We start from the raw sequence: 121,896 nt of genomic DNA, 5'->3' as shown, positions 1-121,896 counted from the left end.
CAAGTCTCTCTAGCCGTAGCTTAACTCTGTCTGGACAAAAGCAGACCATTCCTGACATTCCAGAAAGGGGACAATAAGGCTTCTCCTGGGCGGATTAAAAGCACAGAAAGGGGTTTATTCCTTTAGCTCTTTGGTCAGCATCCCAAAGGCCCTCTGCTTCCTGGAACCCTGAGCAAAACAGCATAGACCAGCATGTGGTCCACAGGAGGCTGGGGGTTCCACCTCTTCTAGTTCAGTTCCTGAGAGGTTGGGTCAGCTCTGCAGCTGGTGTGCCGTGGGCCTTCGGAGCAGTAGATCTCCGGGCAGAGGAAGGTGCCAAAAGGCATGCAGAGGCCCAACCTGGGATGGGAAGGAGAGGAGTAGACAAGAGAGGCCAGAAGTCTTCATCCCTAGTGGGAGGGTAGCAAGTGTCTTTGTGGCGGATCGGGTTGAACTGTCTCAAGAGCAGCTGCTGACCAGCTGAGGAACAAGTTGGGTAACCACGGAGCACTCTTTCATGCTCCAATCACAGCAGGCTGGGTGGGTCCCGGACAGGTCTAAGTCATGTCATGACAACTATTTTTAGGTTGGCTAGAATAGTATCCCTTGTGTTCTAACTCCTAGAATATGTGAATGTGATCTTATTTGAAAATCGTCTTTGCTGATGTAATGAAGTTAAAACAAAACCATACTGGATTCCGGAGTGCTCTCACACTGTCTGGGTCCTTAGAAGAAGGCCACAGTGCATAGTGATGGAAAGTGCCCGTGTCAGTCTGGAGGCACAGACGGCAAGCCAAGGATTGCTGGTTGCCACTAGACCCTAAGAAAAGGCGAGAACCGTTCCTGCCTTATACCCTTCCAGTCAGAATTCGGTTAGTGGGCAAATTCCTATCCTAAGTCCCCACCCCCGCACTGATGGTACCTCGGTAGGAAGCTAACTGCGTGTTCTTCACAGTCTCCCAGTCTCCACCCCCCCGCCCCCTGACACTGATGGTACCTTGGTAGGAAGCTAACTGCGTGTTCTTCACAGTCTCACAGTCTCCCCCCACCCCATGACACTGATGGTACCTCGGTAGGAAGCTAACTGCGTGTTCTTCACAGTCTCCCAGCCATCCAGCTGGCCTCTTTAGTTCTTCCATCTCGCAGATAGCCTCACCTCCTGCCTTACTCGGGAAATTGAGGTCCTGAGACCGAGATTCCGACTCTCGGCTGGACCCTGCTCTCCCCGCTCTATCCTCCCTTCCAGTCCTTGCACCCGGCTTCAGCCTGCATCTCCTCCTGCATCCTCCCCTGTGTTCTCTGCATTCACCTCCATTACTCCTCTCCACCTCTGTTCTTCTTCCTTCCAAGTAGATCCTTTCCCTGTCCAAATTCTGCACCCAAACCAACACAGCTCCCTCTCTCATCACCCCTGTAGTTACTGGCCCAGCTCACTCTATCCACCAAACCCCACCCTCCTGAGACATTCTCGCAGCCAGCTGGGCTTCACCTCTCACTCCTTGGCGTTCCTCTCATGTGGCTTCTGTTCCAGTCACCATTCTTGTTATGATTCCTGGTCACAAATGCTGCCAAAGCGATGGATTCTCTCAGTCTTTGCCTTACTTGACCTTCTTTGGGGTTATACACTGTTGACCACACCTCCTTCCCTTGGTTCTGATGACACCACCACCCACCCACTCACCACTCTCCCCACCCCCTACTCTCCTCCACCCTCTCCATGGATCCTTTCCAGTCTCTTCTGGCGGGGCCTTCTCTCTAGGGCATGTCATGTCGGGTAGAGCTCATGCTTGGGGCTCTTTGACTACAGTTCTTCCCCTAGGTGACCTCATCCTCTTCTGCTTAGAGTGAGACCTCAGATTGGACTTCTTCTCTCAGCATGGAGTCCACAGACTCAGAGGCACACTTGACACTGCCATGTGGACATTTATGTCCAAGTCACCTGGGACCCATGCCCAAAACCCAATCAGTGGTCTTGACTTCGAAGACCTACTACCCATACATAGGTTGGCCTCTCTTCTTTGTGAATGGTACCAGCATCTATCCAACCATACAAGACAGAAACTCAGGAAGCCTTGGCCAACATTGCTTATGGATGTTTACTTCCTACAGCCTCTCAAATGCATAGAATCCTTGGAACTCGCTGCTGTCCCTCTGGTCTGAGAGTGCTCATTTGAACTTTAAGAGTCTGTGTACCAGCTCCCAATTCCAGATCATTCCTCTCATCACTGAACAATGCTGTCTAATTGTATATCATGTCACCCCTCACCATTCCCCTTTCACCCCACTGTACCCCATCTCTCTGAGCTAAAATCTGATAGTGACTTCCTAATCTCTTAAAGCACAGAATCTTAAAATGTGGTGCTGGGCACCCCAGGTCTAAGTAGTCTCACAGTCTTTGGACTGGGTCACCTCCATGCTCTTCCTTGCTTACTGGGCTCCTGCCATCCTGGATTACTTCTCTCTTTTATTATTTACAGCCTTATTTTATGTGTAGGTATTTCACCTGCATGTAGGTCTGTACATCACATTCATGAAGTACCTGCAAGGCCAGAAGAGGGCGTCAGATCTTCTGGAACTGGAGTTACAGACAATTGTGAGCTTCCACGTAGTTGCTGGGAATTGAACCCAGGTCCCTGGAAGAGCAGCCAGTGCTCTTAATTTCTGAACCATTTCTCTAGCTCGTGGTTTTCTTTTTTCCTTTACATTTATTTTATTCCAAGTCGTCCTGCCTTCAGGCTTGTACATATACTTTCAACTCCCTTTGGACCTGGCTAACAACCTAGACAGCGGTAAGCTCATGGTTCATGCTCATTTTACAGGGAGATAGCCATGACCTCCTGAGTGCTCTTCTTCAGGGCCTATCCACAGACACAGGCTTACGGTGATGCTCTTTTGGTGGATGTCTTCTTCAAACCTTTAAGCTCTGATCTCAGAGGCTCATCGCACCCGCAGCACAGAGCCAGGCACAGGGAGTCCCAGCAGGAATAGTTACTGGATGACTAAATGAAAGGAGGCCTTGTGTCGGCTTCCGTTGGTAAAAGATGAGGAAAGTGCAGAAGTTCCAAGAAAGCAGCTCGTAAATCTAGTGGGAGGAGAGACAAGCCAATGAGAGGATGAATAAACAGAACCCAGGATGGGTTAGCGTGAGAAACTCGCAGCCTCCCACAGTGAAGCCTAAAGTCAGCTATCTGCCCCCAGGCTAGGCTCAGATCAGGTGTCTGTTGACTGGCTTGCCAACCTCTGGAACCCATAATCACCAGCATCTGGGCATCCCCGGAGTGGTCTGCCACATAGTCACCGCTGGATCCCAGCCTTGGCAATGCTAGCTTATTCTGCCACAGATGGGGCAAAGTGGGCACACTTGAGAGGCCCTGCTGATAACAGCATTGTGTGGCGAGCACCATGCTGCTCAGAAGCGCTCTTGGTGACCTCATCACATCCTCAGACCAACCCCGGTGAGGCATCGATGGGCTTTCTTCTCAATGGACAGTTGGGAACACTGAAGTTAATAGTGATCACTTGACTTGGCTGAGGAATGGGAACATCTTAGGGACAGAACTTGGAGAAAAGCCAAGGTCCTCTCTACTGACCAATGGGCAGAGGGCACGCTGTTACTGGGGCCTTTTCTGCTTATTCACTTTGGGGCAATCTTCGGCAATCTACAGAATATTCAAGTCACTGGGCCGGAGAGATCACCTGATTCACTGCCCTTTTCAGACCAAGAAGGAAACTTCCGTGCTTCCTTCCCTCCCAGGCACCCTGGTGCCAGGTGGTAGCCACTGTTAGCCTCTACCCAGTCCTCCCTCTCCCCTTTGCCTCTGTGTCGGGCTGCATTTCCCAGCTTCCTTCCCAGTTGGGTGAAGCCTATTGTCGTGTTCTCCCTAGTGTTCTGTGAGAGGAAGTGAGGCATGCCCCTCCCAGGCCTGCCTCCTCAAAGTTTCTCCTGCTTGCCTCCAAGAATTTTTCACCACTGGCTGATGGGAACGCTGAATCCCAAAGCAGAGTTGGAAGCCATGGATGTAAAATGGCAGAGCCAGAGATTGTCCAGCCCCAAAAGATCGTGAGAAAGGCACCTCCCATCAATGTGGAAGGCTGTGGGGTGAGCAAGAACAAAGCATCCTCATGGGGATGAAGGAGTCCTATTTGTTACTGCAAGCCAAGGCGTGAACACTTCTGTAAACGCTTTGCCCCCATGTAGTATAGGAGGCAGAACCACTGGATTCCTGCCACCTCCCTGACAGCCCCGTGGTTTGCCCTCACATCCCTCTGGAGCCCCAGCCCACAGATGCCTCGAATTTATCCTAGGATGTTCCCAACCTTGTTCAGACTCCAGGCTCCTCTAGTCCCTAGTAACAGGTACCTATTTTGAATATCAGAGCACCCACGCTAGCCTTCTGGCCCTTCTCACCTTCCTCTCCAGGATGCTAGTTCTCAGGCCATTCCAGGTCCCTCCTCCTGCCCTGCAGCTACCTCTTTTTGGTGACGTTCCCCACCCTTGCTTCACTCCCTGATCTTCTTACCTAACTTTTTTTCTCTCTTTCTGTCCTCCAAAGAGATAGCCCTGGCTGAGGTGAGTTCTCTTCTCTTGTCCTCTGTCCCCGAGAGGAAGCCATGGCTGCTTTGGACTTCCCAAAGGCCTCTGGCTATTCTTTCTTCCACATTTACAGCACACCTTTCTTTCACCTGCACCCACAGAGGGGTCCAGTTGGATGGTTTCACTGTGCCCCCATTTATATGTCCTTAGGCACCAGTTTCAACAGCCTTGCCCCTGCACCTTAAAACACCAGGGAAAGAACAGTCTTAGCAATCATCTAGGATAGTCTGTTCTGTAGATGGAGAAAGTAAGACACAGATCGCTTAGCAGTGGTAAAATCAGGAAAAGAGGCAGTTCCCATTGTTTGCAAGTTTCTGTGCTAAGTGTGGCCTCCCTGCCAACTCCTCTTGCTTTGTCCTAGGAGATGAGAAGGTACTAGGTCCCATCTACACTGTGGTCAACCTTCACAGTTTCCCCCTGCGTCTCCCCCTTTATCTATTGGTTAAGCTGGCAGTTACTCTGAATGTTCCATTGACTTAGATGGTAGAGAGATTAGAGAGATAAATCTAATGCTTCCTGGGAGGGGCAGGTGGCAGGCGCAATGCCCTGGGGTGTTGGCAGGAAATGTAAGATTCCCAAGTGAGCTTTCTGAAGGCACAAGGGAAGCCTGGACAGGCCTTTTACCCCTTAAACCTTCCTGTTTGCCTGAAAGGGTGACTTGGTCTTTGGCTAGTCTTCCTTTCTGTTGAAGGGAGGGAGTTGCAGTGACCAGGGCCTCTGAGCAGTATACTGGCCTATTGGAGCTTGTCTAGCTGAGTCTGGGCCGCTGCATAGTCCTGCGTTAACGGGAGCTGTGTCCAGAGATATTAAGCCAAATCCTCTTTCTTTCTTTCTTTCTTTCTTTCTTTCTTTCTTTCTTTCTTTCTTTTTTTCTTTCCTTCTTATTGAGAGGTCTGAACACTTCATGTGAGACCTCAAAAAGCTAGGTTTTCTTTTGTGGTTTTATAAACCTAAACCCAAATTCTCTACTCTTTGCTCACTAGTATAAGGTGAACTTATTTATATGGAGCATCCTTTGTTTTCTGCCAAATGACTCACTTGTCCTGAGTCACCAGAAGATGGGTCTGGGCCCATCTGCAGCTGCCCTGGACATTATGATCTGCTCGTTCCCCTGGAGGTGGGTCTTGGAGATTTGGAGACCGAGAGCTGCAGAGAAGCCCGTTTTCCTGAGCACTTGGTAAACAGACAAAGAACCCTGGCACATCCGAAAGCATCCCAAGGGAGCTGTGGTTTTCATTTTGGTTGAGACATTGTCTGAATTATTGACAACTCTAAACTATGAGGTAAGAAATCCTTTGTTGGTTCTCCTACAGTCTCAAGCAAGTTGGTTCCCCATTTTGGGCTGCTCTTTCTTTACTTACAAACGAAGAGATCTGGGTCCTAAATTTTGGGCATTGTGTCATTTGTCTTCTGGGAGCGGAGAATAAAGACACACAGAAAACTTGAAATACTAAGCAAATTTATTGACACCCAGTCTTGGAACATCTCCCCTAAAGGTTTCATTTCAACTTCAGTGTAGGCTGTGTATCGGCTTTGTTTAATTTGCATATTGCCGTCCTTTTCCTACCTATGGGTTTGCCCTTCCCCCAGAATCAGTTCACAGTTTTCTCTTCCCTGTGGACTGTTTGAGTGTCCCAGCAATGACATCTCCGCAGAACACTGGTGTAAGCCAAAGACTGTGACAGTATTGGGAATCAAGCTTGTGAACCTTAAAGATGAGGGTTCTCACATCAGACACCCAGTGTGGCTGACACAAGTTTATCACTAGCGCTGGGGACCCAAAAGGGCCGCGGTAGCTTGGGGCCTCTTCAGATCCTGAAGGCAATGCAGGCGCACGATGCGGAGCATGGTCTAGGCTCCACTTCTCTGTCCTCTGAAAGCACGCTGTAATACTCACCTGGTAGCAATTACATTGCCAACACCTACTTTTCACAGACCTACTGTGTGGCTAAGGAGCTGGGAAAGTGCCCCCACCCCCCCGCCTCCACCCCCGCCCCCACCCCATTCCATTTCTCCAAAACCCAAAGCTATGCTCCAGGGTGTAGGCCCATGACAAAAGTTACGCGGGGGCTCCATGAGCTCACCCGGGGGTTCCGTGAGCTTACCCCGGGGACCCAGACCGCCCCCGCCCTCTTCCTGCCCTCTCCCCGCCCCCGGGCCCCCGAGCGGGGCCAGTGATGTCAACCGAGGAGGAGCCGCCCGCCCCGCGACCCGCCCGGGCTGATTGGCGTGTGGTGGCGCCGGGGCCGCCTCCGCCCTCCCGCGGTTCACACAACTTTTGCGGCTGAAAGCGCGCTCGCATCCCGCTCCTCTCGCCGCCGCCGCCCTCGGCCCGGCGCCCGGCATGTGAGCGCGGGCGGCTGCCGCCACCATGGCCTCGCCGCGCGCCCCGCGGTGGCCGCCGCCGCTGCCTCTGGTGCTGCTACTGCTGCTGCTGCCACCGCCCGCCACCCCCAGGATGCGGGGCCCCCTTCTCTCCCCGGCCAACCGCGCGCTCCTCCCGGCCGTGGGGCCGCCTTCGCCGCTTGGCCCCGGACACACGGCCCCCGGGCCCGGCGCCACGACCCGGCGGGGACGGTCTGGCCGGATCCCCAGAGGCGTGAACGCGGGTGAGTGGGAGCCACTAGCGTGGGGCAGGGGGCGTGAGTACTCCGGGGATAATCAGTCCTGGCCGCGGTTCCGTGGACCCCCGCGGGTGGAACTGTGAGAGGTGGCCCTGGAGAGAGAGACGCTGTCCCTGGCTACTACGGTGTACCCATGCGTTCCTTCCCTGAGCTTTGGAAGAAAACTCTCTCATGGGGTAGCCCACACCCATGTCCCTCTCGCACCTCGTGGGGTGGTAACTTCTGGTTACTGTTCCTCCGTTCCAGCCTTTTCTCCCCCCCGACAGATGGAGAACTGGTCTCTGGAGGTCCAGAGCCTGACTTTTCAATATAAGTAAATAACGGATTTCGGAGTTTGAAAGGCTTCTAGCACTTAGGATGTCATGAAGGACAAAGGGTGCACTAGAAAATAAAACGAGCTACCTAATCAACCTTAAGTACTCGGAGTGGGGGGTGGGGAGCTTTGATATTGAACCCCTGCAAGACACGAGGGACTGTCCCACAGCCCTTCCCTCCCCAGCCAGCTGTTCTGCAGGCAGGCGCTGCCTGTCCTAGTCACAGAAGGGGAACCCGACTCCTGTCCCCGCTGTCTTTGTTTCTGGTTCCTTTTTCTGGTGGAAGAAAATGCCACGGCCTGGGTGGACTTCTAATGCAATGCCGTTATGACCTTGGCAGTGTCCTGTCTTTAGATCTCGGTTTCCCCGTCTGTGGAAAGGAAGGACCCCATTCCTTCTAGCCTTCTGGTGATGCTGTGGCAAAACGAAAGTAAAATAATAGAAAGTGCTGTACGCAGTTTAGGTGCTGTTGGCCTCTCATCTTCCTGTGAGAGGTGCGGGGACACTTGCTGGACTCTGCTGTTGCCCCAGGGCTGGGACTGGCAAGGTTCTGTCCTCTTTCCACTTCTCTCGTCTGTCTTGCATGCTTCACAAACTTTCTGCCAGCTTGCTCGTCCTCGCAAGGTAGAGGTACTTCCTAGAGTTGAGTAAGAAAAGATTTGCTACCCTCATAAAACCTCAAGGGCAAGTTCAACAGTACCTTCGCCTCCACAGACTGCCTGGTCCTTGTGAACCTCTGAGTCACTGGCCCAAGACAGGGAAACTGAGGAACCAGCCAAGGAGGGGAAGGCAGCTCTGAAGGTCCTTACGGACATAGGCTGTGCAGCCCTGTGTTTAGTTGAGTTCTTGAGAAAAAAATTATGAGCATGGAAGACATTTACTGACTTTCCCTTTGTCGAAAATTAACTGAGAGATCCTGGAAGGCATTCTGTGGGATGTTCCAGACACAGTGGTGTGTAAGGGACTGCTAACTCAGAGGGCCACTCGGTAACCCAAGGCAGGTGTCAGTAGCTGGTGCTCCGGCTGAGGGCTCCATCTTGTGAAGGGCTCTGAGAGAGGGTGGCTGTCTTGTGAGGTCCCGCTTGAGGAGGCCGACACAGGACTGCCCTTCCTAAGGCAGGGAGGGAATCTCCCCAGCTCCTGTGGCAGCTGAACTGGGGAAAAAAAATCAGGTAGGAATTAATGCTTAAGAGAGCCATCTTTTCATGCTTCCGTTGTGGCCAAGGTCTTGGCTTTGCAGCCTTCTCTGTTTCATTTGTTTTGGGGGTGATTAGGATAGAGGCTTCAGGGAGAGAAGGACCTAGAGGGGACCTGGAATAATCTAGATTTTTCTCTGGGGAGGTCTCCTGATCTTCTGGTGTCCCAGCAGACCGTTGTCCACTTGGTTGCCTCCCCTCTGCCACCCTAACTGAGCCCAACCTGGGTCAGGGATGTTTGAAGAGAAAGTTGGAAAGAGGTAATATCCAGGACCTGTTGAAAACGGCAGAACGTTACCAGTGTGGATGAGGATCCAGGCATAGCCTCTGTCCGGTTTCTGCTAAAGCCTCAAACGATGTCATTTAGGAGAAAAAGGAAGCAACAAACACACAAATACAATACAGCAGCGATTCGTGATTCAGGGAGCCAGAGTTTTACAATATCCTCTTAAGATTTTCCTGGCCCACTTTGATTGGCCACCACACACCGCTCAGGTAAGAAGACTAACCAAGGCCTCACATCTGCAGAGATCCAGCCTCCTTTGCACCAGGACAGAAGGTCATCCATGCTCTGTGTCCACATGGTTTGTGGGGAGGTGGGTATTCCTACAGGCAATGAGCTTTGTGTCACACAAATAATGCCCTTAATCTGATAGTTGGGGAAACTGCCCTGAGACATGTCTATGGGTGCTGGTGGCCAGTGCCTGGCCATCTTGGTCTGGGCTTCCAACTATAAATATCCCCCCCATGAGCAGCAGGGACTAGAGATTTTTTTCCTTTCCTAGAGGGTCATTCCAGCTCTTCTCTTCCCACAGAGTTCAAGGTTCTCACTGCTGGGTGGCTGTTTGCATTCCATTTGTGGGCTGTTTGCCTGTGTGGCTCTGTCAAACAGGGGAGGAGAGCAGCCCCTGTTTGGATAGCCATTGTTTGCTTTTGTGCCCACCTGCCACTCTGTTCTGCTGTGTTTGTTGCTTCAGTCATCAGTGAAAGGAGGCCCAGAGCTGGATGCTTCCTTTCCGTCTCCTTCCCTACGACCTAGGGCCCCCAGCCACAGCTCTGAACTGAGTTCTACATTTGACATTTCAGTCCCCAGGCCACGCTTTTGGGATATCTGCACATGGTGGAAGGAAGGTGGGAAGGGAGGCTGGACTCATAATGAGAATTCCCACCGAAGGAAAGAGCTGTCCCACGCATAGGGGAGAAGATGCTAAGTAGTTAAGTAGCCAGTCCAAGGAATACCAATCTTAAAAAAAATGTGGCTCCCTAAAGGAAGGGCTATGAGTTCAGCCTCTGTTGAGCTGCTAACTGGCTGTTCCCAAATTGCTATAAACCTTCTGACCCAACTTCATCATTTAGTTTGGCTGCCACAGGCACCATTGTGGGGTGCTATGAACGCTGGGTGGCGAAGGGTCAGCCCTCTCAGGGATGAGAACGTGTCTTTTCCCAGGAATGTGACCCTACGGACTGAGGCTGAGAGGTGGTTCCAGGCATCAAGATGCCAGTTTCTTTGATAGAGGCTGTCACAGGTACAGAGAGAGTCCTGGTGTGTGTGTGGGGGGGCGCCGAAAAGCCTCCATCCTTTAAACCTCTCTCCCGGTGCATACAGATGCTGACCTCGTGTTTTCTGCACACCTGCTGACTTCTGTGGACAAGGGGAGACTTTGTTGTGCCCGTGCCAGGTGGGCAGTTACTGCCTGTTTAGCCCAAGAACAAGGCCGGGACCCCCCCCCCCCCAGTGATCTTGTTCTGTTTTCCATTGACATTGGCCAGCTGTCTGAGAGTGTCCTTATTTGAAGTCGGAAAGAAGGAACAGCAGATGGTAGTTGCTGTGTCCTTAGATACTTACTGTCTTCTTCAGCATCTTCCCTCTGCCCCAGCATCCTCTCTGTACGAGCAGGGCTTTTGGGCTGTAATCAGTACCTTTCTTTGAAGAATCTGAAGGAGCCAGCAGGGAAAGACTTACCCCTACCCTTGGAGCACCTATGTGGAGTCAATGTGTTTACGTTTCTTACCCCATTTCACCCTCCAAACAGTCCTGCCAGGGGTATTGCTTCCCATTTATTCTCCCTTTATGGGAAATGAAGCCTAGCAAGGTTAGGTCACAAGGGAAAGGAAGGATGCTGGATTTAAGCTAATTTCAATCAAGTTCATTAGCCCTCCCCACCATGCTACAAGGTCTGTTCCTCACCCGTAGGATAGGACAACCTTGTTATAGATCTTTAGGGCCTCTCCAGTTCACCATTCTTGCTCTTGCCTTTGCCTAAGATTGGGAACCATGAGCTGGCAATCAAGATGCTGACAAGAGAGATTTTTTTAAAGACAGTTTTAAAACTATTTGTTTTCATTACATGTGTGTGTGTTTGCGCATGAATGCAGGTGCCTGTGGAGACCACAGGCATCAGATCCTGTGGAACTGGAGTTATAGGTGGTTGTGAACTGCCCAGTGTTGGTTCTAGGTACAGAACTCAGGTCCTTTAAAAGAACATTATACACTCTGAACCTCTGATTCCCCAAGTGGGTAGATTTTATTATTAGTTTTAGAGCCAGGAGGTGGTGGCGCTTGCCTTCAATCCCAGCACTCGGGAGGCAGAGGCAGGCGGGTCTCTGAGTTCGAGGCCAGCCTGGTCTACAGAGTGAGTTTCAGGACAGCTCCCAGAAACCCTGTCTTGAGAATAAAAGTTATTGTTTAGGAGCAGTGGGGGGTTGGGGGAATTGCCCGTAACAAAAGGACTTAAGTCTATACATGTATAGAATGATATTTTGTGTTTGTTATTATGCTCTCTCTCTCTCTCTCTCTCTCTCTCTCTCTCTCTCTCTCTCTCTCTCTTTCTCTCTCTCACACACACACATACACACACAAACGCACGCACGCACGTGCGCATGTGCATAGGTGATGGGCGCCTGAAGTAAATACATTCGTTATCAACCAAACAGAAACGAACTGTTGGCTTTCTGTGGGCGCTTGGCTGGGAACATGGGACAGTGGCTAACGCTGTGTGGCACTTGTCAGTTGCTATCAGTACCCGCTCTGTTGCATGGGAAAGCATTCAGAAGATACCAAATCACTTTCATTTTCATGTCGCTGCCCCCTCTGGCCACTCACTTTCCATTTTCCCGTAGACATAAACAAAGAGATTCCTGTCCTGTCTTTTCTCCCCTCCTTGTCAGAGTGTGACAGATGTCTCCCCTCATAAAAATAATCCTAACATCTAACATCTACCTCTCAGGGCTGGAGAATGGCTCAGTGGTTCAGAGTGCATACCTGAGTTCAGTTCCCAAAACCTCACTGGGCAACCTCACAACTATCTATACGTAACTCTAGCTCCAGAAGATCTGATGCCTCTGATCTCATACACACACACACACACACACACACAGACACACACACACACACACACCCTGAAACAAAACACCATAAATAACTAATTTTATATTAAAAACCTCTCCTCTGCAGGTTGTCAACATCTTGATTGCCACCTCATTCTAATCATGGTCCCCAATCTTATGAAAAGGCGAGAGCGAACAATCCATGTCTTATTCGATTGGTTTATAAATCAGAAAATATTTACTGAAGCCTTACTATGTGTGGAGAGCTGTGTCAGGTGGTATGAAGGTTGTAGGCACATTTACACCCCCACCCCCGGGATGATCTTGCTGGAGCACGGCTGTTAAAGTATAGTAATGATGCCCAACCTCAGAAAGCTCCAAGGTGGTGCCGACCAAAAGAGTGATCAGGAGAGAGGAGGCTGTGATGAGGAGGTGGAGACTGGAGAGGCTGCAGGGCAAGGGAGGCCTCATGAGGAAGGAGTGCGTGGGTTGAGCTTTGGAAGGTTGGTTGGATGCGGATAGACAGAGTTGTGGAGCGGCCTTTGGCATTGGCGGAAGCCCACATGTTGACAAGCTCAAGACTGCTTTCTTCTTTTGTTTATACTTTTGCCCTTATTATTAGTTAGCATACAAAATAATGGGTTTCACTGTGACGTTTTCATACATGTATGTTATTATACATTGCTCATGTTACCCTCTTGTTCCCCTCCCACTGGTCCCCTTTCTACCCTCAGCTAGTCCTCATTCTGTTTTCATGCCCTTTATTGTGTGTGTCTGTCTGTCTGTCTGTATGTGTGTATCTGTGTGTCAACGTCTGTGTGTGTATGTGTGTGTGTCTGTGTGTCTGTGTGTCGATGTCTGTGTGTGTATGTGTGTGTATGTGTGTCTCTGTGTCTGTGTATGTCTGTGTCTGTGTATGTCTGTGTGTCAATGTCTGTGTGTGTGTCTGTGTGTCTCTGTGTTTGTGTATGTCTGTGTGTGTGTGTGTGTCTGTGTGTCTGTCTGTGTGGTGTCTGTGTATGCAAGTGCATAGGTATGCACACATGAAAGAAAACACATGGTCTTTGTCTTTCTGAGTCTGGCTTATTTCACTCTATGTGATCTCCAGTTCCATCCATTTCCCTGGCATAATTTCATTCTTGGTGGCTGAATCAAAGTTTATATACCACATTTTCTTTATCTCTTCATATATTGACAGCTGTCAGACTGGTCCCGTTAACTCAAGTCTTTTTGCATAGATATGATTAACAGCCAAAAGGGCTAGAGGAGAAGATGTGGGGACGTGAATTGGGATTGAGACTAATTAGTCATTGAACATAGCCTGGAAAGGGGACTGTGGCCCCTCACAGTGGGCCTTAGAATCCTGTTATTTATCTTGTCCTGTCCACATAAAGCCCCTCGTGGCCCCCAAGGAGAGTGTGGTGTCTTGTGTGTGTTCACGCTCATTTGTGTCTGTTGTGGGGATCTGGTGGATGAACCCTGGCAGATCTGCCTTCACTCCAGCCCAGAAGGTATTCTGGAACTTGTGGAAGGCTAACAACAAGTATTAAATCCATGCGTTTGGAGGAAAAGACTAGAAACAGGGCATGAGTTGGAGTAGGGGCTGTGAGAATTGGCGGGGAGAGGCCTCAAAGGCCTTTTAGGGGACCACAGGAGGGTCTGAGGCTGCCAGCTAAGAAGATGCTGAGAGAAGGGGAGGGAAGGGAAGGGGAAGCTAAGGAGAGGAGTCGCCCTGCTCTTAAGGTAGTATCTCCTTCTGCAGCTCTTGATTGTAAAGACCCTCTGCAGGTTCCTGTGGAAGAATTCTGCAGTCCTTTGATAATGGGAGCCTGAGCTAGGGAGGCCATGGTCAGGTTCAGCCCCGGAGGGGCAGTTGTTGAAGCCATATGGGAAGAGGAAACTAGCCCTGCCTGGGTGGAGAGCATCCAGTCTAGATGACAAGAGGGAGAGGCGGTGCCTAGGCGCCAGCTAGGGCGTGGAGGCACAGTGGGAGGTGGGGTGGTTTGAAGGCTAGCTGTGAATTGGAAGAACACTTGAATACAGTACTCGGTTTAGCCATGAAGCCCGGCAGCCTGTCAGTGTACTTGTGAGAGAGAGTAAGTTAGTGCATTTCTACTGGACGCATCCTTTCCCCCGGTCCATCCAGGCTCATGAGTGCAGGGTGAGCGGGAAGATGGAGGCTGAAGAATGCCACTCTGTTGGTAGTGGGGACTGGGTAGAGGACAAGGTGCAGACGCCTGTGCGCAGAATGGCGAGCATAGGTGGCATCACATGTGGCATCCTTGTGGCAAAAGTGGTCAGGGAAATGGAGAAAGAAAATCAGAGACATCCTGCATCTCTTGATTTCCCCCTCCATACCTGCCATCGAGCCCCAGTTCTTCCCATCAGGGGCAGAGCGCAGCATCCGCACACTTAGCCCGGAAGCCTGAATGTCACCCTCCGCTTGTTTCTGTCCCTCACCTCTACATCCCTTAGTGGAGAACAATTCAGTCTGGTTTTGTTCCCAGAATACACCAGGAATCTGCCCTCTACATCTTCTGTTCATCCCATCCGTTCCGTCCCACTAACTGATGCTCAGGAAAGCCACCGTAATCTTAAGATGTGATTCAGGTCACTCTGTTCTTACCTTCAAACCTCTAAGAGCTCTGCAGGGCCGACCCTACCGCCCCTGTGGACTCTAATCCCACTTGCTACTCAAAGCAGGCAGTGTTTTGGTTTTGCTTTGTTTTTTTGAGGCAGGGTTCCACCTTGTAGCCCAGACTGGCCTCGAACTTGAGATCCCAATCCCTTAGCCTCCCAAGTACTGGGATCACAGAGGAGCAACCACCACAGCCAGTAGTCGGTGAGTGAGAGTCAGTGTGTGTAGAGATGCTGAATTTCCTCCTGTCTTGGAGGCTTGGCACAAGGTGTCCCCTCCCTGCCTATAACAGAAAGATCTTTCCTAGCAGAAGGGACGGCCATTGCAAATGCCACAATTCAGGACCAAGCTCGTCTGCCTTAGGATCAGAAGGAAGGCACCTTGGCTGGCTGTGGGGATTGGACCCTGAAGGGCCAGGAAAACTGGAAGGTCACATTTCCTTCTGAGTGCCCTAGAGGGACTGTAGCAGGGGCTGTACCACATGCTGTAGGGCTGTGGCTACCAAATCCCATGGGGAGCTCAGAGACCATCTGCTAAGTTTACAGAGGCTGCTAAAAACAGACACATTCTCTCTGCCTTATGTTTTAGCTCTGGGGTACTTGAACGTGATAGTATTGTTACCCCCTTACCATGTACAGTTTTTGAAGAAAGCATGCGGGTGAGACAGCATGGCAGTTGGGCGAGACGCCATGTTTCTCCCTCCTGGGGCTGTTGGCATTGGGGGGGAGGCATGGAAAGGGCTCTGATCTTACTCAGAAATGCCCTTTCTACATGAGGAAGGAGTGGGGCTTCCAAAGGTGGAATGGTGGCTGTGGTAAGCGTACATGTTTCTCCTCCATGTTTCTGGTAAGTTGGGAGGTAAAGGCCAAGGAGTAGATGGATAGAGACTCTGCTCTTCAGGGCATCCAGCCACCTCCATCCTTAGAGGCATATAGGTTTCAGGCAGGAGAAGAAAGCACCCAGGAGAAAAATGCTGGGTTGTCACCTGGAGGGGTGACCCTTGGGCAAGGGGTGACTAGTTAAGCAAAGTTAAAAGCCACTGTTTTCTCTCCCTGAGAGGTGATAGAATAGCTTCCCATGGGGAATGGGTTTCATTCTTAGAGCCTCTGGGGCCACCATGACCTTTATTGTTTCCATGGGGTAAGACTTTTGGGGGGGGATCGTGTCTTGCCAGTGTGTGGCTAGAGCCCTTCTGTCTTTACTGACACAGACTGAAGTTGGGGTTCAAGCCCTATCATGGCCAGTTACCAGCTATGGTACTTTGGTAGGTGTTTAGTCTCTTAGTGCCCTTGTTTTCTCATCGGTTAAGTTGGACAGTCAAAAGAGTCCTCCCCAGGGAGTATGGGGCTGGCTACCCTGTAAAGCCCACAGCTGGCAGCCAGGAAACACTCTAAATACCGCCAATGCATCTACTGCTGAAACTCAGACCGTTTGCACCGGGCACCTGTTTAGTTTCTGTTGTGGGGATCTAAACCAACTGGAGAGAAAGGACTCTGTTTCACTTTACGGCTTATGATCCGTCACTGAGGGAAGTCAGGACAGGAACTGGAGACAGGAACTGACTCAGAGGTCATGGAGGGATGCTGCTCACTGGCTGGCTCCTCTGGGCTTGCTCAGCCTGCTTTCTTATAGAACCCAGGACCACCTGCCCATGGGTGGTACTTCCTACAGGTAAGCTGGACCCTCCCGCCAGCCTGATGGAGGCTGTTCTTTGGAAATCTCCTTTTCCAAGATGTGTTTAGGTTTATGTCAGGCTGGATTAAAAACTAAACAAAACACAAACAGTGTCATTACTGTGTTCATAACACCCTGCCATGCACACATTCGTCCTCTGGGTGTCTTATTGGACAGGGTACCAGTTCTAAGAGCAAGGGTTACCTGGCCTTGCTCCATGCCGGAACCCTGCTGTCTTAGCCACCCTTAGCTTTAAACCGAGCAACACGAGCCAGATTGAAAGTCAGAAGAGCTCAACGTGGCCACCCTGGCCTGTGACCGTCTGAGACCCGATGATCCCATTCAAAATGCTCGTGATAGGACGCAGGTGACAAAAGGTGTGACCACAAAGTAAGAAGAGTAGGTTTGCACCCCTGTGCGCCGCGAGCGTTCTCCTCAGGTCAGAACCTCTGGGGGTCCTTTAAACAAAAGGTTTCTTTTTAAGTATGTGTGTATATGGGTATGTCTGTGTGAGCATGTGCACATAATAAACATTAGCAGATTTTAGAAAACAGTTTGAGCAAGAACAGCATCCATGGAGGAAGTGTTGTCCCGATGAGACATCTTTGAAGAGGTTCATACTTTCGTAGGTGAGGGTGGTGGTTTATTAGTTAATTATTATTTTATTATTTAATAATTGGTTAATTATTTCTAGTATAGTCTTGCCTTGTGGTCATAGAGTGCTGCTGTCTGGTAGAGTTATGGCCACGAGAATCCAGCAGTGGCTCAGGAGCTCTGGTGTGGTTGAAGGACTTTTGGTATTAGCCCCTTCTACTTGTAGCTGTGTGGTAGGGCTGCTTCCTAGTGTCTAAGAGTTATGTTAAAGATGGGGCTATTAATGTCTCTCCTGCTTAACGACTGTGACAGTGAAGGCACCCATAGCATAGTGAATGATTTCAGTCATCATGCAAAGACCCTGGCCGTGGCCTTGGCTCTGGATTTGCCTCCACATCTGTAACACAGAGATAACAACCAGTCCTGTTGATTTCATGGTTGTAGGCGTGAAATAAAGCCACACAGACGTGCCTGGTAAGCATGTACACACTATGTTGATTCCTCACGCTGTACAGTGGACCATTAGTCTAGTCTAAGGTGGGGCTTCATGAGAGAGGATGGGGAGAAAGCTAGGGGGAAGAGGAGCAAGGCATGGCATTCGCTGTCAATGGCAGTGACTTTTGTAAACTGTCTCTCTGTCCTTCCACGTGTCTCTGGTTGGCTTGCTGTGACCAGTCCTCCTATCCCTTCTTTCCCTCCCAGATAGATACTCCCTCGACTCTTAGCCTCCTGCTCACCCCAGGGGTTCTTTAGACAGAACCTCCCGTGAGCTAGGCTCTCAAAAGAGACATAGGAATGTGACCAGAAAGTAAGTGTGTGGTCAAGTAGACAAAAATTGTCTCACCAAGCAAACCTGGGATCCTAAGGGAGCGTTTCCTTCCTGGACATGGCTGGTGTTGTCTCTTGGGGGACCCGAGGGCAGGGAGAGCTGGTTAGTTCTTGAACTGGTTCTAAGATACAACCAGGTTTTGCTAGAAGGCTGGAGGAAAGAGACATGCTAGGCAGAGAAGTCTCTGTAGACAGAGGTAGGATGGGAGGCCAGCTGGGCTCCACCTGCCTCCTCTGAGTGGACAATTCTTAGAGGTGCCTGCTCCTCTCAGTGGCTCCGTCCTGTTCCTTCAGCGGTCTGCAGATGAGGTCACGTGTTGAACCCGCAGGTAGCAGTTACAAGGTGACACCCTTTCTCCCCTGCTCGCCTTTTGCTTTCGATGCCCCCTCATCTCCCGTCCACGCTGCTTTTCCTCCCGTCATTTCTGCTCTTCTTTCCTCTGCCAGTCGTCACCGCCAACTCTTCCCTCTCCTAGCTGACATCCTCCCTTCCTCCCAAGGCCCAGCAGAACCCTGAGGCTCCTCTCGGCTGTGGGCTGCATAGGGCAGCAAGAGATAGTGGTCTCCTTTGGGCTATAAAACCCGTCTGGTGTCCTCAGTGAGTCACCCTAGGAGCCCACCTGGGGGAAGCCTGTGTGAAGGAAGTGAACACCGTTGAAAGAAACTTCCTAGTAAGCTGTGCATGGTGGTGCATGCATTTAATCCCAACACTTGGCAGGAGGGTCTCTGTGAGTTCAAGGCCAGCCTGGTCTACATAGTGAAGTTCCAGGAAGAGCCAGAAAGACCATGTCTCAAGAAGAAAAAAAAAAAAAGCTTGGCACTCTTTGATTGGTCTCACACCCAGGGAGCACCAGTGACCCTGGTCCCCTCTTCCCGCCATATACATTTTCCAACAGGTGTAAACAAATTATATTTCTATGATTCCCTTGAGGCCAGGGCCACTTCACAGAAGTCTAGGAATAAATTATCTGCAGAACTTATAAAAATCTACTGCAGGGCTGTGGAAATGTTTGAAGCCGGAGTCACGGGTCCGACTCACACCCGCAGGCCCAGGCGGTTTCTTCCTGCCCTTTCTCAGCCTCCTCTCCCCCTCTTCCTCCTCGGAGCCAGGATGTTTTTCCTTGCTGTATTGTTCCGCTAACCTGGCAGGTCTCCTTTGGTGGAGCCCTGCCACAGCTTCCTCTCTGGGTGTGAGCAAGCACTGAGAGCACACAGGGGCTGGAGCCTGCTCTCGCCCTGTGCCCTCCTCAGCGCTGGCCAGGCGTGGCACAGGCTCCCAGTGTCAGTTCCTTCCAGAGGCCCCCTTGCCTGAGGAGCCTCCTCTGCAGCCTTTTTTTATTTGTTTTTCAAAGGATGAGAGAGGCAAAGAAAAGACAGGCTTCAAGGTTAGGTATGTCCTCACCCACAACCAAAAAAATAAAAAAAAAAAAAGTAAGGTAGACTACCCATTGCAGAAAGCTTTTGTGTATACTTATTCAGCTGAGTAGGGATCTTCTGACCCTTGACCCTGAGACTTTGCCTCAAGGGCAAAAAGAAAAAAAAGAAAAGGAAAGAAAAGCCCTGTCTGTGAGTTACTTTTAAAGCAGAGATCCTGATCAGGGTTTTTTAGCCTTTCCTCCTGCCTGGGTAGGCTTCTTCCCCCTATAGTGGTCCTCAGGGCCCCCTCCTGACCAGCTCTGGTTCTGGGAGGCTTACCCCAGTCTTGGGACTCCCTTGTCCTGGCTGAGCTCAGACCTTCAGACCTGCCTCTTCCGGAGAGGAAGGGCCACTATGAACTGCTGACAGAGACTGTCTCTTATAGGCAAGGGGTGGTACGCATTGTCAATTTGACACTTCAGTAACTGGAGCCCATCCCAAGGGACTGGTTTTTTTCTTTTCGAATGTCATCCTCAGACCTCACATCTAAAGGCTCTGCAATGTGAACAGTTTTTCTAAGGGCTACTCCTTTTAGGATAAGAACAAGGAAGGAAGCGAATGTCCCCGAGAGTCCTGGACTGTCCACATTGACGGCTGAGTCTTTTGTTCACACAAACTCATTTGGCTCCTAAACGTCCTCCACCCAAAATCATTACATCCGCAGTCACAGTTCAAAACACAGCCTGGAGTAGCCAAGCAGGGTAGGTGGCTGCCTTTCTGGAGAGATTACAACCCCCACCCCCTACCCTGCTTGACACCCCCCACCCCCAGGTTCCTGCCAGCCTGTAGAATATCCCACCCCGGACCATCCGGTACGAAATACCCCTTGTTTGGAGGGTTCCTGGGAGAGGGGAGACTGTGAGGCCCCTCTGAGGGGCTCCCCCACCCCCCAGGACAGTTCTGAGTGGAAGGAAGGTTTTCCAGCCCCATAAACTCCCAGGGCACAGGTTCTGCTGCTCTGGGCAGCTTCTCACACCCCAGAGGGACTGAGATGTTTTATTTCCACAGCTCAGCCCTTGAGGCAAGTCTCTGTTTGAGTCATCCTTGCAGCCCTCGTAGTCTTGCCTATGGCTGGTACTCAGTAAAAATATATGTTCTGGTTTTTAATGTGGCTAAATATACCTACCAGGAAAGTTACCGTTTTAGCCGCTTCTAAGTGCCGTTCAACAGTCACAAGTGTTGCAGCAGCCACCACCCATTCCCAGAAACTTTTCACCCCAAACAGAAACTCTTAAATTGTAATCCCTGACCTCACGCCCCAGCCACCTCTGCTCCACTTCCCATCTCGATGAAGCTTTTATTGCAAGCGCTCCATGAGGGCCGCACGTGGTACTCATCCTTTTGTGTCGGCTTCTTTCACGTGGGTTTTTAGGGTTGCCTCCCGTTGATAGCTGTACACTGTTGTGTTGTCTGCACACACCCCGTCTTGTTAACCCCGTCACCCCCCCACCCCCGTTGTTTTCACCGTCTGCCTGCTGTGAATACCGTTCCAGGGGTTCTCTGCTGTCATTCCTGTAAGCTACATACGCAGAAGAGGGATTGCTGGATCATGTTTAAGCTCCGTGTTTATGTTTTCGGGGGGCTGCCATACTGTTTCCATGCTGGCCGACCCAGTTTGCATTCGTGCTGGCAGCACATATGAACTCCAGGTTTGTGGCATCCTTACCGGCCCTTGCCTGCCTGCCTGCCTGCCTGCCTGCCTGCCTGCCTGCCTGCCTGCCTGCCTTCCTTCCCTCCCTCCCTCCCTCCCTCCCTCCCTCCCTCCCTCCCCCTCCCTCCCTCCCCTCCCTCCCTCCCTCCCTCTCTCCCTTTCTTCCCTTTTTTAAATAGTAGCCATCCTACGGGTGTGAGAGCAGATATTTTGAATCCATACATGCCGCTCCCTAGCCAGGCAGTGGATTTAGATGTGTAATCCTCCCTCCTGAGCCTCCGTCCTGCCATCTGAGGCCAAGACTTAATTAGTTACTCTGATCCCTAAAGGACCTGGTCACCTTTGGGGAGGAATGGGGGAGGAGTCGATGGCAACCCAACCAACGTTGGCCAGAAGGAGCGGTATAGAGCAATGGTGTCGAGAGTGACCTGGCCACACACTGTAGCTGACTGGGCTTCTCTTCTGGACCCCCACTGGTTTCATCGGAGATGAATGGACATAAAGACCTAGGCTTTGCTCTGCTGTTAACCTGGCTGGTAACTTTAATACCGTGCCTCAGTTTCCTCTTCCATCAAAGAGGGAAGAATTACCCTCATGCCTGCCTACATAGACTGTTGGAATTTAAAAGGACAATTTAGGGCCCTTAAATTCTCCTATAAAAAAAGTGCTTTGTGGGTAGGGAACTGTGTGGGATTCCTAATTGGTTCTCAGGGTAGAAGCAGAATTTCAGTCCTGTGGGCAGTATTTATGAGCTGTGTTCTACTCCCTTTCAGTCTGTGGCAGTCCACACACTAAAGGAATCAAAGGAGGGGAGAAACCAAGCTCCCACTCCCAGGACTTTTCTCTCCTCACCATGTGAGCAGTCGAATTTTAGGAAAACCATTAAAATTACAAAGAAACTCATAGGCATGAGACCCCATTGCTGGAATCTGTAATAATTAGAGGCAAGGTGTCAGACCCACACCTCATAGGGAGCTTTTCAAGTTCAGGGTCTGGGGAAAGCTCCAAGGGGAGGTGGGGATGGGGAGTTCTCGGGCTAGGGATGAGGGTGGTACTGCTGCAGACCCTCCTCGTGAGCCTTAACCTTAGCAACGAGACCAGTAGATACCTGAATGGACTTTCTGCAGGACTGGTGCTGGGGCCTCCTGTGGCCCCTTCAGCATACAACACCTTCCTCTTCATAGACACTGCTTTTGATTCCATCCTGTCTTCCCCGTATGTCTGTGTCCCAGTTACTGGCTCTGCCCCTCCTGGCAGATTGAAGGCTTTTAAATTGGACCCTGATCCTCGATTGCACCTTCTTATCCTGTCTGCTGCCCTTCTCCCTCATCAGCATCCTAGGCATTAACCAGATGTTTGCAGCTGGAAGTCACAGCATCACCCCAACTTCGTATCTGAGAGGCAGACGTTTCTTGTTCCCCTGAAACTCAGTCGTTGTGCCCACTCCACTGTCTTTACTGCTGTTCCTTCCAGCATCCACAGGCATCATCTCTGCTGGAAGCTGATGTAGACGTCCTCCTGCTCAGCCTTCCAGAGACTAACTGCAGCTGTTGCCACACCGAGTCTGGTTTCAAAGCCCATGCAGCAGGCACCATTTCACTCCTCTTCGGGAGAAACAAGGTCGGCCACGTTGTTAAAGCCTGGTTTGAAGGCCAGGGGAATTTTGCTTTGTTTGGTTTTTGTTTTTTCCTTCAACTCTACCAGCCAATGCCCTGAAACCTCATGGAATCAGCTGGCATGTGACATGAGAGCTAGGTTCAGATCCTGTCTGCCACTAAAGGACCAACCACTTCATCATTTTGCTTCCTACTTTCCCCATGTGCCAAATAATGACACTTACCTGCCAGGACTGTCCCAGTCCTCAGATGAGGCAATGCGAGTGAAAACATCTAACACGTGGCAGTGTTGGACCGAAGCTGGAGAGATGGGGAAATAAAGGGCTCATTCTTCCACTCTGCCCCCAAACATGAGCTGGTACCAGACTGCGCGTGACATTTGGCCTTCTGTAGGACCGGATGGTGAGGGTAGGGGTGAGATCTCCCGGAGGAAATGGCACAGACCCATCTTGCTTAGGAACAAGGCTAGCTGAAGACCACACACACACACACACACACACACACACACACACACACACAGTGGGGGTTGGGGATATGGCTCGGAGGAGTCTGCTGCTGAAGCAGCTGCTAATTAGGAAATCCGATTCCAGGCTGTGCCAGCTTCCCTCATGAACGCCGGTTCCTAAACAGATGTTTTAGAACATTAAGATGCTACAGAAGTGGAAGCTGTCAACTTGAGAGGGAAAACATCCAGCAAAGCACTGTTAGTCTCCATTCATGGTCCAGGGGGAAGTGCTGGCGTGACTGAGTGCAGGTGGCTGAGTCCGGAAGGATGGATTCCTTATTCAAGGATGGCCGAGTCCAGACACGCCAGCTCGGGTGGTTGGTGTGACCGTAGTCATGGGCTTGAATGAGATTTGGGTGACTGTCTCTGGCACAAAGAAAGCCAGGCTGGCAAGGCAAATGGACTGGCTTTGGCTGAGCTTCCCAGAGGCTGCCTCTGATCCTAAGTGGGAAACAGCTAGAGCCCAGGGCACAAAGAGACACTAACTGACTTCTTACTGATTTAGGCAGCGCTGATAGAGGTGGAGACCAACCACAGCCAGCAGGTCTCAGGCCACCCGGCGCAGCAGTACAGACTCAGAGTGTTTCTTGTCTCTGGATGCTCTAGAGAGATGCTCACTGGCCTCGTCTCTTTGCCTGGGCCACTAGTTATGTCCACAGGTGGCACCAACTGAGATTGGGCATCTGGGGACTTGAGCAGCCTAAACTCAAGTAATCCCATGAGGCTTTCAACCATGGAGTCACAAGCCACTCATATGCTTAAGCTTTATTAATGCCACTGGGGTCCCAACTTACGTCACTACTTCTGAGTTTCAGGAACCAACTTAGTGTTTATGGGCTACAGACCACCTACTGAGGGGACATTTGAAGGTTCAGTGAAAGTCATTACAAAATGACTTCTGCAGGTCTCCAGCCTTTGGGTCTTTAGATCAAGACACCGGATGCATTAGTCGCTTTTCTGTTGCTCTGTTAAAATACTGTGACTAAGACGACGTAGAGAAAAAAAGAGTTTATTTTGGTTTGCGTTCAGAAGGTTGGCGTTCTTAGTGGTGGGGTCAAGCATGCAGGCAGCAGGCAGCAGGCATGGTGGCAGGGATAGGACACAGAGAGCTCACAAAGCAGAGAACAAACTGGCAAGAGGATTTTAGCTTTGAACACCCACCCCCCCAGTAATGCGCTTCCTTCAGCAAGGCTGTGCTCCAAAACCTCCCCAAATGTCACCACCAACTGGCAACCAAATATTAAAATCGTTCCAGGCTGGGCGAGGCTGCTGATACGCCGTGTCCTAATAGTCCCTCATTAGCTTTTATTTTTAATAAGTCTACATATAGTTTAAAGAGTAAATGGATTTTACAAAGCTGTAGTGGAACTGTCTGACCACTTTCAGCTCTTCCTGTGGATCCCATATACACTTTTGTCCGTACCTATTTATTCTATTTTGTTTTTGAGTGATGCCACTAATTTCTCTCTGTGGAAATTTTATGTCCTTCTAAGTCTACCAGGCTGGATGCGGCACAGCCTAATTCTGCCCAGGGTGGAGTGGTGGAGTTACCCTTCGGCACCGATGATGCTAACCATGCCCTGCACACGCTTGTCAGCCAGAATTGGTTCTACTTTAAAAATCCCATTAATTTAAAAAAAATGACATGTGGTTGCTGGGAATTGAACTCAGGACCTCTGGAAGAGCAGCCAGTGCTCTTAAACACTGACCCATCTCTCCAGCCCCCTCCCCATGACATTCTTTTAAAAAGTAAAGTCACTGTTTCTTAAGATGTACACCCTTATTCACCTTGTACGTGCCTTTCCTTGCGTCTGGTGTCGACGACTGCTTTCTTGTTTGAAATCAAGCCTCTATAATTTCTTTTAGTGGAGGTGTTAGGTCACAAACCCGGGACAAACAGCTGAGATGCCTATTACCAGATCGAAGATGAAGCTGGCCACCAGGTTCTCCCAGCATCTCTCAGTCCCTACCTCTTACAGGCTAGGACTGGCATGCCCTGCCCCTTACCCAGAACTCTGCAGCCCAGGGACTGCACTGCCCTTCCCCCAGCTGCCCTTCCCTATATAATCCAGCCCTTTTGATTACCTGGTCCTTTTATCTCTTGGCCCAGGCTGCCTATCTTGGTGAGCAGCTCCTCTCTTGCCCTCCTAACCCCTCTCCTCCCATGGCCCAGCTCAGTCTGCCCGTGTTCATGCCGGATCTCCCAGCTGTCTCTGCCTCTACCTGTATCCTTCCTCATAGCCATAATAAAAACCCTCAACCCCTTAGGAGAAGTCATGTCCTCCTTTTTATTTCTTTTTTCATCAGGAGGGAGATTAATTAACTCACTTTTGAGTGAAAATCATTTTACACGATTCTCTCAGGATACTTCTGAAAGATTACTTTGCTGTGTATGTAGTTCCAACTGTTTTCTCAGCACACTGCAAAAGTTGATCCGTCTTTTCTTTGGCTTCCATGGCTGTAGTGGCTGGTGTACTTCTTCTTATAGATAATCTGCTGGTTTTTTTTTTTCTGGTTGAGTTGAAGTTAAAAACTTCTGAGGTTTTTGCAGGTTCACTATGATATCAATATACATAAACTTTACACACACACACACACACACACACACACACACACACACACACGTCCTCTAGGAGTTTGTTAGAATTCCTTAGCTTAAAGATTTATGTTTCTCATTGGTTCTGGAAAACTCTCAGCCATTGTCTTCGTGACAATGTCTTTGGTGTTCCCTTCTCTTCTCCTAGAACTCTAATTAGGGATTGGAGACTTGGCTCATATGTTAAGAGAGACTGATGCTCTTCAGAGGACCTGAGTTTGGTCCCCAGCATCTATAATAGGCAGCTTACAGCTACCTGTAACTCTAGGATTGTAACTCCAAGGAATCCTACGTATTCTTCTGACTTGCAGAGACATCCACCCACCCGCCCACCCCCACAAAAATAAAAAATTAATGTGAGAATGAAACTCCAGTTAGATATGTGTTTGGCTTCTTTTTAATTTCTATCTATCTATCTATCTATCTATCTATCTATCTATCTATCTATCTATCTCTATTTTTGGGTTTTCAAGACAGTGTTTCTCTGTGTAGCTCTGGCTGTCCTGGAACTCGCTTCATGGACCAGGCTGGTCTGAAACTCACAGAGACCCACCTGCCTCTGCCTCCCAAGTGCTGGGATTAAAGGTGTGTGCCAGTTGGCTTCTTTTTTCTAATTTGCTAAACTTTTGTTTATAATTTTTGTTTTTTTTACCTGATTCTTAGCATTCTCTTATCCTTTTTTTTTTCCTCTTTTACTTACCTGAGTGTCTGTGCAGGGGTTTGTGCGAGTGAGTTCAGACATCCATTTATACACACATCTTTTTCAATGATTCTAGCATTTGAAATCTTATCTGATTAGCTGACTTTTGTTCATGAATGACTTATTTTCTGGTATATTTGTGATTTTTGTTTGTTTTACTACAACATCTTATTAGAGAGTTTCTTTTCTTTATTAGCAAATGATAGAAATTGTATGTTTGTATAGAGAGTGTTTGCATGGTCTTGCCAGGTTCCTCGAGGCATGGTCAGGGTTGCTCCTCAGCTCCCGTTATCCACTGCTATGTGGAGGTGGGTTGATTACTCTTTAAACCATCTTTTTAAAATACAGTCCTGTTTTAGTGTATGCATAAGGCTTAAGGCCACTCTTGAGTACACCCTCAACTTGAGGTTTGGATCATGTAAGGAATGAAATCTGTGCTGTACACCCACAGAAGACTTGGCTTTGTGCTTATAGATGTTGGTTGTGATTGTGTTTATCTTTCCTCTTCAACCAAGATCGAAGGGCCAGGTTTCCTCGTTGTCCCTCTCTGGGTTAGTTTCTATGTCTTTTGTTCAGGGTCTAGTCCTTCTGATTCTAGTGTTGCACAGTGGTTTCCCTTTAGCCTTCTGGAGAGTTTACACCATCTTCCTCCTGCAGCCCTGTGGCCATCGAAGGGTAAGGTTAGAGATGTCAAATAAGTGTCAGCTTCCGTCTTGGCTGATCCTACTCTGATTCTTTCTTTATTCACCAGCTCAGAAGTGCATTTAGAATAGTGTTTTTTAAACAGCTGTTTTATTCAGAATTTTTAGCTGTTGATCGTGGCAGGGTTACTGCGGACGCTGCAGGGGACGAGGACACTGCAGGGGACTATTGTCAGCTTTGCGGTTTATTCATAGCGTGCCTTCTTCCGTCCTTGCATCTTTCTTTAGTCTGCTAGCAGGGATAGCGCGGTTCAGTGTGAGCAGTGCTCTGTCGTCTGCCTGTGGCCACTCTTTCCCTACAGTGGAATTCCTGCAGCTGCTTGGGATCTGGGATTTCCACTCCTATCATCTTAAGAAGGGGCTGTCACTGGGCCTCTGCCTTTTTTAAGGCTCTAATGGAACTAAATTATCTTTTTTTTTTCTTCTGGCTTCCTAGCCTAGAGGCATATCCTTCTGACTGCAACTCCTTTTTTTTTTTTCCTTTTGTTATTGTGCCCAGTTAATCAAGAGGGCAGAGAAAGCATCCTTATGCCGCTGGGCCTCTTTAGCTTTTCCGGGGAAACCAGCTGCCTCTGAAGCAGAGCAAGAAGAATGAGGCAAGCATTCCCTATAGGTCGCCGCCATTCATAACCTCTGGGACTTTGTGGCTGCCTCTGGCAACACCCTCCTACAGCCAACTTGGAGCTTATTATGGGCCTCACCTGTCAGGCTGGGCTCCCAGAGGAGGGCCCTAGTGACTTCCCTCCCCTCCAGGAAGCCTCTGTTAATCATCACCTCCAGAAAGGAGAATCAGGGCATGAACACAGCAATTCTGAAGGAGCTGGAAGAGGAAATGACTCCCTCAGAAAGTTCTCGGAATCTCTGCTAGGGCAGTTTGTGTGCTCACCACCCAACCCGCCTCAAATACCTGAGCCGATGGTCACTGCTGTGTAGCTGCAGCCACGCCCCTCACTATTGAACGTGGCCAGTAAGGGGCTGAAGAGATGGCTCGGTGTTATTAGCATTGGCCGCTTTTCCAAGGGGCCTGGGTTTGAGTCCCAGCACCTACAAGGCGGTTCACAACCATCTGTAACTCCAGTCCCAGGGGATCCAATGCCTTCTTCTAGCCCCCACGGAAACCAGATGTGAAAGTGGTACACAGACGTACGTGCAGGCAAAACACCCACACACATAAAGAGGGGGACAGTAAAAATATTAACCGGACTTAAAGATTTAATACAAAAATGTAGTCACTACATTGAAACTTATCTCAAGTTCATATTGAAATGGTATTTTGAATATGTTGAATAAAATAAAGTACTTCACACACACACACACACATTTTAAAGTGGCTACCAAGTTAATTTTACGGTTGTGGGTTTCTCTCACTTAATCCTTTGGGCAATACTAATCTAAAAGATAACTTGTTCTTTTTGCTTGTTTGCTATATTTAGATATAAGTGATAGTTCTGCCTGCCTGCGGTCTCTGCTTATCAGATGGCTTGACATTTTTGCATTGACTTATAAAGATAGCCATGACTTTATTCACTCCCCACTGAGAATTTTCCATGGTTCCACAGGCTCCGATTCTGAGCACAAAGAGAAATAGTCTCAAATCAGGAAAATAGAAATGGGGGTTATAAAGATTTAAATTTCCAATTAGTATGTGTACACATGTGTGTATGTGCAATGCATGTGTGTGCATGTGCAATACGTGTGTACATGTGCAATGCATGTGTGTGCAGGCACCCTCAGAGGCTAGAAGAGGGCGTCCGAGTCCCTGAAGCTATAGAGCTAGGAGTTGTGAACCCCTCGACGTGGGTGCTGGGCTGGATTCCAGTACTCTCTCCAAGTGCTCTTAACTGCAGAGCCACCACTCCAGCCCCACTACATGGGGTTTTTAAGAAGTTGTGAAGTTGGCAGTAACCTGCAAGGGTCCATTCGGCAAAGTTTCTCCATGTTTACTTTTCAAAAGCCATTGAGTTCTCACTGGTGCATTTGCTTGTTATTGCAGTCACTGCAAGGAGCCATTGGACAGAAAATAACAGCACTGAACCCCACGTAGGAAATGCCCCCTTCTACCAGAGTCAAGAGGACCATTCAGGTTCCAGAAAGGGAGTGACAGCTCAGACTGCCAGAATGAGCCACAGTTCTTCAGAAGCCTCAGGAAACCCCTCTTTCCTGCCTGAGACAAATGCTGAGGGGAGGATCCAGTCTTCCAGCCCAGCAATCACCACTGTTCCACATGCTGGACGCTCGCCTGAGATCACCACGGCCCTGGCCGCCCACGGCGGCTCCTTGTGTGAGTGTGTGTCATGATGCTCATTTTTCTATGTCCGGTCCTAGAAAACAAATTTTCTGCCCCCTCCCCACCCCACCCCCACATCCAGAGCAACTGTGCCCATTTAGGGGTTCTGCATTGGGATGGATCAGGCAAGTCCTCCTAAGAGCCATGCTTGGAAAGTCAGACTAGGGGAGGGGGGTACAGATTTGTTGAACATCCTGGTGGGTCCTTTCACATCTATGCTCCCCGGCAGTCTGAATCCACACCACCTCCCTGCTCCCAGGATCCTGCCACGCAATCACATGTCTCAGGGGTTGGGAAGGGTGGCTAGGTTTTGTTTGTGTTGATAAGAGTTTGACTGCTTCTTGCTGCTCCTTGCATGGTTGGCAGCTTAGTACTTCCAGCGAAGGGCTTCAAAAAGAGGCCACAGTTCTATGAGCACAGCTCAACCTAAGAAGGAAGACAAAGAAAAGTAGTGCTAATTAGGTACGCATCTACACAGCAACCAGCCGGCTCTCTCAGTCTTTCCAGCAGCCCCGTGAGGCTGTGCTAGTCTCGCTTTAAGGTTTGGAAACTGAAGCTCGGAGACTAATTAGCCCATCAGGTGGAGAGCAGGTGGCAGATTTCCAAGTGAGGAGAGCCCAAGTCCGTGTGTTGAGTGAGTGGGCACCCCAGCTCAGGGACGGGGTGCCCCGTGTGAGAAAAGACAGAAGGGAGGGGTTCACAGTGCCCGAGTCCTCCCTGGGAGAGTTAGAGAGCCCAGGGCAGGATGGCTAGCTCTATGGAGGGCAGGGACAATGATGGAATACTTTGCAGGACAGGAAGTTTCTACTTGGTGTGGTGGGAAGACTCACTGGAGGGTTTTGCACAACCGAGAGACAGGGTTGAGAGAGGAGCCACCTGGCAGCAAGCCTGTAAGATGTCTAATATGGGAGGAAAGGGGACCTGAAGTGAGCTGGACCCCCCAAGGCAGATGTGTAGGTAGCGGGTGCTCACCTGGGGGAAGGTGTTGAAGAATCGCTCAGGACAGTCTTCACAAAGGAGGGGTTGGGGACCTTGCCAACCAGGTACCACACCCTGGATTCAGTCCCTAAGATCATATAAACCACACGTGTAATCCCAGCATTCAGGAAGCAGAGGCAGGAGGATCAGAAGTTCAAGCTTGTGCTGGAGAGACAGCTCACTGAGTAAAATCACTTCTCTATGAGTCCCAGCTTTAGTTTGCAGCGCCCACATTGGATGGCTCCCAACCAGTACTCGGGTACCAGGGGACTCAGTGCTCTGCTGGCAACCATAGGCACACACACACACACACACACACACACACACACACACACACGCCTAAAAATAAAAAGAAATCTTTTTTTAAAAAGTTGTTAAAAGTCATCCTTGAGTATGAGATCAATCTGTGCTTCGTACGACCCTACCTCAAAAATTAAAATTAGAAAAGATCCCAGCACTCAAGAGGCAGAGGCAGGTGGAGCTTGGTGAGTTCAAAGCCAGCCTGGTCTAAATAGTGAGTTCCAGGACAGCCAAAGCAATGTAGTGAGACCCTGTCTCCAAAAGCAAAAACAAACAAAAAAACGATTCATATCAACAGAAGGAAGGTTGAGAGTTGGTGAGGACCTCAAAGAAGAGGCTGAAGCCATCCAAGGTGACTTCCTGGTTTCCTACCCTTGAGGGCACTCAGCTCTGTAAGGGAATTGTGTGAAGGTGTTCTGTGTCCCCTGAATGGAAGCTGCAGCGTTCAGAAGTCCTGCACGTGTTACTCTCTGGTTTGCCTGGCTGTCAAGTGTTGGGAATTCTGCATGCATTGAATTCTGGGACATTCTGGGGTCCTTTGTGGAAGGTGAGGGATAAGCTTCCTGATCTAACAATCTCTAATTCTAGACCATCTAAGGCTTAGTTAGCATCAGGGTGCTCCATTACTGGTGATTCCTCCCTCCAAGGAGAACCATTGGTGAGGTCAAAAGCCTGGTGGTTTCTCTTGCAGTTCCTTTCTCCTAGAATGACTAATTCTTCATGCCTTCTAATTGAGTCCACTAGCGATAATAAGACAGTTGAAAGCCACTAGTGGGGTTTTAATTGTTGTTGTCTGGCTTTCAGCCTTGGAGAGCCTTCCCCAGTCATCCAGCAGTACCAGGTCAGAAGGAGAAATCACCATTTCTCAAACAGAGAGTGGAATATCCCCAGGCTTCCTGGAGACAGCAAAGGAACTCCCAGAAGAAGGGACTGTGCACACACAAGTGGCTGGCATTTGGGTTTCCGGCCAAGCCTCCCTTCCTGCTTTGGAACTCAGGGAGCCAACCATGCTCTCCCAGAAGAGAAATTCATCAGGCCAGGAGCACTCCGGGCTGCAATTCCCTCGGACCCAGAGTCAACCACCTCCCTCAGACCATCCCTTGTGTGAGTACTCCTGCTCCCAGTTCACCCCTCCAAATTCAAAATAACCCCAAATTGATGTGTATACCTAGCTGGCTAAGTGTCCGGCTAAGGGGAAGCAAAGGGAGATTTAAGAGCCATTTCTTCAATGCCAAGTGCTTTGGTTGGAAGCAGTCTGTCGTTTCTCTCAGTATTGAGGTTCATGCTCAAAGTATGTTTTAACTGTGTATGGAGGAAAATATCATCCATCTGGTGGCTGCTGTGTTCCCCACCTCTCGTCTCCCCCTTTTCTTTTCCTCCCCTCCTCTGTGCACACATACAACAAAGATTAAGCGTGACTGACGCGTGCGCCTACAGAGGAGACCACGTGCTAGGGTGGATAAAATGTGAACCAGACACTGCTGTACCCATTTGATTAGCAGTTTGAGTTTTGTTTGTTTGTTTTTGCAAACACAGCTTCTTTGATGGCGGAGAAAATAGGTTCGTAATTTTTCCTGGCATTGTTTCGAAAGAAAGAGCCTACACAGTACAGGTGTTTGCCTGGCTTTAATCAGGCGCCGTGGCTGTGGAGAACCGCCCTGTCCCCTTCTGCTGCACCATGTCCTGCACACCAGCCTCGGCTAGGCTGCTCTGCTCGGCAAGCATTTCTTCACTCTTCCAGGCCCCTGTGCCTGTGCCCCACGCTTGTCATTGCAGCTCATCAGATGCCTGCCTGCCTAGATATCGTAATCCTCTGCAGGACACTTCAATCTTCAGTAGTTAAGAATTGGGGCCTCGCATGTCCCCAGGTTCCCCCAGGAGGCACATCCTGCCAGGAGCCAAAGAGATGCTGTAAACTGCCCCTCTGCGAGCTGCTCAGGTTGTTTTTAGCCTGGGGCAAGACAGAGTGGCAGGATCTGCACTTAAGTCAGAAACCCTTAAGGGGGTTTCATATTTTTTTTAAAAAAATAGGTATAGCATTTTATTTATTCTTAGAGAATTCCGTGCATGCATACAGTGTGTTTTAGTCGTGTTTGGACCCCCTCCCATAAGCACCATCCAACTCCTCCAGGCTCCTCCCAGTTCACCACCATCTCATACCTTCGTGTCCATCTGTTCCCTATCCCCTCTCTATGGATCACTCCTTGCTGTCCGTAAGTGCATGGGTGTGCAGCCATTCACTGGAGCACGGTCCGCCTACCAGGGACCACACCTCTTAAAGAAAACTGACTCTCCTCCCCAAGCAACCCTCATGCTTGGGGTGGGGATTGATGTGCCGTTCTGTCAACCATGAAGGCAGAGGTTTCTTAAAAATATTCTGCAAGACTGGGAGTTGGGGTTTATGTCATCAAAGCAACAACTGAGCCCAGAGGTCTTCTCTGGACAACCCTTTTAAAGGGGCAGTCTTCTTGCCTAGGTTTGGTATGCAGTTCTCTACTGCTGGGTATGGGCAGAATTCATGTTTGCAGGAGATTGCTTTTTAAGATTATTTGTAAGTGGTCTGGAGAGAGGGCTCAGTGGTTTAGTGTCCTTCCTTCCCGCTCTTCCAGAGAACCCGAGTTTGCTTCCTAGCACCCACATCAGGTGGCCCTGAAGTTACAACTGTCAGTAACTCGAGGTCCCAGGGATCAGATGTCCTCTTCTGGGCATCCACGGGTACATTCACACAAATACTTGCATCTGCATGGACAAATAAATAAATAAATAAATCTTAAAAAAATTATTCATGGGCTGGAGAGATGGCTCAGCGGTTAAAAGCACTGGCTGCTCTTCCATTCCTAGCAACCATATGGTGGCTCACAACCATCCATAATGCGATCTGGTGCCCTCTTGTGGCCTGAAGGCATGCAGGCAGAACACTGTATTCATAATAAATAAATAAATACATCTTTATTTTTTTAAAAAAGATTATCCATAAGCATTAGCTGCATTAGACAGAAGCTGTAAAGCCCAGGTTCTGTGGCTTGGCGATCTACAATCAGCTTTGCTAAGAGGAAAAGAAGCACTTCTGAGGAATCTCCACTGTGATTCTGGTCAGGGTCATTTAATATTAATAATATACCTTCAACCTAGGTCTGTGGTATATTTGAAATGAGTCCACCTTTCTAACTTTACTGGATTCAACTCTCTCTTCATCTGTATGTTTAATGTTAAAAGGCAACTGATCCTCATATACACACACAGGGTCTTACTCTGTACTTCTGACTGTCACAGAGCTCACTCTGTAGACCAGGCTGGCCTCAGACTCAGAGATCTGCCTACCTCTTTCCCCCAAGCGCTGGGATTAAAGGCGTGCGCCATCATGGATGCCTACCTCTGACCCTCATTCTTTCTGTAGTTGTCCTTCTAGGACAGTGGTTCTCAACCTTCCAAATGCTGAAACCCTTTCATTTAGTTCCTCATGTTGTGGTGGCCCCCAACCAAAAAATTTGCTGCCATTATAAATTATCACGTATCTGTATTTTCCGATGGTTGTTCAATCTCCCAAAGGGGTCACAACCCACATGTTGAAAATTACTGTTCTAGAACCTTTCATTTCTAATTTTTGGAGTTTCACTGTCTTTCATAGTCCTTGAGTCTTACTGAAGATTTCTCTTCCTTGGTGACCTGGGTGTCTGGCCACCCTATAAAGTGGCTACTAGAGAGAACTTGGTGCAAAGGACAGAGGACATATGTACCTGCTGCCTGAGGCCAAAGAGGAAACAAACTCCTCTCTATTTGGTTCTCTCTCTCTCTCTCTCTCATTCTCTCTCTTTGTAAACTTAGCCTGGCACCTCCAGGCTTGCCGAGCAAGCTCTGTATACCCCTCCTTCTACTGAATGGCAGTCTTGAGGTTCTGCTGTCTGTTTCTGAGTCCGTGATACAGGAGCTACAGGCATATAGGCAAGAATGCCACCGGGGAGCCAGCAGGACCTGCCACGGCAGACTTGGAGTCAACCTGCCTGGCTGGCCAGCTCAGTGAACGAAGACAAGCAATGGAGTACTGGGGATTGGGGGTGTGTGTGGGTTTTCTGGCCATGTGACCTAGGGAAAAGTCCAATGCTCAGACCAGTCAGGTTAGTGATGCCCCTCACAGGGTGTGCACACAGGTGGCAAACTAAGGGCGTGGCAAGGGATTAGATGATCTGAAAGGTGGCAGCATTGGGTGGTCCATTCATAGGCTGCCAACTGGGCCTCCTTTACTGCCCCCTAGCTACACAAGCATGTGGTGCTGGTTGGGTTTTGGTCAACTTGACACAAACTAGGGTTATCTGGGAAGAGGCAATAGAGAAAAAGTTTCCATCAAATTGGCCTGTAGGCCAATCTGTCGGGCATTTTTTTTCTAGTGATTGATGTAGAAGGTTCCAGCCCACTGTGGGTGGTGCCACCTCCTGGGTTCTGTAAGAAAGTAGGCTGAGCTAGCCATGGGAGCAAGCCAGTAAGCAGCACTGCTCCATAGCTCTATTTCCGTTCCAGGCTCAGTGACTTTTACCTAGAACTTTAAAATAAAACAAACTGTTTCTTTCCCAAGTTACCTTTGGTCAGTGTTTCATTATAGCAACAGAATACAAACTAGAACACACTGTTCAATTCAGCCTCTCCCATACCCAGGATAGCCAGGAGTTACTCTGTTTCTGAATAGAAACTGTATCTTACAGCACCAAAGCTGACCCTGGAAGATGAGCCAGGGGTTACAAGAAAGCCCAAAGGCATTGCTCTCCACACTCCCCTGCTGCTGTCTCTCTAGACTTTCCATGGTCTCTTTGATGATCGCCCACTGCTGTTTGATCATGGCCGAGGGGTGGGGCTGTCAACAAAGCAACACATGGCAGGGGTGAGGAGGGGAGGAAGCTCTTCGGAAGGCAGAAATATGTATGTTGAATTGTGTGAGAGCGACCACAATTGAGAGCTAAATTTAGTGTGAGCTTCCTGGAAATGAGGGCACTAGGGGAAGCTGGGTGGAGCATGCAATTGTTGTCGGACAAAGTAAGCCTACAGTTTAATCCATAGGCATGGATGTTTTGGGGGCAGTAATTCCAAGAGGAATACTTATGTAAGGAATGCTTTCTATTGCTGGCTTGTGAGAACCATGCTCATGCTCTTTGAAGGTGACATTTTGTAGAGACTCAGTAAGAGCTGGGGTGTAATAATAGGGCTTGACTTACGGAAGTCTTTCCTATGGGCAGCCGAGCTGATGTGGTCCAGGTAAATTGCTTTGTGGTGGTTTCACTTTGTGAAGGGAGAGAACATTAAGAACTTGAAAGATTTTGGATTCAGTCTGTCTGGTTCTACCATCAGCTGCCTCAGCTGCACTTGTGGGAAGTTCTGGACAGCAGTCAAGGTTGAGCAATGTGATGGATGCCAGAGGCGCTGGGGTTTTAATCCCATCAGTGGAGAGGGACACGCCCACACCAGGTGAATAGGCATTCTCTCAAAAAAAAAAAAAAAAAAAAAAGAGGTCTTAGTTACAAAACTAAAAACTTACTTAGCTCAGGCCTTGTCCCAGTGGGTGGTATTCCAGCTTTTACATTTTAATTTAAAATTTTTATGAGATTTGTCTGTTTGTTTACTGTGCAGGGGAGTGCATATCTACAGTGTGCTGGGGCCAGAGGACCACATGGAGGAGTCAGTTCTTCTCTCTCCGTCACGTAGGACACAGGGATTGAGCTCTTGTCAGGTTCCATGGCCCTTAATTGCTGAGCCATCTCACCAGCTGGCTTTTCCTGCCCCTCCTCCTTTTCTCCTTTTGCCTTTCCTGGTTCAAACTCAGGTTTTCCCTTTCTGAATGGCTGCTTCAGGGTGGCCATCCGAGAGTGACCACTCATGCCAGCTTGCTGATAAGGAGCGTAAAGCGTTTCCTCGTAGCTTCTGGAACAGGTGTCTACGTAGGAGCATGAGCAATGTGTATGAGCCACTCAGACAAGCGTTCCCATTTTCATTCCATGCGCTGCTTTGCAGGAGTATTTACACAGCTGTACTGTGAGGACTAAGTGAGCCGCGCATATCTTAGCACCATGCCTGAGCACGCAATTGCTCACTTCAGGGCAGCGTCTTGCTTGGTTTAGTTGTTTGGGTTTTTTTTTTTAATTACTTATTTATTTTTTATGTTCATTGGTGATTGTGCCTGCATGTCTATGGGAAGGTGTTAGAGCCCTGGAACTGGAGTTACAGACAGATGTGAGCTGCTATGTGGATACTGGGAATTGAACCCCGGTCCACTGGAAGAACAGGCAGTGCTCTCAACCACTGAGCCATCTCCCCAGCCACTGCTGGGTTGAGTTTTGAGACTGGGTCTCTCTCTGTATTTGAGATGGGCCTGGAACGTGCTCTGTGGACCACACAGGTGTCCAGCTCATGGTCTGTCTGCCTCGGCCTCCCAAGAGCACAGCACGTGCTGTCACGTGTAACCACAGAAGCGCGTCACAGTGCTGAGATGGGGTGACAGTGTGCGGCACAGCCCTGCGGGGTCGTGGGAAATGGAGCTGTTTTCCTTAGTGGCTCAGCAATTGTGATCGTATTTCTGTGGCCATTTATTTGTTCAGACTACCGAAATGGGCGGCCTGGGCTTTTCAGGCTGAATCCAGCGTAATCATCACGGGGGGGGGGGGGGGTGTGTGAGGGTGTGTTTTTAAGGTTTTATTTGTAATTGCACGTGTGATGGTGTATGGATGCACATGAGTGAAGGTGCCCTCAGAGGCCAGAAGAGGGCGCTGGACCCTCTGGTGTTAGAGTCATAGACTGGGTGCCACCCAGTGTGAGGGCTGCAAACCTAACTCGGGTCCTCTGAAGGAGCAGTACACACTCTTAATGCCAAGTCATCATTGTCCCCAGCACGCTGTTTTGATGTGACTAGTGAACAAATAACATGATCTAGTTGATTAGAAATTAAAATGCTGTGAAAGCAATTTGGAGACCATTTATGGGGACATATCCTTATCCATATCACTCCTTTCTTACATAAAAGTGGCTTTTGTTTGTGTCCCCGCAGGGCTGGCTGCCTTTGCGCGCACATCTTCCTAGTCCCTTGTCTCTGTGGAGCCTGCACCTGCATCTATCTTCATAGAGATCCAGAAAGCAGAGCAGCAGGCTGTACTCCCGGTGTCAGGGGAGTCTGGTTTTGTACGAGAATGAAAGGAATGCTTTCTTTCCTATACTTTCTCTCTAACTATGTCTAAAATCTGTTTGGGCTTTTGGCCACAACTGCGCATAAGAATGGTCTTCAAAGGGAGATTTATAATGGCAGCTTCCCCTTTTCCCTTTTTGGAGCTGTGACTGACATGAGCCTTTCATGGTATAGGTCTAGATGGCTCTCCATTGCTTTTGACTTCCGGTGGGAAAGAGAGCAAAGAACCTGCTTCCCTTGCTTCCCTTGCTTCCATTGCTTTGCTCCCCAAACTTTCCTGCTCCTTATTCTTGCCCTATTTACTAAGGATAGCTGTGGTGCCGGGGTTTGAACTCGGGGCCTCACACGTGCTAAGTGAGCTCTCTGCCACTGAGTCACATGCTCATCCCCTTGGTGTTGGGGCTTTAAGGTACCTCTTCAGAGGTGAGTTCTTTAATACCTCTGGCAAGTTTCCCAGTGGCAGGAAGCTCTCAGCCAGACGTCTACGAGGAGCAGACCATGCATTCTGACCAATGGCATATAACTGAATTCTCGAGGCTCTCGACAGCTATCTGAGGACAGCCATCTGTTTCACTGATCCGAAAAGGCTGCTCCCAGCCTAGCGTCTTTGGTCTCCTAAAGTGCCCTATGGTTTGGAGACATCTCTAAAGCTTAGTGAGATGAACTAACTACAATAATGAAGTCTGCTTCTAGGTGAAATTACATCAAACCCCTGGGGAAATATACATTCTCCTGTTGGTTGGTAGTTCTGTTAATGAATGTAGTTTGAATGGTGTTTCAAAGCCAAAGCTTTATGGTGGCCACGATTTGGGGAAATAATAAGGAGCCTTTGGTGGTGACCATGTTGGGAACTACTGTCGCAGGCCAGCAATGTCTTGACTGTGTTCTCCAGAGCCCTGGTGCTGACCGAGCAGCGCACATCCTGTACTGGCTCAAACTCGGTTCATGGTATGGACGGGATTTTAATCTCCGATAGCATTTGAACAAAAGGGCTACAGTGCTGAAGAAACAAACCAGCAGCAACAACTTTATCACAGTGGCCCATGGTGTGGAATATACGCTGTGGCATGCAGCCCCTCTATAGAAAATAAAACAAAGTATTGCCTCGTCTGGGTTTCTCCTGTCTTCCTTTTCGCTTGCCTAGAAAACTTAATTTCTGTGTGTGGGTGATCTGACTCCATCTCTAGCCAGCTCAGTGGGACTTAGAACTGGCGAGGTGAAAAAGAAGGAGGGTCTCACTTGCACTTGCGTGGATCAACATGATGCAAGTGTATGCTCTCTAGTACGTCCACGGTGCACAGATTCACGTATCAAATACAATACGCATTATTTGTACCTAGACAGAATCCCGATTTCCTTAGCCATTCAAGTAGTTTTGAAGCATGTCTTTCTCTGTTTTAGCTTCTGGAAGTATAAAGAATTCTAACGACTCCGCCAATCTCCAAAGCCCATCAGTCACTCAGACAAAGAGTACACATGCCACCAACACATTCACTGATGGTGTCACCAGGATGCTCCGGTCTTTGACTGTCAGCGTGGAACCCACAAATGAGACAGAGAGCTTGCCTGCACACTCCAGAATTGTCGCAACGTCAGCCTCAGTCCCTTCTCCGCCCTCTGTGGTTGACTCTAGGACAAGCAGCAGACTCATTGAGAGGCCGGGAGACGGAGAAGGCATTGAGCCATCTACAGAAAACGGAGTTGGAATTCCATCCATACACTGGCACAGTGATTCCCCCAGTAAGTAGCATACCTTTCTTTGGCTTGTGGACGTTTTCTATAGTTGGGTGCTCTTAGGGGGTCTCTTCAAGACCTCATGCAGTCTCTGAACAAAGGTGTGTCCTTGGTGACATCAGATCCTTTTCTGCGAGATCACGTGACTGCATTTTTATCTTGGGGTGTGGACAATGCCGTCCGTAAATGAGACCATTAAGATCTGGAAGACTTAAATAAAACAAACACAGCTTTCTCAGCCTTGGGGCTGTCATGGTTCGGTCCCTCCTCATACTGTAATGTCATCTTCAAACTCTGGCCTGCCCTTTACAGCTGGCTTCAGTGATTTTGTGTATAGATCATCTCCATAAATAAGTTGTCAGGCGTACATATATTTTCCACATTCATAGTTTTGCTTACTCTTTATAGTTTATTTTACTGTACATCAGAAGTAGAAGAATGTTTATCAGTATTCCAGCTGTTTTTTTTTAGAAAAATACTCTATGTATATAATATGTGCGCACATTGAACTTGTTGGATGTAACGACTCCTTCATTGAGCTACTTTTCAAGGGACAGAGAAAAACATTCAAGCCTATAGATTAGTTAGTTTGCTGCTCTCAAGTCTCCTGTCCAGAACTTTTATTTTTAATATGACTATATTGCTGACATCTGATCATTTTAGGAAAATTTAGAACATGGTGATGCTTGTAGGGGGACCCATATAAACACCGTCCAAGATTCTTTGGCAGAGAGAAGCTTGCCTAGCAGGGATGTCATCTTAGTTGTTAGGCATCTTTTCCAGGCCCACTAATGGCCTCCCGCTACCCCAATATCTTACAGCCTTTGGAGGCCATCCGCTCGCCGGCAGCCCCGAAGCAGGAAATGGCAGTTCCACGCCTCTGATTGAGATAGTTTTTAGGCCAGTCCCCTCCATTGCTGGTGGAGCCAGTACAAGACAGTGGTTCCCTGCCAAGAGCAAAACATCTAAAGATACAGCAGAGAGCTCTGCTTCACATCCAGACGCGGGGAGCCCTCGGGCTTGGCCTCCGTTTTCACACACTGCACAGCAGCCCCGAGGTGGTGGTTCACGGTTGGCTGGGAAGAGTTTCTCAGAGTCTTCGTCTTCAGCTTCCTCGGAAAGTCTGGATTCCTCAGGCACACGTGGAGAACAGTCAAGTGAGTTCTTATTGCGTGGAAGTATGCCACGGGGACTTAGGATATGTCTGGTCCTTTGATCTTCTAAAGCCTGCGCTAGGAAAGTAATTTTACTAATCTCAGGCCATTCTCTTAGCTGGTTAACACAAATATACATGTCACATCGTTTTTATACATCTCAACCCTTTTTCTAGGGTGTATATGTTGTACATATATACGTGTTCAGGTACACATGCGCAAAGGGAGGCCAGCGGTCACCCTCCGGTGTGTACCTCAAAAGCTAGCTAGCGAGTCTCTCACTTAGGCTAGGTAGGGGGCTCACTGATTAAATAAGGCTGCCATGCTCAGCTTTTGAAGGTGCTAAGGATTTGAGCTCAGGTTCTCATACTTACACAGCAGATGCTTTCCTGACTGCGCTGTCTCCCCAGCCCCACATCTAAGGAGCTTTTAATGCCATCTCCCCTTCTCTCATACAGAACTTGGGGCTTCTGTGTCCATGCCCTCCCATGGTGTATATAGCCTGCCCCAAATCCCAATACCTCCTAATCACAGAACTTATGAACATTTCCTGTGAAAGCGATCATATCATATATGGCCTTTTGTGTTTTTAATTTTACATGGCCTCAAGATTCATCAAGCATGTATCTGTCCTTCTGACCAATATTCCATCAGGGATGCACTGTTATTAATAGTGCCCCTATGATTGTTTGGAGACACATTTTATGCAGAGACATGCTGTCTTAGAATTACCAAGCTATAGACTTGTTACTTTTTGAGACAGTGTTTCTCTGTATAGCAGCTCTGGCTGTCCTGGAACTCATTCTCTAGTGCAGGCTGGCCTTGAACTCACAGAGATCCACCTGTCTCTGCTTCCCCAGTGCTGGGATGAAAGGCATGTGCCACTACCACTGCCTGGCTAGGAGTATCCTTTTTAAGCTTTTGAGAGACTGCCAAACGATTTTCCAAAGTAAATGTGTGTGTGTGTGTGTGTGTGTGTGTGTGTGTGTGTGTGCGCGCGCGCGCGCGTGTGTGTATACACATATGGAGAGAGTGGTATAAATTTACATTTCCCAGTTCACTATCCTAATGATAACAAACATGTATTCATATAGTCATTGCCCGTGTGTATCTTCTTTGAAGATGCATATTTGAGTGTTTTGACTATTTTAAAATTGAGCTATCATTTTTCTCATTGAATATAAAGGCATTTTGCATATCCTGGACTCTAGTCCCTTTTGATTTGTATAATTCATGGACACTTTCTCCCATTCTGTGATTGTCATTTTTACTTTTTTTTTTTTTTTTTTTTTTTTTTTTTTCGAGACAGGGTTTCTCTTCAGCTTTATAGCCTGTCCTGGAGCTAGCTCTTGTAGTCCAGGCTGGTCTCGAACTCACAGAGATCCTCCTGCCTCTGCCTCCCGAGTGCTGGGATTAAAGGCGTGCACCACCACCGCCCGGCTCATTTTTACTTTTTGTTGTTGTTGTTGTTTTGTTTTGATTTGGTTTTTCGAGACAAGGTCTCTCTGTAGCCTTGGAGCCTGTCCTGAAACTAGCTCTGTAGGCCAGGCTGGCCTTGAACTAACTCACAGAGATCCACCTGCCTCTGCCTCCCAAATGCTGGGATTAGAGGCGTGCACCATCACTGCCCGGCCATTTTTACTTTAAAAAAAATTATTTGCTTTTATTTTATGTGCATAAATGTATCACCTGAATATATGTCTATATGAAGGTGTCATATTCTCTGAAACTAGACAGTTGTGAACTGCCATGTAGGGGCTTGGGATTGAACCCAGGTCCTCTAGAAGAGCAGCCAGTGTTCTTAACCACTGAGCCATCTCTCCAGCTCATCATTTTTACTTTTTTGATGATATAATTGAAGCATGAAAGCTTTTAATTTTGGTGAAGTCTAATATGAACATTTCAGAACATTTGGTTTTCTGTTTTATTTATTTATTTTTGTTGTTTTATTCCTCTTAAATAATGTTTTTGAGTAATTTTTGAAAATGATTCCCCAGTGGTTTTGCTGTCATAAAGTAGGTGCTCACGAAAGCAAACAGGGTTATGGTCACATTCTCACAGATTGAAATTCTTTCCTCCCCACACTGCTAATAACTCCCCGTTTCCTCCATGTGAGAATTTTCACTGACGAAGGACGTCACAGCTTATTGCTATGCCTGTAACATGCAAAAGTGTATGAGCCTGGTGTGGTAGCACACACCTCTTAAATCCAGCACTCAGGAGGCAGAGGCAGGACAATGTAGGGAATCTCGGAGTTCAAGATCAGCCTGCTCTACATAGCCATAGGACAGCCAGGACTACATGGTGAGACGCTGTCTTCAAAAAGAAAAGAAAGGAAGGGAGGGACGGAGGGAGGGAGGAAGGAAGGACGAACAAACGTGGGGAGATGTTTATGCTCTTTTATCTCTTGCCTGGAAAATATCATTTTCCACTCTCACCACTACAGGGCTCAGGATTTTTACCTTCTCAAAGCAAGACCATGAAATCCTGAGTTGTGAGACTTGAATTCAGGGTCTTGTGCGCAGTCGGCAACACGCATGCTGACCCCGTGCTGTGCCCTAGCACGGTCTTTGGTTCCTTCCAAAGCTTTTCTGTTTTACATCTCTCATGACACTTTCCTCTGCGGGTGATGCTGCATTGGTTCATATGGAAAATACGATCAGACTTTTGGGTGATAAAAATCTAGGTGGGGTTGCAGAGGGAGGGAGGGGGATCATATCTGGAGAGCCTGGGTGCCATTGGAGGCCCCTCGGAAGAACTGGATGCCAGGTGCTGCCAGCATTCCTCGGGCACAGAAATCTGTACCCACTGACTGGCAGAGGATCCCGGCAGACAGGTGGGATCGGCAGGCCGCCTGCTGCTATGCACGGCTCTCACCGTGTGCACTGCCAGGAGTCCCAAGGCTTCCCACTTTTCCAAACTGTGACAGCGGTTGCAGGGGGCGCTCAGTTTGCGCACCAGGAAGCCAGGTCTGGGACCTGAGAACCTGAATGGAGCCACAAGCTGTACGAATCCTTTCCACGGCCAATGGGGCCTCTGCAGTGCTGTCCAGCAGTGGTGAGTGTATGCACTGAAGTGGCCACTGTCAATGCCAGGTGGTGTGTGGCCAACACACGATGCCTCTCTGAGGTCTTTAACTGTTCAGATGCAGCCTGGCCACTGGCATTGTCTTCACCCCAACTACCCTCCGTTCTCTGTGGCCTTTGCTGTTTCTTTCTTACTTCTGAAAGTAGAGAGAAAAGACCAGTCCAGAGAAGCCTTTCAGAGGTAACTGAGAAAGTCTAAGCAACCTGCTTATGAGGCCCGAGAAGAGACGTGTGGAGCACTCACAGCCTTGCTCTTGACATCAGTCACAGACTGGTGTTCTGGAACAGTCACAGCCTTTCCCCTCAGCGCCAGTCTAGGCACTCCCTCTAGGAAGTATTCCCCTTTTAGCCGAGATAGAAATGGTCTCTACAGGTTTGGAATTACAGAAAGTCGGACTCAGACTGTCTCAAACAGCAGAGCCAGTGCAGTCGGCTGTGATCTTTGTATAGTTGTCGTGTGATTGGTGCTGTCACAGGGTAGTTTGTCTGGCTGTTAGCATTATAGTCCTTTTGCTCAAGGCAAGAGAGAGTTTGGGGCAGAGAGTCCTTGGGCATCAAGAGTTCAGGAACTGACTCTAATATGTCAGCTTCCCTGATCACCAGAGTTTTTGCTGATTTGCAGAAAAACAAAGGAGAATTTACAGTATAACCCAAACTTATCTGTAACTCTTACAGTGTTTTTAAGAATTGTTAGTGGGGTTGCGTCGAGGGCACTCAGCAGAGGACATGAGTTCTACTCCTATCACCCCAGCCAAATGGCTCACAACCACCTGTAAGTCTGGTTCCAGGGGATCTGCCGCCCTCTTCTGACACCCTTGGGTACTGCACTCATGTTTACAAACCCACACTCAGGTACTCATAATTTAAAAATAAAAATAAAGGGTCTGGAGAGATGGCTCAGTGGCTACCGGTAGTTGCTGTACTTCCAGAGGGTCTGGGTTCCTTTCCAGAACCCATGCGGTGGTTCACAGCTGTCTGTACCTCCAGTTCCAGGGAGTCCAGTGCCCCTCTGCCAGCTTCTGCAGGCATCAGACACACATTTATACATGTAGGCAAAACACTTATACACACCAAAAAATTAAATATTAAAATTAAAATGTAAATAAATACTGTTTTTTAAAAAAGATTTATTTTATTTATGTGTATGTGTGCATAGGTACATGAGTTTGGACTTTATGTTCATCATTTCTGAAAAGGATTTACTTGGTAATCTAATCATATAAGCTAGTTCTGCTGTGGCATGTGCACTCCCACAGAAATATATAAATATATAAATATAATAATTTAAAATAAAGAGCACTAACTAAGTCCACTCTTAACCTCCATGCTTTGACAAGGGGTTGTTTGTTCGTTTTTTTTTTTTTTTTCAAGACAGGGTTTCTCTGTGTAGCTTTGGCTGTTCTAGAATTTTTCTGTAGACCAGGCTGGCCTCAAACTCAGAGATCTGCCTGCCTCTGCATCCTGAGTGCCAGGATTAAAGACATGTGCCACCACTGCTCAGCATCCGTACTAATTTTTGACCCATGGTGACTGACATGCCACAGGCCGGGCCCTGAAGTTGCCACCAACTTCACTGGTAGAACTCTATGATTGTTATCATGTATTGCCAAGCAGAAATCTAGTATTCTAGATTTTTTGGCTGAAGGAACAGTCCTTAGGGTGACTTCAGTAAGAGAGATGTCAGCCCTCTCTCTGGTCGCAGGTAAAGAGTCTCATGGAAGCCTCTGGGTTCCAGGGACCCAGAACATGAGGCTAAAAGCCCTGTCCCTGCACTTACCTGTCCTCTTTTTCCTGCAGTTCTGGAAGACAGTGTGCTGCTGAGCGACAGCTTGGACGGGGCAGGGAGCACTTCTGGGGTGCGGTCCCCACACGCGCACACGTCTACGATGCTCACCCGGAGCGGGGAGCGCACGCTGCGGTCCCTGTCTCTCGGACTCTCGCGAGCCGCTACGCACCCCGTGCACCCCACTCTGCGTGGGAACGTGACGGAGCACGCAGGCCTGCTGTCCCGGGCACCTACCCTTGGAGGTGTGTTTTCCCACAGCCGCCTTCCTTGACTGTAGATTGACTCACGGGCCTGGGATGGTTACGTTGGCTGGCAACCCAAAGGGTAGCTTACAGCTCATTAGGAAAAGAACCTTCTGGGTACCCCCACCGCAGGAAGCACTCCCACCCCCATTGCCTTGGTCTTGCTTGAGGTATTTGGGATGACATCTGCCTGAGAGGTTAACTGTGGCGAAGGCCTTCTCCCAGGAAGAAATACCTCATTACACCGAGTGGAAAGTTGGGAGCGGTTTCCTTTTTCCATTTGATAATGGTAATTACTGCTTGGGATCTTGGGAGCTTTTCCATGGCAATTTGCTTTTATTAAAAAAGAGCACGAGGAAGGGCTTTGGAAACACTCCCTGTTTTTAGGCTCCCCACTTCTCCATTATTCCCACAGTCACTGCGGCTGGACCTCACGGGTGGGATCTCCTCTAAACCGGCCCTGACTGTTAGCCTTCCAGTACCGTCATGACAAAGAGTGCTTCCTACGAGAAGTCACCTCTCAGAGACAGTATCCCCCTTACTTAAGTTCATGGATGAGACATAAGGAATATTTTCCAGCACCCATCTCAAAGATTTCTTGCTTGCTTGTACCAACTTTCTCTTTTCTCTTTGTAGTCACTGGGCTGAACTACGGTCCAGAGCGTGGCTCAGATGCCGAACAACGGCCTTCCAGTGACTACACAGACCACGCCTATGCGTCGTCTGCTTTCACCAAAGGGGAGCGGTCGTTACTGTCCATTACCGAGAACTCTTCCTCCTCAGACACCAGCGAGAGCACAACCTCTTCTGCTAAGGTCTCAGACTCTCCACGCGTGGACTTTTCTTCTTCTCGGGGGCAGACTAAAAGAAGTAACGCGTCCTCCTCCTACAGTGGCGAACCGGCTCAGTCTTCCACCGAGTCACTGGTTCTGCATCCATCCAGCCTTCCGTCCTCCGCATCCACCGTGAATATGCCACACACCCTGGTTCTTGATGCCAGCACTAAACCTGTTGAGGACCCATCCGAGTCAGAGGCCCCTTGGCCCCTCCCCTCGGTGTCACCACCCCACCAGTTTTCAGCCACCGTACCGTCAACGGGGTCTCCCACACAGCAGCTAACGTCTACCTCCGACACAGCCACGCCCTTGTCATCCTCACCGTCACCTTTGCCTGTCACCTTCATGGTGTCAACCCTCGCCCCGTACTCTGTCTCACAAGCAACCTTCCCATCTTCTACCCTAGTCCCCCACAGGGCGAGGGAGCCACGTGTAATGTCGGTCCAAATGGCCACAGTGGAATCAGCCATAGCCGTGTTCCCCGGTAACCAGACAGCAGACCCCAAGAACCAGAGTGCCCCGCAGCCAGAGAAAGCCATCACAGAAGCAAAGTCACCACGCCTGCTATCTCTGCCCACAGATCCTACCAGAGCAGTAACGATAGGCCTTCCTCCAGGGACCCCTTGGTCCCCAGCCTTAATGGGGTTCTCCACAGAGCCAGACCTTTCAGCCACAAGCACCAGCTTAGCCCACATGTCTCCAGCTTTGACATCTTCCATTTCCCAGACTACCCACTCTCCTGCCACCAGTCCCAGCACCCTGTCAAGCACAGAAGCTTTGACTCCGGGTGCCATAGTTGTGCACACTACCCCTGAGAAAGAGCACCTGCCGACCAGTCCTGAAATTCCAGTGCCGCAGACCTCCACGGAAGGGGCCCTCACCACAGAAGGGAACCGGGTGCACGTGGGTCCTACCACCTATGCTGTCCCTCTGACCACTACACCCACATCAGCAGAAGCTACCACAAAGCTTAGCCAGGCAAAAGAGGCCAGCCCGGTTTCACCTTCTCTCAGACCATCTTCCCCTCAAACTACAAGTGTTTCTACAGCTGAAATGTTAACATCCAAATATACCACCGTTGCTGCTCAGAGCACCCCAGAGTCACCAACAGCGCTGTCACCTCCAGCCCCAGGTAAATGCTTCTTACAAACACACACGTTGACCGCTAGGCCCTGTCCGACACTGAAGCTGCAAAGGCCTTGGGGTCCGTGTGAATGTGTTTTAAGTTGACATTCACTAGCCTAGTAGAATTTTCTAAGTACCACAGCAGCAATATAATCATCAGTCCTGGACAGAGGGGCCTGCAAGAAGCATTTAATATGCACGCTTGCATTCAGGATCTAAGTACCTAACACTTTACTATGAAGGCAAACTAGTACCAGTGCCCAGTTTCAGCGCCTCTGTCTTTGCACCTCTTGGGACCCTGTGCTATTTTAGTGGTGCGCTTTTTCAGGACAAGCAAACACAGGCGAGAACCAAACCTTAGCTGAGAGAATGAAATGTTTGCCAGGGCTGCTCTGACATTGCCTGTGCTATTCCCGCGATCTGTTTGCTCAGTCAACAGTTGCACCGTGAACCCTTGTCTTCATGATGGTGAGTGCATCGTGGACCTCACCGTGAGTCATGGGTATCGATGTGTGTGCCCACCTGCCTGGCAAGGGGACAACTGCAGTGTGGGTAAGAGAGGCTGGGACCTTTTCCGTAATGCTACCTTGGGTGGTCGTGCTATCCAATAAGATCCTTTTCTATGATGTTGCCTTGGGTGGTCGTGCTATCCAATAAGATCCTTTTCTATGATGTTACTTGGGTGGTCGGGCTAGCCAATAAGATCCTTTTCCCAGGATTGACAGCAGGTACTGTGCTTGCAGAGGGCCAGTCACCCGTACCAGGCAGTTCAGAACTGTCTGGAATTTTAGCACCAAAAGAATTGGACGCCTCGGGCCTCTGCAGGCACCTGCACTCATGTGTTCACATACATATACATAATTACAAACAATTCGTTTTAAAAGAGCCTTTTTCTTCTAGAGTGTATGAGGGTAAGAATTTTAGTTTAATAGTCTTCTCGTTTGAATGTTAGCATTGCTGGTGTGTTGTATATGATATGAAGGATCACAGCATGATACAGACAGACAAACTTTTGACCTGATTCTATTCCGTACCTTCCCTACACCCCTGCAACACTGAACTATCTCCAGCTCCCTAAAGACACCTACACTCTCTTGTCCTGGGCTTTTACTCTGCTGGTTCCTCAGTTTGGAATCTTAGCCTCCCCTCCCCACGATCTGCTCTGCTCGTTGACATCCTTTTAGCCCTATTTATATTTAAATAGTATTTAAAACATTCTTTAATTCTCCCCTGCATCAAAGTCTACTATTTCTGCTGGGCATGTCTTTGATCCCAGCACCCAGGAGCCAGAGATAGTGGGCTCTCTGTGAGTTCAAGGCTACCCTGGTCTACATGGTGAGTTCCAGGCCAGTCAGGGATAAAAGAATGAGGCACTGTCTCAAAACAACAACAACAACAACAACAACTAATAATCATAATCATAATAATAAACTAGATCTACATACAGCTCTGTACATCCAAATCCTGCCTTGTATTCTAGTTAATTCTTCATATAGCTACCTCTGCCCTGACAGAGAGTCGTCCCCTGAGGACAAGGGTGGTTTCCTGCTCTTCTTTTGTACCACGCTCCACACAGCGCCATTTGGCTCTTAGTACACACGGGCTTGTAATTCTTTGTCTGCCACCCCATCAGCATGCTCTTGCTTGTCCTCCTCTGCAGATGTGAACGAATGCCTCTCGAGCCCCTGTCCGCCCCTAGCCATGTGCAACAACACTCAGGGATCCTTCACCTGCAGGTGCCCAGTCGGGTATCAGTTGGAGAAAGGAATATGCAATCTGGGTAAGAGAGTTACATCTGTCTTAGAACGTATTGACTGTTTTTCTTCCAAATCAGAGCCAGTCTTTCCCCCAAGATATAAAATTCAGGAATATAGAAGGAAGGAAGCATGGGGCCTATTATTCTCACACTTGGAGCTGCAGTGATTTTCTTTTTTTTTTTTTTCTTTTTTTTTTTTGGTTTTTCGAGACAGGGTTTCTCTGTAGCTTTGGAGCCTGTCCTGGAACTAGCTCTTGTAGACCAGGCTGGTCTCGAACTCACAGAGATCCACCTGCCTCTGCCTCCCGAGTGCTGGGATCAAAGGCGTGCGCCACCACAGCCCGGCTGCAGTGATTTTCTTAACGATTGGTTGGTGTGCATCTATTTAAATTCAAGACCTGTCCATAAAGTATCTCCCTGTTACTAAAAAGTACAAATATCGTAATGCCTCCATAATATTCTTATTTGTGCGTAACATTGCTTGCTCAACCACTCTACCCTGTAAGTTAAGAATAAAAAGTCAAAGGGATATTCCCACTGCATAGTTGTTTTGAGATTTTAGAGCGAGAGGAGAGTAAGATTCTGATTGCCCTCTGTGCACCCGTTCATCCTTCACGTTTTTAAAAAGCGATCCTCACATTGCCAGCCACAGACAGATACATTTTGACACAGCTGCTGGCCATCTTATCAGCCATATTCTGTTCCTCATTTGGCAGCTCCATAAAGCTTGTTAGTTCCAAATTAATTTCTCATCCTTCAGGTTAAAATGCAAATCAACAAACCCAGTGAGAACTAAGGCTCTGAAGAGACGCTCAGCAGCCAAGTTTGGGTCACCGCTGCTGAGTCCTGGTTCCCAGCCGGCAGTTCTTTCTATTCTACAAGCGTGGGTTCGTTTGAAGAGCATCCTTGCACACGGGGTATGACCTGTGCTGGGTTGCTGAATTTAATACCTTGCTTGCTGGAGAAATTAGAATGAGAAATACAGTTTCAGCGCTGTGGAAAGAAACTGGCTGGGGAAATGATTTGCCTTGGAATCAGCTTCAGTTGCCCAGGGGGACACCTCACACACAAGTGCCCACCCGGCCAGTGTTTTTGAGAGAACCGATGCCTGTGTCTTCTGCAGGTGCTGTCTGCATGAATTCCTACTACCTATAGGCAGAAGGGGCTTCTTAAGGCTGGCACGTCCCTAAAGTAAGAATTTTGAAAGTTGGTTGAAGTACAAGAACTGAACGTTATTTTAGAGAGAAAGATCTACAGGTGTAGACATGAGTCAAAAATCAAGGATTCCTCTTGGTGTAATAGTTGATGTGCATTTGGGTAACCTGATTCATGTCGCCACACTCTGTCGGGAACTAGATAAGAGTGCGCAGTTGAAGGATGAAGAAGATGGGAATATTTCCATTTTCGTTTGTGTTTTGAAGCTCTCTGGAAAGTACACTTGCCAGGTTTCAAATGCCTGGCTTCAGGCTCTTAGCCAGCACCTGGGAACACAGAGCCAAAACCTCTAGTTCCTCATCTGTGAAATCAGATTGCAGTCTGCTCCACTTCTCACCCAAGGTTTGGGAATGGCGAATAGAGTGATCTGCTGGAGCACGCTCTGAATGTGGGAAAGGGCTGTCCAGATGGGAGGCAGCATTCACCAGACTGGATGCTGTATAAGCCACCTGCTGTCGATGCAGAGTGTTGTGACATGTCCCTGGTAAAGGCAGCAGTTAAGCTGAGGTGAAAATCCATCTTGGGCCAGCGAGAGGGTTCAACAGGTGAAGGCGCCGGCTGTCTAGTTTGACCACCTGAATTTGATTCCTGGGACCCACACGGAAGAGAGAGCCAGTTCGTGCAAGCTGTTCTCTGGCTTTCGCAAGGGTACCTTGGCACATGAACACACACACACACATGCACACATGCATGTACAAAGCACACACAAAGTAAACAAATGTAATCATTTTTTAAAATGCCCGTCCAGATGACGTAGCTGCAGTTACGTAAGCTGTCTTGAGTACACTAACTCTATTAGAAACACGGACACATCTGTGTCTTTCCACAATGTCAGAGTTTATTGAATAACAATAAATTCACAGGCTACTTCAGTTTCATTTGCTCTAATTTGCCAAGTTATTCTGATTTCCCTTGATAGCTGGCCATTGACAAGCATAGGTTCTTTTATTCCAAATTTAATTACTGATATTAACTCTGAGATCACAGTTTATACATCACAGTGTGTTGTGTGCGTGAGTGCATGTGTGTGTGTGTATGCGTGCATGCCTCTGTGTGTGTGTGTGTGTGTGTGTGTGTACACGCGCACGCACGGGTCTGTTGGTTACAGAATGACCACACAAGGGTTAAGGTGGCAGAGAGCTGATGCGGATGAGAAGAGACTCCCTTTGGCTGTTGCACCAGGAGCCGAGCTCTAGCTCTGCAGACTGGGCTGCTGTGGGGCTGCGGGCTTGGGCTGGGGCTATAAGGCAAGATGAGCCGTAGAGGAGCAGGACTGTGGAGGTGAAGCGCAGGCCCATGTAGGCCATAGGGTCCAGATGGACAAAGGAAAGGGAATAAATACCATGTCAACAATGGAGACTTAGCCAAGCTAAAGCCCTATGTACAGTTGGGCAGTCTTTGTGCATCCTGGGTGTACAGATAGTTGCTGGAAGCATTGCTGGACATGGCAGGTATCTTCCTCTTTATGGGGATACAGAAGAGGGTGTTGCACAGTTTCTTGGTGTGTTTCATCAGCTTTAGGGCCTTGCTTTCCAATAAGTTTTAATAATCTGTATACTCATACAAAGACCCAATCTAATTTGATATATTCTTGCAAGATATCAGTCTGTGCCCCTTGGGTGGTTCTGGGCAGGAGGGAGTGTCTTTGTCCACAGCATGAAACAGAGTCAAATGCAGCTTATAAAATGGAGTCACCCAGACAAAGCAGTAAGTTGAAGGCAAACACAGCCTCATCTCCACAGAGGTACAATACCTTTAGCAGCCAGGTGGTGGCTCACACCTTTAATCCCAGCACTCGGGAGGCAGAGGCAGGAGGATCTCTGTGAGTTTGAGGCCAACCTGGTCTACAGAGTGAGTTCCAGAACAACCAGGCCTCCACAGAGAAACTCTGTCTCAAAAAAACCTACATAAATAAACACCTTCAGCAAATCCCTTTTAGGAAAGAGGCCAGGGTTTGGGTGAAGGCAGGTGCTATTTCTCATGCTGAAAACAGAAGGCGGATTCAGAAAACTTCTGTGTGCCTAACCCTCATCCTGTGCACATTTTTATATGGAGAGTCTGGATCTGAACCCGTATAAGAAGTGAAGAGGGCTGGGTCAGGTGACAGTCCTGGAAGCTTGTGTGCAGCGTGTCCCACAGGTAGCACAGATGGGAGGAGTGCAGCTCAATTGTGCTAGCAGTCCTGTCTTTCCCTTTTCAAGTCATTTGGCTTCATTGTTCTCAAACATCACAGGAACATGCAAATTAGAGCATGCCGAAATGCGTTTGCTTGGCCAAGAGTGTTTTCAAAGAGCTGCCTGCTGTTCAGAAAGAGTCCTAAGCAGCTGGTTTCACTGAACTGTAGAACAAGCAAAAGCATGTTAAATAAGGATTAGGGGCTTTCGGCAGTTAACTCTAAAATGGTAGATGTTTTCCCTGGCTCAGTTGCTGGCTTTCCTCTTAATTCAGCAGGCATGCTTGCCCTGCTAGAAAGGAATCCCGGGCCTCTGTGGTTCGGGTTATTTTTCTTCCATCCGGAGGGAAAGATATGATTTTAATATAATGAAAGATACATGCCAGTTCTAAAAACAGGCTGTACTAATTTTTGGTTGTCTGCCCATTTTCAAGTCCCAGTCCCCTTAGGGCCAATCAGCCCAAATTAATGTTAACTAGAATTATATTTTATGAGTGAAATGGGCCTTAAACACGAGGTTGTTTTCCCCGATTCTGGACCCAGTGGTGTTTCTAATGCGGGTTGTTTTCATTATGTGGCTGATGATCGTGCAATCTTTAGCACTTTGGAGTCTGCACCTACTACAAATGTTTGCCCTGCTCCCTTGTCACTCCTTGGTTGCCTTCTAGAAGAGGAAGGTGTGGTCTTCACCCTCAAGAAGGCTCACACAGCTTGTCCTGGGGGGGAGGGGGAGGAATAAAACTGGTCATCCCAGAGGTTTCTGAATACACAGCCTTGTGTTGGTCTCTCTGTTGTATGGCTTAACAGGCCACATTTTCCTCTTCAGTTAGAACCTTCGTGACTGAGTTTAAGTTAAAGAAGACTTTTCTCAATACTACTGTGGAAAACCATTCTGACACTCACGAGGTTGAAAACAAGATTGCTCAAACCGTAAGTTTCCCCCAAAGGACCCTCCGTGCCCAGCCTTTGTTTCCTAGACCAGATTTCATTCAGAGTTGGTCACTGCTCAGGGTCACCCTTAGGTTGGGATCTGCGGTGTCCAGGAAGCGTTTGGCTTCAGATCCATCTCCGTGTGCAGTCCTGTCTGCTAGGCTTTCTTTTTCCTGTGCAAACACATAGTCATCAGATAAAGTGTTTGCCCTGTCCCAGTGCGGGCTTTGGGCGAAGAGGAAAGAGCCAGAAAACCCTCGCGTCCCGTCTGCTGTTGACACCTGATATGACCTTCTCCTTGTGTTTTCATCTAGGGACCTTAGATGCTGCTCTTTGCTTTTATATCTGAAAAGAAAAATGGAGAAAAAGAAATACAAACTAAACTCGGGCAATATATTTTGTTCTCGGTTGCTGCCCAAGTCAAAGATTCGGTGTTTGGGAACTGAAATTTGCCATTATACTAAATTAGAGATGAAATTAAATTAAATTAGATTTAGATTTGCTGTTACATTAAATTAGAGTTCATGTATTAGCCAGGAATTAGGTTTTCTTATAGGACTGTGGATTTTATTTGTATCTTAATTCCATGTCTCTGTTTACTGAGCATTTAATCTGTGACAGGGACTATGCTAGGTGCTCAGGCCTATAAGAGGGTCGGCGACACATTTCCAGATGGACGACTGGGAGGCTCTGGAAGTTGGTGGCATTGTCTGAGTCCACAATTAAGTGGAAGCAGAGTTGAGAGCAGTCCCCTAGGTCACCTGTGTTACTAACTGCAAGTGTGCAGGAGCTCCCCAAATTTCAGGGATTTACTGGGAGGACCCACAGAACTTATTGGAGGCCAGCATCTCCATATAGATGGTTCATTGCACTAAAAGGCTTTAAGTTAAAATTAGCTAAGGACCAATATGCATGGGGCAAAGTCTGGGGGTCCCAAATGCAGAGCTTCTAGTTGCTCTGCCCCTGTGGTGGTATTGTCATTGCTGGTACCTCTTGCCAACAGTGTGGGACTGTATATCGTACTGCCAACCGCAATGCTCACCTGAGCCTTGGTGTCTGAAGCATTTATTTGGCCTTTGTCATATGGACGTGGTTGACCGTCCTTATGACTGACTTCAGTCCCTAGGCACTCTAGAGGCTGAGCTGATGCCCTATGACCCAGAGCTCCCTCTGTTGTCCACACGATGAGTGTGACCACATGGCTGGTGACAGGGACTATGGCAAATCCTCTGGCATGACCCAGGATTCCCAGCTTAATAAAAATCGTTATTATCAAGAAGGACACTGTAAGACTTAGAAACTGCCTCGCAAGGGATGACCTCTCTAGTCAAAAGTAGATTCATTGCTGCTGCCTGGCTATTCTGCAGGTACACATTATCTTCTTACATAGTGAAGGGGGTTAGAACCCTGTGCAAAAGTACAGTCCTTTATGTTCCACGGTACCAAGCAGCTTGTCTAAACATTTCTTGTTTGTTTGGTCAGATATCACCATATGATTCACTGAGCCAGGATACATCTGACCCCAACTAACATAATTAAACGCCATCAGGGTCACCACTAACACAGGCTTTCCCAAGATGGTGTTCTGTTCATACCTGGATAAAAAGGGCAATAATAAAGCAACAACAGTAAACCATTGTTCTTAGCACATAAAGCGATGGCATACAGATCTGCCACCCATTTGATAATATCCCAGCTTGACCCGACTTCCCAAGTCAGGGGGCTCTGAAACGCTGACTTTGAAGACAGGTGGGTCTGCCCGGATGAGATATTGAGACTCTCTGCTCCATAAAAGGAGCCCCCAGCTCGGCTGTGGAGGGCCGGTAGGAAGGCAGGCACATTGCTTTATGCGGCTGAGAGTCTTTCCGCTCTCTCTGCGGCACAAGGCAAACACATCGCTCTTAATTTGTTCTCAGCGAAAGAGCTCTTGACCCACGCCATGTAGTTTCCCACAGAGCGTCTTTCTAAGGAAGACCTACCTTTGAGTGAGGTCAGCTCATTGTAGATTATGAGGAGCTGTAGGGCCCGTCAGACCTGGGGAGCCCAGAGGAGCCGGGCCTTTCCAGTGAGCTTGTGTTCTGTGCAGAGTCCAAATAAATAGTTGCCTGCATTTTTTCAAACCCTGGACCTTAGGAGGGATCTTCTCCTTTGAAGATGCTTTGTTTCCGAGGGGGCTGCTCTGAGCATCATTTCCTGCCGAGATTTCCTCACTATCTGCGCTGCTCCCTTTGTTCTCGGGGAGCAACAGAAAGACATTCGGGAGGGGAACACAAGGTTGCACTGCTCTGGGTAAAGCTGCCTGCTGATAACTTGATGGCTGGAAGCTGCTTGTTTTATCCTGAGCACTGGGAATTGCTTCCTGGTTCAGGGATTTTTGTCTGACAGCTCTGTTCTTGGTTTCAGTTAGACTTGTGTTTCTCGACGTTACCTGGTTATATCCGATCTACAGTCCGTGTGTCTAGGTAAGAAACAGAATTTCTTAGGCTTGCGAATGGAGGTCTGTGGAATGGGGCGGGGGGGGGGGGGGGCTGTTCCCACATGGGTGATTAAAATGAAGCCAGTCCCTGCTTTATGACCAGTCCACTGGGTAATGCAAGGTCGCTGGACCTTCGTGCTCTCCTGTTCTTTGGCTGGAGAATGGTGGTGGCATTTCCTTGCAAATGCCTGGGACCCACGTGCCAGTTAACTTACTGACTTTGCCAACAGAGAGCCCAGCACAGTGGTGATCTCGCTGCAGTCCACCTTCGCCCTGGCCTCCAACGTGACCCTCTTTGACCTGGCTGATGGAATCCAGAAATACGTCAACTCCTGCAGGTCCTCTGCTGAAGTCTGCCAGCTCTTGGGGTCTCAGAGGCGGATCTTTAGAGGTAAGGGGGGCGGGGATCCCTCTAGGACTCATGGAAACCAGAGAGACATGGAAGGTGTTCAGGGCTCAGGCCCAGGAAAGCTCCATCACAGAGCCTGACTTTAGAATCTCTGAAGCACAGGCTTTCACGGCACCCAGATGCACAGTTCTGCACAGTTCTGTCTGCGCATGACCTTTGGGCATCTAGTGCTCGGCAGCCGATTCCGTCTGTTTTCTTCTATACAGCGCCGGGGTGAGAAGATGCTACAGGAGCTGACAGAACCCAGAGATATTGCTCCTGTTTCCTAGGGAGACTCACAAAGTGATGCACAGAGTGTGTAGACTTGTCAGTGATCCTGCAACCTTCATATGGTGATTACTAAGAAAACACAAAAACATTGCAGGGTTACCTGTCTTTATGCTTATGCTCCCAGGAATGCTGTAATGATGGGGATGTCGCATCCTCGGTTCTTGGCTCTTTTGTCAGAGGCTCTTGGCTCGTGTTAGGGGAAGGCCAGTGAAGAAGGCAATTAAAGACAACTCTGGAAGGCACACTTGCCTCTTGTGGGATAGTTTGACATCTGGGAGAGGAAGACTTGCTGCAATCAGACCTGCCTCTAGGCAAAGACTGAGCTAGTCCCTGTTGGCGCATTGTAAGTGATCAAAGTGGACTCTGGTTAGTTTGTTGTACCCCTGGATGAGGGCTGGCAAAGGAAGGAGAGTCAAGGCTAAGCCTCCCCATCTGGCATCCAGATGTTAGACATAAACTGAAGGTATTGGGTTTTGGTGCCATATCCGCTGGTTGGTCTAGGGTATTCCCAGTAGGTCAGGGTTTCGTAACTGCTGGTCCAGGGGCTTCCCTTGCATGAGCGAGTGCACCACAGAGCTTGGGAGTTGGCGCTTGTCCTTCCATTGTCAGAGAAGCTCCTGGGGGCTGCTGCTTAGTAATGGGGGAAATGGACGGGACCGGGGAGAGTCAAAGTGTCTTGTTTCAAAGTCCATGCCCTGTTACAGTGTGCTGGAAACTTTGAGGCTCTCTGGTTTTATGTTTTTGTTTCTCTTGCCAAGGACTCAAGGGTACCATTCTTTTCCTTCCCCCTGAAGTAGGTACCCTACAGTTTGCTAACCATCTCTGGACTGCACTTGGTGTGGTCAGCATTGAGCCAGGGCACTTTCCTGTTGCCAGCAATGCATCTGTGCCTTGTAGATTAAGTAGGCGGTTACGTGGATTTGCAAGAGCCTGTTCCTAGCCGTGCATGCTCACTCAGCTGCATTGCTTGGTCTGCCCCCACATGGTTTATGGGAAGACTCCGGTCACCAGTCACCGGTCACCTTGAGGCCATCCCCACTGCTCCTTTCCGGCCCCTTGAGAATAAAGAGAGCCATGTGTATTAGCCAGAATTGGGCTCACGTTCCCGTTTTTCCTCCAGACCTTCTGTAGGTTTGATCAAGGGGTCCAGCTCTGTCTCTTGATAATTTTTCTGGACCTAGAGAGGTAGGCTAGACCAGGAGGTGCTACACATCTGGATTTCCAGCCTCTGGGCAGCAAGGCTGCCCTCGACATTGGTGGTTTTCTCCTCCAGTTCCCTAGATGTCCACCTTCCTTCTTTCAAAGCCCTCTAGTTCTCATGGTCTCCTGAGGTTTAGGGGCTGTGGAAATCCCCCGTGGAATGCCTCAACCTTAGACGCACATGAGTGCCCATTTTCTGTTTTGCTGGATGCTAATGTTCAGGAAAAACCATGGGAATTGTGAGTGCCAAAGACTCTCCCATCACCAGGGATGGACTGGAGTGAGACTCTGCAAGGTCCTCTTGGGTGGCTTTACGAAAGGTGTTCTTTGTGAAGGCTGAGGAAAGTGACTCCTCGTGGCGGGGGCAGGAGCTGCCCTCCCTGTTCAAACAGGAGTCTGACGCTGGGCAGGAAATGCCCGCTTTGGCATGGCAATGAATGTTTTTGCTAGCAGCCCAGATCAGTTGAAAGGATGGAAGGAAAATTTAACATTGGCTTCCAGAAAATACCTAATCAGACCGGGCATTTCCCAGGCTAGGATGGCCTGAACAAGGCTGTATCCCAGAGGTGTTACTCTCTGTTAACCAGTTGACTAGCAGAGCCTTCAGAGAAGTCAGATGAGAGGTCGTGGAGGCTGAGGTCCTCCCTGGTGCCAGATCTGCAGAGTTTGCCTGGTGAGACTGTTTCCCGTTTAAGTTTCCCCTTGAATACAAACTTTTCACAATGAACAAAGGAACTCCGATTTAGCACGTCAGCTGCACTGATAAAGGCAGGAAATTCGGCACTGAGTATTGGAGCTGGACCCTAACTCACCCCGCTGGAACCAGGCTGTCTCTCAGAGGGGTGGATGCTGGGAGTTCCACGTGGGCTGTCAAACCGTGGCATCAGCTTGCATCACCAGAACTTGCCCAGACCAGGGTTAATTTTGCAGTGTTAGTAACAGGAACCTTCTGAAGAGCTTGGGGTCTTTTCTTTGAGATAGAAGAGGGGAAACCATGCCTACAAAACTGACACCCACTTTTCATTATACAGCAATGCACACACCGCCCATCTCATGGCCGCTCTTGTCCCACGCTGAACTCGCTGTTGGCCCCCACCAGCAACAGCACACATCTGACTTCCTTTGCCTTGTACATGTGTTCCCGTTGAGCTGGTTTCATAATCCTGTTCCTTCTTTGTACCCATTTCCCAGTGCCCCTTTGTCTATCTCGGGTAGTAAAATGTAGCCTTCATTGTGTTTGCTGTATAAAACCTCATAAAGGACTGTGTGCCCAGCAGTGGATACTTTTTGCTACTGATAAACAGACTCTTCATCACCCATGAGGTGAATAACGCTCACAAATGAACATGCAAGTGTCCTTAAAGCTGGCCTCCTTCCTTTCCTGCTTCTGTTTCTCCTGCTGATGGTGTGGTGACAGGCTGGCCAGTAGGGCCACCACCACCACCCAGCCTGCACATGCGCACTTGCTGGTCTCTGTACTGAAGACCCTATGCTGAAAAAACCTCAAGAAACCACCGCCATAGTGGGAAGACAGCCAGACAAACAGCTTCCTGCCAGCCTTGGGAAACCAGATTACCATTCAACCCCGGCCCTGTAGTAAATAAAAATAAAAGGCAGCACACCGGGGGCACAGCAAAGGAGTGGTCCTTGGCCCCTGAGGACACACAGAGCCCAGATATGCTTCCACTTGAGACTGGTCTGGCCGGAACTGGTCCAAGTGCTCAACTCCCTAAGAACATGGTCACATTTTCTGGGTTTGTTCCAGCTCTCTTACCTGCCCCTACACCCAGTCCTTTAACGTGAGGGTACAGAATACACCACACAGAGGCTGCATTTGTAGGTTGGGCCGTGCCTTTTCCTTCCTCAGTTTGGTGTCTCCATAGGGAATGCTTGTGGATACTTATTTACCGGCAGTGACCCGGAAACAAGGGCAGAGGCTATGCAGGTACTATGAGAGGACCTCAGCCTCCTGAAATAACAAGTTCATGCATTGTAAGGTGTGAAGACGAGGTTTGATTTGGTTTCACCGTCTTGTTTTCCCATCTCAGCGGGCAGCTTGTGCAAGCGGAAGAGTCCAGAGTGTGACAAAGAGACCTCCATCTGCACCGACCTGGATGGTGTGGCGCTGTGTCAGTGCAAGTCCGGCTACTTTCAGTTCAACAAGATGGATCACTCTTGCCGAGGTAGCTGTGGGTCCCCAGCAGTTTTAGACGCCTTCCTGAGATAGGCAGGTGCAGCACATACCCTGCGGGTGGGCTCTGCTCTGGGCCTGATGTTTCTAAACTGGGAGTAACTGGTTCTTGCTATTAGGCTGGCAGTAGGAGCGGATACAGTATCGCCTTGCATGTATCTCCTGCTGCACGCTAGTCTAGCCAGTCCTGCTCAAGAGGAAAGAGAATGGAAGATATCAGAAGGGTTCCTTCCCATCCCTTCCAGGAAGCCAGGGTCCCCTTCACCTCCCTTCCAGTTAGAAGAGGTTAGAAAACTTGTTTTTATCCTCCAAAGCTTTGCCTGTTGCTTATTAACCATTATGGTGAAAATACAGGCACAGAGCAGGGCCTGGGTCTTTCAGGGGCCACTGTGACTCAGTAGTGAATGTACTCACTGATGCCCGGGACACCCGGGACACCAGAGCCACATTCTGCCTCACTGATTAGGTTTCATCTTAAGCAGCCACTTCATTTCTCTGGGCCTCAGTTTCCACTTCTTTGAAAGGAATGTAGTGACATTTCATTAGCTGTCCCAAGAACGATAGAAAGCCATGTCTAAGGCTATGCTTTGAAGCCCGTGGGGACTTGCTCTTGTATTTAGCTAGGTTGCTGTGCACTCGATGGGCTAACATTTTAAAAATTTCTTGATGTGTTGGAGAGTAGAAATCTAATTCTGCCAGCCTTTTTAAAAAGGGTTTTTTTTTTTAAATTTATATTTTATGTATGAGTGTACTGCTTGTATCCCTGCACGCCAGAAGAGGGCATCAGATCCCACTATAGATGGTTGTGAGCCACCATGTGTTTGCTGGGAATTGAATCCAGGACCTCTGGAAGAGCAAGCAGTGCTCTTAACTTCTGAGCCATCTCTCCAGCCCCATTCTGCCAGTCCTAAAGGACTAAAGAAGTGGAAGACATTCATTCCATTTGAGACAAAGATCATGCTCAATGAGTGAGGTCCAAAAAACTTGCCTTAAAATCAATTTTATTCAGAGCTGGAGTGCTGTGTGCCCTAGCTCCGAAGCCTGCTACAGTCTGTGGTGACCAGCAAGACTGGCAGATAGAGACTACTTTCTTACAGAGCGCCAGCTCTAGTTACAGTGTGGATGGCACAGATTTCCTGCTCAGCCAACCCCTTGTTGGTGACAGATACACGGGGATCCTAGAGAAAACTCACATACAGCGGCAAGGTAGCATGTCACTTGGGTCAGGACTTCCCCTTAGAGGACTCATTTCATCAAAAGAATATAGAAATATATTTGGGGCAGCCCTTTCATCTTGAACCTTAGACCTTCTGATGGTGTTAGGTTTAGATAGAAAATTCTCTTGAGGTCCCACTCCAGCCTTCCACGTGGGACCTGTGATAGGTTTAGAAGAATACCCACTTTCTGAGCTGGGATTCAGGCCTGGTGTGCTTGGTCCCCAGCCCCTCATGGCCATGCCAGACTGTTGCTTTGCCTCAAAGAAACCATGCTCCCAACCCCTTCTTATCTGCTTCTCTGCCCTTCTCAGAAATGGGGTCTGGAGCTCAGCTGCACGTGGGAAAACAATGGCATTGAAGTTCGTGTGTATTGTAGACTGTGTTGTGTGCTCTGGTGCCTATAACAGAGGTGACCGGGACCATGGGTGTGCAGAGGAGCTGGCCTCATGAACCTCGTGGCCTTCAAGAATGGCCCTGCCGGCCACCCTTGTTCCTGACTGGCTTCGGCCACTTCTTTCTACTTCCAAGTCAGCAATGTCGTAACTGTCTCTTAGAGACAACCTTGGTGGCAATGGGCAAGCCTCTGTAAGAAGGACATCTCCTTCAATTTTATATGTAGCTTTGGAAGTGTGACAAAGAGTGTATAGTGATATCTGTGAGACTTTAAGAGAAGCATGTGTGTATACCATATAAACACTTGACAGTGTATCACTTGAATTACAGCAATTTAGACAGAAATAAAGATACACACTTCTCACCCCTCTGTTATACAGAGATCTGGCCAGATTTGCCATGACTTGAGGGGAGAAATGAGAAATGGCCTTATTTTGTAGCCCAAGCTCACCTGGGATTCGATACATAGGTAGCTCCGCTGTCCTCAAGCTCAGGACCTTCCTGTCCCAGCGTCCCAATGATCTCAGGCAGGTGTCGTCGTGGTCCTTTCCAGGTTCTCATTTTCAGTATGTGTGCTTTAAGTGGCACAGGTGCCACCAACTTTATGTTTACCTGGTAACGACCAAGAAGCAGTCTGGGAAAACCTTGACTAACCTTGGGGATTGTTGAAGCCCCATGATGCCCCATCTCAAGCAGTGGTCATGGGCCTCTAATGAATGGATTCCAGTTTTGTGAACTCTAGCTCTGTCATGGGTTAGCAGTGACATCTTCTGGCCATTCGTGCTGAGCACAGACATTTAAAATTAAACTATGAGTCCCTGGGTTTCTCCATGCTAGCAACCTTTTCCCCCTTCTGACTAGATTGAGACTAGCATTTTTTAAAGATTTGGGGGGCTTTGTTTTTTTTTTTTAAAAAAAGGGTGTCACTATGTAGAACTGGCTGACCTTGAACAGAGATCTGCTTGTCTCTGCCCCCTTTGTGCTGAGATTAAAGGCATGCACCATCACCTCTGGCAAAATTTTATTTTAATTTTATGTATTTGGGTGTCTGTATGTGTGCTACACATGTGCAAGTAGCCTAGCAGTCCAGAAGAGGGCGTCATATCCTCCACAGTAGGAGTTACAGATGCTTGGGAGCCCAATGCCTATCTCCTGGCATAGCGGTAAATGCTCTCAGTCACTGAGCCTTCTCTGCAGCCCAGATTCTAAGTCTTCGTCTCTTCAGATGACAAGCATCTCAAGAGCCAAAACTGTACCTAGGATAGGACTTAGCATGTTGTAAATAGTGCTCACGTGTTCATTGAAGTGACCACAGGGCAACAAATATGTCTTGGGATCAGTACATCTCGACTTTGTGTCCTGCGAAGGAATTATTCAAACTTCATCATGTTCTTTAAGCTTGATTTTGAACCCTTAGCAGTAGGAGAAACCCAGTGAGGCCATGTATGCAAATTCTGGCCACATTTGCTCTGTCTCTAGGGCTCTGGGGTCAGAGTCCCTCTGGGGTATGTGCGAGGAGGAACTGGGAGTGTCTTTATCGGCAAGGTTTCCCCTAAGAGTCCCAAGAGCAGTACCGGGCACACAGGAACACAAATGATGAATACACCCTTTAAAAAAATATTTTCCATGTTTATATTTGTTCATTTCTTTGTTGTGAATACATACATGTGGTGGTCAGAGGACAACGTGATAGAATCTCTTCTCCTTCCACCATGTGGGTCTTGGGGCTTAAACGCGGGTCATCAGGCTTGGTGACAAATGTCTTTACCCACTGAGCAGCCCCACCAACCCATGTCCTTTTGATTAAAGAAATGTTGTTCCATCAGGGAGTCAGGATACTTTTGATGCTACATAAAAATAGCTCAAGCCACCAACTGGAGCTCATAGGCAGGACAACAGATGGCCCTTGCACATGGCTGGGTGACAGCCAGGAGTGGAGAGCACCCACCCAGCAGATGAAGGTTGGGTGTGTAGATGGATGTAAAAGTGTTTGCGGGAAGAAGTGTCTGGAATAGAATGCCCTGGTGACATCAGTCCACCTCAGCGCCGAGGCAGGTGGAGAGGTGAGGTGTCCCCGTGGAGCGCTCCTGCACTCTGAGCCAGAAAGCATCCCTCAGGGGCTTCCCTCATCCCCACAGCCCCACTGGAGCATGACACAGAGCTAGGAGGAGGAGCATGAGCGGGGGCGTGAAGCTTTCTACTCAGGAAAAGGCAGGATCACTCTGCTTGTTCCGTAGAGGAGGCCTTGCTTCCCTAAGACCTGCAGAGAACTCAAGGTGTCAAAGATGGGGGAATACAGCCTCATCTCCTCTCGAAATAGGATAGGATTACTCTTGCTTGTCTAATAAAGGCTTTGAAACACCTATTGAAAATCCATATAATGAGCCGGGCGGTTGAGACACTGGTGCCTTTAGCGCCAGCACTAGATCTCTGAGTTCGTGGCCAACCCGGTCTACGAAGTGAGTTCCAGGACAGCCAGGGCTACACAGAGCAATCCTGTCTCAAACAACAACAGCAACAACAATAATAATAAATATAAAATTTATAGAAAGACAGAAGATTAAAAGGGGGCCAGCAGGATAGCTTAGTGGGCAGGGACATGGGCCTGAAGGACTGAGTTCAATTCCCACATCCCCCAAAAATAGCAGAAAAGAACTGACTTCTGAGAATTGTTCTCTGACCCCTTCTTGTGCCCCATGGCATGCACATAGCCACAGTCACAACCACACACACACACACACACTCAAGTAAAAATAAATAGATAAATACAGATTTGAAAACATACTGACTGGGCAGGGAGAATGAGACATACAAGTACTTTTCAAAAGAAGAAACTATCTTTAACAGTGCTCAGCATCCCTGGTCATCAGGGAAAGCAAATCAAAGCTACTTTGAGATAGTACCACACCCTACTCGAAATGATTTGCATCAACAGATCTGACAACAAACGTTAGAGAGGATGTGGGCACAGGAACCCCTATCCACTGCTGATGGGGGTACAGATAGATACAGCAGTATGGAAGTCAGTGGGAGGTCCTTAAAGGACTAAAAATAGAACTATATGAGTTGGCTGTTCCAGTCCTGGCATCTACCTGGAGCACCCTTGCCCTTCCAGAGAGGTATTTACATACCCATGTTTATTGCTGCTCTGCTTTTGATAACAAGGAAACAAAACCAACCTAGATGCACATCAACAGAGAGATAATAAAAATATGTCACATATACAAAATGAAATGGAACATTATTCAGCTGTAAAGAAAAAGGAGGGGCTGGAGAGGTGGCTCAGAGGTTAAAAGCACTGGCTGCTCTTCTAGAAGTCCTGAGTTCAATTCCCAGCTACCACATGGTGGCTCACAACCATCTGTAATGAGATCTGGTGCCCTCTTCTGACCTATAGGCATACATGCAGGCAGAACATTGTATACATAATAAATAAATCTAAAAAAAAAAAAAGAAAGAAAAAGAAAAGAAAAAGGAGAGCATGAAATTTTCAAGAAATAGAGGGAATCAGAAAGTATAGTGTTGAACAAGCTCACCGAATTCTGGAAGAAAAACAAAACCGCATGTTCTCCCTTATACACCTAATCCTGGCCTGTAATGTCGACATGTATATATGCACAGCTGTAAGTGTGGGTATAATATAACATTTAGAAAAGAGACCTAGTAAGGATAATGCCAGATAATGAAAAGGGTCCAAATGAGAGCAAAAGGACATGAATCTTGAAAAAGAATATAAAGCTAATTATTTTTCTAGTTTCAACTGTGTTGTAAGTTTTTTTCCTGTGGTGGATAACTGCATAAAAAAATGTAATTGATAGTTAAAGTGTAAAACCCTGTGCGAAGCCAGGTGTTGGCGCACACCTTTAATCCCAGCACTTGGGAGGCAGAAGCAGGTAGATTTCTGAGTTTGAGGCTAGCCTAGTCTACAGAGTGAGTTCCAAGACAGCCACAGCTACACACAGAAACCCTGTCTCACAAAAAAACAGACAAAACAAAGATAAAACAACAGCAAAACCCTAAGCGAAGCTCTAACTCTATAGAAGTTGGTTGAAACGTATAGAATTCGGGGCAGGGCAAGTGTATATTTGTGTGGGTGTCTGTAAGTGGAGACTGCTCGATCATTTTCTGTCCACCCAGATACTAATAATCAACCAGAAACTATATCAATTACAACACTGTTTGGCCAATGACTCAGGCATATTTCTAGCTAGCTCTTACATCTTGAATTAACCCATTTATCTATGTGTTGCCACGAGGCTGTAGCTTACTGGAAAGGTTCCAGGTCCTTCTCCTTTGGCAGCTACATGGAGTCTCCTTGACTCCACCTACTCTCTCTCTATATATATATCTCTGGATTTCCCACCTGGCTTTACTCTGCTATGCCATTGGCCAAAACAGCTTCTTTATTAACCAATGGTAATAAAACATATTCACAGCATAGAGAGGGGAATCCCACATTTTTAGCTGAGTGATGTTTTTGTTTGTGAGTTCATTACAATAAAGAGATTTTCTTTTTCAAGATAGAGTCTCACTATGTCGTTATGACTTGTCTGGAACTTACTACATAGACCAGGCTGCCCTCAAACTCACAAAGACCTCCTCTGCCTCCAGAACACTAGGATTAAAAGCATGTAACATCACACCCTGCTAAAGAGATTAATAACAATATTGTTGTTGTTGTTATTATTATTATTATTATTATTATTATTATTATTATTATAGACTTGGCTGGTTAGGTATGGCATGGGGGGACGAAAGGGAATGGGCATAGTATCACATGCCCATGACCTCAGCCTTGGGAAGCTGAAGCAGGAGAATTGTGAGTTGAAAGTCGGCAAATGTGCATATTTAAAGGGTAAGTCAGGTTGAAGGGGAAACTGGCTACTCTGTTGAGGCTGGAAGGAAAGCAAACATGCAAAAAGCTAAAGAGCATATTTGCCAATATAAGCCGTACACTGAACGTCTAAGCTCGGATCCTAATGCAAAACCAGCAAGATCATGACTTCAAAAGGGTCAGAGCTCATAAAAGGAGACTCCCTATCTTCTTAGGCATTGAGGCCCACCGAAGCTTCTGTGGGCATGCTCACTGAGAGGTTACCGTGGTATTGTAGCAGTGTGGTCCATAGCATCCTGCAGGGACTTCTTGTGGCTGCTGCTCAAGGTAAACAGGCCGGAGTGTGTGAGCCTCTAGCTCAGGAAAAGTGAGTCTGCAGAGCCCATCGCATCCACAGCTCTTTCCTGGTCGGCAATGAGATCCATTTCAGATGATCTAGAAGAGTGGTTTTCAAACTGTATTCCACAAAACTGTTGCAGCTAATAGATGCTGCATGACAGTAAAATGGATGCTAGAAATATTTAGCTTCTAGCATTAAAAACGTAAAGAAGGAAAATAAATATTAAGGACATCTACATAGATGATACTGTTATGCACAAATTTGTGGCAGAACACGGGAAGTCTGTGAGACCTCCTGCCCAGCCTGCAGGGTGCGTATCCGCCATCCAATCCCCAGCCAGTGCTCGCTTGCCCTTGCCACTCACAACTCCTCCCTACTGTGTCTCTGTCTGCTCCCTGTTGGCAGCTCTACATTCTGTGGGTTTTTTTTTAAATCTGATCTCTTATGCGATGCGTATCAGACATTAATCATGAATCAAAAAGTGTATCATTCCTTGCAGCAAGGAATTTGTGTACGGGGTCATTTTTCATTGTCGGCGTTCATTCATGCGTGCGTTGCCATCCCTGGTGTTTGGCTGAGTTATGGTAATGTTGAGAGTATCCTATGATCAGACAAGCTTGAAAACCGCTGGCCCAGGAGAAGAGCAGGGCCACAGTCTGTGCAGTGAGCCCAGAGGGTTCAAAACTACGTTCTTGGCGAGGTGAAAATTAGGTCACATCTAGGCACATCTGAAATCTCTGATACAGACTATAGGGTAAGCGTTCACTTATGGAGACCTGGGCAACAACCAGGACTGTGCTCCAGAGGGTGTCATCCACCACTTCAGCCTCCTCGTGGAAGAGGGCTAAGATATGTCACCTCCTCCAAGAGGCCACTGTTATTCCTATTCTCTCACAACCCTCTTTTTACTGATGGGAACTGGGCGACACCGAGGTCAAGAAAAGTTTCGTGATTCCTTTAAGAGATGAGATGACAACAGTGTTCAGGTCAGGATATAGATAAAAACTTTTGGCTTCTAGAATATTCTTGTGAACTTTGGGGTGGCTGGTGTTTAATTAAATGTGAGCTCTTTTCCCGTGGGCCCTCATGGATTTTCCTTTTCTCTTTTAGCGTGTGAGGATGGATACAGGCTTGAAAACGGAACCTGTATGAGGTGGGTTCCCTATTCGCTGTTTCGGATGACGTTGTTACAAATGGTTTCTAAAAAACCACCCTAAAAGACAGAGCATCCAGGTGGATGGTGATGGCACACACTTTTAATTCCAGCACTCGGGAGGCAGAGGCAGGCAGACCTCTGAGTTCTAGGCCAGCCTGGTCTACAGAGCGAGTTCCAGGATGGCCAGGACAACAAGAAAAACAAAACAACAAACAAACAGAAAGGCAGACCATCCTAATAGAGAATCTGTCCTAAGTAAAGAAGTTTCTCACATGCATCGCCTTGTTATAGCTTTTGAGACTTGAATCTGAGTCTTCTTTTGCCTCTCTTGACTTCCAGTTGCCCGTTTGGTCTTGGGGGTCTCAACTGTGGAAACCGTAAGTATCCCGAAGTGGAGAATTGGGACCGGGTGGGGCCAGGTCTGCTGACATCCTCCTCCCCTCTCCACTGTGTGCTCAAGTCCTGGGCTGGGTGTGTGGGAAAAACAGAGAGTAAGGCTTCTCGGGGAAGAAATAAACCCCTGCGCACAGCTTCACCTGTGCTCTGAGCATGACGAGTCAGGCATGAGGTGGGAGGCACGGAAGAACCCACACCTCAAGGAAACCCAGGACACTCGGGAATATTTTCTGGAAATAATGGAATTGGAGAGAGGTTCCAAAAGACTTTGGGCAGACACAGGGGTGGCGTGAGAGTAAAAAGGGTGTCCCAGGGCGGGAAAACCGTTTAGGACCCATTTAGGGTCTTGGGACAGCCACAGATGCATGATGTTTGGGGACCAGTTTGTAAGTGGATGTGTCCAAATTATGGAAGGAAAAAAAGGATCGGTAGTGCAGCGTTAGGTTTGCAAAGTACACAGGAAGTGAGCTGTTGGGCGGGTGAGTTCTTGGGCTGCTGTCAGTAACTGCTAGGGAGCTAGCAATCGCAGCCCAGGAGAGTTACATGGTTGGGAAAAAACCGCTGAGACCATAGCGAGCAAGAGAGTGTGTAAAAGTCAGGAGACTTCCAGCAAAGTGCCCACTGGGACAAGGACCAGCCTGCTATCCAGTGTCGTGCCAACTGGGAGAAGTCACCTGCCATGAGGTGGAGTCTTACTCCCTGAAGTAAAATCAGTGTGGTCAATGCTGACGGTGTGGCAAGCAGTTTCCAGTCCCTTCTGAAGAACAGCTTGAAGAATTTTAGGTTTGCTTGCACTGGCATATTTTGAGATGGAAGTTACCTTCAAAATGATGAAACAAAATTTGTCATACAGAATATGGTAGAGTTTTAAAGTAATAGCAATCAGTTTCCGGGTGACCTTTGTCCCCTCTTATACAGGTAGATGTGCGAATGGTGAATTTCCAAGTTTATCAGTTTGGAAGTAGATGTGGTTTCATACCCTGCTGTTGCTGTTTCTTAACTGTATGCCCCACTTTAATGTCTTCCGTGCACACATCAAGCTTAACTTAGCCTTTCTCCCCTACCCTATCTTTTTCCTTTTCCTCTCTCTCTCTCTCTCTCTCTCTCTCTCTCTCTCCTCTCTCTCTCTCATCTCTCTCTCTCCTCTCTCTCTCCTCTCTCTCACTCTCTCTCTCTCCCCCTCTCTCTCTCTCTCTCCTCTCTCTCTCTCTCTCTCTCTTGAGATTAAGGTCTCACTATGTAGCTCTGACTAGCCTGGAACTCACTATATAGACCAAGCTGGCCTTGAACGCCCACAGATCCTTTTCCCTCTGCCTCCTGAGTGCTGGGTTCTAGATCTTTCTACTTTTCTATTCAGGAGAAGAGCTGACATTCTGGAAGGTAGTATTGCATGTTTTTATGTTCTGGGTTTTGTGCCATTGGTTTTTTGGGGTTTTTTTTGTTTTTTTTGTTTTGTTTTGTTTTTAATATGATTGGCCATTGCTACTGTCTGTCTAGGAAATACATACCCTGCATCCATTTATTCTCTAAACTCTTATAGCGGAAAAAAATAGTCAAGTCTGTTTGTGGGGATCTTAAAAATAGCTGGGCGGTGGTGGCACACACCTTTAATCCCAGAGGCAGGCGGATCTCTGTGAGTCCGAGGCCAGGCTGGTCTACAAGAGTTAGTTCCAGGAGAGACTCCAAAGCAACACAGAAAAATCCTGTCTCAAAAAAACCAAAACCAAAACCAAACCAAACCAAAACGAAAACAGAATTTCTCTCAGGTTCTTAAGACCACTTTTCCTTCTCCATTTACCCAAGTGACCATTAAGTCCAGCAGACACCTGCTCCGATCGTCGGCCCCAGCCCACTTCAGGAACTGACCATTTATCATTACACTGTAGTGACTTTGATATTTACTTCAAGTTGGTATTATAAAACATTTTATGACAGCCAAAACCAAAAAAAAAAAAAAATGTTACGACTTGTGATAACGTGTCAAGTGGCAGTGTTTCTGCACATGCTTCAGCAGCAGACACTGCCACCTACCTCCTTATCTCAGTCTGGGCCCAGCCCTAGGTCTTGGCTATGGAGCTGAGGGCACCTGGACGTCTCCCCATTGGTGATGAAAGCCCCCGAGGAAGCCATGACTCATCATTTGGTGTTTTGTACCACTCAGCCTGGCTGCAGTCACCCAACCTGATTTTCGTTTTCCTCTTTTAGTTTTGAGATGTGATCTTACTTTATATGACTCAGGCTGGCCTCCCTCCATCTCTTGAGCGCTGGGGTTACAAGTGTGCCCTACTGTACCCAGTCTCATCGATTTCCTGCAGGCAGGAAATGTCTCTAGATAGGCACAGTCTGTCCTCAAGCCCAGGAAAACAGATAAGCCAGCTTTCCCCAGCTACCTGCTTGACCTTAAAATTCTTTCGTTCCCACATTCCTGGCTGCCTTACAACTCCAGCACATTCTAGGCATAGGCTTAGTCTGTGTTCTGCCTTTTAAAGGTTCTTGCTAGATTTCTAGCTTGGCCCAGGTTCCACTCCTTCCTTCTCATAGAAAATTCCTTCAGAAAAGGTAGGATGAGTCTTTCTCAAGACTTTAGTTCCTAAGGACATGCAGGTCACCACATCCAGGGCACAGGGCTCCAACTGGCTTGTCCCTTTTCTTCTCTCTTCATGGAACATTTGTCTCTCTTTGTACCCTACATTCCAACAATTGTGTCTTTTTCTCCTATTGTCCTTAATTCTTTCCTAAACGTGTGACCAGAGCTGCCCTTGTCCTCTGTGCTCTCTCGTGCACATCCCCCTGTGACCAGAGCTGTCTCTTGTCCTCTGTTGTTCTCTCGTGCACATCCCTTTGTGACCAGAGCTGTCCCTTGTCCTCTGTGCTCTCTGGTGCACATCCCCTTGTGACCAGAGCTGTCCCTTGTCCTCTGTGCTCTCTCGTGCACATCCCCTTGTGACCAGAGCTGTCCCTTGTCCTCTGTGCTCTCTGGTGCACATCCCCTTGTGACCAGAGCTGTCCCTTGTCCTCTGTGCTCTCTCGTGCACATCCCCTTGTGACCAGAGCTGTCCCTTGTCCTCTGTGCTCTCTGGTGCACATCCCCTTGTGACCAGAGCTGTCTCTTGTCCTCTGTTGTTCTCTTGTGCACATCCCCTTGTGACCAGAGCTGTCCCTTGTCCTCTGTGCTCTCTGGTGCACATCCCTTTGTGACCAGAGCTGTCTCTTGTCCTCTGTTGTTCTCTCGTGCACATCCCCTTGTGACCAGAGCTGTCCCTTGTCCTCTGTGCTCTCTCGTGCACATCTCCTTTGTTGGCTGAACTTTACGTTGGCTTCTCTACGCAGAAGTATAGCGTCTCCCCGATGCTTTGAGTTGCTTCACCTTTTGCTCCTCTCACTCACGTGTTTGTGTGTATGTACATGCATGTAGTATGTATGTGTGTATATATGAGCATACGTATATGTGTATGTGTTTATATGTGTGTGTATGTTATGTATTTGCTTATTGAGTTAGGGTCTAACATATCTCTCATACTACTCTAAAACTTACTTTGTAGCTTGAGATTGCCTCAAGCTCACAATCCTCCTGCCTCAGCCTTTCAAGTGTTGGGATTACAGGCATATGCCACCATGCCAGCCACTTTGTTCTCTTTTAAAATTTTTTATTTTGTCATAGCATAGAACAATGTAAAATCATTGATTTTCCCTTTCCAAACCCCAAATCAATTAGAGTATAGGTGTAAGATAAGGAAGAGGAGAGGATGTACACTGTTATTCACCTATTATACACCACGGTGTATGAGGACCAGCAGCCCCAGTTACCAGGGAAAGAGGAAGATGTACACCATCCATCACCTATTATACACCACACACCGCCTATGTGAGGACCAGCAACCCCAGTTACCAAGCACCTGCTAGACACAGACCTCCTCTCTCCACACCTATGAAATCAGAATCTGGAAATTTACCAGACTCAACAACCTGCTTGTGTGCAGCATTGCATGTGTCTACAGCTCGAACACAGGCATCGTCCGTGTGAGTGTGTGTCTCTTTCTAAGGCGTTGGACTTCACCGGTTATACTAGTTTGTAGCCTACTTTTCTAAACTTTCAAAAGTAAGGTTTTATCTTGTGAATGAGTACTTTCCCTGCATGTATATGTCTGTACAGTGCATACTTGGTGCCCACAGAAGCCAGGAGTGGGCATTGGATCCTCGAGAACTGGAGTTACAGTTGGTTATGAGCTGCCTTGTGGGTGTTGAGAATTAAACCCAGGTCCTCTGGAAGAGCAGCCAGTGCTGAGCCATCCCTCCAGCCCTGTAACCTGTTTATAACCGCAGAGTTTTCATTTCTATACTCTTACCATGTCACTTTTGAAAGTGCCATAATGTCCTATAGTGCCTATAGTCCTATGCTATAATATATTAAGTGTGTCCCTCTGGTGACCTTTTTTATAGGCTCATCCTCTAAGCCCTTTCTCTGGTTTATGGCCTCTGTCACTTCATGACCGTAGAACTCACACCACTGCTCCAGATTGGTTTCTTCTTATCACGGACAGACATTTCTGTCCTTCCCTCTTGCATACCCATTCCACATGGCCTTTGCTTCAAAGCCTCTGGCTCAACCGTGGTCCTTCCCTAACAGTTTCAAAGAGCCATCTTTTCTGTTTTGTCTCTTCCGGTGAACTAGGGCATTCCACCTAACGATACTTCCCACTGCCTTCCGCCCCCACAACTTGATAGACGCAGAACTTCTCACTCTGCTCTCCCTGTCCTCGCATGGGGATGCAGGGAGATTCAGATCAGAGGAAGTGCTGTGTCAGTAGCGAGTTCTAGGCTACTGTGCTATAGGGTGAGAGCCCGTCTCAACTTAAAAAGAAAACAGGCAGCCAGGCAGTGGTGGCAGCGCTCGGGAGGCAGAGGCAGGTGGATCTCTAAGTTTAAGGCCAACCTGGTCTACAGAGCGAGTTCCAGGACAGCCAAGGCTACACAGAGAAACCCTGTCTCAAAAACCAAAAACAAACAAACAAACAAAACAAAACAGGAAAGGCAAGTGTGGTGCGTGCCGTATTCCCAGTACAGAGCTGGAGGCAGGAGTTCAAGGCCAGCCCTGGCTACGGTTGAAACCCTGTCCAAAACATAGGGAGGGACAGAGGGAAGCCAGATATGGTCACTTATAATCCCAGCACTCCGACGTAGACACTAGCAGCAGTTCAAGGGCATCCTGTGTACAGCAAGTTAGAGGGGCGCCTGGGCTACCTGAGACTTCATCTCAAAAGTTAAATAAATGAGCGAGCATAGGGAGACGCTGAAGCTTCTTAAAACAGGAACAGCACGATCAGGCTTGCTGTCCAGATGAGATGACAGGAGCTCAGGGCAGAGCTGGTGGGGATGAAGAGCAGGGATGTGGGGCTGGAAGGAGGGCTGGGGGTTGAGAACACTACCTGCTCTTCCAGAGTTCAGTCCCTAGCACCCACATGGGGTTGCTCACAGCTACCTGTGGCTCCAACTCCACGGGATCTGCCACCCTCTTCGCTGGATGGTTAAGAGCACTTTTTGCTCTTCCAGAGGATGCAGGTTCTATTCCCAGCACCTACACGGTGGCTACAGGCATTTGTCACGCCAGGTCCACGGGATCCACTGCCTGTTTGTGACCTCCACGGGCATGCACACAGCATATATAGTTACACTCAGTCATACACGTACCCATAAAATAAATAGTTTTAAAGATGAACATGGATACAATCTCCAAGAGGTTTGCTTTGTCCTCACTTGTAAGAGGAACCTCTGAACGCATGTATCGTGAGGTGAGGGAGGCGAGGGTGCATAATGTGATCCCTCTATGTTGCAGTACTAATCTTTTTCATAAGAGTCCTGCCTCTTTGATATTTACTTAAATAAAAGGCTAGATAAAGGGTCCGTAGCTTGTCATTTACCTGTTCTGCTCATAGCCCTTAGTGTAGGCGTTCATCCAGACGGGGAGAGCGCTCTGGCTCTGCCGTAGCCTCGACTCTATGAAAATGGCTGCAGATCATTGTTTCAGTCTTAATTTCCTTCAGTAGTCTGGTCATCTGGAGCTGGAGAGATGGTTCAGTGTTAAAGAGCATTGTCTGCTCTTGCAGGGGACCTGGGTTCCACTCCCAGCATCTTCTCTGTGGTTTACAACCCTCTGTAACTCCTGTCCCAGGGGATCTGATGTCCTCTCCTGGCCTCCTGGGTCATGCCACAGACAAATAATTGAATAAAACATTGGCAATGAAATTATTTTTTTTTTTTGAGACAGGGTTTCTCTGTGTAGCTCTGGCTGTCCTGGAACTAGCTCTGTAGGCTGGCCTCAAACTCACAGAGATCCAACTGCCTCTGCCTCCTGAGCACCAGGTCAAAGGCTTGAGCCACCACACCCAGCTAAAATAAATTTTAAAAAAAGAAAATTAGTTATTGCCCTTTCATACTACATCTTGCAACCTGAAGAACAAATTTTAATTGTATTTCACAAGAAAAATAGACTATTTAATATAATTTATAAGAAACAATTTTGCTACAAATATGTAGATATAAAACCCAGTTAATTAGACCTTTCAGCATTATTCTATCAGTGCTAATTTCTGGTAGTCAAATTTATGTCTATGGAGCCCTCTGGGTCTCTGAATTTAACAGACCAGTAATATTTCTTCTGAAATTGAAGAGTTTAACCTGACTCAGTTCGTTTTTACCAAGTAAGGCCTAAAACAGAATCTAGCATCTACTTTTATTTTGTTTTGTTTTGTTTTGAGACAGGGCTTCTCTGTGTAGCCCTGACTGTCCTGGAACTTGGTCTGTAAACCAGGCTGGCCTCAAACTCATAGAGATCTGCCTGCCTCTGCCTCCAGTGTGAACCAAGCATCTTTATCTCTTCTGTCACCATCAAGCTAACAAGTTTCCTGATGTTTAAATTTCAAAAAAGCACTCATCTTAAATGGGGGGAGGAATAAGTGCAATCTCTCAGAACAGTTTGGGGAAAATGTAAAGCTTGCCTGTCTCGTTTGTGGTTCAGTGGCATCATCAGGGCTGTGCTACAGGGAGAATTTCAGGGCCACTGCCCTAGAAGGGGCTGAACGGGGGATCCCTCCCAAGACAGAGAAAATGGACCGCTAGTCTTTTAGTTTTCTGGGCCAGAGATCAGGCCTTAGGCGAGAGGGCCAGGGCCACGCTGGCAGAGGTGGGAGCTGGGTAGAGGCTCTGCTTATCACTCATGACTTCCTGCCAATCCACCCTGTTTGTTTGCCCCTTTGTTTGTTGTGTTTAGCCTATCAGCTCATCACCGTGGTGATAGCGGCAGCTGGAGGTGGCCTTCTACTCATCCTGGGCTTGGCACTCATTGTCACCTGTTGCAGGTGAGTGATGAGATCTCGAATTTAAATCCCACTTTATCAACTGTGCTGTGCAGAGGGTCAGTGTTTAGCCTTGAACAAAGTAGCGCTGGGGAGACTGAGGCAGAGGGAATAAGCCTTGGAGGCTGATGACAGCCTGGGTCCATAGCAAATTATAGGCAAGCCTGGGCTGCATGATAAAATCCTGTCTCCAAAGAACCAAAAAGTAGTAACTCGACCAAATAAATAAAAAGGCGAATTAGACTTTATCAAGATCCAGAACTTTCCAGCTCTAGAGCTGAGGATGGGGCTCTGTTGGTAGAGTGCTTGCCTAGCACGTGTGAAGCCCTGCGTTTGCTCCCCAGCCACACAAAAACTAAGCGTGGTGCTGTCCTCCAGTGAACCCAGCCCAGGAGGTAAAGGCAGGAGGAATCAATAATTCAAAGTTATCCTTAGCTAGGAAGCAGGTGCAAGGCCAGCCAGGCCTACAAAGAGACTGTTTTAAAAAGCAAAACAGCCGGATCTGGGGACATGCATCCCTAATCCCAGCACTCTGGAGACACTTGGATCTCCTTGAGTTAAAGGGGAGACTAGATGGAAACACATCCACACAAGAACTTGGCCCGGTGTGTTCACAGCAAGTCTGTTCCTAAGAGTCCAAGGGGGAAACAATCCCAGGGCCTGTGGGCTGGTGAGTAAGAAAACCAGATGTGACAGAAGCAGCCCCCAGACCCACAGTCAGCCACTGACACCTGGCACGTGGGTGAACCTTCAACATCTTATTCTAGGTGAAAGACGGCATCTGCAAAATCATCAGGGGTGCGATATGAACATGAGTTATTAAAGATCATCTGGGCTGTGAGATGATTAGTCGGCATCTACTAGAGACAGGAAGTAGACTAGCTGGAGTCTAGGGCGGAGGTCAGGTTAGAGAAGTTGGAAGGCTGGGGATGGTTGCTACGGGGTAGGTGACGAAGCGCCTTTAAAACTGAGAGGACAGGCGCACCACAGTGAATATGGTAAAAACCATTAAACGAGTAAATCGTATGGTTACGTCAATCCGTTCTCAGATCTGTGTTTATAGAGAGATGCAAAGACGCAGGGAGGGAGGGGGCTGCCTGAGCTATGTCAGCAGCAAAGAGGCTATGGAGCCGTGGTTTGGGTGAATAGTGTGACCTTCGCTCCAGGCTTCCTGCGATGGAGTTCCTATGGGAAGGGAAGAGAAAGGGGAAGCTAGATCCCCTTGTCTACAATTACCTGTTCAAGTAAAGGAAAATTACAATCATTGATTTAAACGATATCAAATGGAAAGAATTATGTGTAGGTAACAGACGGAGGGACTTTTCCAAAGTAGCTCGTTATCTTTTTGTGCCCATGATGTAAGGACATTTTAAAGCATCCTTTGCCTCCAGAAAGGCTACCAAAGAATAACATGGTAAGCACTATATCCCTCAGGAGGGCGGGCCTCGTGGGATAGCCATTTCTTCTCATATTGCCATCAGATATGCATGCAAAGAGATAAACTGGTTAGGGGCAGTTACATAGAAAAGCAAAGCCTGGCAGGCAGAAGGACATAAACTTTGTCATGGCAGCATTCTCGGTCACGCAATGTAGGCGTTTCTGGAGGGAGCCCGGATTCTTGACTACTGAAAGGGGAAGGCAGCAATGGGGCCAACCTGTCACTGCACAGTAGTAGCGGGTCGGCTCTGGGCCTGACGGAAGGGCCGGTACTGAAGCCGTGTGCAGGAACTTCAGGTTTACAATGCTGGGTCATTTCTGTGCCTTTCCCAGAAACTTAAAGTGCAGGACGAACAACAGCCTTCAGATTCTCTTACTCAGAGCAAATAGAATTAAATATTTCTGATCCTCCACCCACAAGACAGACAGTTGCCCCAACCGGTCCTAGGTGGTGAAACCTCACGGCAGGGTGGGTTCTGGGCCTGCTAAAATGAGAATGTGGAGAGGCTGTGAGCAGGTGGCTCCCATGGAGGTTTTGTGGTTTGTGAAGTTGTAAATTAAATCCTGGCTGGGCAGTGGAGAGGCCAACCCCATCCCTGGTCTCTAGTAGCTGCAGGTGAGCCTCAGCCTAAGTTTTCACGAGCCAGAGCCACCCGAGGCCTGGCTCCCATTCTGGAAACTCAAGAACAGCCTTGATGCTTCACCTGTGGCTGCTGAGGTTCGGCCACCATTGGGCTCCTTTCCCGACCACAGTCACCTGTGAGCCCTAGTTCTTGTGCCCCTGGTCACTCCAGGGCACAATCCCTCTGCTCCCACAGGACACTAATAGCTCCTTTGGGGCTGTCTTCATGCTCCATTTAGGCTTTTGAAGTTGGAAAGTCTTTTTGTTTTTGTTTTTTGTTTGTCTGTTTGTTTGTTTTTGGATGGCAGAGGGGACACCTGATGTCAATTTTCATTTTTTAGGCATATACTAAATCATCCTAGCATTTCTGGTGGGCAGCCACATGGAAATAAAGGGGCAGTGCCAGGTCTATTTTATGTTGCCAAACACACGAAATCAGTCTCGTCACAGAGGCCGTTTTCTGACACAACTTACTGATAGAATTTGTCGCACATCTTTTTAACATCTCACAGAAAGAGTAAAAATGACATAAGTAAACTCATCTTCAAAAGTGGGGACTTCCAAATGTCCCCATACGCCGAGTACCCCAAGAATCCTCGCTCACAAGAATGGGGCCGAGAAGCCATTGAAATGCACGAGAACGGGAGCACCAAAAACCTCCTGCAGATGACAGACGTGTACTACTCGGTAGGTGTCTGCCCAGCCGGCCACAGGGCCCACCCGGCCACAGGGCCCCAGCCGGCCACAGGCCCCAGCCGGCCACAGGGCCCCAGCCGGCCACAGGCCCCAGCCGGCCACAGGGCCCCAGCTCGGGCTCCCTGTGAAAGCATCAAAGGAGAACACTGACATAAACCTCTCAGGTTCACAGTGTACTGACACACAGTTTATTACTCGGGTTTATTATTCGGTCTAACAATGGCCTAGCTGTGCAGTATTTAGCAGTGTATCAGGGATCTTTTCACAGAGTAAATTACTGTCAGGGAGTGGGAGTTGTCATCCCTAAACTTGATTTCCAGAATAGGAACAGAAACTTCGAAGAAGAAAGAAAGAATGTGGTTTTGGCCCTTTGCCCTTCTCCTGTTTGTTTTGCTATCTCACCTCCTGTGGTTTGTCAGTCAAAACTGGGGCCTGGGAGAAGACATAGCAAGAATGGCCCAATGTCATCTTCACCATGGAGGCTTTAGAAACTCAGTAGATCTCTAATAATTGGCTCCATCCAGCCCTGGACTGCATCATCGGGGAAGCTGGGAGCATACCTTAAGCCAGTGGTTCTCAACCTTCCTGATGCTGTGACCCTATTTAGTACAGTTCCCCATGTGGTGGTGACCCCCAACCATAAAATTATTTTCGGTTCTACTTCTTAACAGTAATTTTGCTGCTGTTGTGAACTGTAATATAAATATCTAATATGTGACCCCTATGAAAAGGTTGCTCGACCCACCCCCCCAGGTGAGAACCAGTGCCTGTAGTCCCTTTTCCTGTCCCGCGCTGACTCCTATTCCGTCCAGTTCAGCTCAGGTCACACCATGTCAGCCGTGAGGAGACACAAATGCAGATATCGGAGCAGAAAAATAAACATGTCAGGTGACTTCTTATCAGTTTGCCGTGTGGCAATAAACATGAGACCTTGCCCTGTGGGGACTTAATGGCACTAGACATTTGGCAATAGAAACCATAATCTCTGGTTACTATGGGGATGAACCGGGAGGATCAGACTTTGGATGGGAGGGGCCGGTTTGTTTCAGTGTGGTCTTTGAAATTTTTCAGCCAGGAGGAAGAACAGGAAAGGTGGAGAGGACACCCATGACCACACTCCTCCAGTTGAACTCTAGTTCAGCGTCCTGTCTCTGGACAGGCGTGGGTCTTTCTGCTTCTGTCAGGAATTTCTTTTCCCTTCCCCAACTGATGCTGTTGTCTCAGTGTATCTTAACCCCACATCCTTTGCTCGGGACTCCTCAGCCCTGCTGTGGTTTGATAATGATAGCCAACAAGCAGGCAGAACGCTGGGACCCCGCCTCTCTGCCTCTCTGCGCATTCCCATGGCACTGTCTTAAATCTACTTAGGCGCTCAGGTGAACACTTAGTCAGGGTTTCTGTTGCTGCGACGAAACCCCAAGGTGGGGAGGAACAGGTTCACACTTCCACGTCGCCACGTCACCAAAGGAAGTCGGAACACGAACTCAGAACAGGGCAGGCACCTGGAAGCAGGAGATAACGAGGAGGCCGTGGAGGGGGGCTGCTCATCATGGCTTGCTCAGCCTGCTTTCTTACAGAACCCAGGAACACTCGCCCAGGGATGATCCCACCCTCAGTGGGCTGGGTCTTCCCTGATCAATCACTCACTGAGACAATGCCCTACAGCTGGATCTAAGGGAGGCATTTTCCCAGTCGAGGCTCCCTGCTGTCAGGTGACTCTAGCTTGTGTGTCAAGCTGACATAAGACTACGCACAGGCCCTATCTTCTCTTTATGGAAGCCGAACCCGGGTTTACAGCACGGTGCTGTCGCCTGAGTGTCACTGTCCCTCACAGTGGGTATAAAGCCGTCCAGGCAGTGGCACATTGGGCTCTCATAGGGGTCGTGTTTATAATGCACCCCATCTAGTACTTTATTTCTACTAAAAAAAAAGCCTTAACCTCTGATGCTGTGATGAGGACTTTCTCACAGAGCCTGTATTGTTTCCGATACCTGGCCCGACTGAGGTTTTTTAACCCCCTTTTAACATGGACTGAAATATGCCCCACGTCCATAAAGAGATAAGCTTGTATGCCAGGTCTTGTGACACACGCCTACAATCCCAGCACATGGTAGGAAGAGGCGAGAAGATTGGGGGGTGGGGGCTGGAGAGATGGCTGTGTAGTTAAGTCCCAGCACCCATATGGCAGCTCTCAACTGTCTGTAACTCCAGTTCCAGGGAATCAGATAGCCTCTTGGGGTATCTGTGGGCACCAGGCACACAAACATTCATATATATAAAATAAAATTTAGGAAAAGTAATTAAAATAATTTGTTTAAAAGGAGGAGATTGTGAGTTTCAGGCCCCCAGGAACAGATGGCACGTCGCCGCCCACCCCACCCCCATCTAAATACATAAACAGACCCGTGGGAGTGGTGCTTCCAGGTGAGCTGGTGCTTCGATATTTCCAGCTAACCCCAATCTCAATTTATAGCTAGTCCCATCTTAGGTTCATTAAAATGTAAAATCATTTAAACTTATTTAAGTCTGGGAATAAGTAACTTTTATTCTTTTCTCTTTGGCGTCCAGCCCACAAACGTAAGGAACCCTGAACTTGAACGCAACGGACTCTACCCGGCCTACACTGGACTGCCCGGATCAAGGCACTCCTGCATTTTCCCGGGACAGTATAACCCATCTTTCATCAGCGATGAGAGCAGGAGGAGAGACTACTTCTGAGTCCAGGAGGGAGAGGGGCCCATTTCTCTGAGCCACTTCCCCAGACCTCTAGCTCAGAGGACCGCACGGAGAGGGAGCGCCACGCACTAGCTGCTCCCGGGACTTGGCAGAGCCACACTTGAGGGGTATGACCACAGTGGAAGGGGACAGATGGATGCGGAACGGCGGACCGCTCGTTCCGCACTGTTATTACTGTGAACACGAACGTGGGCCAGTACCGAGTCTCCGAATGTCTGGCGCGCAGAACTGGCTGACTTCCACAGGCGACCACTAGGCGGCATCATTTCCAGGCCCCAGTTTCCCTGTAATTTGCACTTTAATAGATTGGGCAGGGAGGTTTCATTTTTGACTCATTCCCAGGCTGTTTCGGAAAGCCTTCCTTTCCTAGGATACTTCTACAGGCCTCAGTTTGGTGATTGATTGGCAGCCAGGTGCTGGCACTTTCGTTTTCCTGCCTGGTTCCTTGTGCTAAAGAACAGATGGAGGTAAACGCCCTGCTGTGATCAAGCGATGCCGCAGCCAGGACATGGAATTTCAAGGTTTCTAGGTTGCCTGTGCTCATTTCCAAGCAAACACCCCAAATGAGAACTTGGCCTTTGCAAGGTGCAGCACACGGCTTCCATTTGTTTTCTAAGTCAAGGTGACACGCTTGCTAACGATTTATTAATCTTACTTTTCCCAGCAAGAATTCATCAGGGTAGAATAGCTTTCATTTGGTATCGTTTCATTAGGCGTGTCCAGCTGCCCCTTAGCGAGTCCCAGCAGGCAATGTCAGGCCGATCCTCCGTGTGGTAGGGTGGTTTTGATCTATGAGGGAATGGCATGGGGCCTGGGACGCTGACGCCCAGTGTGGAGCCAGAGTCTGCATGGACGTAGCAGAAAAGGGAGAGGCGAGCTAGTGTGTCGCCACTGTAGTCCCCACAGCGGGATGTGGCAGAGGGTTGGACTGAATAACCTGGCCTGTTTCCTGCATCACCCAGTGTTTTGAGAAGCTGCGGGGTTTCCCCAAGGAAGAACAGGGAACTAGGAGGGAGCCACAGGTAAGGGTGTGTGCCTTCTGTTTTTTGAACCCACAGTATCCACAAACTCATGGAAAGTTTTAACCACTATTTACTCGCTGGAGAGGGAACTTGGTCATTTCTCTCACCCGGTCATCAGTATGTCTGTGATCTTGTGCAGCGTCCCCTGGAGACAGTCATGGTCCAAATCAGCCTTGGAGAACTAAAGTTTGACCCGCTAGGGGTCTGAGATCTTGCTTTGGGGCACGGAAGTTTTGTGTCTTGTTTATTGTGTTGTGGTGGGAGCCGTGTGTGTGTGTGTGGTGTGTGTGTGTGTGTGTGTGGGTGTGTGTGTGTGTGTGTGTGAATGTAGCAGGGGAGGCTTGGTGCCCTGTGGAAAAATACAGTCATTTATCCATGTGTGGAATATCCTGGTTTTGGATGAAGAGGTCAAAGCATTGTTCCCCCTCTGTAGCTGGGATCAGGGGTGTATCATTCTGGAAATGGGGCAGCTGTTGGAAATAGATCTGTGTGTGCTTGTTTGGGGTTCTCTGGTTCCTCCAAAATTTATGCAGGTCCCCATCCTGTTTTAAGTGTGCACTGTGTCCCATAGTCTCCAGCACTCAGGACCATTAGTCGGGTGCAGTGGGTTTCAATCATTACAGAGAATTCTGTTGCTGATGCCTGATGCTGACTTAAAGTCGCAAAGCATCGGCATCTAGAAGCCATGGGTCCCGCCTCTGCCCCACTGTGGAACTGGCGGCTCCTTGTACATTTCTGAGCTCCTGTGTACCGTTTGCCTGAGCTCAGGTCCCTTGTGAGGTAGCCTGGTTCTAGCCCTTCCCTCAACGTCCCTGTTTGTCCCCAGCCTTACTGCTGTGAGAAGAGCCAGTGTGGTGGCTGTCCCTAGGCACACTTCTAAAGCCTTCAGCTGGCATCACAGCTGGTGAGCGCCTGTACGGGGCCAGAAGCCTCAAGCCCCACACAATGAAAATTCTCAGGAAAAAAAAAATCCTAGGAGGAATCCCAGTGTCCAGAAAAGTGAATCCTGTGAATCCAAAAATGCTTGCTGGCTCATGAGTTTGGTCCAGATAGAGTTGATTAAGTGTATTTCATTTTGTTCCTTTTTACTGTGGTAAAAATGAGAGCTCCGAGCAAGGGTGAATTCATACTGAGTACTAAGTCTCAGGGATGGGGCTTGGGGTAGAAAGGCTTGAGGTAGAATGTGTAAAAGAAATATGACTTACCTGGTACTCTCTGCCCACCATTGGGAGGAATGCAGTGTCTGGCTGCTCTCCTCCTCGGGGTTACATCCAGATGGAGCCTGGAGATAGGACGTCAGCAGCCCGTGAGCAGGACAGACAGGATGAACACATGCCTAGACAGGCAGACTCTCTGCAGGACACCAGTGCTCACAGTCGGTCTGCACACTCAGAACACATAATTCACATGCGTAGCTATGCCGCAGTCCTGCATTTGGGTCCCATGATGAAGGAAGAGGAGATGCTTGTGTGTAGAAGAGCCAGGCCAGGCAGAACTTGTCTATCCCTGAGGGGTTCAGGAATAAGAAAAGGGGTGCTTCTGGAATCCAGTCTGAACTCTGTGTAAATGCCAAGGGGTCTTTTTTTTTTCATTGCTCCACAAGGCAGCTCATGACACTGGGGCCCATCTCTGAAGAGGATAAGTAGCGTCATGTGTTCCCATGAGTCAAGCTCTATGCAAGTTTTTGGTGGATAGTTGATGAGCGTCCAGAGAGGGGCCTGGGGATGTAGCTCAGATGACAGAGAGCTTGCCTCGTATGTGTGGGCCTTGGGTTTGATTCTGGGCACCCCATAAACTGGGCACAGTGTTACACTCCTGTGACCCCAGCCCTCAGAAAGTCAGATCAAGGGTTTCCTGCAGTAAATGACACCCGTCTCAAAAAGGAAAATATTAATGTGTTTGTAGTTGGCAAGAAGTATATTGGTACGTGGCTTGGGCTGCCAGAAGTAAAAGGGAATGGTCTAGGTGGGTTTTTTTTTGATAAGCATAACCAGCCAGAGGCGCCCATTTGAGGGCTGCCTGCTTTATTCTCAAAGTGAGGCTATGGCCCCTGCATATTAAATGTGCAAACCTGTAGGAGCTGGGAATGTAGTTGAGCGTCTGGGGTGCAGAAGGAGCTTCCTTATTGCGGAGGTTATTCTTAGAAGCACCTAAGTCTTATTGAGCCAGAACTGGTGTATGATTGGTGCAGGCAAGCTGCCTGGTGGCATTTTGAGGTCAAAGATGACTATTATGGTCTAAAAGAGGAAGTCGTAAAAGTTGGGCCACAGGAGACTGGCTGGCGACCAAGAGTAAAGTCTTCAAAAATGCTGCCTATTCAAGTGTGAAACTCCAGAGAGGGCACACTAGGATCACCCCTGGCACGTGGCTTTTGGATGCCTCCTTAAGCCACCTTGCCCAGGAGTGACGTGCCAAGGTCTCTGTAACTGTGGGACTCGGCCTAAAGCAGTAAAACTCTACAGCCAAGTTCCCCTTGGCTAAGTGTCCCGCAGTACACTCAAAAGTAGGGGCTTTACACATAGTTCTTAAATTTATCTTGATTTTTTTTCTTCGAGACTAAAACACTTCTTTGGGAAGAAGAATACAAAGTTCTATGTTTTAGTATTTTATTTAAAACAGCCTGTAATAGCAGAGACATTGTCATCTTCCTGTTCCTCCTCCTCTCCCCCCTCCTCCTCCTGCTGGAGGACAGGGCCAGGAGCCCAGGCCCTGCACGTACCAGGCAAGTGCTGTACCAGGCTGGGAAGCTGCATTACACCCCAGCCCTGTCATTTCTTCCTTCCTAACAGTATCATTCTAAAGTGCTCACCCGCGTGTTAGGAGACAGAAATGCTTTCGTAGTTTATCGTTGGGTATGTGTGCTCTTTCTTTTCTCAAATCCCAAAGGGGAAAACAATAGGAACATTAAAGTTAAAATAATAATAACTTTAAACTTTTTAAAATAATTGGTTAAAATAATAGGAACATTAAAGAATTAAATGCCAGTCAATTCCTTGTACTTAAGTGTCTCCACAGGATTTCTCTGTGTAATAGCCCTGACTGTCCTGGAACTCGCTCTGTAAACCAGGCTGGCCTCAGACTCACAGAGATTCACCTGCCTCTGCCTGAGTGGTAGGATTAAAGGCGTGCGCCACCACCACCCAGTGAGGTAACACTTCTTTATGTCTAATGGAGACTTTAGCCCACAGAATAGCCTGTGAAACCACCGGGAGACCGTTAGGTATGAAGAGAGGCGGGTCCTGGGCTGCACCTGTCACATGGGCATTTCCACGGGGCTGCCCAGTCGATTCGGCTATAATTTTAAATGAAGGGCTTGATGCCCTTGTCCTGAATTGTTGGGAATGGGATGAGAGCAGGAGTGGGGTGGAACTGGCTGGTCAGGGGGACTGAATGCACTCGCTTGTCTTTGGGCATTACCTAGGTCTGTTCTACAGAGAAAATGACCATTTCACCATGCGTTGCTTTGAGGTGTGTGTGTGTGTGTGTGTGTGTGTGTGTGTGTGTGTGTGTTGCTGGCCTTACGGTTAAATGGAGATGAAGCTGCAGTACGAACGTTGCCATTGTCCTGGGTTTTGTTCTGTACTCTTTGAAACCTGACACCCACGTTGACTGTGTGAAACCCATCATGAGAATGTTATTTAAAGTTGTATTATAATGTCGCCTCCACTAATTATTCAGTACTGTAGCAGCAAAGTATTATTTGTAAGAATTCGGTTATTTTTATACTTATATCCTCTCTAAGTCTGGCGTTCTAGTCAGCAAAAAAAAAAATTGTTGCAATAAAGTTAATATCATTCCCATTGATTTTCTCTTAAAACAAGCAAATGAGTGTGTAAGAAGTTGCGCTGTGTTTTGTTTTGTTTCTTACCGACATGTAAATAGCTGAAGTAAATAGTGGACTTCTGGATGGCAAATAGAGGCAGCGAGTCACCTCTCTGTTCTCAGTGCCCAGAACTGAAGAAACACTGTAGAAGATGAATGGGTAAATGGAAGGGTGGATGGATGGATGGATGGATGGATGGATGGACGGACGGACGGACAGACAGATGGATGGACCTCCCTAAGTGACAAAGGCCTAATTCAGATATTACATTCTCTCTGTCTCTAAATCAGAGGGTGTAACTAGGTCAGACACTGGGCATTTGCTCCTGACGGCTGCCTGTGACCAGTCTATGCCAACTCCTCTTGTCATGGAGATGGGACAGTAGCATGTCTGAGAATCTGTGTAGCTTTAAAATCATGGTGGCCTTCGAATGTGGCTGCCTGACTTATAAATGTTCACTAAGTATTCATTAGTTGCTTCCATGGACACCTCTCATACACTTTACAGAGTGGGGGAAAACCCTTGACACCATTGAAGGCTACTAACCACAGCTTGGGGCATGAAGGCATTGGGTCAGCAGGCTCAGTCAGGCTGTAGCTTGTTAAACATTCCTGGACGGCCAGTGCCAGCTCTCTCTCCGACCCCTCCCTCCACTGAGATCTTTACAGTCCCTGATGTTGGTCCTGACTTGTTCCTGCTCAGCTCAGTTGGACATTGGAAACCATGACAACTACAGACATCCCCTACAACTGTATGCATTTAAGGTGTGCACTATGATGTTTGGTATGCACAAGGAACTGCTTCCTGCACAGATAAGACAATCAATCTGTCATCCCTTGTGTATGTTTGTATAGTAACATCAGATCTTTCAACAAATATTTAGCATTTAATATACTCAACTATAGTTTTTATGTATCTTAGTTACATTTTTTAACCTTCTTTTCTCTGTTCCCTAAGCCACTCACCCCTCATTCTCTTTACTGTGACTCCTTCAGACTTCATGTGACTGAGGTCGGGACATGGGTGGGCTTCCAAAGATCCATGTATTGGAAACTGGGTCCTCGTTGTGACAGTTTGGGGAGATAGCAAGACCTTTTATAAGTGGGACTAGGTAAAGAGTCTCAGGTCAATCAGAAGTGTCCCCACAGAGGAGAGATTATGAGACCCCATTGTCTCTCTTTGTCCTCTAGTTTTGTGATTGTGATCTCTTTCCCACATACAAACTCTTCCACCATGGTGTGACACAGTCAAGAGGGCCATCTTCAAAGCTGGGTCAGTCTGTGAGAATGTGTGTGTGTGTGTGTGTGTGTGTGAATCCTAGAGAATGTGTGTGCGCGTGCACATGTGTGTGTGCCCCCTTCCCCATCTCCCCTTTATCCTTCCTCTCCCCCCACTTCTCTTCACTTTTTGAAATAAGGGCTATCACCAAACCAGACCCCTCCCACCTCAGTGTTTTGTGCACCAAGATTACAGACTTGGGCCACCCTGCCTGGCAATCTCTTCTGCGTCCATTCTCAGGTCTTTCATAATAGCAGTGAACACACACATATAATGTACGCTAATGCATGCATGCAAGGGAGATCATGCAATATTTATCTTTCTGCCTGGCTTACTTCACTCACTAAACTATCTCCCCAATTCCACACAATCTCAAAATAGAGGACCCCTCTCCCCTTTCTTAATGCTAAGTAATATTCATTATCTATCTATACCAGTTTCTTTAGACATCCATCAATGGACATCTTGACTAATGCAACATTTTGATAATGGGTTCAAAGCCAAGAGAGGAAGCCTTTTGCCCACACATCGTGGGGTGTGGGGTAGGACTACTGAGTGTTTAACCCACTTGTGCCTCTGCCTGGCTGAGCCTCTGCCCCAGGATGTGGTTTGCTGGGAAGGAAAGTTCTCCAAGTGTCTTCAGACTCTCAGCCTGAAGACTTCAGCACCTACAGTCGTCTGTTTCCAGCTTGGGGAGCAGAGCCTGGGTGTGTGGTGTAGTGATCTTCCCGGGCAGAGTCCTCCTGTGTCAGTAGGTGAAAGCCTTGGCAGCTTTTGGCTCTGAAAATGGCATTGTGACATCATGCAACCCTTGGCATAGCGATCAGGAACTTCAGATTAGAAAGACAGCCATACCAGGAGTAAATGTCTCTGCTGCTTCTTACTGACTTTATTGAATCATCCAGCACCATCAGTTGGTAGGAGACATTATACTTCCCTGCTATTTTCTTCACAAATCACCATGGCAGACCTGAGTCCACCCCAGTGTTGAACCTCTGTATCCTGATTGGAGAAATAGATGATAATTTCTGCCTTAGGAAGTTGCAAAGATTAAAGAACTCGTAGGAAATCATTATATAACTATCAGGAAATGATACATATTGGTTCTGGTGAACAAGAACCTCCTGTCACCAAAAGAAGGAAGAGATATGGAACCCTGGATGTCACTATTCACTGTCACTGGTGGCTTGAGCTTGGCCCCTTCACTTCCATAGCCTGCCCCCTATCAACATAAAGGGACCAGTTAGCTCAGAATTGTACTGTGAGGACCAATAGCACTGTAGTGGTGTCTGATAGTCCGTGCTCAGGTCTGGCCCACAGCTAGTAAGCAGTTACTAAAGCAAGGATGGATTAGTGGGTACATGAATCATAAAAAAAATAAAATGGTGATGTGCCTATAATCCTAGCACACTGGAGGCTGAGGCAGAGGGATGACAGCAAGTTCAAGGCCAGATCGGTCTGAATCATGAGTCAGAGGACAGATCTGAGGTGCCCAGCAAGGTACCTCTCTCAAAGAGAGAGACAGAGGGAGACAGAGGGAGAGAAAGACTACCAGACGTGTCTAACCTATGAATGCTGCTCAGCACACTTGCAGATGAAGCGTTGTATCCAGTGTCCAAAGGTTGGACACCTGTGGCATTGTGGAAGAACTATGCATCACGAAGAATTTTTTTTTCCGAGACAGGGTTTCTCTGCAGCTTTAGAGCCTGTCCTGGAACTAGCTCTTGTAGACCAGGCTGGTCTCGACCTCACAGAGATCTGCCTGCCTCTGCCTCCCGAGTGCTGGGATTAAAGGCGTGCACCACCACCCGGCTACGAAGCAATTAAAAAGAACAGACTAGTCTAACAGGCAGAGATGCTGCCACAAGACTGTTTCAAAAGCATTGTGTTAAGTGAACAAAAAAGAGGAAAGAAAGCTGGGTGGGCTGGAGACATGGCTTAGCAGTCAAGTATGCTCACTGCTCTTGGACCCGGTTTCTATTCTCAACACCCATATGACAGCTCACAGCTGCCTGTAACTCCAGTTCTACGGGATTGATGCCATCTTCAGACCCATCTGGGCTCCTGCACGCACATGGTACACACACATAGCCACAAAAAAAAATGCACAAGTATTTTCTTTAACATAAAAGTCTACACACTGAGTCCATCTATAGTACATTCTAGAAAAGATAAAACTGCAGAAAGTAGAAGAGCGATTGACAGGGGTTGAAAAGGAGATTGTTTTCTTCTAGCCATGTGGTAACAGGCTCTTCCCCAGCCCCTGGAAGGGACCTGCTTTGACTAAAGTCACGGGAATGAAGACGAAATGTGTCACTTCTGAGTGACACTTTAAGAACTGGTCCGTGGGGCTAGGTATGGTGGCGCACGCCTTTAATCCCAGCACTTGGGAGGCGTGGACAGGTGGATCTCGTGAGTTCAGAGTCAGGCTGAGTACATAGCATGCTGAGACTACTTAATGTCAGAAGCATATTGCAAAGCTGGCTGGGTTCCAGTACGAAGTAAAAGGCCAGGCCTGGTAGCATAGGCCTGTCAGCCTCTCTACTCAGGCGTCTGAGGCAGGAGGACCACTGTAGAGCCAGGCTCAGCTATACCGTGAATTCAAGGTCGGCTCAGGCAACTTAGTGGAATCCTGTTTCAACATGTAAAGAATTAAAAAGATATGGAGATTTAGCTTAGTGGCCATGTGCTTTCCTAATATGCACAAGGCCCTGGCTTCAACCCCCAGTACTAGGCCCAGCACCACGAAAGGAAACCAGAAACATGTACTTCGTGGTGTGCGGAGCTTTGGGGGCTTTTGAGTAAAAATTTCCTCAGTTTGAAACTCTCCAATACTGATCAATAGCATTGGGGCCTTAGTGAATTCTTAACTAATCTAGCTTTTCACTTATACCCATATTAATTTCTAAAACCACTACTATAATTTTTAAACCAAATTTGAAGCAAACTTTGTAAAATACTGGCCAGGACAATGGACACTGACCAGGTCCATGCCTGGGATTCCCAAATTTGGCCACAAATTACATCAGTCCAGAACATGTAAAGGCAAAACCCATAGGCTATGTACTTCCCACCTTCCTCCAAACAGGAGCCAGATTTGCTGAAGAAAGAGAGGAGGGATTGTATAAGCTGACCTGAGCTCGTGGGAACTCATGGATTCTGGAGCAACAGTTAGGGAGCCTCCATAGGACCGACCTAGGCCCTCTGCATGTGTGTGACTCTTTGAAAGGCCCCTAGCACTGAGATCAGGACCTGTCCCTGGCACTTAGCTGGCCTCTGAGAACCTGTTCCCCATCTGGATTACCTCGCCCTGCCTTGATGTGCCACGTGAGAAGCGGGGAGGAGCCTGGGTGGAGAGGAGGGAGGGGAAACTGAGGTCGGTATATAAAATAAATGAAAAATGTTATTTAAATAAAACTTTAAAAAAAGAATAGAAAAATCTAGAGTGTTGATTCTTCTGATGTTCATTTATACTTCCGTCACAGATGTTACTCTGACACAGTGACCATCCCCAATAAAGTAGGGATTGTACTGGATGATGCACCACTATTTAATAATCAGTCTATTTTAAGCCGGGTGATGAGGTTAATCAGGAAACAATGTCCTTCCTATCTCTCCAGGTGCTCATTCCCAGTGTAGTCTCGTGTTCCTCACACTGGGATTGGGTGGCTCATATCGTTTTCTAGCCAGTTCCTTTCTAAATTCCTCAGGACCTCCTGTGGTCTTTGTAACCCTTGTAATGCATCACCACCACACCCCACACACACCCAGACACCCCTCCCACACACACCCACACACCCCTCCCACACACACCACACACACACCCACACACACCCCTCCCCCCACCGGCAGACCCCCCCACACACACCACCACACCCACACACCCCCCCACACCCCACACACACCCACACACACCACTCACACCCCCACACACACACCACTCATACCCCTCCCCCTCCACACCACTCACACACACACCCCCGCCCCCCGCCCACACCCCCTCCCCCGCCACAACCAAACACACGCACACACACACACACCATAACACCCCCCCAATCCACACACCAGCCACACACACACTCCTCCCCCACCAACACACCACACCACACCACCCCCACACATACCTCTCCCCCCCACCTCCCACACCCCTCCCCTCCACCCCACCACACCCACACCCCCCCACACACACCCCTCTCCGCACCTCCCACACCCCTCCCACACACACCTCTCCTCATATCCCACACAAACCACTCACCCCCCCACACACATACCACTCCCCTCCCCCTCCACACCACTCACACACACACACACACACACACGCACCTCTCCCACACACCCCTCCCCCGCACACCACTCACACCCACCCACACACACCCCTCCCCACACCTCCCACACCCTTCCCCCTCCATACCACTCACACCCCTCCCACACACCACACAGCAGCTCTCACCTCTCCCATAGTATCAGAAAAGCAGTCTAGCCCTGAATTTGCAACCCTGCCTGGGCAGGGGAGCTGAATCAGCAGAAGTTATTGTAAATATATAAAATTGGCAAATTTTTTTTTCAAAAGCCAAAATTTGTGCTCAGTTTCAATGCTATCCTGTTGTGAGGAGATAATTTCCCTTCTATTTGTTTTGTATTTTATGAATTGTTTCTATCTCTGGGTTTTATGTGATGGAAGACGAGAACCAACTCCTACAAAGTGTCCTCTGACTTCCACTTTTGAGCCATGGCGTGTGTACCTCTCCACGCACAAAATAAACAAATAAATGTAAAAGAAAACATCTTACATAGATTGATGCTCTGTGAGTATTTACTAAAGGAAGGCATTGTGCTCTTCACTGTGGATGAAGCAATAGCAATGGGTCTTGGCTTCTGTGAGGGTTAAAGTTATGTGTTAAGTCTTAAATCACTGTGCCTGAGAGATCTGAGAAACAAAAAGTCCTCTGGTCTGCAAGCCCCTTGCCCAAGGACAGAGGTCCTGAAACGCAGGCACCTGTTGTTCATAGGAGATAACAAGCCACGTGTCTTCACTCCCCTAAACAAGTCTGCACCAGATGTGCTTGATCGCCTGTGGTGGGAGATACGTGGGCAGGAAATATGTCAGGATGTATGCTTGCCTGTGATTGGACGTACAGGAGGTATGCAGGCAGAGAGCGCATCAGGATGTATGCTTGCCTGTGATTGGACCTCGCAGGAAAGGCAGTGAACTATGGATTTTGTCTTTTTCAGCTCCTGCAAATCATGACTCGGGACCATTTTCTGGGAAACCAGAGTCCATGAGCCTGGCCAGTATCTAATTAAAGCTTACTTCAGATTTGACTCTAAATTGTGGTCGTGGTCTTATCCCCGGGCGGGATTAGCGTTCTACATACTGCCAGGCTTTTCTTAATCACATTCCTGATAGTCTTCTTGTCTTCTTTTTTTTTTTTTTCCAACAAAGCCCCTTTTATTTATTTAGCTGTAAGAAATTTTCTTTATTAACTAAAACCTCCGGGAATTTTCAGCATAAGATTTAGTGTATTAATGACCACCGACACCTGGCTCTGAGGCTTGTTCAGCCTCTTCCAGTCCTTAGCCGGAGTTAGAGGAAGAGGCATCATTGACAGAGACCAAGTCAGGGGCTGCAGTCTTCCTTCCCTAGCTGGACAAGCTGCTCAACTCTCAGCCAGAACAGGAAAAGAGGTGGTTTCTGAGAGAAATTAATAATGAATTTGACAGCAAATCAGTAGGCGCTCTAACAATTTAGACTGATGAATATATTGGTCCAAACTCTAATTTCCTTTTCATGTTGCAGTTTATTCTTTTTGTATGTAATCGTAATAATCTTACTCCCTGTGCAGAAATGAATCAACTCAGTGTAAAGAAAATCCCTCAACCTGGAATAGTCTCATCTTGCTTTGGGAAAAGGCTTCCTGCTCCTCAGTCACGCAACTGATGAACACACATTCCCCCAGGGTTACTTATGGCCCTGGATGTACACACAGGCAGCTTTTGATGGAACTAGCAAGGGCACCTGGAGGCACTCACTATGCAGGCAGCCTTCGCTAAGTTCTTAAAATCAACCCCACCAACAGTACATGAGCATGCTGAATGGTTCTGCTTTCCCGATGACTTCTGCTATTCCATTTCATAAACTAGGCACAGAGGCTGCCTTGGAATTATCAGGAGCAGCAGAGGCAACAGTGGCTCCCCGATGTAGAACCTCAATCACGCGAGGCTTGTCAATGATACGGGGCTGTCGGTTTTCCTTCTACACAATGCCGACGATCCATGCTTGGAAGATTTGATTCTGAACAAAAGCAGGCTGCCTGTTCTCTTGGCAGACAAATCAGGAATACCCCAGAGGTTCCAGCTGATGTTCCTTGGAGGAGGCCAAAGCGCCCACTGGTTTTGCCACTGGCAGCCATCTTGGCAATGATTGGCAGATTATGAATGATGAAGAACACTTGATTTTTTTATTGTTGTTGTTTTTCAAGGTGCTGAGAGTGTCCTAAACGCCCAAAGCCTGTAATGTCCGTGGCTGCTTGGGCATTAGGTTTGTGCATCAAGCCAACAGCAGTTGTTTAGAGTAGCCATAGCTTTCTGATAGGCCAGCTCTACTTCTCTGGAAACCACCACTTTGATTTATTCCACTTCTCAGGATTACACAGCCATTGGCGGGCATTGGCAGCAACCTGGGTTCCTCAGGGTTTGGTTAACACCAGAATATCTCCTTCCACTGCACTATCAGGCATTATGAGTTTATTCTGCTGACACACCGCAGTGGCGACCCGGTAATCCAAGGGTTGTCCACTGTCCACCATCACTGCGGTTCCTCCCTCCTCTGCAGCATCATGAAAGCCTTTGCTCATGAGCGGTGTTACCTTCTCTCCTTCCTTTTCTTTCATGCTCTGGCTGACACTCAGTGATGCCCATGGCGTAGAGGTCACTGAGCACATTGGCCCAGGTTCTATGCCATCATGTAGGGATCTTCCACCAAGAGGTAAAAGAAGTCAGTGGTCTGGGCCAGCTACAGGCCGGCTGCCGTGCCTCAGGGGGAAGAGGCAAGCGTCCATCCCAATGCTCAGCAGGGGAGGGCTGAGCTGGGTTCCGGCCTGGCGCCCAGGCCCCCTTCCTGCTCTTGACTCCTCCCACCAAACCCGAGGCAAGTGAGGGCTGCAGAGTAGGCTGCAGTTTGAGCAGGGTTTCCTGGGGACCTCGCAGCCTAACCCCTTCATGACGGAGAAGCTCGTCAGCAGTCAGCCCCAGTGCCTGGGACTCAAACTCCCATTCTTCGGAATTCCTTCAGGCGGTTTTAGGAACACTCCGCCGCCATCAGCGCCGCCTTGGCCTCTCCACTGGCACCTGCCACCTCTGCCATCAGATAGCCCAAGGGGTTGGCTGGGCTGACCACAAGGCTCTGGTACCTGGGGGCAGGCAACTGTTAACCAAGGAGATGGTATGCTGCACCGCACATGTGGGACCGGAGGACGCAAGCCACTCTGCCCCCTGACAACCTTCTAAGCTATGAAACAGGTAAAGAGTCACACTATAAAGAGACAAACATACTAGCGATGGAGTTCAGATGGAGTACTTGCCTGGGTTCAATTCCCAATACCCCCAACACACACACACACACACACACTCCTGCATTAGTGATTATTGATACAATAAAGGTTTGTTGATAACTAAAGGTTAGCCTGACAGCTCCTTGGACACCGTGGTCAGTGTTCAGTGACAGTAGCATTCTCTCATTCTCTACCATATGTCTCACCCCTTCATTCTGGAGCAATGGCTAGTGGCTTATAGTAACGTAGGAAATGACCCTGGATGAACACACATGGTTGGCTTCTGCTTACCATATATTCTCAAGCCTGGTATGGCAGTGCATGCCTGTAGCCCTTGAGAAACCTAGGCAGGAAGATCATGTGTTTAAGGTCAGCCCAGGCTTCAGATTGAGATATCTTGAAAGAATAAGACAATAACAATAAATTATTCTTAGCTGTCCTATGACTATGTCTGTAAGTTGGTATTTCCGTGTTTTACGTCTATTAATAGAATGTGTTGTAGGCCTCATAGCAAGGTTCAGGATCCAGGTCTTCCTGCCCCTGTATGCAACTTTCCGATGCTTGTGTGAATAAAGGGAGGTGGCAATCCAAAGGTAATAAAGCATGGTAGGTATCAATTGACTCATAGAGACTAACGCTAGATATGACTTATCACTGGGCCCCACTCCCTTTATGGAAAAGGAAACTGAAAGTCAGAGGAAAGATGGTACCCCAAGGTTAGATAGTTGTGAGGGATTTTAACAAGACCGAGGGTTTAAATATCCTGCTTATTACACTTTCCAGGTCATGTATCACTTCTGAAAATACACACCAGAAGAACATGGGAGTTACAGAATTCAGGAGGAAGGCTGACCAGCCAGCTTAGCATGGCTGACAGTTGAGGCCGAACTCCATAAGGGAGGCAGAAATCCCTCTTCATTCTTGAGAAAGCCCGATTGGAGACTAGGCAAATGTCTGGGTGAACTAGAAATGACGCTGTGCTGTGCTGTGCTGTGCTGTGTTGTGCTGTGGATGTGTTGTGCTGTGCTATACTGTGGTGTGCTTTGTTGTGCTGTGCTATACTGTGCTGTGCTATACTGTGCTGTGCTATACTGTGCTGTGCTATACTGTGCTGTGTTGTGCTGTGCTATACTGTGGGGTGCTGGGCTATACTGTGGTATGCTGTGCTGTGTTGTAGTGTGCTGGGCTGTGCTATACTGTGGGGTGCTGGGCTGTGCTGGGCTGTGCTATACTGTGCTGTGCTGGGCTGTACTGTGGGGTGCTGGGCTGTACTGTGCTGTGCTGTGCTATACTGTGCTGTGCTGGGCTGTACTGTGGGGTGCTGGGCTGTACTGTGCTGTGCTGTGCTATACTGTGCTGTGCTGGGCTATACTGTGGGGTGCTGTGCTGTGGTGAGGAAAGTACAAACCTTGAATCCTGTGGTTAGTGCCAGCTTTGTCATACTTCATGTTACTTAATACCCAGGACCTGATTATTTTTTAGTTTATAAAAGCTGCTCAGAACTGGCTTCTCAGAGTTGACTTTCAAAATAGACATCATGATATTCATCCCAGCACTAGAAAAGCATTCTGGAAGATAGGTTTGTGACCTCCATTGGGTGTTTAGTTCATCCTAGACGAGATGGTGACCACTCACTCATTCCTCTGCCAGTCTTCAAGATGCTTTTGAGCAAGGATAAGCTCACACCAGAGGGTAAGAATTTGTCTCCATTGAGCTGAGAACCTCGAAGATCATGGATTGACAAGCAATGCTGTAGAAGTTAGTCCGCGGCTGTCTGTTCTTGGAGGGCTCACAAACTAGGATTTAGTATTGCATTTGAAATAGATAAAACAAGTAAATAGAACCATATTCTAGAAGACATTAAAAAAAACTGTATAGGAGCTAAATTTTCCTCTCTATATGTGATGTTAACTTGAGACACAGCCATGGTTTTGCTTGTGTCTGGCTTATGGTTCTTCTTGTACCCTATGCTAGCTAGCATCATGCAGTTGTTACAGACTGTATGGTCTGCTCTGATTGCTTTGCCCTGCTACTTGGCACACTATATATGGCGCAGTTATAACACACCATAAATGCTGCGCATATGGGTGTAACTCTGACATTCCATTCTTTCTTTTTTTTTAAAAAAAAAAAACTTACTGTTGTAGTAAGTGCAAAAACAAAATGAAAAACATTTTCAAATGTTTCACTTTTAAGTCACAGGACAGATTATTTGGGGATGAGGAAGAGTATGAACACGGAGGTGTGGGGAGAAATTGTTACTCTGTAGCCCTGCCTGGCTTGGAACTTAGTATTTTAAACCAGGCTGGCCTTGAACTCACGAAGTTCTGCTTGTCTCTGCCTCCTGAGTACTGAGATTATAGGTGTGTGCCATCACACCTAGCTGAATTATTCAATTAAACAAGGAAGCAAAGCATGGTATGTAGAGGTAAGTTAGAAAAATAGATTGCATTAATATTGACATATCACAATACAAGAAAACAACTGTCAGAAAAAAAAGAGAACAGTTGAAATAGTCTATCTCATCAGAGTATATTTCTTCAAAACTTTAAATAATGAAAATGGGACTGAACCAGGCCGGGCTGTAGTGGTGCACACCTTTAATCCCAGCACTCAGGAGGCAAAGGCAGGAGGATCTCTGTGAGTTCAAGGCCAGCTTGGTCTACAAAACAGATGCCAGGACAGCTAGAACCATTACACAGAGAAACCCTGTCTCGAAAAACCACAAAAAATAGAGAAAGAAAGAAAGGAATGAAGGAAGGAGGGAGGGAGGGAGGGAGGGAGGGAGGGAGGGAGGGAGGGAGGGAGGGAGGGAGGAAAGAAAGAAAGAAAGAAAGAAAGAAAGAAAGAAAGAAAGAAAGAAAGAAAGAAAGAGGCTAAAACCTAAGCAAGTTTCTGAGATGCTCACTGTCAGCCCAGCAAAGAGGCCATGTCAGGACATGTCAATTAAATTGTACTTGATTTAAGCAGTCAGGAAAAAAATGTGTGCTGATGTAGGCCAAAAAGGCTTGGTTCTTTTTCTGGCTACTCAGACCCAAATAATCACAAAGAAACTATATTAATTACAACACTGTTTAGCCAATACCTTAGCTGTATTACTAGCTAACTCTTACATCTTAAATTAACCCATTTCTACTATTTTATATTTTACCATGCCTTGTTTATTAGATGGACAGTCAGGCTTTTGTCTCTGTGGTTGGTGGGGCTTGAGGCTTTGGGCTGATCTGCATTTGTGCTGTCATGAAAGATGCCGCCGTGAGTATTCATGTGTGAGTTTGGTGTGGATAGACTTCCATTTCTCCAGTACCTAACTAGAAACAGAGCTGCTGGGCCCAAGAGTGATTCTATGTCTACTTCGGCGTTTCTGAAGCACTGCCATCTTGACTTCTAGGTTTGGCTGCACCTGTTCCCTTCTCATTTGCTGAGAACGAGAGTTCTTGCTGTTCCATCTTTACCAACAGAGGGCAGAGCTCTGCTTGTTGCTAGTCCGTCCCGTGATGGCAATGCAGGGTTCAGCTCTCATTTAATTCCCTGGGAAGGAATGTGGTGGAGAAATTACCCTGCTTTCTTCCCCATGATCCATCCACGTGGGGACCCAGCTCTGGAGAGCATCAGGGCACCTCCACTTAGCAGAGGGTGTCAGGCACTGTGCCCATTGATCATTAGCTTTGTGGTCCATAAACCCAATCACTGAGCTGTTCTCTAAGAAGATACTATTGAAGGGGAGGAGCTTTTCCCCAAGGGGCCGCAAACATTTGCAGGGAAGCGTATTGAGGGCATCTTGACTTGGTAAGAGCTAGAATGCAACCCATCCTGGGCAGAAGCCCCATCTCCCAACCTCTTCATAGATCTCCTTCCTCTGGTTCCCCAGACACTAAAAGGGAGCATTCTGGGGGAGAGATGTGATATGAAATTTGCAACTGGCCTTAGGCCAAAGCAGAGTACTGACTGAGGCATTGGTGAGGAACTGGAACCCCAGAAGGGCTTCATCAAGGGAGGAGCCTTGCTTGGGAGTCAGGGGTGGAGATGGGGATGTCTCCGGGTCCTAACCTGCCTGGCGGCTGCTGACCAACACATAACATTAAAGGCTAAAAATAAAAATCCAAATACCCCTTCTCCAGCACACAGACCTTGAGCACTTGGCCTGACCCGGTGGCTTGTGTTGTCCTAGAGTAGTGGTTCTCCACCTCTCTGACCTGTGACCCTTTCAACCATAAAGTTATTTTCATTGCTGTCTCATAACTGTAATTTTGCTACTGTTATAAATGGTAATGCAAATATCTGTGTATTCCATTGATCTTCGGTGAAAGGGGGTCATTCGACCCAAAGGGGTCAGGACCCAAGGTTGAGAACCTTACACAATTAGAGCCTGACCCGTAAGGGTCCCTAGTGCCTCACCCCAAAAGGCCAGTGTCAGAAAGGGAACTATGCTGCCTAACCAGAGAACGAGCTGTTTCCTTTTACCTATTCATTCCGATCTCTACACAGCAGACAAGGCCCAGTAACTGCTCTTCACTGCCCTACAGGGAAGGACCCGTTTCCCCTGAGAGGAATTCTGAGAGTTCACAGGCTGTGTTTCTGTCCCCGGTGTCTATTCTCCACTAAAACTTTGATAGTAGGGACCCAGCTCAGTGGTTAAGTGGCTTACAACCACCCATAACCTCAGTTCCAGGAAGCGGACACCCTTTTCTAAACAATATAAAAGGTATAGTTAAGGATTAGTGGAGGGCTGGAGAGATGGTTCAATGGTTAACAGCCCTGGCTGCTCTTCCAGAGCTCCTGGGTTTAATTCCCAGCACCCACATGGCAGTTCACAACTGTTCGTACCTCCAGTTCCAGGGGTTCTGACACCCTCACACATACAAGCAAGAAAAAACTAATGCACATAAAATAAAAATTAAAAGAAAAAACCCTGAAACCAAATAAAGAATCCCATTGATAGGACAAGGTTGCCTGAAGTTGAGAAGCTCTGATTCAGGGCTCTCTGTAGGATGTAGGGTGTGGGGCTCTCTGTAGGGTGGCAGGGACGAGGCCTTCTACCCTACAGGGAAACAACCAGAGAAAAGCACATGTAACCCATGAAAAATGTCCCCTCCCACCACTAAAAGAGGAAAGTGCGCAAGGGCTGAGCTGGGCGTTGGCTCTCCATGCTTAAGGCCCAGTGCACAGGAGTGCTGACTACCTGCCAACGTGTCCTGGGAGAGCAAAATGATCAGAAAAAGACACCTAAGGGCTGGAGAGATGGCTCAGAGGTTAAAAGCACTGGCTGCTCTTCCAGAGGTCCTGAGTTCAGTTCCCAGCAACCACATGGTGGCTCCCAACCATCTGTAATGAGATCAGAAGCCCTCTTCTGATGTGCAGGCATGCATGCTAATAGAGCACTAGTAAACATTAAATAAATCTTCAAAAAAATTAGAAAAGACACTCAACGCTTAAACTCAATCGACAATTGTCCCATTAACGCCCCCCCCTTTTCTTTAAATGTACATGAGTGTTTTGTCTGAATGTTTATCTGCACACCAGAAGTAGGCCCTTCCAATTTTTTTGAGACAAGGTCTCATTGCATGGCCCTGATTGGCCTTGAACTTAGAGAAATTCCCCCGTTTATCTCTGGAGTCCTGAGACTATGGCATGTACCACCATATCTGGCTAACCTCAGGATTCTTGACAAACTACAAATCCCCTCCACACTCTGTTACATAATATTTTGCTTGAAATTTACTTTCAGTTTTAAAGATCTAGATGAATTTTCTTGTGATTTTTAACATTCAATTATTTTTTGTGTGCATACATATGTGTATTTGTATGTGCACATGTATATCACAGCACATGTATGGAAGGAGTCAGTTCCAGGAATCAAGCTCCTCATGCTTGGCGCCAAGCTCCTTCACTGGCTGAGCCATCCTGCTGGTCCTATGAACTGCTTTTAAAGTTTACATCACAACTACAGATAGAAAAGAATGACTTTTCTTGGCTGTAAATAGAAAGTAGTTATAAAATAAAAATAGCAAAAATAGAATATTGAGTCTAGGTGGACATTTTTGACTGCCAAAGGCCCTCCCCGAAGCCAGATCTCCTATGAAGAGAGCTACATCTGCATTCAAGAACGACTGAAAATATGCTTGATGAGCCTCAGATTTTCTCTTTGTGTCATCAGAAAAACTGAAATAAATTCAGAGGCATAGTTTCACACGCAGACACACACAGACACACAGACACAGACTCACACACAGACACACTCACGGACATGTACACAGAGACACAAATACCACAGACACACACTCACAGATACATACACACTCACAGACACACACAGAGAGACACATATACACACACTCACAGACACATACTCACAGACACATACACACTCACGACACACACACAGACACATATACACACATACACACTCACAGATACATACAGAGAGACACATATACACACACAGACACATACACACTCACAAACACACAGAGAGACACAGACACACACACTCACAGACACACACTCACACAGAGACACATATACACACACACACTCACACAGAGACACATATACACACACTCACACACACACACTCACATGTGCACTGAATCTATGTGACCTGCTGCTGTGTTTGGAGAGACACCTGAAAGCCACTGGGCCTCAGTGCAGTGTGACTCAGCTCTGGCTGAAACACACCCCAAGCCTACTTTTCTGGATGGCTGGACTGTGGAAAAAGTGGACAGGAACAAACCAGAATGCCTACGAACCCCAGAAAGTCCAGACAGTCCATTTGTGATTTATTGGCTTTCCTCTGGGCCAGGCTGCACCCTGAGGGCAAGTTTTCAACCTTAGACCCACTCACTTTTTGTTTTTTTAAATCTCAGTCAGACTTTTCATAAATCCAGTTGGCAAGTGGAAGAGGAAGAAGTGAAAAGTCAAACTTCCTGGGGGAAGCCCCTTTACGGAACTTCTAGAAAATTCCATTCTAGAAGATGGATTATAAAATGCAATTAAGTAGGGCATTAAATCGAACGTGATGTGATAAAAAAAAAAAGTATTTAAGAGTTGACTGACTCAGTGGGGTGAACTGGTAAAATTTACAGGTCAAATCCCTGCCCCTCGGGAAGGCCAAGAAATTTGGGGACGTACAGCTAGTGCATAAGCCTCATGTGTTGAACCAGGTGTGGTAGATTACACCTAAAATATACACAAGTTTGAGGCCAGCCTGGGCTACATATTGGGTTCCAAGCTTACCTGGGCTACAGAGTAAGCTCCTGTCTCAATGTAATAAAGCAAAGGGAACCAAAACCCCCAGACTGGTATCTGAATCTCCCTTTAACCCCGATAATTCCACGTGGGAAGACAAAGCCACCATGAGGAAGCTTATCTGGTCCTACTGCCCCACACGTCACATTTGGTGGTCATGTTTCCTTCCAGCATGTTCTTTCCACATGTTGCTCCAGGACAATGGGCACTGGCTGCCCGTCCCGCTCAGGGAAGGTTATTTCCTGGCAAAGCAAGGCTGTTTTTATAGGGGTTGAGGTTGAGAGTTTAGCTCAATGTATTGTGCTTGCCGAGCAAGTGCAAGGCTCTGGGTTCGAGCCCCAGCACTGGGGACGGGGGTGGGGGGAGATGGGGAAGCATGGCTATTTTATACTTTTTCTAACTCTTTAATCTGCTGTTACGTGGGTTTTCATCAAAAGAATGTGAGCTGAGTTGTGTCTCCAGCCCTGGGTGGAGATGGTTCACAGGGCCAGGAAGATCACTAGGTGACTGTCTAGCAGGAGGTTTACTGGCAAAACAATAAGAACAAACACTGTCCTCACCCTTAGACGTTAATCCAGGGATAAGCAAGATGGCCCAGGGCATGTGAAGTGGCTTTACACACCTCTGTGTCCAAGGCTATTGCCCTGTGTTCGATCCTGACACCCACGTGGTGAAAGGAGAGAACCAGCTCCCAAAAGTTGTTCTTTAGGTTTGTGCACCCCGCCCCCAACCACCAGCAAATGTAATTTTAAAAACTAGTTCATCTAAATGGGACCTAGTCTGTAGTCCCAGCAATTCAGAGACAGAGGTGAGATCACTGTGAGATTGAAGTCAATGGGTCCACGTAGCAAGTTCCAGGCCAGAGAGGGTTATATTGCCACACACACACACACACACACACACACACACACACACGGACATGGACACAGGCACACATAATAACAAGTAAAACTAGAGTAATTTTTCTTTTAGCATTTGCATGCCTTTAGAATTTCTCCCACCTGTTCATTCAGCGATTGAACTTTCTCTTTTGTGAATTATTCGAGCATAACAACACCCTTTTGGAGAGCAAATGACCCAAACGCCCAGTGAACCCACAGCCTCAGCTCCTGGCCTTGCTCATTTTGCATTCCTGCTCCCTGTACCCAGAGCAAAGCCCACAGCATTTATCCACCCATTCTTTCATTTTCATAAATATTTACTGAGCCAGCTTTCTATCTGCCAGCTGTTCTGAGGGATGGAGACCGGGTGAACAGGGAGGGACCAGTCAACTAAGCCATAAAGAGAAGAGACTGGATAGAGTCCACTGGGCAAGCTAATCCTATAGATAAGGCAGCAAAGAAGGCCTCTGCCATCCTCGCGCTGAGATAGCTGGTGACTTCTTATGCTGCAGTAGGCTAAAGTCCACCCTGTGTGCCAGGGCCTGGAGGTCCTGCAGGATCAGGCCCAATCCGCCGCTGACAATACCTTCTCCCAGCCCCCTAAGCCTCAGGGCTCCTCAAAGCAGCAGATCCGCCGTTAGACTCCCGGCCTTTGTGCTGTCTGATGTATCAGCCTGAAGTAAAGCACGATTAATAAAAACTCGGGGTCAGATATTGGGGTTCAACATGAAGATCCGGAAAGCAAAACAGCCAGCCGCAGGCTCTTACCTCGACCTCAGTCTGAAACAGTGATCCAGTATCCAGGAATCACAAAATGAGACTGTCTCTGAGAGTTGTCTCCCCCTCTTCTCCCGTCTTATATTCCTCTCTAAGGCTGGAATTAAAGGCATGCATCAGTGGGATTAAAGATATGCACCGCCCAGTTTCTATGGCAACTAGTGTGGTTACTGGGATTAAAGGTGTGTGTTACCATAACCTGGTCTGTAAGGCTGACCAGTGGGACTGTTTTACTCTGAGATCTTCAGGTAGACTTTATTTATTAAAATACAATTGAAATGCCTCTACACTGGGTTGTTCTGTTTCTCCTGGGGCCTCTAGAGTCGCAGGTCTAGCGCGCTGCCAGCTCCTGTGAGAAGATCCTGCCAACCTTTCCGTGTAAGATAGCACTCCTGCCCCACACGTCACTCTCCTGTTGTGTCCTATTTCCTTCCCAGCACTTAGTACTTGGAAACTACTTCATTCCATTGCTTATGTGCTGCCGGTCCTCACTGCACACCAATTTACGGAAGCTCCAGGGAGACGGAGGTCTCACAGTCTTGTGCATTGTTTCATCTTGGACAGAGATGCTTTGCAGTGCCTTCTGGGAGTCAGGCATGTGGTGCATGCTGGCAGTCTGAGCACTTGAGAGGTAGTTGACAAGAGGATGAGGAATGCATGACCCGCTGCAGTAAATCCAAGGCCAGCCTGGGCTATGTGCACAAAAAAGTAAGCAAGGGGCTGGGGAGATAACTGTCTGTAAAATGTTTGCCCTGTAATCGTAAGGACCTTCTGCATTTACACACACACATACATATACATATACACGTACATACACACACCAACATACACACATATACATACACATACACACATCAACACACATATGCACACACTTATGCATACATACACACACAGACACACACATACACACCCATATACACACACATACACACCCATATACACACACATACACACCCATATACACACACATACACACCCATATACACACACATACACACCCATATACACACATACACACCCATATACACACACATACACACCCATATACACACACATACACACATACATACACACACCAACATACACAAACACACACACACACACATAGAGTGGGACGTGGACATTCCTCTTCATAGCCAATAACCAATAGAATCTTTGCTGGTCATCCCCAAAGCATAGTTCTGTTTTACAGACAATTACAGACACATCTCCCTCTTGTTAGCTGATCATGGCAAAGTCACCTACCTATAATGTCAGGCAAATTATAATTTCTCTGGGCAAATTAACTCTGGTACTCAATAGATAAATAATTAAGATATAGAAGGGTTGTCCTAATAAGAGTCATCTCTTTTCCCTGTCTTGGTTTGAATTATGTGAGAAGACAAGAAGCATGGCAGACAGAGTAAAATAGCATTTTTATTTAGTTGCTTCTTTTGAGCCAAGTGTGGTCGTGCATACCTATAATCCCAGCAGTCAGGATGCTAAGAAGGGGAATCATCGACAGTCAAGGCCAGCCTAGGCTACATAGCAAAAACAAAACAACACAGTAAAATTAATCAGCAGAAAACAGTATGAAGAAGAGAGTGGGGAGATGGAGATGGCTCAGTGGGTAAAGCTTTTGTCCCTGGATGCGTGGAAAAGCCAGTAGGCACGGTGACGCCTATAATCCCAGCACTGGGGAGAGATAGGGACCCCCACCTCCTCCCAGCAATCTGTCTAGATAGACTAACCAGAATTGGCAAACTCTGGGTTCAATGAGAGAAACTGCCTCAATAAAGTGGAGAGTGATCAAGTAGACACCTAGTGTTAACTTTATGTCTCTATGCGTGCAGGCACACACACACACACACATACACACACGCACACACATGCACACAGGCACTTACACATGTGCCTCTTCTTCCCCTCTTTTAATACAAAGTCTCACTGTGTGGGTCAGGTTGGCCTCCAGCTCATAGTCCTTGGCTGGGACTTCCCCAGACTGAGTCTTTACCTTCCTGGATCATAGTCCAGAACCAGGGTTCCTTCCCCACAGGAGAAATGCACAATATGCAGTGAGTTTGCTCTTCTGAAGCGAAACTGCCACTCACTTAGGGTAAAGTCAATAAAGAAACTCAAGAATCTGTGAGCCTGGTAAGAAGTGCGCCTCCACCACACAGAAAATGCAGCAACAGAAAGAACAGGTTCTGTAATCATGGGGTGTTGGAGTCTGGGCTGTGTCCAGGTAGAAAGGGACAGAAGACAAACTGACTGCTGGTTCACACTTTCAGGACTTTATGATTCCTCTGCTTTTATTTGGGGGGGGGGGGATGGGAGGTGTGGTAGGAGGCTGCTTGTTTGTTCCTGGCTGCCCAGACCAGAAATAATCACACAGAAACTATATTATTTGCAATACTGTTTGGCTAATGGCTTAAGCATATTTCTAGATAGCTCTTCTATCCTCAGCTAACCCATCTCCATTAATCTGGGCATCACCAAGAAGTTGTGGCCTATCGGCAAAGTTTTGATTGGCTCCAGCCAAAGGCATCTGTCTCCTGCAGGCAGCTACATGGCTTCTCCCTGATTCTACTTCTTCTCTCTGTATATATCTCTTTTAGCCTGGCTTTATTCTGTTAAGCCATTGACCAAAAGCAGCTTCTTTATTCATTAACCAATAAAAGCAACACATACAGAAGGACCTCCGACACTAGTGGGGAGTTGATTTTCAAGACTATCACTGTCATAGCCCTGGCTGTCCTGGAATTCCCTCTATAGACCAGGCTGGCCTCCACTCGCAGAGATCCTCCTGTCTCTGCCTCCCAAGTGCTGGGATTAAAGCATCTGCCACCATGTCCAGCCTCTCTGATTGTCTTGCTGACTATATTTTTCCAGATAAAGCCAGGGAAGAGCCAGGAGACAAGGGCTAGCAAGTCCTCCATCCCTGCCTGGTCATATTCTTTGTTCAGTGGCCACAGAAGTACAGGAGGTCATAATAAATATTCCCACTGAGCAATATGGCAGCAGCAGCAGACTCTGGTGTGGGAGTGTTGCAGGCGCTGCTCCTTGGCACCTTTGTTGTTGTTGTTATTGCTAACTATTTTGGGGGATTTATTGTTTTATTTGATGTGTATGAGTGTTTGCCTGTATATATGTATCACATGTGTGCTCTTTTTAAAAAACTGATCTTTAATTTTTATTTTTTAATTTTTAGGTGTGTGTTTTATGTACATGCTATATATGTATGATATATATGTACGTTACATGTATGTGAATTTGTGGGTACATTTGCCCAAGTGGGCACAGGCAGAGGCCAAATGTTAGGAGGAGAATGTTGAGTCTCGTCCTCTATTGCTCTCTGCTTTATTCCTTTAAGTTAGGGTCTCTCACTGAACCAGATGCCTGCTGCTTTGGCTAGGCCGGCTGGCTGACTACAAGCTCTTGTCTCTGCCCTCCAATGTTGGGTTAAAGGCATGTGTGGCCATGCCCAGATTTTTACATGCAAGTTGAGAATTTAAACTCATATTATCATGCTTCCTGTATAGTCCTATATAGTGAGACCCTATCTAATACATACATATGGATAGAGGGAGAGATGGGTAATGAACTCTTGGGACTCCAAAACAAGAAGACAACAATTAATTTAAAATAAGAAAATTTGGACTGGGATGTTGTAGGAGGCTACTTGTTCATTTCCCAGCCATCCAGACTCCAGAAATAACCACACAGAAACTGTATTAATTAAATCACTGCTTGGCTTAGGGCTTTTTCTTATCAATAAAAAACAATAGTAAATTCATTTCCTAGAACACTCTACAGAAATGAGGATTTATTGACACACATTATATAAATGATACACTATAAAAATATAAATGACACACTATACAAATGAGTGTGTTAAAAGACCAAAAGGGGGAAAAATACAGCACATGGGTAGGATACTATTTATGTCAAACTCTAGAAAATGCAAATGACAGAAGTAGGTCAGTGGCCCGGGGCTGGAGTGGAGCAGGGACCAGAGTCTCTTGGTTGTATATCTGTAGAATTCACGTGTCTACCAGTGATCAAAGTCCTTGTACAAGTGGACTGCACAGCCGGGCGGTGGTGGCGCACGCCTTTAATCCCAGCACTCGCGAGGCAGAGGCAGGCAGATCTCTGTGAGTTCGAGGCCAGCCTGGTCTACAAGAGCTAGTTCCAGGACAGGCTCTAAAAAAGCTGCAGAGAAACCCTGTCTCGAAAAACAAAAAAACAAAAAAACAAAAACACAAACAAAAAAAAAAACAAGTGGACTGCACAGAATCTGCTATCATAAATTAGATCCCAGGGGCTGGAGAGATGGCTCAGAGGTTAAGAGCACTGGCTGCTCTTCTGGAGGTCCTGAGTTCAATTCCCAGCAACCACATGGTGGCTCACAACCATCTGCAGGCATACACATAGAGAGAATATTGTATACTAAGTAAAAATAATAAATAAATAGATAAATAAATAAATATTTTAAAAAATAAATAAATTAAATCCCATTAAAGTTAATCTGTAAAAAAGAAATAAAACAGAAATAAAATTAAAAAGAAAGAAGAAAACAGCTGGGCAGTGGTGGTACATGTCTTAAAGCCCAGCACTCAGAAGGCAGAGGCAGGCAGATCTCTGTGAGTTTGAGGCCAGCCTGGTCTACAGAGTGAGTCAGTCCCAGGGCATCCAAAGATAAACAGAGAAGTCCTGTCTTGAAAAACAAACAAACAAACAAACAAACAAACAAATGTTTGGGGGAAGAAGAAAAGAAAGAAAAAGAAAAGAAAGAAGGAGAATATGGAGAAAGAATAAAAGATGCTTTTAAAGTCTGGTGCCATTCAAGTTGAGGGCGACAGTCACAACATGGTGAGTCTTGGATGTCAGTGGCTATCAGGGTTCGATGGGCACCTGTTGGGAGTTCCAGGTCTTGTGTCCATGGAGAGGGAACTAAACAGGAACATGCAGTTGCAGCAGAAGCCGAGAAACTATAGTGAGAAAGGTTAGCCACTCGGTCACACTGTTGTGCAAAGGATAGGGGCCTGCGTTAACATAGGCAGGACGTATGAGTCATTGGATAGTGCAGGGTTTCTCCGACATGCTCTGAGACATGTAGTTCTGCAAGCAACTTCATATGTCCCATGTCTGAAGCATTTGAATCTCCACCCAGGGGTGTGCTTTTTGATATTGTAATGGGCCATAGGTCCCCTTCAGACACTCTGGTGTGCTCCATGCCTCAATCAGTCACCCCAGAAGTTCTAGACATCCCTCTAGAGATGGGAAGCATATGGGGGTGATTCCAGCCTTCCTCCCTGCAGTGCAGTGGTGATTCCAGCCTTCCTCCCTGCCAGACGGCTTTTTCTGTTAATTTCATGTCAATTTTCAAGGCCTCCTGTACCTCACTCTCAAGCCTATGGTTTTACCTCACACTGGGTGTAGAAAGACATTCTAAGGGCTGGAGAGATGGTTCAGCAGCTAGAGAACTTCCTGCTCTTCCAGCAGACCCAGGTTTGGTTCCCAGTATCCCAGTTCTCATAACCACCTGTAAGTCAACACCAGGGCATCCTCTAGGGCTCCCCTGCTTATGTTCTCGAGACAGGGTCTCTCACTGAACCTGGAGCTCGCCTTTTCAGCCTTTCCCGCTAAGCTGGCTTGTCCTTAGTGATCCCTAGAAAGGCCCAGGATCTGCCGCCCCACCCCCACACGGGGTTATAAACCTGCACCATTATGTTCATCTTTTAGCATGGATTCTGGGGTCTTGACTAAGATCCCCACGTTACTAATTAAGCCATCTTCCCAGCCTCTTTAACATAATCTTTTTCTTTTTGTATCTATTTTTTTTTATCGTTTTTAAGGGCAGATGCCCCCCAAAGCTAGAGGCATGGATTCCCCGGGAACTGGAGTTACAGGGTCAGTTGTAAGCCTTCTGACCAGCACACTGAGAACAGATCTCCATTCATCTGTTAAAACAGTGAGCCCCTTTGACACCTCTAAATCGGCTCTTCAGCCTTCTGTCATATTCTTGAGTGGAGACTTTGGGGACAATAGGAGCTTCTGGGCGTTAATATAATTTTTAAATTGAGGACAGAGTTCAGGTTCAGGATAAAAGTCCTGAGAATTGTTGTTATGTCTTCTTCTGGGTAGGGCTGGACCTTAAGAAAAGAAGGGATTAAGAAGGCCTAATCAGGTGACAGAGGAGGCTCTGGAGGCAGGGGCAGGAGAACAAAGGACTGAGGAAGCCCGTGGGCTGACAGGTGAGCACTCGCTGATGCTTGGTAGAGGTGACTTCTGTGACGTCACCCAGAAGTCTTCTCAAGTCTAAATCTGAGGCTCTAAGTGGGGCGTCGCTCTAGCCTCCTCTCAGCTCCCTGTGTTCCGGTTGAATGAACTGGACACACGGAGCCCAGTGTAGAACACAGGTGAATTTATTCTTGGGAAACTGGAGCACTCTCAGGGGAGAGAGTGGACAAGGGCCACAGTGGTCCCGGGGCCATTGCCATCAGACACACTCGAGGGAGGTGACAGTAGATAAAGACTGTAGGACCCATAGTGCCAACTCATACTGGGGTGAGGTTTATTCTAATTTTCCAAAGTTTTTAGATGGACAGCTTTTCTGAGGGTCAGTGTCATACCCAGGTGATCAACAGGCCCATTTGGAGTAAGTCTCTTTTTTTTGGTGGTGGTGGTGGTGGTGTTTCGAGACAGGTTTTCTCTGTGTAGCCCTTGCTGTTCTGGAATTCACTTGTAGACTAGGCTGGCCTCGAACTCACAGAGATCTAACCACCCGCTTCTGTCTCCTGAGTGCTACCACTGCCTGGCCCTATTTGGATTAAGTCTTAAGAGGAGGATGCCTTTGCTTCTCCTCTAGAAAGCCAAGATTCTACCCAGGGCCAGAGATACAACTCAGAGCTGAGCGCATTAGAAAGAGTAATCCTCCATTAACAGCAGCAGTGCTTTGCCAGGAGGATGAAGCCTTCCCTTATCAGCCTCAACAAAGCTGCTGCCACACCTCTCTCCCTCCCCTCCCTTTTTTTAATAGCAAGGAAGGAGTGCTTTATTTTAGTTTCATGCTATAATTTGTGTGTGTGTGTGTGTGTGTGTGTGTGTGTGTGTGTGTGTGTATGAGAGACAAAGCCTTGAACTTCTAATTCCAAGTCCTGGGATTACAGTCATATGACACCACGGCCAGTTTATTGTACATGCCAGGCAAGCCCGCTATTAATTGAGCCTCCAGCTCCTCTCTTAAATATTAAGGAAACGTGACAATGATGTTCTCTCCCCTTTCACTGGGGATTGTTCTGTTGGTTTGTTTAGCTTTGTTGTTTTTGAAGACAGTTTCACCAGGTAGTCCTGGCTGGCCTGAAACTCTTTATGGTGGACCAGGCTGGCCTCCAACTCACAGAGATCTGTCTGCCTCTTCTGCCTCCCAAGTTTTCTCTTTGTATGTGGAATTTCAAATTCAAAGAAGAGGCAATTGTGATACTTGCCCCTTGTTAAAATAGGTAACGCCCCAGTTGGCCGCCCAAGCTGATTATGGGAAAGGGGATCCTTCCCACAATGACCTGCAAGCCTGTTTCTAATAGGAGCATGACAATTTGGGGTCTATGTTCAGGTAAAGTGACATCTAGGAGCCATGGGGGCTTGAAGATAGGATAATAAAGTTTCTAGAGGTGACCACTGAGAGAAGCCCAGAGTGGGAGTCCACAGCAAAGTGTGACAGAAGTCAAGTCACAAATAGTTAGGGGAAACACCAAAGTACTAATCAGGGATGCTTGAAACCACAGGTGGAGAAAATGGAATTCTTGGCAGTCGGAGGTGGGTGAGGGTTGCGGAGGTGACTCAGTAGCAAAGGCATTTGCCACTAAGCTGATGACCTGAGTTCCATCCCTTGACCCCACATGGCAAAGGGTCAAGAACCCTATGCATTGTCCTCTGACATCCAAATGAGCACTGTGGTGTGCACACAAAATAAATTTTAGTTTTAAAACAATTAAAAGGGGTGGGGGGCGAGACAATCATTTGCATCTAGATTACTGAGTGTTTAAAGGCACAGTAGGCTTAAGCAAAGGTGATAGGTCAACCATGTCCAAGATATAAAGGAGATTAACTAAATGCACTCACCTCTAACCGTGCAAGGATTTCTAGTTGTTCTGGACTTTGAGTCAAGGAAATCATCTTGAAGCTGGGTTCGAGTCATCTCCAGAGGAAAGCAGTCTGTGGTATATGACCAGATTCTAACAACAAATTGCCTTTGCCCATACTGACGTCAGTTAATGACCGGACTTTGGACTTGAAAGACAGTAAAAACTCCAGGTGGCTAAGGAGAGGAGCCATTTCCTCCTTGGACTACCAAGCAAGAACAGCCACCATGAAAGGCTCCCTGCTTCTCTCTCTCGGTCTCCTTTTGGCAATCTTGGGTAAGAAACCTTTTTCCATTCTTGTAACTTGATTATTTCAATCAGCTTTGTGGCTTCCGAAACAAAGCTTCAGGCTTGCGCCTACCGCTTCTTGAAGCTACTGGTAGTCTTGACGTGGGACCGTTTTCTGTAAAGGAAATTTCTTGTCTAGCTGCAAAGACAGCGGTGGCAAAAGGAGTCTAAGAGTGACTTTGAGACGCAGCAGGGCAGAGGATTGTCTGGATAAAGATGACTCAGCATTTCAAGGGTCAGGTACCCTACAGTGGCAAGCTGGATCTGTCCTGTGATGATCAGAGACCTGGGCCCAGGGAGAAAACTCCTTTGTTTTCACCAACGCTTGAAATTGGAGGTCACAGGCCAAAAAGAGCAATCCCAGTGTGGGTTAGACAGGTGCCCCTCTTCGGGTCTGGGGAGTTATTTGGGGGTGAGTGAATGAACAATTTGCCCACATGTCTGAGAGAGGACTCTAGATCTGGAAGCCAAATGCAAAAAGGAGTAGCATTTGGCAGGGTGGAAAGAGGAAGAGAAACTGAATTCAATTCAATGTTTGTTTTGCTTTGTTTCTGAGACAGGATCTCAGGCTTCCAAGGCAGATTGAACCTTGTGTATAGTGGATGAGCTTCAGCTTCTGTGCTGGGTTACAGGCATGAGTCAACATGCATGGCAAGATGTGACTTTTTAAAAGGTCTTGTTACATTTATTTATGTAGGGGTGCATACATGTAGAGGTCGGAAGACTTGAAGGAATGTTTCCTCTCCTCTTGCCGTCTGAAGGGGATTTAATTCAGGCTGTCAGCCTTGACAGCAAGCTTCTTTCTTCACCTATTCAGTCACTTCTCTGGCCCAGGATTTGATTCTTTTGAGAGTGGGTTTCAAGTTTGGGGACAGGGAGCTGTCCTAACAGGAGAGCATTCTTCACCTGCCAAGCCTGGCCTAGGCCCTGGGGCCAAACCTTCGGGTCCCAATAAGTGGTAAAACAATCCACATGACTTCCAGGAGTCGCCATGCAGAAGGAATGCCTTCTGTAAGACACGCCAAGAGGATACTGAGAAGGGAGCTCCTCTGGGAGGGCTTGGGCAGGAGGTCAGGGGAGCCATTGTCATTGATCTTAAGATACCTCTAAGGTGTAGGAAGGAGTCTTGGTCCAGTAAAGTCCCCCAGCAGGGGGCAGGGGGCAGGAACAGAGTCCATACTTCAGAGGAAGGCAGGCAGGGATCCTAACACTGTGCAGTGAGGGGTTTCTTCCTATGTGATAACAGAGAAGGCAGGTCTATATTGAAGAGTTGCAACCCATGGCCAGAATCACCTGGGCACTTATCTGCCCTCGTATCCAATTTGTTGTTGTTGTTTTTCAAGACAGAGTTTCTATGTGTTACAGCCCTGGCTGTCCTGCAGCTCACTTTGTAGACCAAGCTGGCCTCGAGCTCACAGAGATCCACCTGCCTCTGTCTCCCAAGTGCTGGGGTCAAAGGTGTGAGCTGCCACATTCTGTCCTTGTATAAAATTTTTAAACATTTGTGTTTGCTCTTGTTTAAAAGTAATTTTAGTAATGTAGACTGGCTGTAAGATGTTCAGGCCACCCAGAAATGTTTGCAACAAAGTGAGCACCTGCTCACCATGCCTTAACCTGCCCTACCCTAGCACCCCACTGGCACAGAGACTACAGGTTTGGTTTTGAAAAAGATTTTTTTTTCATTCCTATGGAATCTTGAGAATTTATCTGGTATGTGTGGATGGAGCTGCCACGTCAAGCATGAGTTCCGTGTCGGTCTTAGTGGCCAAGGACAGGCAGTGGGTCTTGTACACCTTCCACCTCCCCCACCTAAGTACTTCTGGACAATGAAAATGCACTCAGATGAAAGCCACAGTCCCCTCAGCAGGCACCGCTTGCCAATGTTTTGCTTTCTCTGAGCTCGATGACTGCTTTTTCTCCAGGGCATCTAGTGGGAACCAACATCTCTTACTACTGAAGGACTTCCATCTAGCAGAAGGATTTGACTGTGGCTCTCAGCTAGCATTAGCTATGATATGCCCTGGACAGAGTGTTGGCCCTGGAGTGTTCCAGAAAAGAGTCATTCAGGGAACACTTTTTTTTCTCATTTAAGCCAATGGCACCCTAGAGGTGCTCTGTAGGTGTGGGCTATTGTGTTGGTTAGAAAACAGCTCTCAGATCTGAGGGAATAAAAAGATGAAGGCTGGGCCTGAGGAGATGCCTCAGTGTTTACAAGAGTTTATAGCCCTTGCAGAGAACCTAGACTCAGCTCCCAGTACCCACGATCATCTGGAATGCTAGCCAGTTCCAGGGGATCCAACACCCTCTTCTGTCCTTCACTGGCTCCTGCATGTCTTTCCACAGACCCCTGGCCAAGTTGTAGCTAACACAGTGACACATGTTGGGCATGGTGACCCACATGTGATATGAGAGTAAAGGGTGGGAGCACGTGGAGGCACTTGGGAGGCAGAGGCAGGCCAATCTCCATGAGTTTGAGGCCAGCCTGGTCTACAGGGCAAGTTCTAGGACAATCAGGGCAGTCACAGAAAAACCTTATCTCAGAGAGAGATCATCTTGACCCCATATTAACAGGTTCTTCACACGTGAGCATTTATACCTGTCTCATAGGTCCCGTCAGGCACAGAGTAAGCCCTTGATAAATGAGAACGTCCCAGGAGAGGGCAGTAGTGTCCACATGTGACTGTGACCAGCTAGTGACTATTTTCTTGGCCCTAGAAGAACAATTGCTTATCGCCTTGTCACTTCTGAGCCACTAGCAGCCAAGCCCTGTCCAAAAAGTGAAGAGCCAGGCTGTGCCCCAGGGACTGCCAGGCCTGTGGGGGTATCAGAGTGAGTCTTCTGTGTTCCGTATCACAAGGCGTAGGAACTGCTTCCTCCCCACAAAAGGTTTCTTTTACTAACTTGTATAATCTGTTGTCAATATCACAATTCTTTTTTTAAAAGATTTTTATTTATTATATATACAGGGTTCTTCCTGCATGTATCCTGCAGTACAGAAGAGGACACCAGATCTTATTATATAGATGGTTGTGAACCACCATGTGGTTGCTGGGAATTGAACCTCTGGAAGAGTAGCCAGTGTTCTTTACCTCTGAGCCATCTCTCCAGCCCCCAGTATCACAATTCTTAGAGACAAGAGAGGTTCCAGGAAGTGGGTCACTAAAAGTCACTCTTCCATGCATCCTGGGTGTTCTGGGAGTCGCGAATGCAGCTTTTCTATCTACCATAGTCTTTTTTTAATATTTATTTATTTATTTTTATTATGTATACAGTATTCTATCTGTGTGTATGCCTGCAGGCCAGAAGAGGGCACCAGACCTCATTACAGATGGTTGTGAGCCACCATGTGGTTGCTGGGAATTGAACTCAGGACCTTTGGAAGAGCAGGCAATGCTCTTAACCACTGACCCATCTCTCCAGCCCTCTACCATAGTCTTTAGACAAGGACCAGTTATTTATCTTATTCTCTCCAAGTAGAGATATCTAGATTTTTAGTGGAGAAATGCACCAGACAAAAAAGCCTGGGGCAGCACTCAGGAAGATTGTGAATTTGAGGCCAGCTGTACTGCATAGCAAGACCTGCGTCAAAAAACAAAAACAAAACAAAAAGCCTGGAAGAACTTTTAATCAGGATTTAATGAAGTATTTCTATACAATTTATTTAATTATTTTTTTAAACACTTCCTTCTAAAATTCCCCTTCTACAGTCTACCAACAGAGAAAACTGACCCACAATGGAGAACTGGGGCAGTTGCCTTAAAATAGAGGAAGCCACAAAAATCCTCTTCCTGGTGACAGCAGCGTCACCTTGTGGCAGTTTTGATTGTCTTCCTCTGAAATGTCTGGGAATTTATTAAACACAGATAGTTTACCAACTATAGATATAAATTTTGTTATTACTTGGTCCTAATCACTTTTTTACTAAGATAGGGTCTCCTGTAGCTCAGGCTAGCCCCAAGCTTGATAGGTAGCAAAGGATGACCTTGAAGTCCCGAGCCTCTTCCCTCAGTCTTCAAAGTTCAGGTATTTATCTCAGCGTTTTTTGTTTCATTTTCATTTTTGAGACATGGCCTCCTGTAGCCCAGGTTGGCCTCCACAGGCATATACTGTCTCTTCTGACTCGTTACTCTTCATAATAAACATTAGCACCCCAACTCCACACAAAGTTCTCCATAGCCATCTTTAAGCTACGTTAAGTGTCGTAGTTTTCGATAACCATTTTCCATTTTTGTCTGTTTAATTTTATTTAGTTTTTGTGTTTAGAAGGAGGCATATGTTTTCCACTTTTAGCATAATCATATATATTCATTTTTCCGAAAATCCTGTTGAGTGCTGATTAGAATTGACAATATTACCATTATTTATCCAATGCACTGTCTTCTGACACTTGTCTTCTTTGTTCCCTCAACCAAAATCACAACAACCTCTCCCTCAACTACTGCCAATGGTGTAACGACTACAGCTAGCACTACTTCAACTGAGACCCCTACGACAGCTACAACAACTAAGCCTAGCACTACTTCAACTGAGACCCCTACGACAGCTACAACTAAGCCTAGCGCTACTTCAACTGAGACCTCTACGACAGCTACAACAACTAAGTCTAGCACTACTTCAACTGAGACCCCTACGACAGCTACAACAACTGAGTCTAGCACTACTTCAACTGAGACCCCTACGACAGCTACAACAACTGAGTCTAGCACTACTTCAACTGAGACCCCTAAGACAGCTACAACAACTAAGTCTAGCACTACTTCAACTGAGACCCCTACGACAGCTACAACAACTGAGTCTAGCACTACTTCAACTGAGACCTCTACGACAGCTACAACAACTAAGTCTAGCACTACTTCAACTGAGACCTCTACGACAGCTACAACTAAGTCTAGCACTACTTCAACTGAGACCCCTACGACAGCTACAACTAAGCCTAGCGCTACTTCAACTGAGACCTCTACGACAGCTACAACAACTGAGTCTAGCACTACTTCAACTGAGACCGCTACGACAGCTACAACAACTAAGCCTGGCACTACTTCAAATGAGACCTCTACGACAGCTACAACTAAGTCTAGCACTACTTCAACTGAGACCCCTACGACAGCTACAACTAAGTCTAGCACTACTTCAACTGAGACCCCTACGACAGCTACAACTAAGCCTAGCGCTACTTCAACTGAGACCCCTACGACAGCTACAACAACTAAGCCTAGCACTACTTCAACTGAGACCCCTACGACAGCTACAACAACTAAGCCTGGCACTACTCCAACTGAGACCCCTACGACAACTCAGTCTCCTGGTGTCTCCTCACAGACTACCTCTCCAGGTAAAAGTGATCCCTAACAGTCTCCTCACTAGGGTGCACAGCACTGAGGGTGTAATGTGTCTGTTCTGGAGAATAAGGGAAATGCCCAGGAAAAGAACCTCAAAGTTCAGTCATGACAGACGAACCCCTAAGTGAGCTCTTCTGCTCAAGCTACCTGCCAGCTGTGGAGTGCGTTTTTTATGAGTTTGGTCTTTGTGAAAGCTACCCATAGAAGAGTAGGAAGACTGGGTTTGACCAAGTGCTGTCTTGTTGGCCACACTAGTTTTCAAGGAAGAAGTTAGTACTATCCTAGAGTCAGTCAAGATGGTGGCTGATCACAATTTGGAAAGGCAAGCTTTTGAATTTGAGTCCGAGGGTTAAGAAGTCAAGCAATGGCTGTCCTCAAACAGTTGCTAGCTGACCAAGGCCCAAGCACAGCCATTTGTGTGACACTAGTCAATGTTGCTAAAACAGAAACCACTTGGCTCATTTCTCCAAGCTTGGTCTAGAATAAGTGTTACCAAAGGTCATCGGTGACAGACAAACAGTACATATTTTAGGCTTTGGGGGCAACACAGGGTCTCTGTTAAAACTGTCAACTTCTGACATTGTAACATAAAAGCAGCCATGCGAATGTAAAAATGAGTGAATTTGGCTATATACCAGTAAAACTTCATTTATAAAAATAAAGGGTTGGTTAGTCATGGCTCAGGAGCCATAATTTACCAACCTGATCTAGAGGATTCCTCAAACTTCAGAGTTTAGAGTTCAAATACACAGTACTAATCTCAGAGAAAGAAGGAGGGACCCAAAAAAAACAATGACTTGCCCAAAGAGAGTTTGTGTCTCCCAATACTTTTGATCATTTTCCAAGTTTTCCTTGCTAGATCTAAGGAATGGATGGTTAAGTCAATATAGAACTCAGCCTGTCTATGACGCTGCTTCCCCAGTCTTCTATGTATAGAAGGACAGAGGGGTCACAGCCACGTGGACAGCTGTAGTGGACTCAGGAATGGGAGCTTCTCCAGGCCACTCTGCTTCCTCCACAGCAGTCCTGTGTGAGCTGCTCACGCTGATTGGCATGAGGCAAACTGCTTCTCTTGGCTTTAGTGAACTCACTTAAGACTTTTGTAAATAATGCCGGGCAGTGGTGGCTCACGCCTTAGTTCCAATACTCGGGAATCAGAGGCAGGTGGATCTCTGAGTTTGAAGCCAGCCTGGTCTACAGAGTGAGTCCCAGAACAGCCAGGGCTACACAGAGGAACTCTGTCTCGAAAAACAAATAAACAAACAAAAAGTTTTGAAAAATTTCCAGAATCTATGGAGATGAAGAAAATGGCAACCTGTGGCTGAGACTGTAGTTCAGTGGTAGAGCACTTGCCTACAGTGCAGGAGGCCTGGTTTCAATCCTCGGTATTGAGAAAAGGATAGGACAGGAAGGGGAGGGTGGTGAGGGGAAGGAAAGGGGGGAAGGGAAAGGGAAGGGAAGGGGAGGGGAATAGGGGAGAGGGGAGGGGGGGAGGGAAGGAAGGCCTTCCTGGAGGCCTTTTTGGAGGAAGTCCCGAGGCGCGAAAAATGGAGGAAAAGGCGGGCCAGGGAAGTGAAGAGAGGGGAGGGAGGAAGGGGAGCCTCTCTTCTCTTTTCTTTTCCGTTCTCTCCCCCCTTCCTTCGTCCTTCCTTCAGGAAGGAAGGAGGAGGAAGGACAGGAAGTGAAGTAGTTAGGGTCAACCAAGATCACCATTTGCTCACCCACAGAACATCCCTCTTCCAATCTCTACAGCTCTCTGTGTGCCTGAGTTCAGGAGCCATTGTAACATTTCTTTATTCTGCATCCTCACTCACAGAGTTAAGGGTGTAGGGCATCCTAATTCCTCCCCTCAGAATGCTCACTGGGTTGCTCAGGCCTTTCTAGCCTGAATGAACCTGATCTTGTGAGAAGCTAAGCAAGGTGGGACTTGGTTCATACTTAAATGGGAGGAAGTTCACTGGGTTAATCTGCATTTTCTCTCCTTCATTGCTCTCTTTCTCCCTCCATTTCTTCCTTCCTTTTGAGACAAGGCCCTGTTCTGTAGCCCTGGCTGGCCTGAAACTTTCTGTGTAGACCAGGCTGGTCTCAAACTCTCATAGCTCCTGTGTCTACCTCCTGAGGGCTGGGATCAAAGCATAAGCCACCATGCCTGGCTTTCTTCCTTTCTTCATGGATGTGTGCTGGCTCTACTCATCAGAACATGACATCTTGTTTCCCTTTGGGACTTCCTGCTGTCCTGCCCTGTGTGGTCATTGCCACACTAGTCTGTCAAAAGCTGCTTTATTTTAAAAACGGTTTGGGGAGGCCTACCTGGTGGCAGAGAAGCAGGCACTGAGGTCCCTGAGCACTGAAGAGTTCTGAAGATTCTCGACTCCTCAGTATTAGAAATCTGCCTTGCTTCTCAAGCAGGGCTCTGTCCACCAATCTCTAGCCTTCATCATCAGGGAGCACTCAGCTCCAAAACTATAGCATTGGTCTTCCTCAGAGACTGAAGCAAACACAAACTGCTTCCAGCCCTTCTAAGAATGTGTTGTAGAGTCATAGAAAAAGGGTATGGAGGCCAGGGGTGGTTGTGCACACCTTTAGTTCCAGTACTTGGGAGGCAAAAGCAGGCAGATCTTTGTGAGTTCAAGGCTAGCCTGGTCTACATAGCAAGTTCCAGGACAGCCAAGGCTACACAGTGAGACAATGTCTCAAAAGAAAAACAAGTGTGTCTAGAGGGAGGGTGTGAAGAGCGGGCGTGAGTCACCAGGAGTTATGGCTGAGTTCTGTGGATTTGTAATGTCTTTTCTCCTCCATCTAAGATTCCCGTGATCATTGCAAGCGTAAGCCCTGTGAAGGATCTGCTTCTTGTGTCAACCTGCTTTCCGAAAGGTACTGCATGTGTTCAGAAGGCTACTACTATCAAGAAGCATCATGTGTGAAAGGTAAGTTCAAGGGATAACCACGGCAGAGCCCTGCATCCGTACCAAAATGAGCTTTAGCAAATCTCAATGATAGTGAAAGGGGCAGAAGACAAACAGGGGAGAGTCTCTTGCTTTTGTCCCAGCCAATCCCAGGGAGGTAGAGATAGAGCAAGGCAGATTTGCCAGCAAGCTGGGCTGAAGGTCTGCTGTGGACTGTACTAGATACAAACCTTCCCTCCACTGCTCTGGGATGTACTAATACAACATGAGAGCAAGCGTTGCCAGAGCCCTGAAAATTGACTATGTGATGACAAGACCTTGTCCATGGTGTGCCACGACAAAGTTAGGGCATGGAGGCAGAAGAGGGTAGCAGGCTGGGTGCCTGATCTGAGCTGTCAGAGTCCAGAAATGAACTTTTGAATGACTACAAACTGGTTTAGATCACCTGGTGCTGTGGGGCCCGAAGTCTGCCTGCCTGTCTAAACCAGCGGCTCTCAACCTTTCCAATGCTGCGACCCTTTCACTGTTCCTCACGGTGTGGGGGCCACCAACCATTAAATTACTTTCATTGCTACTTTATAACTATATTTGTTATTGTTATGAATCATAATGTAAATATTTGTGTTTCTGATGGTCTTAGAAGACCCCTATGAAATGGTCATTTGACCCCCAAAGGCTTCACCTCCCACAGGTTGAAACCACTGCTCTAAATGATTCCTTTTTGTTCTGCTTCATGAATAAAAAATGACTTTCACTGCTAGAGCAGGTCAGTGATGTAGGAGGTGAGTGCACTGTGTTGCCGTAACAGTTAGAGATATGCCCCCAAAGTCTGTATCTTTAATACTAATAATCCAATTTCTGGGGATCTACTCTATGTAAATGATCCCCAAAGAGCCCTTCTATTTTAAATAGTGAGCACTAAGCTCAAGAATGAGAAAATAAGCCAGACATGGTGACACATGTCTTAAATTACAACACTCAGGATGCAGAGCAGGCAGGGCTCTGTGGGTTCGAGGCCAGCCTGGTCTACAAATGGAGTTTGAGACCAGTCAGTAGCCAGGACTACACAGTGAGACCATGTCTGAAGGGGGAAAATGAAAAGGAAAAGAAAGAGAAAAAAGAAGGAACGTATCTTATGTTGTAAACACATAATTGAAGCGGCCCTGTTAACATTAAACAGCTCAGAAAGGGTTTCCCTGATTTTCAGGAAAGACAT

The 121,896-nt window shown here is 47.7% G+C and overlaps 1 protein-coding gene and 1 pseudogene across 3 annotated transcripts; one reads left to right on the top strand and one right to left on the bottom strand.

The window, feature by feature from the left end:
* Positions 1–6,912: 6,912 nt before the first annotated feature.
* Heg1 (heart development protein with EGF like domains 1) lies at positions 6,913–86,303 on the top strand. Of its 3 annotated transcripts, XM_038345482.1 has the most exons (18): positions 6,913–7,182; positions 28,947–29,234; positions 31,323–31,622; positions 39,082–39,420; positions 40,236–40,571; positions 45,452–45,682; positions 46,319–47,650; positions 48,076–48,195; positions 49,304–49,423; positions 53,614–53,717; positions 56,121–56,179; positions 56,424–56,584; positions 60,121–60,255; positions 68,158–68,200; positions 68,543–68,580; positions 75,867–75,954; positions 78,523–78,697; positions 81,275–86,303. In XM_038345482.1, the coding sequence occupies exons 1-18, from the start codon at positions 6,945–6,947 to the stop codon at positions 81,422–81,424; spliced, it is 4,257 nt and encodes a 1,418-aa protein (XP_038201410.1). In that variant the 5' UTR covers positions 6,913–6,944; the 3' UTR covers positions 81,425–86,303. The 3 variants fall into 3 exon arrangements, with proteins under 3 accessions (XP_038201410.1, XP_038201412.1, XP_038201411.1); XM_038345484.1 differs by lacking the exon at positions 31,323–31,622; XM_038345483.1 differs by lacking the exons at positions 68,158–68,200; positions 68,543–68,580.
* A 7,392-nt stretch (positions 86,304–93,695) lies between these two features.
* On the bottom strand, positions 93,696–94,928 carry LOC119824262 (annotated as a pseudogene).
* Positions 94,929–121,896: the final 26,968 nt, after the last annotated feature.

This window comes from Arvicola amphibius, chromosome 10 (genome assembly GCF_903992535.2).
Source record: "Arvicola amphibius chromosome 10, mArvAmp1.2, whole genome shotgun sequence".
NCBI classification, from domain to species: Eukaryota; Metazoa; Chordata; class Mammalia; order Rodentia; family Cricetidae; genus Arvicola; species Arvicola amphibius.
This window is presented reverse-complemented; position numbering and strand designations above follow the sequence as displayed.

Excerpts from the sequence above, each read along its gene's own strand:
- Heg1 (XM_038345482.1), top strand. The coding sequence starts at position 6,945 with ATGGCCTCGCCGCGCGCCCCGCGGTGGCCGCCGCCGCTGCCTCTGGTG. Across the intron at positions 68,581-75,866 it reads GGGTCTCAACTGTGGAAACC|CCTATCAGCTCATCACCGTG; the intron begins GTAAGTATCCCG and ends TGTTGTGTTTAG. Across the intron at positions 78,698-81,274 it reads TGACAGACGTGTACTACTCG|CCCACAAACGTAAGGAACCC; the intron begins GTAGGTGTCTGC and ends TTTGGCGTCCAG.